This window comes from Carica papaya, chromosome 2, assembly GCF_054855325.1.
Source record: "Carica papaya isolate Zhongbai chromosome 2, ASM5485532v1, whole genome shotgun sequence".
Lineage (NCBI taxonomy): Eukaryota > Viridiplantae > Streptophyta > Magnoliopsida > Brassicales > Caricaceae > Carica > Carica papaya.
Genome location: NC_142310.1, coordinates 4,891,383 through 5,019,985, shown reverse-complemented (window position 1 = coordinate 5,019,985; position 128,603 = coordinate 4,891,383). Strand labels below are relative to the sequence as shown.

The window sequence follows — 128,603 nt, the reverse complement described above, 5'->3', positions numbered from 1 at the left end:
AGTAATATATATCACACTATATATATATATATATATATATGTTGTAATATCTGAACTCAAAATTTAATTCAAAATTAATTTTAAAAATGTATAAAATATAATTTTAAAATTAATAAATTTTTAGTTAATGTGAAATTATGGGGGAAAAAAAGGTTAAGAATGAAAATAAAAATAATTTTAAAAAAAATAAATAAAAATTTGTGTTCAAATGATGTTTTTTTTAAAAAAAATCGAAAATTGGGGGTCAAAATGTAATTAAAAAAAAATTGTGTCACGTAGGACCGCTCAGTAAGCAGTCCCGACGAACTAGAGCACGCCGTGTGACAATGCATGCTGACTCGATGTCACGCGGGAGGCCACGCTGGCAATCTGCGTGCCTGGGATCAGACGATCCAGAAGCGTTCCTACGTGCGTGGACGGTCCAAATTCGTTCTCTCATCAGGTGCGATTGAACGGTTGTGATTAAACACGATGAACGGCAAATTTGTTTGTTTTTTAAACGCGATTGGATGATCGAGATCAAATTGTAATGAACGATCTAAATTTATTTCCTCTTTAAACGCGATCGGACAATCGAGATCAAACACGATGAACAACCTAGATTTTAAGCGAGACGGGTATAAATATCTCACATCACACCGAACCCAAATCCTAGCCGCCAGACTCCCGCAGAAGAAGAAGAAGTAGTCGCCAGAGAATGGAGCTGACCGCTGCACGTCGTCGCGTCGGAGCCACCTCCAACCGCCAGAAAAGGTAAAAATTCTCTTATCCGCTCGAAATTTAATTTTGAGCACCCCTATGGCCAAATCGGAGCAAAAAGAATAGTAGATGAGCCAAAAATCGTGGGCGAAGCCTGGCAGTGCTGCTGCGGACAAAACCCAAAACCGCCTCTGATGAGTCCCTTCTTGTTTCCCATTTCGTGCGATTTTTCTACCATTGTGTTCTCCATTTTGTTTTTTATAGGTTGAACAACGAAAAACACGCAGCCGCAAAGGTGAGCCGGTGGAGCCGACGCATCGAAAACGCCAGTAGGTTTTTGTTTTTTTTTTTTATTTTTTCGACCAATCGATGCCTCCTAACGTGTTTTATCACAAAGATGAGTATAAGACCGGCCAAAACTGGCCGAAAACGGCCAAGCCGAGGCAAATTGTTGTCGCGGGCAGCGGTGCCGCCGTGCTGGAATTGTGAAATTGGCTAGAAAAATTTTTTAACATCGATTTTGGATTTTTTAGGGTATTTTAGGTACGTGAAGTGTGTTTTAATCTCCACAGAAAAATTGAGGAAACCCGAGAATCACTAGTAGGCACGATAGAAAGTTCGGTGTTTCGGACACTAATTCGAGTAAGAATCCTTCACCTTATTCTCTGTTATGGAATTGAAGCTTAATAATCGATAATATGACATTTTGTATAATTTAGAAAACTATGAGAATAATTACAGGTTACCAATAGAGTCTTAAACTGGTTAGTCATTTATTTATTGTCGTGTTTAACTGATTATTGAATTTACAGCTTTAAATACATGATGATATACTGAAATGATTAATTGATTCAATTGTGCTTTCTTGATATATATATATTACTCGTCTTGCGTGATTTACGGTTGATTTGTGAAATTGGTAATTAATATGCAAACAAAAAATTGATTGGTCATGTGAATTAATAAATTATAGACTTATTGGATATCCTGAGAGATCGTTGATGGACCAGGTACATAGGGAACCCTACCGTAAACATTACCTCATACTAGACGGGATATCGAGGATTGATATTTTTGGTGCTCATACCGGACGGGGTATAGAGACGGCCTGATTCACCCTCATACTGAACAGGGTATTGAGGAATAGTATTTTTAGTGCTCATACTAAACAGGGTATGAAGATAACCGGTTAGTTAATAATGTTGAATATTAGTTCACACATAGTGGAACATCCCTATGGGTCTCCAAGGATACTAGTAGGCAAATAAAAAGGGAAAGTTATTATTCTTACTCACTTGAATATGATATTGGAATGTTATTTGAGTTATTATCTCTATAAGTCGATTTTGAAAATCTCGCAACAGTAAATATATACAATAAATAGTTTTATTTATGATAAATGAATTTGTTTAAATCAAGAGTTCCATTGGTTGTTTTTATAATTTTTACCAACCTTCAGTTTCTGTATCAGTGAGTAGTGTGATATTCTTACTGGGTTAGTGTAGTTCACATTTGCATTAACTATTTCAGATCAAGAGGACCAAGACCCAGATCCAGATCAACAAAAAGGTTGTGGATAGTTCACCACCCGGACTTCCTTCAAAAGCTATTGAAGGTCGTCCTAGAATACTCAGTTATTGACTTTTTGTTTATTTCCTTAATTTTCGTAATTTCTTTTAGAAGAGATATTCCCGTAATTCTATTGGGCATTCTAAATTATTATGTAAGGAATGTAAACCCTACATTCTCTATTATTTCGCTTTTGTATTTAATTCATGACTTTATTTTCTTTTAAGTTCTGGACCTTTACAGTTAGTATCAAATCCAGGTTTTTTGGAACCATTCCTTACACAAATACCTAAGGCAAAAAAAAAATTATCACTCAACCATTCCTTATGAAATGCAGGCATAAATAGATGAGGAGAGGAAGACCCCCACTAAATCGAGCAGTCTGGGAGGGTTCACTTCAAGAGGATGTTGTCCGATTATTTGAAATGCTGGAGAGACTCATCGCTGCCCATCAGCCTGAAAGAAAATGAGGGAGCTACCTGACCCTCTCCCACTGCCACAGTTTGAGCCACCCCTCAGCGGGAGGATCCTAAGCCATCCCAGTATGACTCTGGTCCTCCACAATACCATCCAGCACCACCACAGTATGGTCCAGTGCCCCAACCGCATCACCCGGCACCACCACATTATAATCTGGTGCCCTAATCGCATCACCCGACACCACCACAATACAATTCGGTGCTTCCAGCGTATCATCCAGTATCACCACAGGGTCATCCGGTCCCTCCCCAGCATAATCAAGTCCTTCTTCTACGGGATCCAATTCTACCGATGGACTCAGACTATATTGAAGGGTATAAAAGACTAAACCTATCTACTTTTGCAGGGGTATACTCATTGTAAGAGACTGAGAACTAGTTAGCTTAGACAGAGAAGGCTTTTCACGACTTTTGGGGTGGTTCTCGAACAGAGAGTTATACTCACCACTTATATGCTGGTGGGAGAGGCAGGTCGCTGGTGGCAACTCAAGCAGGCCACCCTGCCCGTCCCAGTTACTTGGGAATAGTTTATAATGACATTCAATGCCGATTACCTCTCAGAACATCTTCGATATTTGAAAAAAAAATGGAATTTGCACATCTGGTCCAGGACGATATGACTGTGTCAAAGTATGCCCAAAAGTTCCTAGAGTTGGACCGGTATTCCCCTGAGAGCATGATAGATGAAGGCAGAAAGGTAAAGAAGTTCGAGTAGGGCCTCCGTCCTGAGATTAGATAGCAGTCGTATATGTTCGAGCTCAGTACCTACTCAGTCGTTCTGGCCAAGGTACAGTTAGTAGATAGGAACCTTCGCATTTTTCCTCCAGCAGTGGGGAACCTCAGGCCCCTGGTTTCACACTGCAGATCAACACCCACTGTAGCTATTCAGTATAATAAAAGACCTAGGCCAATGACTCAGACTCCTCCTCAAATTCTGACAACAGGATGCGGTAGGACTTACCAGCACTGTGGCAATGATCATGGGGATCGACTTTACTATCACCTCAACAATACTTATCGTATATGTGGGAATGCCCAGCATTACGCGAGGGAGTGACTGAGGAATCAAAACCAGGCTAGACCTCTTATCCAGGGCAGAGCTTACAACCTCACTCAGTGAGATGCATAAGCTAACCTAGACGTGATACATGGTACGTACATTATCTGTAACAATCTTGCACATGTTTTGATTGATACTGGTACCTCACATTTATTTGTCTCACATGCTTTTACACCAAATTTGAATGTATTATCTGAAAGATTTGATTTTGTATTATTTTTGTCTACTCTTGGGAGTAGAACACTACTAGGGAGATTATATACAGAACTTGTATCATAGATATAGCATATAAGAAATTAAGTGTAGATCTAATAGAGATTGACACGGGGGACTTTGATGTAATCCTAGAAATGAAGTAGCTAGCGACGTATAATGTCATTGTAGATTATTTTCATAAGATACTTGTATTTAACCCTCCTAATAAAAAGTTATTTACAAATTAATAAAATTTTTTAAATATTATTCCCTCATGACAATTTTTTTTATTATCAAGTGCTTTAACTCGACTGTTTTCTCTAACTTGGCAAACCTAAGAAAAAAATTTGTATTTGAGAGATTTCGGTAGTTCGAGACTTTTCGAATATATTTCCGGATGAACTACCTAGACTACCAGTAGACAGATAAGTTGAATTCACTATGGATCTTCAGTGGGGCATCCAACCTATCTCAGTTGCCCCTTACTGCATGAGTCATGTCAAGATGGAAGAGCTGAGAAAATAGATTAATGAATTGCAGGATAGTGGCTTCATCCGACATAGTTTGTCCCTTGGGGTGCTGGAGTCACATTTGTAAGGAATGGGGATGAGACGTTAAGGTTATGTATTGATTATAAGGGACTGAAAAAGGTCACGATCAAGAACAAATACCCTTCTTAGGATCAATGACCTTTTTGATCAGTTACAGGGTGTCAAGATCTTTTCTAAAATTGACCTATGTTCAGGTTACCATCAGGTAAAAATTAAGACATAAGACATTCTCAAAACAACTTTTTGAACCAGGTACAGACACTATGAGTTCCTAATCATACCATTCGGACTAACCAACATATCAGCCATCTTTATAGATTTGATGAACAGGATCTTCAGACAATTTTTGGATCAGTTCATCATTGTATTTATCAATGATATTCTTATATATTCAAAAAGTAGAGAGGAATACGCTCACCATCTGACTAAGATTTTGTAGGTTCTCAAAGAAAAGAAGTTGTATGCAAAATTAAGTAAGTGTGGATTCTGGCTCGAGTAGACTACTTTCCTAAGGCACATCATATCAAGGGATTGAGTGTCAGTGAACCCCAAAAAAGTTGAGGTAGCGTTTAGTTGGGAGAAATTGACCTCGGTTAAGGAGATTCATAGATTTCTGGAGATGACAGGTGATTACCGCAGGTTTGTAAAAAGATTTTCTACCCTAGCTATTCCTTAACTCAGGTCATAAAGAAGAACGTTAAGTTTGAGTGGAACGAGAATTGTGAAAAGAGTTTTTTAGAATTAAAGAAGCAGTTGACTACTGCACCTGTGTTGGCCTTGTCGAGTGGGATAGGTGAATATACAGTTTATATTGATGCCTCCTACCTGAAGTTGGGTTATGTTCTGATGCAGCATAGGAAGGTCATAGTCTATGGGTTCAGGCAGTTAAAGAGTCATGAGAAAAACTACCACATCCATAACTTAGAACTTACCGCGATTATCCACGCCTTGAAGACTTTGCGCAATTACTTATATGGGGAGATTTTTCAGATCTATACCGACCATATGAGCTTGAAACATATATTCACTCAAAAGGATCTCAATATGCGTAAGAGACGATGGATAAAACTCCTCAAGGATTACGATTGCAACATCTTGTATCATCCGGGTAATGACAACGTGGTAGCCGACGCGCTCAATAGAAAAAGTACAGGTATATTAGCTCACTTAATAGTTTCATAATACAAGGTAATAGAGGCCGCACAATAGGTATAACTTCAAAACCTGAAGAGAATGATATGTTTGGCCCACCTAACTGTTTAACCTGAGTTAATCCAGAGAATAAAGGAAGCTCAATCCGCCGATTTTCCCTAGCAGGCCTCAAGAAAGATACAGAATAGGGAGTGAATTTAGAATTTTGAGTATCTACCAATGGGTTGCTCAGATTTCAGGACAGGGTGTGTGTTCCATGTGATAGTAAACTGAAAATAGACATCATGATAGAGGCTCATAGCTCAAAGTTTGTCATGCATTTCAGAAGTCATAGCTTAAAGTTTGTCATGCATTTCGGAAGCACTAACATGTATCAAAGTATGCGACCCTAATTTTGGTGGAACGGGATAAAAAGAGAGGTGACCGACTTTGTTTTTAAGTGTCTGGTGTGTCAGCAAGTCAAGACAGAGCATCAACGCCTATGTGGGCTACTTTAGTCATTACTGATTCTGGAGTGGAAGTAGGAACCCATCACAATAAATTTCGTGACAAGATTGCCTAGGCACACTCGGGACATGATGCCATTTGGATAATTATTGACCGGCTCACCAAGTCTTCCCACTTCTTGGCCATGAAGATGACTGACCTCTTGAACAAGCTAACAAGAATGTATATCTGGGAGATAGTCATGTTACATAGAGTGCCAGTAACAGTAGTATCCGACAGGGACCCTAGGTTCACTTTTGATTCTGGTCTAATTTTCAGTAAGTCATGGGAACAAAACTGTCTCTTAGTACTACATTTAACCTTCAGACCGATGGACAATCAGAAAGGACAATCCGCACACTGGAGAATATGCTCTGAGTTTGTGTTCTTGATTTCGGGGGCTATTGGGATGATCATTTACCCTTAATAGAGTTCACCTACAATAACAGCTACCAAGCAAGTATCGGCATGGCTCCGTAGGATGCGTTATATGGCCACTTATGCAGATCGTCGATCTGTCATGAAGAGGTGGGTGATAAAAAATTATTCAGTTCAGATCTTGTGGATGAGACTACAGGCCAAATAGTTAAGATCAGAAAGAACGAGCAGACGACTCAGAACAGGTAAAAGAGTTATGCGGACACCCAAATAAGGGATTTAAAATTTGAGAAAGGTGATCGAGTATTCCTTAAGGTCACTCCTTTCAAAAAAATCAGTAGGTTTGGCAAGATGGGAAAACTAAATCACTGGTTTATTAGGTCATTTAAAATCTTAGACAGAATTGGTATCGTCGCCTACAGAATAGCACTACTTTCAAAACTATCCAGAGTCGATAATGTGTTTCATGTGTCCATGCTACGCAAGTACAACTCAAACTCCTCTCACATCTTGGCCCACGAGCCCCTTTCACTTCAGGAGGATCTGTCCTATAAGGAGATACCGGTGGGCATTGTGGATTGAAAGAGCTGAGTACTCCGCAACCAAAAAATTTCATTCGTTAAGGTCCTATGACAGAATCACACACACAGAGAGGTCGTATGGGAGCTAGAATCAGACTTCAAAATCCAATATCTCCAATTGTTTGATTGAGTTGTGATACCTGAGCCCGAAATTTGGCCAATGATTAATTTTAAAATTTTAAAAATGTATAAAAATATAATTTTGAAATTAATAAATATTTATTTAATGTAAAATTAGGGAAAAAATAGGTTGAGGATGAAATTGAAAATAATTTTGAGAAAAAATGGTAAAAATTTGAGTTCGGATGGTGTTTTTAAAAGAAAAATCGAAAAGTGGGGATCAAAACGCACTTAAAAAAATTACACCACGTAGGACCGCTCAGTCAGCAGCCCCAACGAAGCAGAATGCTTCACGTGGCAATGCACGCTGACTCGGTGCCACGCAGGAGACTACACTGACAATCTGCGTGCCCGTGGACGGTCCAAATTTGTTCCTTCCTCAAGTGTGATCGGATGGTCACGATTAAACGCGATGAACGATTCAGATTTGCTCTATTTTTAAATGTGATAGGTGATCGACATCAAATCGCGATGAATGATCCAAATTTATTTTCTCTTTAAACGCGATCGGACAGTCGAGATCAAACACGATAAATGGTTCAGATTTAAGCAAAACGGGTATAAATATCTCGCATCACACCGAACCCAAACCCTAACCGCCAGCTCCCACTAGAGAAGAAGAATCAGTCGCTAGAGAAGGGAGTCGACCGTTGCCCGCTGCTGCTCCGGAGCCACCTTCGACCGCTAAAAAGGGTAAAAATTCTTCTATCCGCTTGAAATTTGATTTCGAGCACTCCATGGCCAAATCGGAGCAAAAGAAACGGTCGATGAGCCAGAAACTGCGGGTAAAACCCAAAATCGCCTACGATGAGCCCCTTCCCTTTTTTTCGTTTCGTACGATTTTTCCATCATTGTGTTCACCGTTCTATTTTCTACAGATTGACCGAGAAAAAATGTCCAACTGCGAAGGTGAGCCGGCGGAGCCGCCACATTAAAAAATTCTGCCGTCGGTAGATTTTTGTTTTTTTATTTTTTTCGGCCAACCGATGCCTCCTAACGTATTTTATCACATGTATGAGTATAAAACCGGTCGAAACTGCCCAAAAATGGCCGAAAACGGTCAGGCCGAGGTAAATCACCATTGCGAGAGGCAGTGTTGTCGCTGGAGCACAGTGGTGCCGCCGTGCCAGAATTTCGAAATTGGCCGAAAAAAGTTTTTAACACCGATTTTAATTTTTTTTTGGTATTTTTAGGTACGTGAAGTGTGTTTTAATCTCTGTAGGAAAATTCAGAAAACCCGAGAACTGCCAGTAGGCGCGGTAGAAAGTTCGGTATTTCGGATACTAATTCGGGTAAGAATCCCTTACTTAATTCTTTGTTATGGAATTAAAGTTTAATAATCAGTAATATGGTATTTTTTATAATTTAGAAAATTTTGAGAATAATTACAGGTTACCAATGGAGTCAGAAACTGGTTAGTCATTTATTTGTTATCATGTTTAACTGATTGTTGAATTTATAGTTTTAAATATATGATGATATAATGGAATAGTTAATTGATTCGATTGTACTTCCTTAATATATATATTGCTCATCTTTTGTGATTTACGATTAATTTATAAAATTAGTAATTAATATGCAAACGAAAAATTGATTAATCATGTGAATTAATGAATAGTAGTATTTATTGAATATCATGAGAGATGGTGGACGAACTGTATACATAGGGAACCCTACCGTGAACGTTGTCTCATACCGGATGGGGTATCAAGGATTGATAGTTTTTGCGCTCATACCAGACAGAGTATGGAGACGACCCGATTCATCTTTATACCGGATGGGGTATTAAGAAATAGTATTTTTGGCATTCATACCAGACGGGGTATGGGTGTAACATCCACCAAAATCTTTTTTTTTTATTATTAATAAATATAATTTTTTTATATTTTATTTTATTTTAATTTAATAAAAAAATTGAGTAAAATTGATAGATGGTTAAATTGAAAATAATTTTGGGAAAAAGGGATGAAAAATTGTGTTCTGTGAGTATTTTTGAAAGAAAAATAAAAAATCAAGGGGCTCAAAATACAATTTAAAAAAAAAAAATTTGCCACGTCAGACGCCCGGTCAGCAGCCCCGACCAACCAGGACGTGCCAAGTGGTAAAGGCGCTGATGCAGGAGGCCACGCAGGGGGGAGGGGGCACGTGGGTGATCCGTGTGTGCATGATCGAACGACTGAGGTCCGTTTCCGTGCGCACGGATGGCTTGGATGCGCTCCCTCCCAAACGCAATCGAACAGTCAGATTAAAAGCAATTGGACGATCCAGAGTGAATCGCGATGGACGGCCCAGATTGGATCGCGATGAATGGTCCAGATTCACTCCCTATTTAATCGCGATCGGACGGTCTAGATCAAACGTGATGAATGGTTCAAATCAAAAGTGGATGAATATAAATAACCCTCATCCACACCAAACCCTAACCCTAACTGTCAGAACCCCTCGCCGGAGAAGACGACCCAGCCACCAGGGAGCCGACCGCCGCCACACCGGAACCCTTTCTGATAGTGCAAAAAGGTAAAAACTTTTCCTTTTGCACGAAATTCAATTTTAAGCTCATCCATGGCCAAATCAGAGTGAAAGGATCAGCCAATTGGCCGAAAAATACCTACGAAGCCCAGCAGCACTGCTACAGAAAAGTTCACAAACTGCCTCCGATTAGGCCTTTCCCGATTCTTATTTCATGTGATTTTTTTACTGTTGTGATCACCAATTTCTTCTCTATAGGTTGATCGAAGCAAAAAACCTAACCGCAACGTGAGCCGAAGGAGCCGCCGTACCGGAGAGCCCCGCCGTTGGTGAGTTTCAGTTTTTCGTATTTTTTCAGCCCACCGATGCCCTTTAGCGTGTGTGCTCATAGGAATCGATGCAAAATCGACCAGATTCGGTCAAAAATGACCGAAAACGGCCGACCCGAGGCGGACCGCCGCCGCAAGCGATGGCACCGTCACCAGAGCACGGCGGAGCCACCGTGCCAAATTTTTGAAATTGGTTGAGTGGGCCCTGGGACTAATTTTGAGTTTATTTGGAACATTTATAGGTACTATAAGCACGTTTTAGTTCCCAAAAAAAAATTCAGGGAACCCGAGAATCGCCCGTAGGCGCAGTCGAATAGCTTAGCTTTTCGGGTATCAAATCGAATAAGGATCTCCCACCTTATTCCCTATCATAGAATTGAAGTTTAAATAAATAATACTACGGTATTGTGTACAAATTAAATAGATGTGCATAACTTATTATGGATTGCTAATGGAGCCCAAACCGGATATTGTTCTCTGTTGATTTATTTTACAGTCTAAAAGCATAATAGTATTTAATTTATCTATTTTATGGTTTAAATGCATGTATTACTGCCTTACTTGACTCTGTTTGATTTGGGATTTGAAACATGATTACATTACTGGGTGCATGTTTATTTGTTTATATGATTATGTTTGATTTGGTAATGGAGACTAAAAGAAAAGAGGAAAAGGGTGTGATCAAATAAACAGATGGAATGACAGCCTTACTAGATATTCTGGGAGATGATGGACGGACCAGGTACATAGGGAACTCCATCGTGAATGTTGTCTCATACCGAACGGGGTATGGAGACTTGGTAATTTGGCGCTCATACCGGATGGGTTATGGGGATGGTCTGTTTCACCCTCATACCGGATAAGGTATTGAGATTTAATGTCTTGGCGCTCATACCGGACGGGGTATGGGGACGACCCTACAATTGAGATTATTAAGGAAAAAGGTTCACGTTAGCAAAGACACCCCTATGAACCTCAATGGATACTAGTAGGCTGGTAAAATAAGAAACAGTTATGATTTGACTAATTATTAATGGATATGAATTTATAATATGTTCTATATTGCTGATTGTTCATGAAGTTATGATCTGTATGCTATTATTCTCTGTAGGTTGTTTTCATAAATTTCACTACGGTAAGTGAACGGTAAATAGTTTTATTTATGCGGTAAATAGTTTTATTTATGATAAACAAATTTGCTAAATTTAGTGCTCCATTAGTTGTTTTGATTTTATACCAACTTTTACTTCTGTGCCGGTAACATAGTGTGATATCCTTACTGGGCTAGTATAGCTCATCATTTATTTAACCATTTCAGATCAAGAAGATCTGGTTCTAGAGCCCGATCCGCAAGAAGATTGCGAATAGATGTTAGATACTTTCTATTTTTTATTATTTTTCTTATTTCTCGTGTTTCTTTTAGAGAATTCATTCCGTAATGTTGTTTAGTACTTTTAAGTTATTGTGTAAGAGATGTAAATCTTAAGCTTTTATTTTACTTCCGCACTTAAATTATTATATATTTCCTTTTGGATTTCTGGAGTCGTTACAATGGGAACGGCCGATTAATTGACAATGTTGAATATTGGTTCACAGGTAATGAGATATCCCTATGGGCCCCCAAGGAGATACAGTAGACAAATAAAAAGGAAAAATTATTGTTTTTGCTCACTTGAATATGAGATTGGAATATTATTTGGGTTATTATCTCTATAAATCGATTTTGGAAATCTCGCAATGATAAATATATGCAATAAATAATTTTCTTTATGATAAATAAATTTACTTAAATCAAAAGCTCCATTGATTGTTTTTATGATTTTTACCAACTTTCAGTTTCTATATCAGTGAGTAGTATGATATTCTTATTAAGGTAGTATAACTCACACTTGCATTAACTATTTAAGATCAAGACCTAGATCCCGATCAATAAGAGGGTTATGAATAGTTTAGCACTCGGATTCCTTTCAAAAACTAGTGAATGTCGTCTTATAATACTCAGTTATTGACTTTTTGTTCATTTTCTTGATTTTCGTAATTTCTTTTATAATGGACATTCTCATAGTTTTATTGAGCATTCTAAATTATTGTGTAAGAAATGTAAACCATAAATTCTATTATTTCGCTTCTGCATTTAATCTATGACTTTATTTCCTTTTAAATTCCAAACCTTTAAATACGTGGACATGATGATTTCATGATAAGAATGTATAGCATTTAAATTAAATTTTAGAAAACAGAAAGTATCATTCTCTGCAAATAATAATTTTTGTTACAGAGACTTGCCAAACGAGGAAGACACTGGTGTAATTTTGGTAATTGCTTCACATTCCACATGATCATATATGATTATGTGCTATAATTGTGCTACTCTTGTTCATGGTCATTGATGACATCTAAAGCCGCGTTTGGTATAAGATATAGGTTAAAAGTAAAGAATTTTACCACATGATAAGTTTTTAATTGAAATATATATGCATATACCTAACATAAATTGTTAGTGAAAAATGTTACAAATTTTAAATTTTAGAGTATTAAGAATATATTTCAAACACTTACAATTTTATATCTTAACAATAAATATAACCCAAGTGATAAATATTTATAGATATTTGAGTTTTTTAATTTGTTCAGATGATGAGATATTTATAAAAATTTACACTACATAATGCCTTGGAAGAATCTATTAAATATTCATGGGAGAATTTGCAAAATTACACATATCCTTGGGGAAAGTAGATATTGGCAGAAATTTACATATTGTCTATATAAATATATATATATATATATATAGGAAAGACACATCAATTATAAGAAATCATCCACCAAGACTTAAATTCTCCATTTTCTTATCTAAATTATCTCAAATCTCTCATCGTACGGTCTATGTTTCTTCATCTTAATAACCCCAAGGTTTATTCTGTCCTCGGACAATTTGAGAAAGTACAAATTGAATTTACATTTAAGTTCAACATTAATAACGCCGAAAAATTATTAGTTTATGAAAAACCAAATATAATTAGGTGAAGATATCAAATAGTATGTACACATAAAATAGAAATATTTAACGTCTATAAATAAATACTCCCTAAGAAAAATATTTCTAACAATTCATCCCTGCTACAAGTTAATGATGTGATTAAATTTTAGCACGTTTAAGGCCATAAAGCCATGAAAGTCCTAAGTGCCTAAATTTTAATAACATTGAAATTTATTAAACTCTCGTTAAGCTGCTGCAAAAAGCAATCACTACAACCAAATCAACAGAAAGAAAATCACAAGAAACCACAAGAAGACTCCATATATTTACACAGCCATGTTCAAACTCAGAACCCAACAATGATTCCCTTCCCACATCCTGATTTATGAACCCTAAAATCTGTAATACAACACCTACTAAGCCTCTGGAGTCACCCAACTTCATTAACATGTGTAAGACCTATTTCAACAAGTCAATATTGTGTTTCGTCTAAAATTTTCACTCCCTTTCCATGTACGTTCACTAAGAGTACTCTGAGTAACCAACCACACAAGTAATCTCAACAAAAAAAAGAAAAAAAAGCAGAGCCAAAAGTTCTTTTTCTTCTTCCAGGTTTTCTGTCGTCAACATCTCATCAAACTTCTCAAAAAGAGAATAAGTCAAAATCTTGATATTTTCGATAGTCCAAGCAGGATGTGTTATGGAAAAAACCAGACTTTGATGAAGATAGCAAGAGCCATTTGCAAGATGAATGCAGCCGCCAAAACGACTGTCAGATCATTTCCCTCCAGATATGATCTAAGGTTCAAGGCAACAAAGCATGATGAGGCGGAACCAGCAAGGAGTATGATGATCCACCGGAGAATCTCAACAGGAATGAGCAACGGGAACTGCATGGTCCAAAGAACACAACACAATGACTACATGCCTGATGACAAATATTGTTTGAAATTAAAAGTATAGTATGATTTACTAATTCACAAGCACTAAGGGATGTCAATTTATGTATAAAAAAAATTTACATGTCAATCAAAATATTAATGGGATTCTCAAAATCCTTCATTGTATAAAGAGGATAAACCATAATCAAAAGACCCAAGGTCTGAAACTATCTATTTCCACCCCTATCAAATTCATCTTGCACCCCCTTAAAATTCTCATGTTCCCTTTCCACACCACTTAAAAGATGGTAAGGAAAAGGAGACTTACATGTTTCTACCCTCCACCAATATCCCTCCAAGCCCAAATCTCTTCCCTTACTGAATCAACCATCATCCAACTAATTCCCATTAACCCGTAAGTCATGACTCATAACTTATACACAAGCGGGCACTGAAGAAGGATGTGATTACAAGATTCCGCCTCCCTCTTGCATAGAAAACAACCATTCATGAAAATCTTTCCCTCCTCATCAGCTTGTTAATAGTAAAAGCACATACACGACCTGCTTCTCACGCAAAGAAAACAATTTTGGGTGGAGCATTAACCTTCTAGATTTGTCAATTAACCTCCCATTAATTGCGGCTATGAGAGTGTATTGAGGAGAGTCTCATAATTATTAATTTCCCAATTGAGGTTTCTCATAACTTATACATTGCACTCCCTTCCTCCCCATTATATCTGAATGACTCAAAAATTATGATATCCTTTATCGTATAGTAGCATAGATTTAGGAAAACATCTTGCCAAAAGTTAATTCTGTCACCAGTGCCAACCCTCCACCTGATGCAATCCTGGAATTTATTCCCACCCAAGCACATTTTTCCAAAATAACCTTCTCATGCAGTCTAGTCAATACTATAGAGTACCACCTTCTATCCACAGTACCGAACTTCGCCACTATTACCCTCCACCATAGGATACCATTTTCTTTCATGAATCTCCATAGCGACTTACCTAGTAAAATCATATTCATCTCCAATAAAGATCTTAACTCAAACCTCTTGAGACATCGGCTTTTGATCTCATCTCATGTTACCAACTAATACTTTCACCTATCCTCAGAGTCACTCAAAGGAATTTACATTGAATTGACTCCAATCTCTTGACAATACTCATCAGGATTGTCAAAAGGCACACATAATAGATGGGGAGGTTGGCCAACGCACTTTTAATGAGTGTGAGTCTCCCCCTTTTTTCTTTTCCATTCTGCCAACATCCTCTCAAAACTCTCCATTACAGAATCCCATATCTTCACATCTTTATATTTGGGCCCTAAAGGTAACTCCAAGCACTTACACCCAAAGAGTTTACACCCAAAGACTCTTGCCATATGACAAAAACTAATGGATTAGTAGAACTTCAATTGGAAAAAAAAATATTTCTACTTTTCTAGCACAATATTTGTAACAGTTTTATCAGTTATTGTTTCTAGGTACCTACCAAACTGACTTAGGGACTTCAAAACAACCTGTCTGTGGATATATCTGTTTGTCCAATTTCAAAATTTCCGTGTTAACATTGTGGGCACAGAAGGTTAAGAGCCTTGCAAGCAGTAACTATCCCATTTTAATGAAAAAGTAACATATAAACTAGCCAAGAGCTACCCATACAAATCCATTATGACTTCCCAAGAGTATCTCCACAAAGGTGAAATGTGGAACAAAATAATGTTCCTCAATATTTATTGTTAAAAATGTACTTTATATGTAAATACCGCTAAACTAGATCAAAAGATATTAAAATAAAATACACAATTTGTAATTAATTGTAACTTTTCTTTTCTTATCTCTAGAACTTATATGTATAGGAACATATTATTCAACGAGAAATATAATCATTCCTGACATGGTATCAGAGCCTGCCAGAAGCCTTTGACATGGTTCTGATCTGAAGAAAAAAGAGAGTAGAGAAGGAGAAGAAGAATAAGAAGAAGAAAGGAGAAACAGAGGAGAATCCGAGAAATGAATTTTTATTATTATTTTCGATGATTATAGTGTGTAGGAAGACACTTTATTAACAGCCAGACAAAACAAAGATGATCGGCAAAGACGGCGGAATCGCCCGGATTTGGTGCGACAACATCCTCATCCGGATTAGGTAACGGCGATCTCGGGATCTCTCATCTGTCCTGTTCCAGTCATGAATCTGATTTGTCTACAAAATGGATAAAGAGACCCTAACCTTAAACGTTAACAAAAAGACTAATTTGCCCCTCTTCCTGTTATTTTCCTCTTTTTACCTCTTAATATCCTGACAGAGCCCTAGATTAAAAAAATTTTAAAATCGTTTACAAATTTTATTCAGCTTTCATTTTCGGAAGAAGATAAATCCTAAGGGAACCAGCCCTTGTAGCTAGCTATCATAGCAGCCACCATCACCACTAGCCTTTATAGTTGGACAACAGCCAGCCAGTCGCACGACCCACCACCAGCTGTGCTGCTAACTTGTGCAGGTGCCCTCTGCTGCGCCAGTCCAAATACTACCTCCAGCCATGCATTTGGTGCTCCCAGCCACACTTCAGTCGGCCCTTTGTCCATCACCAAAGCCACGCACAGCCTGCCCCACTTAGCTCCAGCAGCCACGCTTCTGCCTGCAGTCACGCCTCTATCCAGTGGCACCACTCTTCAGCCATGTATTTGGGATTTTGCAGTCTGGTTATCTCTAATTTTTATCACTTTAATTTGGTCTTAATTGCCTTAAAGCCTCAAATTATGTCAAAGGCTATGTCTTTACTTGTACAAATTCCCACATGGAAGATTTTGCACAAACTAAAAGAGGATTCCAGCCAATCTAGGCTGCCTATCATTTCAATAGCAATAACTATTTGAATTGGTCACAACTGATTTGGACCATTCTAAAGAAAAAGGAAAAAGAAAAGTCACATTTTGAGCATTGGACCGAAAATGAGGGACCTAAATTTTGATGCAAGGGATGAAGAGGATTCAATGATAATGGTTGGATTCTAAAATTTAATGATACTAGAGATAAGCAATATTATCATGTTTCTACAATCACGAAAGAAGTGTGAGATTCAATCAGAGAAACCTACTCTAAGGTAAAAGATGCAGCTCTAATTTATGATCCGACTATAAAAACTTGGTCAGCAAAACAGAGAATAAATTGGTCACAGAGTATGCCAACCTATTCAAAAAATTGGTGGCAGGAACTGGATCCATATTGCTGCTTCACTATGGAAAACAAAAAAGATACAGTTACCCTGAAGAAGATGGTAGAGAAAGATGGAGCATATCAATTCATGACAGGACACAATGAAGAATATGATCATATAAGAATTCAAATCCTGAGAAAAGAAGAGATGTCATATCTGAATGAGACGGTATCCCTGGTTAATGCGGAAAAAAGAAAAAGATGAGTTATGCTAGAACCTTGCACTATTGACAACTCAACAATGATAACTAAAAGCTCTAAACCACGTCAATTACAGAAATAGTCAAGTAACAATGAAAACCCAGTAAGAATAATTTATGATATACTTTCTGTAAGAAGCGTCGACAGACTAAGGAGAAATGCCGGAAGCTCCATGGGAAGCCTACTGCCTCAAACAAAGAATGGAGATACAAAAACACTCCACAAAAGCCTTATAGACAAGCCTGTGCAGTTAACCAGCAAGAAGAAGAGAAACCCAATGATCTGAGTGAATTTAAGGCCAAAATTGAATGCTAACGAGCAGGCTTGAGGACCTAGAGAAGCCACAGGTAAAGGTCTGCTAGCACATTGAAGTATGTTCACATGGTTTAAATGTCTCAAATACACCATTTGAGAAGACTATTGATCATATGACCAATTTGTCAAAACTTTTTTACACATATTCTCCATGCCTGAGCAGTAGAAAATTGTTACTGCAAATAAGTCTTTAAACACCATAGCAAGAACAGATACCATCAAAATTAGTCCTAGTTTAATTCTTGAAAATGTGCTAAATGTCTCTAAATTTTGTACTAATATTGTCACCAAATTACATTTTTCCTTCTAATTGTGATTTTCAGGACCAATTCGGAAAAGATGATCGGACATGTTGAAATTAGGAACGGATTATACTACTTAGATGCACCTAGGCTATCTCTCTCTACCACAACTACCAACTCTACCACCAAGCTCTAACTTTACCAAAAACGACTTGGTCATCCTTCCTTTTCACTTTTGAATGTCATTTTTCCTTCTTTATTTAAAGACTTTGTTGATAGAAATTTACATTGTAATGCATGTAAATTTGCTAAATATAAGCGTGTAACATTTCCCAATAGCAATAAAAGAAGTTATATTTTTCACTAATCGATTGAGATATTTGAGTACCTGTCCATACTCCTAATATATCTGGGCTTGATGGTTGCACAAGAGTAACATGAATCTTTTTACTCAAATCAAAATCTTATGTGAGTAATATAATACCTTAATTTTGTAAAATGATAAAAACCCAGTTTGGAACCCGGATAAAAAGATTAGTACTAATAATGCAACAAGTTTTTTTTTAATCATACACTATCTTCTTTTTTCAACTAAGAAGAGATTATTCATGAATTATCATGTGGCCACGTTCCACAACAAATTGGAGTGATTGAATAAAAGAATAGTCATCTTCTTACCACTAACCGAGCCTTATTATGCCAGAATCATGTTTTTAAACAGTATTGGGGGAAGCTGTCCTTGTTGCTACCTACATTATCAATCGATTACCTTCCAACACTATTGATCTTAGAAGTCCTTTGGAAACCCTCTCCAAATTTTACCCAAAAGTCAATGTCACAAACCATCTACTCCCTCAGATATTTAGATGTGTCGCATTTGCTCATATTTATTCACGAAAGAGGGAAGCTTGATCCTAGAGTTTCAAAATATCTGTTTGTGGGGTATTCCTCTTCTCAAAAGGGGTATAAATGCTATTATCCATTTATAAAAAAATTCTATGTATCCGCAAATGCTACTTTATTGAGACAAAATCCTACCTAACCTTATCTTCAAGGGGAGCCCATGTTGGAAAATAAGAATATAGATCTTTCAGTTGATCTCAACTTTTCACATTTACCATCGACACCAAGTTTACCATCAGAAGAAAACCCTCACAATCAACCAACTTAAGAAACCTTATATGACCCAAGATTTACTTAGATGTACTCAAGGAGGAAGAATTTGGGTCCTGAATTGCAATAGGTTCAAAAACTAAAATAAGTTTTAAAATTGAAGTCCTGAAAACTCTATACAACCTAATATTGGTGTGCCTATTGTAATCCGTAAAGGAACCAGGAAATACACTAAACATCCATTGTACCCAATTTTACAGTTTATATTCTTTGACAAATATTCACAATCTCATAAGAATTTTTTTGTAAGTCTTAATGCTGAGTATATGTCTAACATTGTATTTAATGCATTGTCTTATGAGAAATAAAAAATGTCACCATTGTTGAAATGCAGACACTAGAAAATAACCAAATATGGGACATAGTGAACTTGCCGAAAAGAAAAAATCTTGTGGGATGCGAATAGGTATTCACCATAAAATATAAGACTAATGAAACAATAGAAAGGTATAAAGTAAGGCTAATGGCCAAAAGCTATATTCAAATTTATGAGATAAACCATCAAGAGACATTAGCACCAATTGTAAAAATGAATATAGTACACGTTTTGTTATCTCGAGCTACCTACATCAACTGGCAGTTACAACAATTTGATGTTAAAAATATCCTCCTGCTTGGAGAGTTACAAAAAAAAATCTACATGAAAATTCCACTAGGATGTGTCAAAGAAACGAGTATAAACAAAATGTCTAAACTGAGTAAAGCACTTTACAGGCTCATGCGGTCGCCTAGAATGTGGTTTGATATATTTGCCAAAGTGATGTTGGGCATATGATACAAGCAGACTCGTGGAGATCACACCCTATTTATCAAACACTCAGATCTAGGGGAGTTATAGCTCTCATCTAGTTGTTGATGATATTATTGTGACATGGTACAATAAAAAAGAAAAACTTATACTCAAAGGATGGCTAGTCAAAGAGTTTGAAATCAAAGAACTGAGAAAACTGAAGTACTTCTTGAGAATCGAAGTAACTTATCCAAAATCATGAGTCTTCATCTCACAACAAAAATACATAAATTATCTATTAAAAGATACAGGTAAACTAACATGTAAACCAGCTGATACACCAATTGACCCCAACCATAAGTTGGGACCTACAAAAGAGGATAGAGAAATAGATAAAGGGATGTATCATAGACTAATTAGAAGGTTGATCTACCTATCACACACAAGACTTAACATTTGCCCACATAGTTAATGTAATAAATCAATTCATGCACAACTCTAAAATAGTACACTTACAGGTGGCCTATAGAGCACCACACTACCTGAAGAAGACACCTGAAAAAGGCATCATGACTTAAAAAAAATGACACGTTGATCCGTCAAGTTTATACTGATGCAAACTATGCAAGATTAGTGGTGGACAGACGATCTACTATATGTTACTGTATCTTTTCTGGGGGTAACGCGGTCACTTAGAGGAGTAAAAGACAGAATATAGTTACAAGATCAAGTGCAGAGTCAAAATTTCGAGCAATGACACAAAAGATATGTAAGTTATTGTGGTTGAAAAGACTCCTATAAGATCTAAGAGTCAAGTGGGATGACTCAATACATCTTTATTGTGATAACAAATCGATAACAAATATTGCTCACAATCTTGTATAACATAACAGGACAGAGAATATTGAAGTTGATAGGCATTTATCAAGATAAACTCGATAGTGGTTTGATATGTACACCCTACATACCTACCAAGTTACAACTTGCAAATATGTTGACGTAAGGCTTAAATAATCCAACATTCCAGACCATCATTGCCAAGCTGGAGATGAATAACATCTATTCCCTAACTTGAGCTAGAGTGTTAAAGAATGTATTTTATGTGTAAAAAGGGCTAAGTTAGAATAAAGGGTATTAAAGTAAAGTGCATGTTTTATAATTAATTGTAACTTCTCTTATCCCTAGAACTTGTATATGTAGAGACAAATTATTCAATGAGAAATAAAACACAATTATTTATGACATTTATAAATTAATACCTTACTACAAGCAGAATGGACAAATTGAATGATTGACAAAAGTTTTTTCCAAACAGAAAAGAATCACAAGAAAAGGAAGAAAGCAATGACGAGGTGGCAATATACTTACAGAGCTCAGAACAAATATGAATAGCGAATAACCCCACATGCACCAAAACCTTACAAGATTAGCATTAGAACCCATGTATTGAAGCAAGAAGTAAAATGCCACTGGTACCAAAATTGCATAACCGTAAACTGAGCATGCTGCCAAATTTACATAGCTAACATCAAATTTCCATGTTCTCTTGTCGGCATGATTTTGCATGAGGTACGTGGCACAATTTCCAAGTGAAGAAAGCACAAATACCAATGTAGTGGAGAGCCAGACAAGTCCATACCTAAAAAGTCACAAGATTAGGGCACAGGCAATAGATCTGCATGGCAATAACTGTTGTACCCTTCTTGTTACTATCATATAATCGTCAGATCATCAATATGTAGCATAAAGAACCGTACTTGCATACTCGTATACAGAACAAAAATAAGTAAAAGCACTCTGTTTTCATTGCATCAAGCATAATCAATAGATTTAGGAAACAAATTAGAGAAAAGCAGAAAGAACTGAAATAATTCATTCATTATTGAAGAAGAAAGTTTGTAAATAAGTTAAATACCTCAATAAAAATAAGTATTACTAATACACTTTTTTTTTTGGAATAAAAGAAAACATTACAATTACATAAATATATCTTATTATTGAAATATGTCCATTTTATCTTCTTGTCCTGCATAAAATATGCTTTACTTGTGCCAATCATAATGTTATCAATCTGATCAGTGATTCTAATGACTAAAAAACATGGTTCATGCTTAAAAAAAGAATATCAATTCAACATTTTATTCTCACTTTCCAAGTTGATAAGAGAATAGGGAAAAGATATCCATTCTTCAAAATCTTTTTATTCAACTCTTCGTTCTGATCAACCTTTATCAACAAATTTTCAACCCCAACGACATGCATTTCTATTCAAGGATTTCCATAAACTCTCCCAATATATAGTTTATAAAAATTGATGAAGCATTTCACTTCAAAGAAAATCTCCTGTATTATTTGGACATATCCATAGTAAAGATAAAAAGACTCCAGAACTCACAGATCAGGGTTAGCATCGATCTTGCTGAAAAAATCTCCACCAATGGGAAATAAAGAACTCATCAATCTGGTTAGTACAATGTCTGTATCAACATTAAAATATTGAGCATATGATGAGATACTAAATAATCCCTTCCAATTGTGTGCTGACTGTTGTTCAAATGCTTCTGCATGTATGGGTAGAAAGCTGTGTCATTAAATCAAATGATACAATAATTACAGAAATCTTCAATAGAAACAGGCAAAATATAACTAACACACATCCAACATAAAAAGCTTGTATGCACCAGAAATAAGTAGACAGAAAGTTACCGCACAAAATTTCCATGCAGTTATTCAACATATAGGAGACAAGACCTACAAGGTCGGTAAACATCTATTTATTTCTCTTCCCTTTGTGGGAAAAAGATTTCAACCCTCTTCTTGAACTTAGATTAGTTTCAGATAGGATTCAGTTCAACCTTGGTCCATCTCCTTTCTAAAGCTTTACACCCTTGGCTAGCTCCGCAAAATGCACCTAGATTTAGTTCAACAACTAGTTCATTTTTTTGAAAGATTCCAGAATATTCTTCGTCAATTTACAGCCAATGCAAATTTCAATCTGAATATAAAACTCAAGTATCATATTCATAGTTTTGCGGTATTGCTTATTTCTCATTCAGACAATTCTAACGGCTTTATATTCTCATATAAATGAGTTTTATAAATCTATATCACAGGGAAAAGGAGGAAAAAAGAATTGACAAAACTCTCCTGATATATAGTTTACAAAGATTGGCGGAGCCACTTCAAAGAAATCTCCCTTTATTATTTGAACATATCCATAGTAAAGACAAAAAGATTGCAGAACTCACAGATCAGGGTCAGCATTGTAAGAATTGAAAAAAGTTCTGATAAATCATGGAACTATCTGAGCGCTTAACATATGTGAGCTAACATAAATTAAATTACTAAAATCATACCACTTGGACTTCCAAGATTTTGATAACCCCGTGAATTGCCTCGTCCATTATTTGGAGGAGGTATTTGCATTTTTGCCTCTGGGGCTGCACATCAGTTCAAAAACAACTTATACTTTGTTCTCCTTCACAGTTTGAGAGTGTTAGGTCTTAGCTGTCAGTATAACCAATTAAAACGTTTCGAGCATCACAAATATTCTTAACACAAAATACCTTCATAATTTGCAGTTTTCTTTTCGTCATTGATGACCGCCTACAAATGAAGGAAAAGTTGATAATAAAACGATGACAAAATAGGAAGGATAGAGTATTTGAGAGGTTTTCCCGATATAAAAGAGAAAGATACTCCGACACATAACTATAATAACTATTTATGTAAGCAGCAAGTAAGCGAGGCATTAAGCAGCTAAAGAAAAGTAAATGTTATTGTTATTGGTTACAGTGAAGTAAAGATAGTGAATCTTCTTAGAAGCATGATATCAACACGTTACATAAATGGATTAAATCCTTAACTTTCAATGATCTCCCGCAATTATTTCTGAATTTCTCTTTAAAAAAAAAAACCCATATGTCATTGTCCTGAAATTTGCAGTTTACTGCCATAAACCAAAACCAATCACATAATGAATGGAAGATTAATTGAGTTTAAGCCCCAAATTTCTTAATGACCATTTCCATCATAAAATTTTACGAACATAAAACATTTCCCCAATTACAACCGAGTCTCATTCTTCCAAAACCGTTAAAGAACAAGAAAGAAAATTAAAAGCGGTTAATCTCACTAGATCGCTGTTAAGTTCAGATCGGGTCATGCACATAACGAAAAAAGTGAAGAAACCTCAACTTGAAAAACACTATCATCAAAACATAAACAGATATTATCATGTATCTAAGCAGTAAAGAGATGAATCAGGACTTACAGGTACTGAACCAAGCAAACGGCTGGTAGGGAGATTACTACTGTAAGACTCGTCCATGGTTGAGAAACAGAGAGAAAGGACTTCGATGTTTACTGATTAAAGAGACATTTAGATTATTTAACAAAAAAAAAAAGGTAAATGAGATTGGTCTGCGGAAAAAAAAAAAACTAGGTCTAGAAGAAAGAAATTCAAAGAACTACGTTATCAGATGCTCCTTCTGTTTTCCTCTTTCGCTTTCTCTGTAAGCAACGAAGAGGACGAGAGAGAGAGAGAGAGAGAGAGAGAGAGAGAGACAGAGAGAGACAGAGAGAGGGACGGGTGCCCGGGTTTGGAGATTGAAGAAGATAGAACAGGAACGCCTTACGCGCCTTTTTTTGGGCGTTTAAAACGCACGCGTTTCTGCTTCCGCCACCGCGAGGAACACGTGATTGGATTGGACGTGGACCCACAGGCCTCACGTGCCGTGAGTAAGTTTTTTATTTGTAACCAGGCGGTTTTAGTAATTTAATTACTGAATTATGTTGATAATATTGTAATTTAATTTTAAGTTATTTTTGTTACAAATTACTTTAAATTTTTTAATTATTTCAAAAGTTTATACTCTCGGATTTAAGATTTATTTGGAGGAAAGCATTGTTATTTAATTATTTTTATGACTACTATTTTTTGAATTAATATTAAATTCTTTTTAATATTTAATCTATTAAAATAATGTTTTATTAGTCTATATTTTCTTAATCAAGTATTAGATCATATAACTTAAATTTTAAGGAATATTATAAACTAGTATTATAATTTTTGATAAAATGAGCTCCATTAATGGAGGTTGGTTAGGGGTGTACCCGATGATTTATTTATTCTAAATAAACATTTAAAAATTAGAAGATTTATTGCGCATCCATGGTTAATAATAATTAAATTTTATCTTTAAAAAAGTGAGTGTAAATTTTATAGGCTTAATAGTAATTAAATTTTACCTAAAAGAATGAGTAATAATTAAATTTTCAATTTAAAATAATGTGCATGCATTGGCATGATTACAGTGATAAAAAAAATAATGCATGTACAAATGCAACATGACTTTAACTTGATCGGGGAATTGACATAATACTTGCGAGTTACGTTAGACTTTAAAAAAAAAAAAACAAAGCTTCTAATTAAATATAATGTGAAATAATTTTATACTGTATCAAAATAAGATATATAGTTAAAATTTTGTGTTCTGTTTACTCTATGCAGATATTTATTAACTAATTGTTTATAATTTTTATAAAAGTACCTGAGGATTGTATTTTTATAAATTAACAATTAAATTACAAAGAAAAATAATTGTTTAGAAAATGCTGTAAATATTATATTAAAATTTTTTAACTTCATTCTTATTTTATTTTTTTGTTTTTTCTTTCAAACAAATTGTTAAAAAGTCACAAAAAAAGAGTTTCCGCACAGTGAAAAAGAGAACCACGAAATAAATGTGTGTATCATTTATTTACTAAAACACATTACATATATAAGTACACACCCCCACGCGCACGCGCACGCACAATGATATTATGTTGGTTAATTAGGTTTAAGTAACATTTAGTGCTCCTTTTCAGATGGATAACAAATATTATGAACAATTTGTTAGTTTTTAAAAAAAAAATTACAACATGAATTTATATGTGTAAATTATTGTACATTAAAAATTATTAAATTAATTGAATCTATTTAAAAATGATCCAATACGATTAAGAATTTGACCTTAATACATTAAATTAAAGTATTAACTTTATTTTATGTGTACATACCAAATATGTAATTTATAATTTTATGATGGGTCAAATTAAAAATATACAAATTTTACATATATAATTTGCCTATAAATATGTTATTATAGTCTCCAAATTATACGTAATATTTTTTTATTATGATATCACATCACTAGAAATAGAAAATTTGTGAAAACTCAAAATGCTACGTGCTAATTTGGAAGATCTACCGTATGACGAATATATTTATTTTATTATGAATTCAGGTACACTTTCGTATTTATTCTATTTGATTCATGACAATAATTTTTTACTATTATTTTCATATCTACTTTGATTTGGTTATAATACAACCATCTTATATAATATAAAAATAATAATTAATTATGCGACACAACCTTGGTAAAAATATATGTAAATTGATGTTGGGATCATATGGTAAAAGTTTTACGCAACCAATATATATGTGACCACAAATAAAAAATGGCAAACAATTGTTGTATGTTTAATGCGTTCATATAAAGTTTGATTGAAAGTTATATATATAACTATTTGGTTATCGTATGACTTTATATCAAAGTTAATCAACTGTTTTTTAATCCGAATAATTTTTGTTAATAGTAGTTTCAAGTGCTCGATATTCAATTTTAACAAAATAGTGATCAATTGTTGTTTACTTATTCACTTTCCAGTATGCCTAATAATATTTTTTAAAAAGTACACACAATAAATTAGTCATAAACTTTCTAGTATATTTGCTAGAAGGTCGATTAACGTCTAATAATGTAGTAAACTTGGCTAATAAATCTGAAATTTTTTTGATCATTTAGTATACTTGAATTTGAGATACCTTAAAAGCTAATGAGTTGTCTAAATATATAATTCATGAGATCGAGACACATACTGCCTTAACTTATGGACTACAAATGCAATCTCAAGCCATGAGATAAACAAATATTATTGAGTAAAAAGTTTGCAAAACTAAAAAAGATTTCTGAGTAAATGACCTTCTTTAGCATTTATGGAGTATTTTGGATCAATGAGAAAGTCTGCATGTTAAAACAATAAAGCTGGTATCATTAAGAAGTTGTAGGGTATAAATGCGTTGAAAATGATGGTTACCTATAGAAATCCTAGCAATTTCTAACCCAATAAAATATTTTAAGATTCATAGACAATTAAACTTAAATTGTAAACAAATAAAATCTTTAACTTGCTTTATAGCATCCAAAAAATGTCATTTGCTTTTTTTGAATTCTACTATTGTATTCATAGTTACACTCTCGTACCTTCAATAAAACCAATAAAAAAATAATGATGATGCAAATTTGTAACATTTTTATATCCTACAAAGACGAAAATTGCAGTGAGTGCAAAATGATAATTTTTTATTTTGAATTATATTTTCAATCTCATTTAACTTATTTTACCAACTCATTACAATGAAACCTATTCCACATTATTTTACCTTGCTGTTGATTTTTTCTCTTTCATTATTTTTGACAAATTAATACAAATATTTTGAGGGTCTAATAAAAATAATTACCTTCGCATTTGTGACAAAGAATCATTCGGTCTCATTAAGAACAACATCATACATTTTATTTCGAAATGCAATCTAGCTTATTCACACCCCCATACATATATTTTCTACAAAAACATAAAGGTATGTAATTCCAATTTGGTGAAATATAAACTTACCAAGTTTTGATTTTAAAGATGATTGATGAATTATCGTCTTAATTAAAATATTATTGTGTAACTATTTTTGTAAAAGTGATATCTGAAGTAATTATATATATCAATCATCGAACAAAAAATATAATACTTTTTTTTTAGATTTATTTGAACATTAAGTTTAACAATCAATAAATTATTATATTGTTATTTATAATTTACGCGTTAAATTTAATCACGTTAATTATATAAAATATTAGAATAAAACTATTAATGAATCTGAGCTTATTTTTTTAGATAGAATGATATTATTAATTTAATTCAGGACGAATAGTTATCTCATGTTAATGGTTGAAAAATAAATATTTAATATGAAACTATCATAATAGTGAAATATTAAAGTTTAAACAGATTATCACTATAAATTTTTATTTTGTATATTTAGGGATAATAAATAAAATTTTTAATCTTGTTGGTGAAGTAGAAGAAACAAATAAATTCATTAAAAGCTGAAAGACAAATATTTAATATTATATGAATTTAATTATCTTTAAATAAATATGATATCTCAATGTATATTTAATTATAGATCATATTTTCATTAAAAATATTGATCAAGTTTTTTATTAAAATTTTAATACATCTCATTTGAAATAATATTATTGGTACAAAAAGTATACAATCAATACCATTTTAAGTGAAAGTGTAACATTATTAGCATAATATAATATATTCAATAAAAAATAATTAGAATGCATTGTTCTAATAAATAATGAATATACCATCAATAGAGTAATTTAATATTTAAGTAATTGCCTTATATTTGAAGGTCACAAATATTAACATCTAAAATATTAATATGTTGGTTGTATATTATAATTAGAACTAATTTATAATAAATAAAATTTAAATTTATTGATTAAATAATATGTGGATACTACCAGTGAAAATCTGACGTGTATATACGATTTTAGAAATTGAGCAATGAAGCACAACAAATGACAAAAAAGAGATACGGGAAAAGAAGAAATAAATTATGTGGGAGACAAAAACAAATAATAGTAAAATGTCTGAGCCCGGGTTCGAACCGGGGACCTCTAGTGTGTGAGACTAGCGTGATAACCAACTACACCACCCAGACTTGTTTGTGCGGTTGTCTTTAAAAATAATAAATACTGAATTTTTTGAACATTCGAAACGCGTATTCCTTTGCACATTTGATCACGGCTCCTGTAAATTATTCAATTGAAACCCTTGGCGTTGGGGGCTCTTTGGCTCGCTCTCCCTCTTTTCCCTCTTTCCCTCTTCAAGCTGTCGACCCGAAACTTAAATTTCTCACTTTTACTGGTAAAAATCTTTGTTGGCTTTAGTTACTTAACTCTTCAATTCTCTATTCTTTACTTCAGTCTCTGAATTTGGTTGCTCTCTAGAGGCAAGCTACAGTAACGGACTGACTTACGCTTTCATGGTTCGATTTTCTTCATCAACTTTGAAATGAAGGTTTGTTTACTTGATCTTCATTTGCGTCTCTTTTTACTGTCTGCGAGTTATTTTTGGGAGTTTAAGGAGTTCCCCGTGCACGCATTGTGTGGCTACTGGCTTGCATTCAAATGACTACGTGAGAGAAATGAGTTCTAATTTTGTTAACCGGGTGTTTTTTATTTTTGAATCTGTGATACTAGTTGATATTTCATTTCCCTTTTCGTTTATGGAACTGTTGAAGCTGATATTTCTATAATATACTCTATCCAAGTTTATTTACATGTCTAAAGTTTTTGAATCTTTAACATCTCTTTTTCTCCTCATGTTATTTTATATAATTTATATGTTAAAGGTACTCGGTGAGTTCTAGAAGCAGAAACGTGCATTAAGAACTTGGTGCCATGGTTTATATAGTTTTTTGGTGGAGGTGAAGGTGAATGAGTTTACTAATAAAAAGGCCACAAAGATTGCAGTTCTGATGACTACTTAACTTCTTCTTATGTCAAGCATGGTTAGGTGAAACCGAGTTTTATACATTAGCTGCCAATTCTTTTAGGTTGTCTTCTGTCCTGTTTAATGGTGGTTTTATCCATTTCTTTCTTCTGTATTAAGCATTTTACATTGCTTTTCTTTCTTTTGTTTAATAGTGATGGGTCTATATTTTGGTCTGTATACATTTAAGGTTTTAGGTTCCATCTTTTAAAGCCTAATAATGATGGAAATTAGCTGCTAGGTTAAAGGTTTTAATTAAAATGGTTAATGATAATTAGACTGTAGTATTTTTATTTGAGTACGTAACCTATTTTTGTCATTGACTTTCGTAATTGTTGAGGGAGAATCTATATCTGTTGTGCTTGGTTAACATCTAGATTAATTTAGTTTTTTGTCCTTTTGTGCTTAGAAATAGTAAAAGATTTTGTAATGTTATTTCTAATTTCTCTAGATGTCATCTATGGGGGACATATATAATCTGAGAACAGAAGTTCCCAGCAGCAACCTTCGTAAGGCAGGTGTTTCTAGTTCAAAGCCCCTTGCAGGTGCAATTTCAAAGGCGAAATCAGAGGTCAGTTGCTTGAACAATAGACCATCAGAAAGAACTTTTCATGTATCAAGACTTTCCATGTGAGACCACAACAATGCTAAATTTAGAATATACCTATTGCTGGTGTAATGTGTGGTTTCCAGTTCTGTCAAGGACCAAAAACATAAATGATATTGCTTTTACAATAAAAATCAATAAATGAAGTTGAAGGTCGAGTGAGAGTGATAAAGTCAGAGTTGATTTGTGGATGAGTGAATTGCTGTCTGTTTTTCTTCCATGATGCTTTTTACTTCTAAAGTTCACAAATAATCTGTATGACCAACTACCGTATTAAGGATCTTATGCATTTGACGAGGAAGCAAGGTTTTGATGGCATGTTGCTCGCTATGTTGCTCGAAGTTTGAAAGCCTGTATGCATGCTTCTTGATACTTGACCAGAATACAGATTTGTGTTTGGTGGTATCTGCTGACAAGGGGGAACTGCCCTGTTTTTTGGCACATCGTTGCTTGAGTACCGTGGGTGTTTTTCTGAAAGGTTTTCATGGCATTGTAATTTTACAAGGAATAGAATATAACTGCAAATTTGGAGTGAATTATGCTGAAAACTTAAGGTGGTACGCTGTGTTATTGATCTGTTTGAATCTTCTAACTGAATTACTGCATCTATGTTGATATGGAGTCAAATTTTACTGGGATTACACAATTCTCCAAATAAATATTGAGTATGAAATCAAGTGAAAGCATCCAATCTGGCCAAAAAATGCGTGCTCAAATTATTTATACTTCAATAGACCAACTTTAACATGAGATATGGACTGCAAAACATGGTCTAAATGTTTTTAAGTGGCTTATTTTATCGGGAATTAAGTATTGCATCTCATTTTTCATTTCAGGAAGCTGTGCAACACTTGGCATCTATTGATCTCAATCAGTTGTGCAAAGAAGCAAAAATTGAACGCTGCCGAGCAACTAGGGACTTGAGAAGCTGTGGGCGTTATGTGCATTATGTGTTGAATTCTTGTGGACATGCTTCTTTGTGTACAGAGTGTGGTCAGCGATGTGATACTTGCCCAATTTGTAGAATTCCAATACAGAAGAATGAAAATACATTTAGACTTCGCCTTTACTATGAGTGCATAGATGGTGGTCTCATTTCTAAAAAATGTGATGAGAGATTTCAAGATATAGAAGATGGGGAGGATCAGTTGACTGCCGATGTTGAACGTCTTTATTCTTTGTTCGATGTAGCACTGGAAAATAACTTGATTTCTTTGATTTGCCACTGTATCCATTAATTATGTCTGTGTTTTCTTCATTGAAAATATACACCACACCCACAGTTCCAGTACATATTTTCCATTACTCAAACTAGATGTGCATATGCATACATACATGCACTTATGGAGCATCTCATAAGGAACAATGCCTCAGAATTATCTAGCAATAAATTTCCATAAAGAACGAAAGATAGTTCTCTTTTTCAGTAACCTATTTCTCTATGAAACTATAGTATTTATTTTTCTATGATTAGTTTCTGCACAGAGGCATTTGACTGAATTTTGAATATGAGACATAGATAGCCTTATATTTTTAGAGTATGTCACAGTAATAAATGATATATGGGCATCTATCACCATTTCTGCTGGAGTCCTCCTAATTTGCTATTTCTTTAAGAGGAGATAAACAGATGTTACAGATGTTTGTATGGACGAGACTGCTGTTTCTAGCGATCCAGTCATTGCCTTCTTGTTGGATGAAGTGGTTATAAAAGATTGGATCAAGCGAACATTCAAGAACATCCTAACCGAACTTGGAGGGATATGTATCCTGAAGACCTTTGAAATGTTTTAATATCTGAAATCTGTTATTTATTTTGACTGGATTGAGTCCGTAATTGGGCATTGTTATCCCATAACAATTTTCTTTAGATAATCTTGAGGCAGAAGGGATGAAAGCTAAGATGAGTTTACTTCTAAAGTATTCAATGCAGCTGGCTGGCATTTCTAGTGTGCTTGAAGTTTTGGAATCTTCTTTTAAGGGTACTCTGTCAGCACAGCTTCAAGACTTGCACCAACTTCAAGAGAACATATTAAAGACCAAGCAGGTTATTTGAAAATTTCATTCTCTAGTTACATGGATTTTTCATATTTTTTTTCATATGTATTTTCTTAAATATAGTTCTTATGTTTGGCCTTTTTCATTTTGTCTTTGTCATCTCTTTAACTATATGGCTACATATTCTTTATGCTTTTAGCACCATGATGAATAAATGGGATCTGCACTCTTTTCATTCTTGAGCCAGGATGCTGTGTTTTGTAGTGAAAGATTAAATTGATGAACCAACAGCGCCTAATTGTTTAGAGTCTTCAAAAATCATTCTCTTTAAGTTATGTAATCAGTAACTGGACTTCTATTGTGCTTATGAATGGACGCATCTGTTTCTTTTCCTTGTTTTTCTACTCTTGCCTGCAATTAAATGTATTAAGATGCTGTTTAACCTTTACTAAAGTACAGAGTTTGAGGAGAAATAAATAGTTGACTGTTGTTAGTCAAGATTAAAACTAGTGATTTTCAATGATATACTATTTTTTGACCTTGCTGTTCTTTTGCCTTCAGCATGTGGAGGTTATGATTTGGGGCATAAGACACCAATTTCTAGAGAATGTGATATCTCATTATACTGATTTTGCATCATGGAATTATCTCGTTCGTGAAAGGAAATCAGCTGCAATTAGACGTGCATGGCCTGATGTTGTAAATCACTCTGCAGAGTCTAGAGGACAGGACGGGTCCCTCTTTATTGAAGATGCACTAACAAATCTTGATATAGAGCAGTCACACACTCCCGAAGAATCAGAACTGGCATCTTTGCAGAAGTATGAGAACTCATCATTCTTTAGGTCCAAGATAGAAGGAGTTGCAGGATGTTATCCATTTGAAAATATTAGAGCTGCTATTGACATACTCTTTTTACATGGTGGTTCAGACTTGGTGGTAGCAAAGCAAGCTATTGTATCCTTTTTGCTTACATTCTTCAAATATATTGGTTTACCATGTCTAAAATCTTCTTCCTCACATCCCAACAACCCGAGTTTTTTGGTTTTCTTAATGATGGCACAGTTTCTCTATTACATGTTTGACCGACATTGGACAGTGCCTGATGAACATTGGAGGCACATCATTGATGATTTTGCAGCAATCTTTGACATACCCCGGCATTTGTTACTAGAATCTTTTATATTTTATCTCTTAGATGACCACACAAATGAGGCACTTAAGGTAACATTTTTTTCCTCCTCTCTTCCATGGACTTCCAATTTATTGCTGTTATTTAGTTTAAAATTTTTTAGCTCTTGGTTTCTTTTGCTGTTGAAATCTTTAACTTGGTCATCTTAATTGTTCTGCCTGCATAGCATTTAGATTGGGAATTGAACCTCATGTCACTTGGTTCCTTAAGGAGCCTTGGTGGTGCCACCTGAGCAATCAGGCTCTGGCCTATCATAGTTCCAGTTCTGGGTCTCAATTAGTATAGTATATTGGGATTGTATATTCTAGGAAGTGGCATATTAATGCTTCCTTCGTGCCTGCATAAAGGCACCCTTGTAGCATATTGCAGTGTCAATGTAATTTTCTTTTACAAAGCGGACAGATCCGTGTTTCATATTTTTTTTGCAGTTAAACTTCTGAATGATCAAGCAAACAGTTCATATAGTTTTTGGTTTATAGCATTACTGTAACCTACCTGCATTTAAATGTGCATTCTAAAAAAACATAAATTAATTTAATCAGGTTTTAGAAGAACCACTTGCTGGCTTTAGCATTAGCTAAGTTATGTTATTTTATCATAGCTTATTGCCTTGTGTTTGGGACAAAATAATTCCTTAACCTAAGGTTTATCAGAGAAGGAATAAAAAGGAATAAGCTTGAGTAATTGCTTATCTATGTGTGTTAGTTTAAATGTTATTATGTGGTTTTTGGAAGCACTCATAGTTTATTCGATGAGAACTTGGCAAAAGTCTTGAATAACCTGTTGCTCATCATAATGCCCTTCAGATTGTGGTTGCTAATAGTGAGAAAATTCCTAGCAGACAATTTTTTTGCTGGATTTTATTCTCCTTGCATTGGCTGGATTTAATTTGGTCTTGGGAATTAATTGGTTACAAACATTAGGCCCTGTTACATCGGATTTCAAGCCTATGCAGATAAGTTTTGTGTTATAATGCTCTAAGGTGACTTTGCATGGCATGTTGCTATCTTTTTTTTTTTTTTAAATAAAAATGCATTAGTATATTAGCATGGTACCAAAAAAAAGGGGTACCAACCCATTTACAAAAGATTTACAGTGTAGTTAGCATATCAATGACAATTCCAAAATCTTCTTCACTCATCATATATGTTGGAATCTTCTTCTCCCATGCCTTCTAAAATTCATGCAGCTTTTGTTAAAGATGTGGGTCAATCGGTTTCTTTGAATCAAATGTTGGATGAGTTTGATAGCCTCTTCCAAGAGCAACAGTGGGTTCAGTGGATTTCTAGGGCTGAGTATGCTTATAGTGCAGGTTATTGCTCTTCCCTCAAGGCTACTCCCTTTGAATTATTGATGGGAAGGGAGGTGCCACAACTCCTCTCATTGTCTGGACTTTCTGAATTGAAAGCTGTTGATTGTGAGCTTGAGGACAGGGACAAAGTCCTTCACACTTTACGGGTTCAGTTGTAGCAAGCTCAACAAAAGAATGAAATAGCTTTATGATAGTAGCCATTGGGAAGTGGTGTTCCAAGAACTAAAACCATATTGACAGATTTCACTGGGACACAAGAGAGTGCATAAGCTGTCTCCCCCTTTTTACGGGCCTTTCAAGGTCATATAGAGGATTAATGAATTTGCTTAGAAATAGATTTGCCACCCTCTAAATTGCAACCAGTTTTCCATGTTTCTTCTCTTAAGGCCTTTCATGGACAGCAGGGGGTTTCTTCCACTCTTCCCGTTTTTCATCATGGAATTCCTCATCCTTAACCTCAATCTCAGTTGGCTTCCCAAACTCACAATGCCAGCATGAAGTTCTTATTCACTGGGAAGGTCTATCACCAACTGATGCCTCATGGGAAAGCACTGGTCACATGCAACTATGCTATCCTCATTTTTATTAAGGAAGGAATAAAAAGGAATAATCTTGTGTAATTGCTTATCTATGTGTTAGTTTAAATGTTATTATGTAATTTTATTTAAGTGTGTTTAACTAAGTGTTAAGTATGTAGTAGGGTGGGAAATAAGTATATCGCAAGACGAGTAGTTTAGGTAATTCTGGAAATTCAAAAATTACAGAATTAGCTGCTCTCTTTTTATATATCCTCCGCTGTGAGAGGGAAAAAACATTATATCTGAAATTATTCTTGAATTAACAGTAGTTTTCTACTCTAGATATCATAGAGTTCTCTTTATCCAACAAGTCCTAATTATTTCTTTAATTTCTAAAGATATGTAAAGGCAAAAAATCAAAGAAAAATGTCATTCTACCTATTGATTTCATTGTGAATCTTCCCATAACACGATCCATAAGTAGGAATGGTAACATTATGTTCTAATGTGAAAATTATGTTGCATGTCTCATGTGTTGGGATGACTGTGGAACAGCTTTGTTCTCCCAACAATATTGTTTTTATGCTCAAGTATTGTTTGGTTTGCTGATTATTTTTTTGCCAAATTATATGTTTAGGAAGCTTGTCACCTTCTTCCAGAGATTTGTGGCCCGACGACTCATCCTAAGATTGCACGAGTTTTATTAGAAAGGCAAAACCCTGAGACAGCTCTTATGGTCTTACGTTGGTCTGGTTGTGATGGTGGATCACGGTTGGTTTCACTCAGTGAAGCTGTCACTGCCGTTCGTGTTAGGGTGTCGTGTGCTCTTGTGATGGAAGCATTTACTTATCAACGGATGCTCTGCACAAAAATTAAGGAAAAGAAGTTTGAAAGGAAGTTGAACTATGCTACAAGGAGAGGTGTTTCTGATGATCCTGAAGATGAATGCAAAAGTTGGGTGGACTGGATGGAAACTTTGGTCACTGAATTTTGTTGCCTTTGTATATGGAGGAATTGGATCGATCAGATCATAGAGTTACCATGGAATTCTGATGAGGAGAAATATCTTCATAAGTGCCTGTTAGATTCTGCAAGTGATGATCCTTTATCAAGTAAAGGAAGTCTTCTAGTAGTATTTTATCTTCAGGTAACTCTACTTTTTATCCATGTTATCTATAGTCTAGCCTACTCGAGATAGTATATTAGTTTCTTTGTTCTTTTTTTTTTTAAGTCCTAAAACTATAGCCGGCTGAGTTTTTCAAAAATTTTGACCTCTTGGATTTAGCCATACTCATCTCAGTGAATGTTAACAGAGATGCCCAATGAGAAGTGAGGATCGTGATCAAGTCTCAAAGCTACTGCACCAGACTTTTTCTGTAGTTTTTTTTTTAAAAAAGTTTTTTGTTGGACCACTTCGAAGCTTATGAACAATGTGTTTCTCGTTGCAGCGCTACCGTTATATAGAGGCATGCCAAGTTAATCTTAAGCTTCAGAGCATGGAGGACCATTTCATTTCTGAGAATTCTGTTGGTGAAGAACAACTATCTCGGATGAGATTACAACGTCGGTGGAGAACAGGATTGGTTGTAAGTGATTTTAAAACCTCTCAAGATTATAAAAGCACAACCTCAAAAAGAAAAAACTAATCTAATAACTGAATCATGCATGTAATAAAATCTTTTGCACCTGTTATCTACTAGGGGCATAGTGGGAGGACTATTAAATATAATTGTTATTTTTCCCCATATATCTAGGATTTTTTTCCCTTTCAATTTGCTAAATGCTGGTAATCTTAAATGTCTACAGTAAGATGCTATAGTAAAAGTCTGACAAACTAGGCTCAAGCACCCACGGCATGCAGCCTTAAGTGGACACCTGAAGAAATGATCTGAGATGTGGTGTGTCATTCCATTAAGATTTCCTTGCAAATAATTAACAAATAAACAAGCCTTGCTGCAGTTTGAGTCTTTAGACTTTGTTATTGGTAGATTTATGACATCCATGCACTCGTTTTCTGTTCACACGGATATTTCAATTAAAATAATTATTGAGAACAATTTTTTCATCTACAAGTTTCTATACTGATACATTCTTCTGACAGGATAAATGCATGGAGTTGCTGCCTGCAGTGCAGCAGCAACAGTTAAAGACTGGACAACTATCTGAGAATGCAGAAGCTGAAATGGCTGCGAAATCCAAAATTCCCAGTGCAGGAGAGCCAAATATAACCATTCTGTCAGGTCCTTCATCTGCTGATTCTTCTCTTCTTCTGCGGGAGGACCATGATATTGCTGCCCCTAACCCATCGGTTTTTGAAACTCCAACAAAGCTCCGTTGGCCAATTAACAACCCTTCCTTTGGCATTGGTAACGCCATCTCATCTATTCGCCAAGAAGGGATTTTTTCAAATGCAGAAAGGGGACAGAAGAGTGAAATTAGTGTCAGCAGAACTTTAAGTGACATCTCTATCCCTGGACTTCATTGCAATAATCCTACTAATGTAACCCCATTCAAAGAAATCAATAGAAGTTCCTCAAGAGCACTTCCTCGAACTCACCTAATGAACACACGTCATAATAAAATCTCACTGGAAGCAGAACCAAATAGATTCAGTGATGAATTCCGAAATGCCAATTCTCCTTCCCGGAGAGGGACTGCCAATCCGGTAACCGCAACTAATGGGAACAGTCCTTTGGACAAAATTTCTGTCCAAAACATGCTGTTTAGTACGTCTGGTAAAAGAGTCCAATCAGAAAGAGATGATGGATCTGCAAACATGGTTTTTTCAAATGATGCAATGGACATCTCTTGGAGGTACCTTTTTTGCTTTTAATTTTCCTTTTAGCCTGTTGTTGCTGTTCTTTTGAACATATTCAAGGTTTTTTTCTTTTTTTTGTTGTTGCGTTTGTTCCATCTATATAACGTTAACTACGTGGGCAGCTTCAAAGAGGAGGCTTCCCCTGTTAAGGACGCAAATATGGATGGTGGGCTCAGATGGAGGTCGGATGAAACCAGTGATGAGGAGCAGCAGAGTCCAGCCAGAGAAATGGCGAACCCATTGCAAGCAACTCCAGTGACGGGAAGAAGAAGACGTAGATTTGCGAAAAGATGAGGCAGTTGCCTGTGTTGTAACCTAAACTGTCCATGATCTTATGTAGTAGTCCCTTTCGGTGGACTCTGAAGAGTCAAATCATACGGTAATCACTCCAGTGACAGATTGGTGCTTTTTGCAGAGGATCCTTAGTGTTGATTCCTATGATAAATTCTTTTTAACAGTCGTGGCCGTTCAAGTATGCAGGAGGCCTCACGAGTTTGTATTGAAAATTTGGAAGAAATGATAGTTTATATGAAGTCATTTTCCATATTAAATTGAACAAAAATTAAATTTTCAATTCTCAATTTAATAGCCGAGAAGTTGACATGATGCGGCCGCGTTTTCGCGTGGTATTATATTTCCTCTCAATGAAAGAAACGGTAGATTAAAGTAGAAGCAAGTCAAATTCAAAATCTCTGAAATAAATCTCAGGAGTTTGCTTTTGCTTTTTCTCAACCCGCCCCAAAACAGAGGCCTCCGTCGTCTTCTTCCACCTCCCGCTCTGTTATTACTTCTGTAAGAAGAAAACCCAGTAAAATGTCTCTCATAAGTCGTTTCGCTCTCTTCTTCTTTACCTTCTTTCTCTTCTCTTCCTCGTCTTCTTCACTCTATCTATCACCAACCACACTCTTTCTTGGTTACCAAAAGATGGTTAACACTTTCAAGATTTTCGTTTACACCCTGCCGGAGAATCCCACGTTGAATTTCACCTCCCCAACGGCGACACTCTTCTACTCTCTCCTCCTCAATTCTTCCTTCATCACTCTTGATCCAGAGGAAGCCCACCTCTTCTTCATCCCCCCTCCCCTTCTCCAACCTTTCGACGCGATCAATCTCACGTGCTGTCGCCGAGCTTCGCGCCCTCTTCCCCTACTGGAATCGCACCCTCGGAGCCGACCACTTCTTGATCTCGTGTTCCGGGCTCGGCCGGTACGGTGATCGAAACGTCATCGAATTGAACAAGAACTCGGTTATAGTCTCTTGCTTCCCAACAAGGCCCGGTAACTTTATCCCGCACAAGGATATAACCCTTCCTCCACTCGCGGCTAACCTCGCGCGTCGCGCGGGAACCGGGTTTTTGAAATATTTGGGTTATGTTCGGTCGGGATGGGTAAAAGATCCGACGTGGGTCAAAAGATTGGCGAGCCATGCTGATATTTTGGTAGAATCTGAGCCGTCTGATTCGTCGACTTACGAGGAGCGACTAACGGGGAGTAGGTTCTGCTTGTTTGAGTACGAAGCCGGCGATGTTTCGCCTTTAGGTGAAACGATGCGTTTCGGGTGGGTGCCGGTACTGATCGCCGACCGTCCGAAACAGGATCTGCTGCTTATGGACGTCCTGACGTGGCAAAAGCTTGCAGTGTTCGTGGGGTCCACGAGCGGGGTTCAAGAGCTTAAAAGCGTTCTGAGCCACGCGATGGAGGGACTGTATGATGAACTGAGGGAATCGTGTATGGCGGCGAGCAAGCACCTGGAATGGAACGGGAAGCCACAGCTGCATGATGCATTCCACATGCTGATGTATCAACTATGGATCCGACGGCATACGATTAGATGCGTGCAGAGAGAATGGGTGTTCGAGACTGCCCGTTGACGGCGTTGAGTGGTTTGTTGTCATGGATTTGGACGGCGGAGATTGCATAAAGTGTACTTTCGGTATGGTGCAATGTACGTAGGCTATGGTTACTTATATTGGGATCTAGGATCATGTTCAATAACAATATTGGGCCTACAAGGCCATTAAAATATTCCGCTGTCGCTGGTGAATGTGAGAAATCATCACCATCGAGATCGTGAAAACACGAGAGGAGAGGGAGCTCTGCAAACAAGAGCCGTAAGTATCTGATTCTTCGCACTTAATCCAAGAATAATAAGTTAACCTCAATCTCTTCGAAGCTTAGTTCGTAAAACCATGGCTCAAGGAATCAGTGTCGGCGGCTCTTGTTCAACAAGAGGAAGTACCGTAATTTTTCAAAGCTTGTTTACTTTTTTTTTTTTTAAATTATTATTTTTATATTAAAAATAATTAAAATTTAAAATATTTAAACATCTGATATAAAAATTTAACAAACTAAAAATAGTCATATATCAAACTCTATGTTCCGTGACAAATTCATTATTGACAATTAATATTTTTAGATTATTACGTATATCTTTTGAAAGTAACAAAAATAAAACAGTAAAAAATAAATAAAATAATAAATTCAAATATTTAAAAATATTATAATAATTAATTTAATATTTAGATATGTTTGATTGATTATTAAGTTTACAACATTATATTTAAGACCTAAATATTAAGGTAGTCTATATATTTATAATTATTTTCATTAATCATTTAACTTACAAAAATATAAGTATTAATCTAATAATGCTAACTCCGTTTAGTGAATGACACGTGGCAATAAGTTAAACATGTGGTTATTTTTTATTAATAAATTTTTACATTAGATATTAAATAATTTTTGAAGTTTAAATAATATTTTAATTTTTAACACAGGAGTTTGTACTAAATCAATATCAATACTCTTTCTAAATATTTAAGTTAGTTTGTATCATAATATTTATATTAGTTAATGTTTATTAAATGACACTCGTTGATAGTAAATTTAGTATATGATATTAAATGAAATATATAATTATTTTTAATTTGATAAATATATAACTCAGACATCACTTGATATCTATTTTTTTTTAAATCAACTATAAATATAGAAAAAAAAATTGATGTCACTGACTGCTTGATGTTCAGAGATATCGCAAATGAAATCTACTAAATCGATGACCTCTCTACATTTACCCTATCATCCGACCACCTCATCCAACTTGGCTATACATATCTCATCCCTATCAACTCCACCAAGATCTTCTGACTCTATGTCTTCCTCAATATTAATATTGATGTCAACCGATGGTTGATACAATTCAGTTATTGTCCACCATTAAAGCAGTCAAGCCCAAACTAGAAAAACACGAGTTCAAGGTACTGATCTTGTAATCAAAGTTGTTGCATGCGAGTGAAGTGCTTGTTTGCGACATGTTCTCATATGTAGACATTGATGTTTATCTCAACGAATATATAAAGACAAAAATCTCGATGGAGTTGATGAGAAGAGGTAGTTGTAACTAAAATGGATCGTGAGGCCGACAAATAGGGTAAAGATGAAGAGATTATCAATAAAGTAGTTTCATATGCGAGACCTCAAAGTGTGAAGTTGTTAGTAACATAGATAAACTTTTTATTTTTTAATGGTATATTTTTAATATTTTTTAAAAATAATTAAAAAATAAATTATTTTTACAGTATTAATAATATTTAATTAATATTTTTTAAAAAATATTAAAAAACAAAAATTAATATATAAATCAGTGCAAATATTTAAAATTTAATACATGAATTAATTTATTTGAAGTACAAGAAAATAAAATCTCTAATCATTTGGGAAAAATACACATATTTGCAATTATTATTTAGTTATAAACTAAAGTAAAAAATTTTATAGATAAATATATAAACTTATGAGTTGGTTGTATCCGGCCTCCATTACCAAGTACGGGTTTCAAAAGTTACTGTTTTTTAGGGGTCATTAAAAAATATTTTATGTAAATTTAAAAAAGTTATATAACAAAATTTAATTAACCAAACTACATTAGAAAATAAAGTTACAACTAATTAAGACTTTCAATTTTTCATTTTCTCGAAAGCCTTAAAATTTTCCTTAAATTTAATGAAATATATAATTGTTAAATAACACTTAAAGTATATTTGAAACAAAATATAAGATTACAAATTAATTTGATATATATATATATATATGTGTGTAAAGATTTTTTGAAATTCCTCTTTTTAACTTTAAAGACTTTTGGGTGTAAATATTTAAAAATCCAGGGCCAGGAAAGCAAATTCAAAGAAAACGAAAACATTCTAACTCGACCAAGCATCACTGCACTTTTTGTCTTTAACCCAAAAATGCTTGCCCCTCTCGCGCTCAACACACAGTCGTTTAGCGACCAAGCTCGGCTCCACCCTCCAATTCCAATCCCGTCATCTTCACGCCTACAAAACTCCACCATCCACTTCCTTTCTCTATCTTTCCCTATCAAGGTTGGTTCCTTTCTATCTCTCTGGTTATTGCCGGCGAATCCAAGTTAACGTTTTTACTTGAATTCAGGCGTGTTATTCGGAGTCCAAATCGACATGGAACAAGGTAATTCTTCTGTGTTCTCATTGGGTTTTTTTATTGTCTGTGTTCGCTCTAATCTTTTCAAGTTGTGTAGGGATTTGGAATTCGTATCTGTTTGAATATTCTCAGCGAATAGAATTTTGTTTCCTGTTTTTGAACTTCTGGGTGGTGCACTTGCGTGTTTTTTGATGTTTGGTTGTTGCTAAGAAAGGTGGAAATGGATCGCCGACACCATACGAGGAGGCGTTGGACGTTCTGTCCTCGTTGATTACGAAACGCAGTCGTGCTGATAAGAGTAACAAAGGGGATCGATTCGACTTGCTGTTTGATTATCTGAAGGTTACTATGCTTGATATTGCATGCTAAGTGTTTCTAATATTTATGCTTTTTTCCTTGGGTTTGAAGCTAATATTTCTTTTTTTGTCCCATTGGATATAGATATTAGAGCTGGATGAGGCAGTTTCTCAGATGAAAATCATCCATGTGGCTGGTACCAAGGGGAAGGTACTGAATTTTTGCTTGGATTGGATTTTGTCACGCATTTTTTGATACTTTGTTGACCGTAACTTCAGAACTTTTGATTCTTAAAGAGACCATTTTGATTGACAACCTTGCTGTTGCTTGGTGTTTGTTGTTACCTTCATTATTTTTTTGAAAGGAGGTGTTACCTTCATCATATGGGTACATTAATCTATGAGGCTTTTATGGAGGGTCCTTGAATTGACTTTTTCTTTGGGTCGAAATTGGTTAAAGCACATTTTCCTTGGAAAAACAAACACTAGCATTTTAGCCATAAAAAAATAATAAGTTGGTCAAAGTTGTTTTTTTTTTGTTTGGTACAGGTGCAATAGAGAGCTTTTAGTTTATTGGATCATTATTTTGGATTAGCATACCCCTCGTCAAAATGAAAATTTACAAACTTACTACTTCATACACTTCAATTTTCATCTAGAATATGTGAAACTGGTTTTTCACATTACATTACATCGAGATAAAATTATATACAAGAAAAATAGCGAGATAGTTATTTATATTGATAACTTAAATTTTGGAGAGTTATTTCACTTCACATTTACATTGATGACTTTAATTGTTTTTATTTAATAAATGTGATTGATGTTTTATAGAACTTAATAAAATGTCTCAAATATTAAAATTTAACAATAGAAAAATTAAAAATGCTTTTGTTGATCAACTTAACTTGAAATTATTTTCAAATACTTTTGCATAAAAATATGGTAAATTACAATTCTGGTCATTTTACTAAAAATTTAGCTTAAAGCTCATAAGTTTACTGCTTTTTAGAGTTTGAAATCTAGAAAAGAAAAGTAAGTTATCCAAACACTTTCAAGCTTAAAAGCTTAAAATCAAGTTAAAAGTTGTATGAACTTAGCACAACAAGAGAAAGTAAATCTGAACGGCCTCATGGTGCTCTCTGATATGCTATATTTTCTGATTATAGTTTTGCTTGTTTTATGCTGGTGAGATGATTTCATATGTGCATAGCTTTGTAGTTGGTTTATCTTCATCTATCCTATTTGCTTTTTGTTGAGAATTTCTGTTTTCTAGCAACCAAATCTTAGAAGGAATATCTTCCTAAAGTTGGAGTCGAGATAATCATGGTTGTGCATTTTGAGTAGTATTTTATTTTCACCTTTTATTTGAAAGTTTCAATGTTTTATAGTTTAAGCATCTTCCTTCTTTCTCTTTCTGTTTGTTAGAGTTTCCAAGCAAAGCTCTTGCTTCTTTGATTTGATTTCGGTTTTCTATTTTTGGTTTTTGGTCAATTATGGATAATGCAAACTTGTTCCATGTGAGCTAAGGAGGCGGTTGTGTTCCTCCTTGTTTGTTAGTTTCTCGCTCTATGTTAAAAATTAGATAATGAAAGTTTGTACATCTGGTAACTGATATTTATCCATTTTGGAATTTCAATATTTTAATAATATTTATATCGAAGAATCTATTTATAATTTGAACTTCTTGTCTGCCCCTGCCCTTTTTTGTTGGTTTTCTGACAGTGAAACTAACCTCTCTTATTTTTTGGACTGGAGGGATCCACATGTACCTTTACCGAATCCATTTTACGTAATTGTGGGTTCCGCACAGGACTTTTCACGTCTCCTCATCTCATTGATATCCGGGAAAGATTTCGTTTGAATGGGTCAGTTTTTCATAATTCATTGTAGGAATACGATTTCTTGTAGAAGTTCAATTTCTATATAGATTGGTATGTACAGGGAAATCCCCTTGTAAAGTAGAATCATGATCGACCTCCATAACTGAAAAACTTTTTACTTTTATGGGACTGATTTGTATTTAGTTTTCTACTAAAACTCTCTAATATTCTTCTATATATATTCAGTAGTTGTAAATAAAATATCATGAATAAAAATTTAATAAAAAAAAAAATTAGTTATAAATGTCCATGGTACCAGAGCAGGATCAAGTGGCTTTTTGTGATTGTTAATCTATTTTTGTTATGTTTTAGTATTGGCTACGAGTTAGGGAGATGTATAGTTTACTTCATAAATTTGAATGGTTTAAATATCTGTTTCATTGACAAAAACTGGTCAATTCTAGTTCCTTGATTCTTGTGTTTGTTGAGCATGTTATAATTTATTTCTTTCAGCAATAATTTTGATATAGTAAGATGTTCAGCACTTTCTTTCCTGTCCTGCAAACATGCATACAGACACACACAAAAGTCACAAGTAAAGATTTTTCTGATTTATCAAAAATTTGTTGTTTCTGGTTTGCTGCAGTGTTGAAATATGTGAAGAGAAGTTTTTAACTTACTTTTGGTGGTGCTACAATAGACTCAAGGTATTGTTCTATCCTTTAATTCTAGCGTATTACATGGTTTTCCTTTTGGGAAAAAAAACAAGTAGCATCATTAGAAGGCGCCATTGAGATGTCACTTATATACAAAGGGATTTTACATGTGTGTGTGTGTGTAGATGGGTGTATCTAATTGTAGTACTTAATTGATTTGACTTGTTATGATGGATAAGAAGAATCAATCATGACATAGGACAGACGATTAAGTAATTAAGTTCTTTGGCTGCTATGCTACCTTCAGTTAATTTTAAATTGCATCTGGAACAGAACTTGGAACTAATGGAGTTTTATGCTTGGAATCAATTCACTGAGGCTATACAACATTCTAAACTGCTATGGCGTCACCTTTTTCCCAAGTTATTGGGTTGAATAAGCTATATCATTACATATTGCATAAATTATATCACTAGTGCATCTTGCTCCTTAGAACATATGTTTCACCTTTTTCAAAAATGAGAGTTTAGTCTGCTTTGTTTTTGTATTTGTTATCTTAGACGTCTTTGCTGGGTTGCAGGAAAAAGTTACTGAGGATGTTCCAATGCCTACATTCTTTCGCTTTATTGCTTTACTTGCTTTCAAGATATTTGCAGCAGAGCAGGTTTATGTTTATGTGTATCTTGTGACACTTACCACCTTCATTACAAATGAATTCTACTAATTCAAGAATGCGTATTCTAGTGATAAAGTGCAATAAGAAGTATTACTCTCAATGTTCTATGCAGGTAGATGTTGTAATCTTAGAGGTTGGATTAGGCGGGAGGTTTGATGCAACAAATGTGGTATGTTTTTTCTTTTTATGTTACAGGGGATAGTCGATCTGTAGCACCTTGCAGGCTTGAAAATAACTTCTTTACTTTACTTTACTGGTAGAAAGCAATGTTACTGGCAGCATGTTTCTAACGTGTGTATAAATGGGATAATACTTCAGGTTCAGGCACCTGTTGTATGCGGTATTTCTTCTCTTGGGTATGACCACATGGAGATTCTTGGTTAGTGTTATATTTATGTAATTAGGTAATGGCTCATGATTGTAAATATCACTGGGGGCTTGTATAAGTTAGTTCTGCTGGTGTTTTTATTTCACTCAATGACATTACTTGTCGTATGCTTGTATGGCTTGTCACAATCAGATATACAAGCATGCTTGTATTCTTACATAAACATGCATACATGTGTTTGTGTCCATTCACTTTTTATTGTAGTTAGTGTCATAAATTCATTGACACATTATTGATTCATGATTATTACTGTCTTGAGGAGTGTTTTTATTGTACTTACAGTTCTTTTTTATTTGCTGGATGCCATGACAGGGAACACTCTTGGGGAAATTGCAGGGGAGAAGGCTGGTATCTTTAAGGTGTTTCTAAGAGTCTCCCGAAGTGTTACTTCTTTTATTTCACTATTTAACTTCTTTATTTACCATGCAATTTGTTCTTCCTTCTACTGGTGTAGCGTGAGGTTCCAGCTTTTACAGTGCCTCAGCCTGAAGAAGCAATGGGTGTACTTGAAGAGAAGGCTTCTAAATTGGATGTAAATTTGATAATTCTTTCAGCTGCTGTTATGGTTTCCCACTAGACTATAAAATGACTGATTTGTGTATCGGCACTTCATAAATTTGGCTCTAACTTAATAAAATTGACTTGTGTATCAACACTTAATGGATCTATGTTAATTTATGATCTACCGGTGGTAGGTACATCTTCAAGTGGCACAGCCTTTGGATGAAAGCTTATTAAATGGCCAAAAACTTGGGCTTGAGGGTGAGCACCAGCATATAAATGCAGGTCTTGCAATTGCACTATCTTCAACATGGCTTCAGAGGACAGGTCATCTTGATGTTATCAACCTGAATGAGACTGAAGTGGTAGTCATCTGCATTCTCCTGTCTGTCCTTTGTTTTGCTAGATAGTAATTTCAGCTTTCATATGCTTGGAACAGAATTCTTTGCCTGAACAGTTCATCAAAGGTCTAACTACAGCCAGCTTGCAAGGACGAGCTCAAATTGTATCCGATCAATTTATTGACGCTGAAAGTCCAGGAGATCTGGTGTTTTATTTGGATGGAGCTCACAGTCCTGAAAGTATGGAAGTATGTGCTAGATGGTTCTCTCTTGCAATTAAGGAAGACAATCAGCAACGAAACTTGAATAGTCCGAGTCAGGATTCTGGATCCTCGAATGAACTGACACCGAAGAACCATGATGAAATATCGAGGAAGAACTCCCAACAGGTAAGCCAGACAATTATTATTTGTTTAATTTGCTGAAATTCAGGAAATAACTATACATAATGCGACAGTTGTACTTTCTCTTAACTGGTTAAGCAAATCTCTTTTTCCCCCTACTATCCTCAAATCTTGACCATAAGTGAAAGATGGTAAAAAAGGAAGTTTGGGGCAAGACTTCTGTAGAGACTCGAAATTTAAAGAGAAGTAAATTTATAAATTTAATACGGAAGTGATTAATAGATTTAGGGTTTACATTACTTATACAATAATTTAAAATGCTTAATAGGATTACGAGAATATCCATTCTAAAAGATAAATGAAAATTAAAGAAATAAAACGAAAAACGAAAAACTAAACATTTTAGAAAAACCTTCACTAGAATTTGAAGGGAGTCTGAATAGTGGACTACTCACAACTCTCTTGCTGATCAGAATTTGAATCTTGATCCTTTTGATATCTAATAGTTAATAAAAGGGTGAGTTGCACTAGTTCACTAAGAATATCACGCTAATCACAGATACGAAAATTTGAATATTGGTAAAAATTATAAAACAACTAATGGAGCACTGTAAGACTCGGAATTTAAAGGAAAATAAATTTATAAATTTAATGCTGGAACGATTAATTAAGTTAAAGTTTACATTCTTTACGCAATAATTTAGAATGTTCAATAGGGTTACGGGAATGTACATTCTAAAATATAAATGAAAATTAAAAAAATAAAACGAAAAACGAATAACTAAACATTTTAAAATAACATTCGGTAGCACTTGAAGGGAGTTTGGATAGTAGACTACTCACAACTCTCTTGCTGATTGAGATCTGGATCTTGGTTCTCTTGATCTGAAATAGTTCATGAAAGGGTGAGTTACACTAGCCCAGTAAGAATATCACGCTAATAACAGATACAGAAAACTGAAAATTGGTAAAAATCATAAAACAACTAATGGAGTATTTAATTTAAGTAAATTCATTTAATATAAAGAAGACTGTATATTTCGAATTTATCGTAACGAGTTTTCCAAAATAATTTATGAAAACCCATATTTATATCACTTTTCATTTTCACATATAAGAGAATAAAAAACAATAATTTTCCTTTACTTGCTTACTGGTATCCCTGGGGGTCCATAAGGATGTCCCCCATACTCGTGAACCTAATAACTAATTTTAACAATTAACCAGCCGTCCTCATACCTTATCCACTAATGGATGTCAAACATTCCATTGGTTCGATACCCCGTTTGGTATGAGACTGAATCATATATCCTAAATCTTCTTAGTAAGGAATTTCCTATTCCCGTTCGACTGAGATAACGTTCACGGTAGGATTCCTTCTGTACCGGGCCCATCCACATTTTCTTTGGGTACCCAGTAAGTCCTTTACATGCAAATTTTCATCAATAAACAACCAATAACGCATACCAATATCTCATATTACATTCACAAATCAATTGAATTACATTCATGTTGACAGTATATAACCAAAATAACCAAATAAGTCGATAAAACCATTGAAACTATAAATTAAGAACATGTATTATACGAAAATCAAGCAAGTAGGACAATACAAGAAAATAAATAGGAAATCAAGACAATTGTGAACTAACTGATTCCGGTTCCACTAGTGACCTATAATTATTTTTAGGGTTTTTCAAATTTTTACAAAGCATGAAATTATACATCGTTAAGTCTCAATTTACCATAATAGAGAATAGGGTGAGTGATTCTTACCCGAATCGGCGTTTCGAGATGCCAAACTGTCTATTACGCCTTCTAACTAGTACCAGGTTCTCTGAATTTGTCATGTAGAATTCAAAACACTCGTCACACACCTAAAAATATCCCAAAAATCTAAAATTGGTGTCCAAAATTCATTTCGGCCAATTTTTGGGGTTTTGACATTGGCTCCCCCTGCCTACGGCAGTGGTTCGCCTTGACCTAGTCGGTTTTGGTCGATTTTGATTGATTTTGACCGTATTCTTGCAGAAAAACACGTTAGGAGCCTCGTTTGGCCAGAAAATTTTTAAAAAAACCAAACCTATCGGTGAGGGGACCTCTGGGTACGGCGGCTCCGCCGATCTTCTTTTGTGGTTGAAGTTGTTTCTTTGGTTAGGCTGTACAAAAAAAGATGGTGAGCACAATGATCGAAAAATCACGTGAAACAAGAAACAAGAATCAAGAAGGGGCTCATTGGAGAAGTTTTGGGGTTTTAGCCGCGGCGGCTCCGCTGCGCTTTACCCACGGTTTCTGGCTCACCCGTTGTTTCTCTTGTTTTGATTTGGCCACATGGGTACTCGTAATCGAATTTCGAGCGGGTAGAGTGAAATTTTACCTTTTTTAGCGGTCGGCGGTGACTCCTTCTCCGGAGTCTGGTTCTTCTTCTTCGGCGGGAGCTAGCGGTTAGGGTTTAAGTTTCTGTGTGATGCGAATTATTTATAATCATTTCGCATTGATTTAGGTCGTGCATCGCGATTGATCTCGTTCGTCCGATCGTGCTTAAGGAGGAAACGAATCTTGACCGTTCATCACGATTAATCTCGACCATCAAACCGCGTCTAAGGTGGAAACAAATCCAGGCAGTCCACGCACGCAATCTTGAGTTGTTCGATTGTGGGGCATGCGGATCGCTGGTGTAGCCTCTCGCGTGGCACCAATGTCAGCGCGCCTTGTAACGCGACGCGCTCCGGTTCATAGAGACTGTTGACTGGGCGGTTCTACGTGGCCGAACATTCTCTATTTGCACTTTGATCTTCTGTTTTCAATTTTTCTTTCAAAAACACCCACAAAATTCAAATTTTTATCTATTTTTATCAAAATTATTTTCAATCTCGTTCCTAATTCATTTTTTTTTTAAATTTCACTTAAATAAAAATAAAATAAATTAATCAAATATTTAAATTAAAAATTAAAGAGAAAAAACAATTATTTCGGGTCGTTTTTTCGGACTCGGTTATTACACTTCTGCCTAGCCAGAGGAGTTTAGTTGGGTAAAGAAGTAGTGGTTTGTATGAGTTGGTACTTAAATTTAATAAAAGCTTGGTGGAAAGGCAATGACAAATAGAACCAATTATCAACTAGTTCGCTTCCATGCTTGAACTTGTAATTAGATCATGTTCATATCTAAAAGGCTGATAATTTGGTAACATCCACCTGGTAGCTTGTACCCATGGTTGCACATTTTTTACATATGCTTTTGTGGCAAATAAGGAACTTTGTACTCGATGTTGCTGTAACTAAAAGACACTCACGTTGCATCTGGGTGATTCTAACTGAAGTAATTGTGAAATACTTGCAGATACTGTTGTTCAATTGTATGTCTGTGCGAGATCCCCAGTTGCTTCTTCCGCGTCTGATGAGAACATGTGCTAATCATGGTAAGTATGCGTTTTGGTATGTTCTATATTTATTTTGAGCATAATTTCCAAGCATGGGAATATAAATTGGGATGATTACTTTAGCATCAACTCTGTGGAGAAGGTTTTGTAAGTTACTAGTTCAACATAATATTTACATGCTCTGGAGATGTTTTCGAAGAAGCTTATCTAATAAGGAAATCTATTATGCTTACACAATTTATTGGAATTCAATTGATATTTTAGGTGTTTGCTTCAAGAAGGCATTGTTTGTCCCAAATGTATCCTTATATCACAAGGTTGGATCCCATTCTTTACCTTCAAGTGAATCTCAAGTTGATTTGTCCTGGCAGTTTTCTCTTCAAAGAGTATGGGAAAACCTGATACAGGGTGAAAGAGGTATGCTAAACTTTTATTATCTTTGATTGATTCGTGACATACACTGAAAATCCTTACAACATCGAAAAGCAGCTCTTCTTCTAAGTTTATTTATATATTTATTATAAAGTCTTTTAACTTATTAGGAAGAGAAGCCAAGAGTGCAGATTCTGTTCAGGAAATTAAAGATGTTACAGGAATGAGTGCTCGAAGTTTTGAAAACAGTTCAGTATTCCCTTCTCTACCAATGGCGATTAAATGGCTTAGGGACTGCGTTCGGCAGAATGAATCTCTTCGTTTTCAGGTAATGCTTTTGCAGAAAATTATTTGCTTGAGTGCGTAGGCAACAAATGCATTTCCATTTTACGCAGAAGTAAAGCTGGGTTGTTCTTGACTGTTTTGCTGTGAAAATTTTCATAGATTTAACAAAATAATGTAGTTGGGGTATTGTTTTCCTTCTATTTGATCTTTTAGGTGCTGGTAACTGGTTCAATACATCTTTTGGGTGATGTCTTGAGATTAGTCAAGAAGTGAGGGGAGAAGAAGCTAAAGCCTTATGCCTGTTGATACATGCACTTCGGCATTCATAATCTGGTTTCTTAATGAGATGGAAGTATTGCTGGATAACCTCAGTTTTAAGTGAGTACTTCTTTATGGTGCTTGCGGATGCACGTCTTGCACACATGATGTCCTTGAACCTACTGGCATGTTGGCAATGCAGGTTGAGGCATTTGAGACACACACTTCTTAGTGGAGAAAACTTCAATAGTGTAGTTCGTTTTGTTTTTTATGGTTCCGATTATTGTAACTGCAAGCAAAATAAATTCAAGAAAGGTTATTAAGTTTCACTTGGAAAGGAAAATGGAGAACTTCCTTTTCATGATATTCTGGAAATCAACCATGTCTATTAGGTAATGGATGGTAATGATGCTACCATACTGTGTTTAATGCTGCTGTACCGATAATGTTGCCTATCGTCTGCTTGAATTTACTCTTAGAATAGAGAAATAGTTCGGGTGACTGCCAACTGCCAGAGTTATTTCTTTCAGTTTTGTAGACATTTTTGATGTTTATGTGCTCCAAACTTATGAGAGGGCAGAAGCTTAGTTCAAGTGGCAGCCATCTCTCTTTTTAAAGAGCGTGTGGGTTAAGTTCAGTGCAGGAACCAGGGGCAATTTTATACTACATACTAGTTTAGGGGGGATTTGGGGTGAGAGTTTAGTTATTATTAAATATTACATTATTTGTATATAAGGAAAAAACTTGTGTAGGAAATATTTGAGTTGAGGGTCAGCATTAGAATCTTTATTTTTCTATTTTATCTTTATGATAAATTTTATTTTACTTTTTTTTTAGAAGTATCTTATTTAATTATCTTTTATTATATGCTTGCACGTGTATAGTATATTTGTATATATAAGCGCACATTAATTCTTATATACAAATATTTTATTGTTTTAAGTGAATTTTGATTTGTCATAGTTATTCAAATTTAAATTTAACATTTCCTAACATATATCATATATATTATATTCTTCATACATTTATCATATTATGTCACGTTTGTTTTTTATTTTTTATTTTTTTGAGATATTTTGAAATTAAATTAAAATGAAAAATATATCAAAAAATTTAGTTAAAATTTTTGTTGATTATAAGTTTTAAAATTATCTACTATATAAATTTTTAATAACTTATTTCTTTCTCACACTTCAATTTTTCATCCTTATTTATTAATTTTTAATGTTTATATATATATACTTGATGTAAAAATATTGTGTTTGGGTCATTTATATATAATAAACAAACATATACTGAATTGCTTGTATTGTAACATTGTTGCTGCTGCATCAAACTCTTGTTGCCTGGAGAACTTGCTCAAATGTGAAAATGCTTGCTCATATATCTTTTGGAGTTTCGTTGAGCTTCCATTTGCGACTGTCATTCAGCTGCCTGTTCTTATATACCCATGTTTGTTGGCCTGTCATTCGATCTCGCTTCTCCACCTTTCCAATCTATTACTGCATTATGGATGAGGTTGGAATCTAAAATAAAATCTATTCAAGTCTCTATTTAGACAATAGTGAAAACTTCAATTTTTGTGGTTCAATCGGGTAATTGTATTGTGACATACATTTGACAGAAGTTACCATTCTATCTGCAAAGGAAAATGGCTAATTTCTTTTCATGATGTTCTAAATCAATGTTTTGTTTTCTTTATCCTATGAAATATGGCTACCATTTTCTTCTTATTGTTGAATTCATCTTGTTTGATCCGCGTATAAGGGAGAAATAGCTTAGTTAGTGATTCAAAACTAGGCTAAATCAAACTCTGGGAAAAAAGATTAGGCGGACATAGCTAGGATAGTAAGCGCACCTCTATCTCCAATAAAGCAATAAATTTCCTCTGGCAAACTTACCCAGGTTGATATAAGGCTTGCTAAGGTGTATCCCCCAGCTAGCTGTAGATGATTCAAGGATGGTGGATACACTTAGGAATATTTTTAAGTGAATAGAAATTGGGCCGTTCAGATCACACCTCTGAAGAATTTACATGTCCAGCTGATACTTCAGCTGATCATTTCAAGAAGGCCTTGTGCTTTCTAGTATGTAATCACAAGGTTTGATGCTATGCTTTGCCCTCAAGTGGATCTCAAGTTGATTTGTCGTGACAGTTTCGCTCGTCAAGGAGTCTGGGAAAATTCCAATGCAGACTGAATGAGGAATGTAGAAGTTCTATTGTCTTTTTCTTCTCGAATTAATTCATAAATTTATTAACAGAGATAGAAAGATAATCTCAGACATAGCAGAAAACACCAGAACAGAACCTCAAGACCTTCTTCCTAGCCTCTAAGAGCACAAAAAAGAAAACAGCTAACTTAGCCCAACGTGATGCACAATAGAAATATGAAGGCGTTCATGGCTCTTTCGACCAGATAGGATTGCAACAGTGAGCACCTCCATCATTCATATAATCAAATAGACCCAGCACTTGACGAAGATCAAGACTCATAAAAGTGCGTGAAAAACAAAATGAGGGATTCCAGAACTGAAGATCACAGAAACAACAGCCTAAATAAGTAATTGTGCTCCAAAGGAGATCCAATGACCAGCAATGACAAGATATTAGCAGCCAACAAAATTGAGCAGATCTAAATTTTTTGAGTGAAGATATTAACCAAAACTAAAAAGCCCTTCATTTTTTTTTTTAGAAAAAAGAAAAAGACCAGATATGTTCAAAGGAGATGTTGATCCAAACCACCGGCGTATCATAAACACTTGAAGCTTTGCATTCAATGAGACAACGAAACTAAATCATCAGCAGAAGTTCTGGAATGCAGCCACATCAACTTGTTCAGCAACTGAGAGACCAAGCAGACCACATAGACCTGCAAAAGAAAAATAAGAGAAAAAACTAGTCGATTGAGGGGTGGCTTGGCCACTCCTTTCTGAATAAATTTTGTAGTTGGTGTAGACAAACTGAACTGAGTTGATGCCTGACAAGAGGTTCATGATGTCTGTAGCCATTTCTCCTTTCAACACCAGTTGATATTGGCAAGCTTTCAATGTAAGACCAGGCATCTAGGTCATTTATAATTAGATTTAAGGAGGCCACTTCTGGAACAGAAAGCAATTGTACAAGATTTGAATATGCAATCACAATACTACTCGAGAAAATACAAAACCAATCCCACCTTTTCATTGCTTCCTGAAACCAACCCTTCTTGGTGATTGTAAAAATTCTTATTTGTTGAAGAGCAAACGCAAAATAATCAGCACATGTTAATCCAGTTCTAGCGTCCATATGCTTCTAACATGAAGGGCACACGTTCATGTTATGTCTTCTCAATAAGGCTGAAATTTAGTCTCTTTATTACTGGCTTTAAAATTTAAAGGTAATATTGATATTTACGTATGAATCAAGTTTTTCTTTTTTCCTCTACTAATAATTTTTTCTTTTCCCAAAAGAAAACCTTACTTAACTGAATTAGTATCCTCTCTAAGAAAAAGCTTACTCCAACTTCAAAAAGAAAAAATCAGTGCATAAGACTTGGTTTTAGGTTCTGTTGAAAGAGAGGACCAAAAGGCATTTGAGGAAGTTGATGATGTAGATGGGTTTGACTTACTCACAAATCAATAGTTCCATACCGTTATTTTTTTGTTGTTGGGTCATCCTCTTTATTCAATAGAGGATTTAGGAAATTTAATTAACACGTTGATTGAATTGTAAATTTTTGTACATAGGCGGGTACTCCCTTGATGCTAGTATGATTTATTTAAAAAGAAAAAAGTCATTAGATAAGACTTTGAACAATTCAGCCTCCTCCAAACAAAGTAATAAAGCTAGGCCAAATGCCCCCTTAATTTTATATCAAAATGTTGCTTTAAGATGCGTTTTAAAATACTAGATGCTAAGAGATGACACTAAAGGTGCTTATAGTTTTTGAAGCGCCAATATGCATTCAGAAAATAAAGTTGAATGTACGCTCATTCAAAAAAAATAAGTGATGTATTTCAGTAAAAAGTAAATGGATGCAGGGGGGGATAAATAAAAGGATCTCAGAGATCCACCGAAGTACGAAAGCCAGGATCTTTCAGAAAATGGATTCCTATTCGAAGAGTGCATAACCGCATGAATAAGCTCACACTAACCCGTCAACCTGGGATCCAATTCGAGATTTTCCTTGAGGAGTATCGGTAAAAAATTGGAATGTAATAATATCGATTCATAATCTATTCATATAGATACAAAAGGCAAGGTTCTCTATTGATTCAAGTGTCATCTCTATAGGTTAGGGATAGGGATAGAAAAACAGGAAAAAACCAAATATTTCACATAGTGCTTTTGATCGAAAAATCAATCTGATATAATTTATTTCGTACCCTTTGTTCAATGAAAAAATATATCAGATTCTATAGGATCAAACTCATGGGACTAATCAAATATGTTAGATATAAACACTTCAGAGTTGTCTTTCTCTTTTTTTTCTTTAACAAAAGTACTATTGGGAGGGGGGGGAAAAAAGGAAAAAGAGTTCGCAGACTTCTTTGACAGAAAAATAAGTTAACACAAGCATTCTCTTGGTTTTTGATCATAGGGTATCTTAAAGCACTAGGTTCTTGTATATGAAAGGACTTACTTCCATACTGACTTGGGGAAAAAAAAGAGTTACATGCCAGATAAAAATATTTTATTGTTAAAATTAAGCAGTTGTAGCTTGGTCAACAAAGTAAATATGAGGGATGAAAAGAGAATAAAGAATGTCGTTTTGGAAATAAAAATAATGTGGACTTCTACTAGAAATACACCTAATTTCTTTCTTTGATTTTTTTTCTTTCAAAGAAAACACATCAAAACCTGGAATTCCGCCTCATGTGCAGGAAATTTTAAAGTAAAGACTTGAATATATTTTGAGGCATAACTTTGGTCAATCTTCATCATACTTTTCAAGTTTGTTGTGAATCAACCTAGCAAGGCTGCAATCAGAATAATTTATTTACAGCTTTAGAAATATTGATCATACTTGATGAAGTGAGAAGATGACCTCAAATGATAGAATGCATGTGGCCCAACCAAAAGCTTCATTTCAATTTAGGGAAAATCTACATACATGGTCGAAAACCCTAAATCTACTCACACAATTGCATTGTTGTTCAAATAACCCCTCCCAATTCCCCATTTGGACATTTTTCTTCCAATTTTCACCCTTAGCTACAGTTGCTGAGATGAGCAATTCTAGTAATTTATGTAAAATGAGAAGATAGTGCCAAGCACGAACTACAGATGTGAAAATACAATAAATCTCAGGGGAAAAAAGATAATAAAAAAAGACACTCACGTTAAAGCACTCTTTATCATCAGTCTTCAAAGCATTTGCCTGAGCTGTTGATTTTCTTTCCGGAGAGATTTGATTTCTTTCATCAACTCAGCTTGGTTTTCCAGGATTGAACTCATCACTTTTGACATCTCCATCTGTCCAATGATGCCATAAAATAAATTTACATCTAAAAAGCCACAACAAGAGCAGAAAAGAAAAGAGGCAGAGAGGAAGTAAACCAATGGCAAGAGAGGTACATACTTCCTGCATATGGAATTGTCTTAGAATTTCAATATGAAGGTTTCTCATATCCTCATGAATGGATTTCTGAAAAGAATCAAGAGTTTCTTCAAGGGTACGTTGAAAAAGCTGGAGTGTAAAATTACTTCCTTGCTGTGCATCTGACTGGAGGGAGGCCTTTAAGTGCTGAGATGTTCCCCCCTAGTACAATATTGCAAATGACAAGAATTATATTCTAATAAAATCAAAATTGAGCTAGCATCACAGACGTCTGTAATAGCTTGTTATCATGGATGCCCCCACCATTCTGCAGTAACACCAAGTTACATCAGACCCACCAATACCTTAAAGTTATGGCAGACACATGAGCTGGCATTTCACAGTGGAGCCATCAGTGATAACAATTGCATACAAAAATCTGTTATGGTATCACTCTACTGCAAAAGCATGTAATTGGCCAATCAGGTTTAAGCCAATGTAGAATTTATACATTTGTAACGGGAAGTGTTCCCAGTTCGGTGGCGGACGATGTGTCAGTTCTCGAGAAAAAGCTGTTCAAAAGTTCCTCCTTGGTTTCAGCTCCTGTTTTCTTTATTTTTGGTGAACCCACTGAAAGGGAAGTGGCATCACTGAAGGAAGAAATAGTACTAATTCTCTCTGCATAAGTTGAAAACCTTCTAGGCAAAGCCAAAGATGCTTGTCTTGGTGAATCAACATTAGCCGATCCAAGGTTGCCTTTTGTGCTCATAGAGAGAGTCATAGAACTAGAAGATAAATGTTCCGGAAATCCTGATGAAGTCTCAATATTTGAGGGAAAATCTCTGCTGCGCATATTTTCATAGCTCGGGTTAGTATTCGTCATTGAGCCTGTCTGACCAAGTGACGAGGAAATATCAGAAAATGTTGTCCCTGATGTCATTGCAGCCGAGCTTAACATACCGAAACGAGATGGGAACCGCAAGTTCGGAAATTTATCAGAAAGTTTCTCACCACCCCAAGCTTCTGGAGGTGTTATGACAGAGTCTTCACTTTTTGAAGATGGAGGAGTAGATGTTAACAACGTAAAAGATCTGTTATCATCCTGTAAAACACCATAATAAACCGTCGGAGAACTCCAGCATGAAATACATAGCATTATGTAATAAATGCACTGTGCCACGCATTATTAAAGAAGCATAACACCATGATGAATTGTCAGAGAACTCCAGCACGAAATACATAGCATTATGTAATAAATGCACTGTGCCGCGTGTTATTAAAGAAGCATAAGTAACATAACAAGGTTTAGATGAAAATAAGGCTCTCAGCAAAAAGGAAATTAGCATTTACTCGCAGTGCAGCCACCATCTGGCACAACGGAGTGACTAACCTGTCTGGACATTGAACTGGATTTCCAATCAAATATTGGATGGTCATTGGCTCCATCATCTGCAAAAGGGAATCTCCGATTGGATGAAGGAAACAGCAAGGATGATGGCTTCTTATCAGCAGGTAGATGATCCTTTTTTCCTCCTTCATGATCATCCCACAGCTTCTCCAGTGACGGCGTAATCGGTTGAACATCCACCAGAGGGGAGAAAACCTCCATGTCATCCTTGAAAGTGAAATTAGAACGAGGTGCATGTAATCTAGATAATGTTCCACCAGGCCGCAGATGACTCCGTTGAGGGGTTTCCTCTGCTGAGGATAGATTCAGCGTACTTGATGCCATTCCACTAATTGTTGCCGTAAGAGTAGATGTTTCAATAAATGGACCTGACCGCGCAGCAAGACGAGAACCAGACAATGCTGTAGACTGTGGAAGGCTTGATGATGACACAGAGGGAAGCGGGTCAGGCATGAGAATTGAATCTTCAACAGCGCCTCCAAGAAGAGCCATTTCAGCAGTGCAAGTACTCTCGTTAACAATGACTGGTTTGGATCTTTGCCAGCATAAACTAATAACAGCCTAAGTAATAACAAAATTGTTTAGTATGAAGAAACTCTAAGAAATATGTTTACAATACCCAAGCTAGTTCAGCATGTAAACTTACAGTGGAATGCTATTCAGTAATAAGGCCATCATTCAAAACATAAGGTATTAGACAATCAAAACTCCATCTAATGAAGGAATGAGGTATTGTTACAAGACTTTATTCCTCCTTCTAATGAAAAAATGAGGTACAAATGCAAGTTACTTCTTGGAAACATTGACAATAAAAGCTACATATATGTATCAGACAATCACATTAATGAACATTGTAAATGAAGAACAGGATTATCATTATTAAATATTATTATGGCAGTTGACTAATATTACAAGTTTAAGACCTTTAAACAAATTTTCCTTGATTGATATGCACATGTTATTGGAAAATTACTGGCATGGTATAGCATGGAAAGAGACGTGGCAGACTAAGGATGGGGCACATTGCTGGATTAGATTCAATGAGAGAAACTGCAAATTCTGCAGATTAGATTATTCTGCATCCTTCATTTCAGTCATCTCCTTTTTTTCACAGAAAAAGAAGTATTATTAGGAAGAGAATGAGAAATACAACAATAGAGGACTAATAGTCCTCCCACAAAGCCCCCCCAAAAAAAAGAACGAAAACCCTCTGAAACTCAATGAAGGATAGCCAGCAAAACTTTTGTTTTTTCCTATGGTTGTTGGAGTTGAGATAATTTTATACATTTCGTTAAAAAAAAAAACTATAGATATGGGTAGTAGGTTACTTCTAAAAATGAGTAACCTATTTCCTAGGAACTGCCTATAAAGTGCTTGTCTAAACCCTAATTGTAATTACCTCTTTTTCTCTAAAAAAAAAGCTCTTGGACGAATATAAATAGGATCTCAGTAAAAGGATAAGCAAAAATTGTCTAAAAAAGTGTGATTTCTTTTCTGAACTTAGATTGAAGAGTTCTCCCTTAAAGAACCCTTAAAGAGATTGAAGGCTTCTCCCTTAATGAGTCCTTATCATTAAGAGATTGAAGGTTTCTTTCTTATTGAGCCCTTACCTTCAAACCCATAAGTACACCCAATTAGGGCCACACCAGCATATTTTACTAGCAAGCTAGGATGAAGAGATATCAAATCTTATATGTTGGCATATTAGTGCAACATGGAAGCATAAATCAGGGAACTTACCTCTGAACTACCATAAGCACGCAGGACAGTAAAAGGCTGTGGTTTTCCACGGACATCATAGAATACCACACGACCATTACTGGTTCCAGCTGCCAGCACCCAACCATCATCTCTAAATGCCAATGACGAGAAAGGTGCCTCATAAGCAATGTAAGATGAGGGTCTTCTAGAACCTGAATCATAAGTGTATAGCTTCTTATCCAGCCCAACACTGGCAATTATCTGTCACAAGCAAAAATTGAAAGATATATTTTTCCAATTAAAGAAAAAAAAAGAAGGTTTAAATGCAAATTTCAGTTTTCTGATCTACATGAGAAACGTATGAATGTGTTTAAAGACCTCAGTAAAAGATATAAGACCTTATCATTTGATGGTGAGAAGCTAATACCGGCAGTTGGTGCAGAATGCTGCTTCAGCCAAGAAACCTGTGAAAGATAAAGGTGATCAAAAATTGCTACAAGAAATAAGACTATGACTTTTTATTTCATAGATATGATGAATGAAAGGATAAAGAACAAAACTGTGTAAGAATATTCCTAGGTCAAGTTCAAACATGTTTACTCCACTAAAAGGAAAAGTTAAAAGATTCACCAGTACATAAAAGATATCCAAAAATAAATAAAGGTGTTAAGACGTACTCTCCTTTGCATCTATAATACCAATACCAACAATTCTACTAGTTTAAGACTACACATCGCTCTTGAACTGAAAACCCCAATGAAGCACAAAACTCATTCGGTAATAACAGACATAATATCTATGCTTGTTTCATCTTTAACAAGAAAATGGGCAGAAGTGGGAAATTGCATTTATCAAAAATAAACATAAAATACGAACCTTTGGGCTACGGCCAGTTGTATCCCACAAATGGACTGTCCCATCATCACCTGCAGTCACCAAAAGGTGCCGACTAATACGTGAATAATCAAGCACCCTCAGTACCTGATCTTAAATTTGTGAGACAAACAATTAGCACAGAAAATGGGAATAAAGTACAAACAGACGCATAGTTCAAATACGGCAAACTGAACAACCTGCTCATTAGGATCTTTCAGTTCAGCGGCCCTTGCTCCTGATGCAAGATTGTGTACGATAAGATCCCCGCTTAGACTAATAGAAGCCAAGTGTTCATCTTTGCAATTGTACACAGCACCTGTTATGGTACTTGTATGACCTTTTAACCACTTAATGCAGCGCTTCCTCTGTAAATCCCATATTTTTACAACCCGACCAGTTCCCCCAGAACATATGTACCTAGATCCCTTGTTGCCAAAGCTAATAGCCAATATACATTCCTGCATATTAAGGAGGGAAATCCAGCATTAACTTGGTAATTGGAAAAAAGTCCAGCTCCAAAATAATTTAAGTTGCTAGGTAAGTGGCCCAGGCATGATGAATGATTACTTTCTAGGAACCAAAAGACAACCTTAAAAAATAATTGCTTAAAACCATAAGATCACTGAAAGTTAAAAATTGATTTCAGTACTGCGTGTTTCAACGTAAACTAGAGGATTTGGAATAGTCAATCATCTTGTAAAAATTCCAAAAATTGATGGGTCAGGCAAATTTAGGTCTCAGTTCCAGGCTTAGTTCTGACTGGCGAGTCATGAGCACCAAATCATAATATCAGAAGTAGCTACAGAAGCCTACAAACAGAAGAGCTCCCCTGTCTCTCTTAGTGCTTCAGAAGACAAAAACCATTTGAAACTACTCAAAATCACCCTAATTCTAAGAACCCAATTAGCATGTACTCATCCACAACATATGAAACCCTTAAGTTGTTACATCTATCTGCCCCTAGAAGATTGTTACCTCAATGCTGTCTCCACTATCAGTCCCAGTAACAGGAATGCTCCCCATGCTGTGCCCATTTTTCCTCCATAACGAAATCCTCTTGTCTTCTCCAGCACTAGCTACAACTAAATCTGCAACATCCGCATTTCCATTAAACTTAAAACAAAAGGAGTTCACATTCTTTCTAGCCACCATATTATAAATGCAGAATAACAGCAAGAAAAATTCAACCCCAATTTCAAATTGATAATTTAAATTTTAGGACTCAACCTGACTAACCAAGCAGAAATATTCAACACGTAACTCTAGATGCTCTACCTTCCTTCCACTCCGTTTCATGATCAATGGAATAAATCGTAATTCTACAGAGACGAGAGAAGTTAATACCTCCAATGCACGATATCTCTGGTTACTAAGAAAACGCAAGCGCACACAATCATTTAAAAAACTTTAATTTAAACAATAAACTCAAAACCAGTATAGTAATTAGAAAATCTATCTGGAGAGAATATCAAGAGATCTAACACGCAAAACACTCACTTCCCTCCTTGTCTTCGATTTGTTCATCGACCAAAAAACACTATTTATACAAAGACGAAAAGAAAATGTGTACTCAAATTAAAAAAAAAAAAGAGGCTTGACATCTTGATAGGCTCCATAAATGAATTCCATTAAAAGAAAAAGGCGAACCGGCAGTGACTCACTAGTGTGGTTCCACTTCACTGAGTTGACAAGGCAACCCGGAGACGGAGTGTAGCTCAAGACACAGGGATCGCCGGGCTCCATCGACACATCAAAGAGCTTTACAGTGTCCCCTCCACTTGCGGCGAGCAACGCCATTGACGGATCCGCCAAGTTCATCATTTTCGCGGCCGCTATCTCACAGATTTCCCGGAGAAAACCTGAGCTTCTGCCGGAAATTTATTGGTGGTAGAGAGAGCTCTGTGGAAATTGAGAAACAAAGAAGAAACTTTTCCTATCTAATACTCAGAAATTTTGTAAATAAGGCAATAAACCCTACCAGAGACAGAACCAAATTGCAAAATTTTGAATTTGTGTATTGAGGTGGTGAAAGTGGGCGCCTTCAATAATCATGAAGAATCTTTTATTCCTTTGCTTAATGTGCAAAATCAGAAAATTTTGATAAATTACAGTCTTATTCCATTCAATTTTTTTTTTTTTTGTAATTCTTTAAACAATTCACTACTAAGATTTTAGTTTTTTAATTATTATTTTATGTTAAATTATTGATTTCCTTTCAAGGTTTTCAATATTTCTCTTATTTTTAGTTTGTTCGATTAAAACAATAATTTTTAATTTAAAATAATAATAAATTAATAAAACATCAAATTATAAAGTATTAAATTATCACAAATAGTACAAATTAGGAATTGAATACTTGATATATATTTTTCTATACAAGACATATATGTTCAAATTAGTCTGTAATTATTTACAAATTATTTTTTAATGAATACATGAATTTACTTAAAAAAAATTAAAATTGAAGTTATATTACAAATAAATTTCATTGCATTAATAATAATAAACAAATAGTCTTAATTTTTTTATATTTATTCTCGTTCATATTTTAATAAATAAATAACATTCATCTTATTTAAACTATAAAAAGTTAATAGATTAAATCACAGAAATAAAATTTTGCATTCTTAATTACAATTTACAACTAAATAAGAATTTTAATTTTAAATAATTATGTTGTTTTATCTGTCTTTGATTATAACATTTATACTTTTTATTAGATTTGACAACAGCTATTAAGAAAATAATTGCTGTTTAATTCATATGAAGGAAGGAAGTAGAAAAAGAAAACATCAGCAAACTGTAACACTAAAAATAGGTTAAAACGCAGAATTGCAGTTTGGTACTCAAATTTTTGTTAATGTTATCTTTTACCCAAAAATAATTTTTTTGTTCATAATTTTTCTCTGTTTTTCTAAATCATGAATTGAATCCACCTACTATAATCAAACCTCAAGGTTTTACATAACTTAGCTTGAATTTGTGTGTAACTTACTCCTTATATATCCAGGACATCTCATCTTCAAAAGACAAAGTATCTGCCAGAAGCTTCGAAATGATTTATGGGTGGTAAAATGCCACTATTAACACCTTCAGCATTCGGAACTGACACATCCAAGAAAGAATAGCAGCATGTCAAAAGAAAATAAACTGACTGGACAATCTCAATTAACTCTCTCCCATTCTCAACATCTAAAATGCACCCAAGTCAACGATACAAAATAACTCAAATCAATAAGAAACATCGTAGCTCGAAGAACAATATGACATGAATATAGCTTTTTTTTTTTTGCTTGTAGCCACAACCCAAGGACCGAGTTACTGAACTAAATATATGTACACATTCACTGCAGATCAAAAACATACAAATGAAAGGCAAAAAGGACATCAAAGGCGAAGGAGAGACATGGGGCAGGGAGGATCATGATTGATACCCTAAATGACATTTGTTCCTGGACATGACTTTCGATACTTTCTTCCTACTAACAATATCAATCAGACAGACTATGAAAACCTTTTCAGGCTACTAATCTTTGCCTTCTGCAGTTTCCTCAAGCTAGACGGAAAGGCATCTGCATGACAGAATGGAGAAAAAGGGTAAGTGCCTGGATAGGGGTCAAACCAGTGAAATGAGCAACAAAATAGAGATGCAACCATTCATCTCTATAACTGATGTATGCTCCACAGAAACTATACCATAGTAACTTCATCCAAACAGTTACATTCCCTTTTTTTTAATCAAAAATGCTTTTTCAAGTGGCGCCCAACACTTGAAAAACAAGCAAACACTTGAAAATACCCAAAATATCTTCAAATAAGTACAATACATATTTTTTAGTTAAAGAGAACCTATGATCTCATTTTAATGTGAAAGATAGATTCACAACAGCCTAGGATCAAGAAGAGAGGAATATAATATCAGATTATTTTAATTGATGCTAGCATCATAGTCTCATCTAATATTTATAATGCATGCACATAGTCAAAAGAACATAAACGGTGAGAATCAAATCAATAAAGTACCAATTTTGAGTAATCTACTTCTTTCTTCCTGGAGGGATTACCTACTCATTCTAGGGGAAGCAGTAATCTCAAAAATGTCATATGAAGAGTGATTTGGAGTATAACATAGAACAGAAACTTATCAAAATTAACACCATCATGCTTACACAAGTTGTTACTCATGGCAAAGGGCCTGTACGGCACTTCAGCATGACCTGTGTATGATGACCTAATGTAGTTCAAGGCCCTGTACTAGACACAACATGATAGCCATATTAGATAGGTGAGGCTCAGTTTAGCTTTAAAGAAGGAACAGTCAAATTTGGTGAGACTGCACAGAATTGATGAGATTCAGATCAATCATTTTGAAAAGAAGATACTTAAGTTATGGACTTCATGCAATCCTGCTCTTAAGGAAAAAAAGAATCAGACAATCGAGGTGGAGAACTCTTATTTTCCTTTTTCTTTTTCCCCGGAATGGGAGTTGGGCGTGCGGGTCCCTTCCTTTTGCTAAAAGGTGGGTAGATCTTGCAGGGAGGAGCCTAATAAGGAGGGGAAATAATTAAAAAAAAAACATCAAGCATGCATGGCAACCGTTGAGCATATCCAATACTGTTACCAACAACATCACCATGCGATCCACATAGCAGAATAAACTGATATATTCAGCTACCTTAATTAGTCCCAGAGCAGTTATGCAAGGGGGTGTCAAATTTTTGCCGACGTAATGAACTTAGACTTCTTCTCTGCAGGTTTGAGAATCTGGAATGAACACATCAAGTTTTCATCAACACTCATCAATGCACCAGCATTATCAAATTCACCACAGTAGTTAGGAGCTGAAAATATAGTGACAAGCTGCCTGTCTGCAAAGAATTCATATCCATCCTCCACAACCTAAACCAAATAATTAATTTAGCACCAGAAACAAGTAAAAAGGGTTAGCAGAACAAAATGAGAAACAAAGCAATAACCTGATGGGCACGACAGACAAGGTCCAAATCATGCTTTGTCAAGAACTCTGACACCTTATCTGGTCCAAAGGTATATGAAACCCCTCTATCATTCATCCCCCATCCCTTAGAATCTCTACCAGGATCAGACCAAAGCAAATCACAGAGCAAACCATTGTCAGGAACAACAGTTGGACGACTTAAGTTTCTAATTTGATCCAAATTTGTCAGATCAGGGGAAAGACCACCATGCATGCACAGTATCTTGTCATCTATTAAAGCTGCCACAGGAAGGCAATTAAAACAATCTGTAAAAACCTTCCATACTCTCACATTAAAACGCCGTTTGCATTCATCATAAAATCCATATATCCGATTAATGGAAGCACACTCATGATTTCCTCTAAGAAGGAAGAAGTTTTCGGGATATTTTATCTTATAGGCAAGCAAGAGACATATTGTTTCCAAACTTTGCTTGCCGCGATCCACATAGTCCCCTAGAAATAGATAATTGGCATTAGGTGGAAAACCACCATATTCAAAAAGCCGTAATAAATCACTATATTGCCCATGTATGTCACCTGAACCACAAAGGAAGACATAATAAAGTCAGAAAGATCATCTTAATAGTTTTAATAAGTTCAAATAAAAAGCAAAAATCTTGAAATGGTGAAGAAAACATAAAACTTGATAACAGACAAAGTCGGTAGAACTTGCAAGTTTTCTTGTAGACTGGTATATGAATGAAATGACCTTAATTTTCACATGCTAGTGCACCCTCAAGCCCATCCAAGTACTTATGTCCTAAGAAGTAGGATTTTGATGAAATAGTATATAACCCTAATGCCACTTGCATGCTACCATTTCATTACATGATAAAACACATAACAAACATGGCTTTATCTTCACCACTTAGAGAATTTTAGTTAACTTCTCACATTAATAACAAAAGCATGATTTCCAATCATGCTTTTGGCTGGAAGTGCATTAATAATAATCAAAATAGCATTGTTGTGGAAAGAATCACGTTGGTGCAAATAGCCTCCAAGAGGTTCCATTTAACAGCTTGGATATATCAATGCCACATCTGTCCCGGTAGGAAACCATAGGTGCTTTTTGCAGTGGCCTAAATAAAAAAGTTGTATTTCCTATGTAAAACAAACAATAATGTCCTCAATGAGCAACTCCTATTTGTCACAGAATTTGAGAGACAGGCACTTGTTTTTCAGATTGTATAAGCCCAAATTTTCTTTTTTCCTGCTTTCATAGTTTCAGCAATAAAACAGTAGGTAGAAAAGTAATTTGAATCCTCTCGGCAAAAGCAACACTTTCCCCATGAATCATTCAGCCTCCATTGAAAACAGTAGGTAGATAGGTAATCTGAATCCTCTCGGCAAAATCAACACTTCCCTTATGAATCATTCAGCCTCCATTGAAAAGCTTAGCAACATCAAAGTACTCGAATTTTTCAACAAGATGACCTTACTTACAACTCACATCCTACATTGGCATAAATATGGGTCATCTTCCCCCACCACTACTCTGTCACTTCAGTTGTAAACAAACCCTCTTATATCAATGGCTCTTCTACCACATCATCTTCTACTATATCAGCTGCCCTACTTCTTGAACAACTTTCGCCGAAAACATTCGACCCATCAAACACAAACCCCAAAATAGCTAAAAAACAGAGATATACAGAGATGAAATTGTACATGGCATACCACAAATCTTGATGGGTGCCTCTAATTCAAGCAAATTGGGCTGTTGAAGAAATATATCTTTGGAGGCAACACAGAGCTGCTTGATCTCAGCCTCAGAGAGCTGCACCTGCTTCCCTGGTCTCAATGATCGGACCTCCGTCAGCCGTCGAATTATATCATCCAGTACGGCCACGTCCATTCCAGTCTGCCCTTGCGACGCCATCAGATCCTCGTCCTCTTAAACGGATGAGAACGAAATTTGAAGAAAGAGGAATTAAAACCCTAACAATCAAAATGGGGAAGACTCCTTAAAAAGGGTTTCTGTATTTTTCTGGTTTCCTATCTTTCCTCTCTGGCCTTTTAAAGTGTCTTTCCTCTCTCTCTCTCTCTCTCCCCCCCTCTCTCTCAAAGTTCCGCCTGGTTTTGTGGCTTGTTTGGGCAGCTCTCCTTGTGAGTATTGTAACAAAACAATAAAAATAAAAAAAAAAAGTGATTTTCTCGGGAAAAAGAGTGGGAAATCGAGAGAAAATTTATATGTATAATGTAAAGATTTTATATTTTGAGAGGGAGATACAAGAGAGACAAAAGAGAATGTGTCAAAGCTTGAGAAGATGAGAAAGCTACAACTCCTATGTGGCGGAGGTGCCGAAAAAATAAATATCTTTTCTTCCGAAAGATTTAGAATTTGGAGGTACTTCAACCGACGTCGTTTTATGGTCGCAGATAATTACTGTTGCACGCACCGTTTTGAGTGGAAATAGAATTGGATTCATTCAACTTGGGCCGTTTCTGTGGCCCTTTTCTTAATAATTTTCTAATCTATCCTTGTCAAGAGAAAATTATAAAAATTATTCTGAAATTTTATCGAACACAGAAATTTTTTTTTTAACTTTTAAAATTCGAATGAGAAATTATCTATCCTATAAATTATTATACCTGTCACATCTAACTTTGGTACTAAATTTATCATAATATTATCCAATTTAATTATAAATTATCATAAGATTCTTTAATACTTTATTTAAATCATAAAATATATAAATAAATATCAATATTAGATTAAATATATAAAATTAATTGGTCAACAATTAGTTTAATATATACAAGATTCAAACGTTAAGTAATTTGACCTCATTCTTCAACGATGGAGCTTCTCTGTCTCTTTGTATTTTTATTTTTTGAGAGAGTTGTCCATTCGTGAAGTTTGGTAGCTTACACCAAAAATCATCCAAATTGGGAAGGAAGAAGATGGTTGATGCTGCCAAGCAAACAAAAGATAACTACCCATCTTTTCTTTTTTTTTTTTTTTTGAAAATGAAATAATAAATTGGAGTTATATATCATCTTTGATCATTTTGTGGTTGGAGTTAGGTTATATTTATTTTTAATTTTAAATTGTAATTATTAAGATATTTTTATATACATAATTTAATTTAAATTTTCTTGTATTTTAGAAAATAACTATGTAGTAAATTTTATTATTAAATGTAATCAGATATCAAAAAAATAAAAATAGATATTATCTATTAATTTTTTAATTATATCATTTTGATAATATTATGAAGTAATTAAATTATAGTCTCTCGTTATTTATGTTAAATAAAAATTAATGTATTTCATTCGCTAAATAAATCTAATATAAATAAAAAATATTGTAAAAGGCATGCTTATAAACCCACTACTTACTATTTTGTAATTGTATTATAATTAATTTATAATATTTAATTTAATAAAATTAATGATTTAATTCATAATATATTAACGGAATTGTAACAATTAAATAAAGTCTCAATAAATTTATTAAATTTCGAAATGAAAAAAAATATTATATGATTAATTACGATAATTTTTAATAGATTAAAAATTTGACCTTAATGAATTAAATATTAAAAAGAAACATGCTTGTGGATGGTGACTCAAATACGTGGTGAGCCTTGCAACCATTAAATGTACATTAATTGGGCTACTAATTTTTTATGTTGCACCAAATTAATACATGGAATAATCACGTAGTTTAGCAAATTCTTTTATTTGTTGATGAATAAATTAATCTTTTTAATATTATGGTTTTCTTGCATTAAAAAATTCTAGCAAAGTAAACCCAAGACATAAAAAATGAAAACTTGATTTCATCTAACAGGAATAGTAACGTCAATGACAATAATATATGTGTGTGTATATATATATATATATATATATATATAACAATTTCAAACTCAAATAGGACATGGAAACTGGCTAGTGGCACAATAAAGGACATGATTCTAGTATTGAGAATGCATACATATACATATACATATACATATACATATATATATATATATATAGATATGGTGTGCGAAATTGAAAATGGGACATCGTTTGAATCAGCCAAAAGAGGATAATTAACAATTATCAGAAGAAGAATATTAATACGTAAAGGAGATTAACCGATCATCAGTTTGTTAGTTGTTCCCTTAAAAAAAAAGGTGGTATAATATACATACGTGTATATATATATATATATATATATAGATGTATATATGTATGTATAATATATAACATTCTCGCAATGTCAAAGCCAAGAATGCTTTGTCTACTAATGTCCTCCTCACCAAAATATTCCTTTAAACTTTCCAAGGCAATTAACGGCCGACGTTTAACATACATGTATACTTACTATATATATATATATGTCGACATATATATATATATATATCCCGCTCGCCTTTAAATAAAATTTATATGTAGCTCCTTTAATAAATTATTAAAATACCTTTCCTTTCTTTTCTCTTTTAATTAAAAAATATATTATATATTAAACAAAATATAAATTTTCTCTAATCAATTAATTATCTTTCCTTAATTTTTAATTAAGCACAAGTTAGATGGATAAATAAAACAAAAATTTTCTATAATACCTTATTTTCTCTCTATTTATTTTTTAAGAAAATGGATTTGGAGAATATATATATTCATTATTGAAACATGTTCGAATCACTCAAGATCTAGATGGGGTAAAACGATGTGTCTGGTGGCTCTCCTTTTTCATCACCCAGTTCACACATCTCGGCAACTTAAATTGGTAAAGCTATATATATATATACATACATATATATACACACATAGAGTTATCACTGTATAAGTATGACGTGAAATAAATATGTCAAATTAATAATTTTCATGATAATAGATGTTAGTTGACATAATACATATAGAAAATACTTATGTATATATAATTCATATTTTGATCATGCTAATATCAAAATTGTGAGTGTTTTGATTTGTTTCTTTGAAAAAGATTGGGGTGGGGAGGGATATGATTATTCTTTTAGTGTTTAAAGTGCTGCAAAGGCTGCTGAATGCCAAATCAAAAGCACTTGTCAAATTGGGTATAGAAAGCTGTTGTTGTTGGAACTCCTACTCTTTTGCCCTGTACAAAAGTACTTATTTGATTCTTCTCATCTATTATCTATTATCTTATCATATGCAAGGCTCCTTTTTCTTTTCTTTTCTTTTTTTTCTAAAAAAAAAGCACTTAAATTCCCTAATTGGCTTATGGGTTAAACATCTTACAAATAAGTACATAAAACTTACTTTTACTTATTTATTTATTTTTCTATGTTTATTATACTTTGATTAAATTAAAATAATCTATTTTTTAATTCATTACTTAACTTATTACTTAGACATTTTAAGAAATATATAGATCTTTAATTAATTATTTTAATTAAAAAAATTAAGTTGAATTGTTTCTTGTAACATACGTATGTACTACAAATAAGAAAATTTAAATATCATGAAATATTATGTTCGCACGAAAATAAAATAAATTTATTATAAGAACATAAAAAACCAATGTTGAGAAGCCCACGTGGAAAAGCCTGAAGTCACTAACTTGAAAAGAAAATTGGGACACAACAAGCTAGAGAGGAAACCCCGAACAAAAAGCAAGTGTGATCCAACCTAAAAAAAAAATGTAAATATATGTGATATAGCCTAAAGAAAAATGTAAATATATGTGATCTACTCTAGCCTAAAGAAGAAATTCCATATGAAGATATTTTTTAAAGAGGAGAAGTTCGTTAAAGAGGAATATAAATATATGTGTGTGTGTATTTGCAAAATAATATCGTGTAATTATGGTGAAGGAATGTTAGAGTATTTAATAAAACCCTATGTATAAATATCTAGCTTGTACATATTGAGAAACATTGAGAAAAAATTGAAATCTTCAATTCCTGAAAACTTCAACCAAGCATTTCTGCCGCTACTCGCTCTTGTTGCCATCTTTATTGGATTTTTTTCCACTTTTTTGTATTATTTTACAGATACATCAATGGCTACATAAAAATCTCTTCCATAAATAAAATTTGACAGAGTATTAGAATAGACTGACAAATAAATCTTGACTTAGATGAGCGGTTCAACCCTTCGCCAAAAAATTACTCTAATAAGCTGTAATATTCTCAATCCCACAAACCCTAATTATCCATATTATATAGGCAATAGTGATGGCTCAAATCCACTATTTGTAATAGAAACTCTAGATGCAACAAACTATTATTATTGGGCTAGATCTATAAAAAGAGCTTTGAGAATAAAAAATAAAGTGAAGTTTATAGATGAGACTCTGAAAATGTTAATAGATCTCAACAATCTGCTTGTGGATCACTGGCTACAATGTAATAACATCATGATTACTTGTACACATAACACACTAACACTCGACATTACGTGTGGAACACTTTATATTAATACTGTTTGCTAGCTTTGGGTTGAGTTGAAATAAAAGCATGCACAACAATGTCTTAATGATATATAAGGTAAAACAAATCATTGATATCTTTATGTAGAATCAAGATTTGGTGAACACATTTTCAAGACTAAAGGTGATCTTTAATGAGCTAATGAATTATGAGTTCATCCCAAATTGTACATATAGAGCACTAGAACCCTAATTAATTACCAACAGCGAGATTGAGTTCTTGATCGGACTAAACGAGTCATACAAAACAATTAAAACTCAAGTTTTATTTACAAAATATTTTGCTACTTTAAATAAAGTTTATTCAACAGTTTAGCAAGAATAAAAGCGAATAGAGATTTTTTTATACTCTATAATGGAAAAGACCTTAATTTTTAATGTTAGGAACACAAATAAAAGTACAAAAGAAACTAATTCTCTTAAAAAAAAATACTATTATACCCATTATAAAACCACTAGGTACTTATTAGAGAAATATTATAAAGCTAATCCAAGCTAACAAGTTTGCTTATGTTGTAAGATGATAAAGCTCACTATGGATAATTATTACAAGTTATATGAATATCGTAAAGGGCACAAGAATCATGGTAAAGGAAAATCCTCTTGTGTCAAACCAAGCTTCCTCAACGGGTTTAAGTGAATTAGAAGATGGGTAGAAATTGACTTCAATTACTCGAGAACAATACTTACAACACAGTCAATGATAAGACATCCCTCTTCATCACAAACATCAGAAACAAATCCAATCAGATTTCCTGATATGTATACTTGTCTTTCTGCTCATTCTATGGAGACAAATAGATGTAATGAATATTCTTGGATTTTAGACACAAGGGTACTAAATTATGTTGTGTATTCATTTTCTTTATTTACTAGAGTTGTAAATAGAACTCATTCTTGCTTTGCCCAATGGAAGTATAATGAAAGTCTCACACACTGAAACAATAAAGATTAGCGATGCATTAACACTATATAATGCATTATATGTGTCTTGTTTTAATTTTAACTTGATTTTAGCAAGAAATTAGCTAAAGATATGAATTGTCGCCTCATATTTTTATCATAATCTAGCATCATAGAGGACTTTTTAACTTCAAAGACAATTGGAATAGGTAGAATAAAAAATGACTTATGTTAGTTAGAGTTAGATAACAATACAAGGATGAATTGTAAAAGCATGTTGGCAACAATACATTCCACTTTGAATATAAAAAATAAATTTGACATTTGGCATTATAGAATATAATATAATTCATTGCCTGGTATATAATTTTTTTCCAAGTACTATAAAGAATAAAGAATGGGACTTTATTATGTATGCCTCTTAGCCAAAATGCATAAGATCATGTTTCCTAATAGTTAATATAAATCAAATTTATAAGAATGATGACTCCTGTATTTGACTATCACTAGCCCGACCTATCATACTTAATACAACTCTTAAGTCAACACATGAAACAACCAATAAATGAGCACATAAAGGCTGCAAATAAAGTCTTGAGATACTTCAAGAAGGTTCTAGGTCATGGATTATTTTATCTTTATAAGACTAATTTGTAGCTTAATGCTTTTTGCAATAGTGATTGAGGAGTATGTCAGGACACATGGAGATAAGTGATAGGGTATTGCATGTTCCTTAGAGTATTACTATCAATTGAAAATCAAGCAACATAGTCTCTTGGTCCTCGGTTGATACAAAATACAAAATTATGACAAACACCTATTGTAAGTTAACTTGGATAAAATATCTCTTAAACAACTTTCAAATTGATCATAAGGAATTTGTTATATTACAATGCAGTTTTCCATGTGAGAACTAAATATATAAAAATAGATTATCATTAAGTGTGAGAAAAAATATAAAACATAAGTATTTTAATAAAATATGTGATAAGTGAATTTCATATAGTAAGTATTTTTACTAAACCACCTAGAAATAGACTATTGCTTGTGCATATTGTCAAGATAGGAGTAGAAAACATTTACTCTCTATCTTGCACAAAAGGGGGAAGTCAACATGGGTTTTTCACATTTTAACTTCCACCTAGAAATAGACTATTGCTTGTGCATATTGCCAAGATAGGAGTAGAAAACATTTACTCTCTATCTTGCACCAGAGAGGGAAGTTAAAATGTGAAAAACCCATGTTGAGAAATTCCTAAGGAAAAACCCAAAGTTAGCAACTTGAAGAGGAAATTGGAGCACAACAACTTGAAGAGGAAAGCCCAAAACAAAGCAAATGTCATCCAACCTAGAGAAGAATGTAAATGTATGTGATCCAACCTAAAGAACAACGTAAATATATATATCATTCAGGTTAAAGGAAGAAAACCCATATGAAAATCTTTTTTGAAGAGGATAAGCTCAATTAAAGAGGAATTTAAATATATGTGTGTGTATATTTAGAAAATGATATTGTATAATTTTAGTTTAGGAATATTAAATTATTTAAAAAAATTTTAAATATAAATATTTCGCATATAGAAATTAAGAAACATCAAGAAAAAAAAATAAAATCTTTTATTCTTGAAAACTCTAGAGAGCTTTTGTTTTGCCACTCACTCCTTTTACCGTTTTTGTTATTTTTTTATAGATCCAAAGATAATTAGACGAGAATCTATTCTAAAAATAAAATTTGATATTGAAACTTAAACAGATTTAATTTATTGTAACTTTTATGAGTTTATAAGGTTTATTCATTTATAAAATTTTAATTTCCTAATTAGTTTACTAGTTAAACAGTTTACAGAGAAATTAAAACATGGGACTTCTATTCTTTTACTAAAAAAGCTTTTATGATTTAATAAATTAATTAATTGTTCTTTCTACTTAATCGCACATGAGATTTTCTTTAGCAAACTGTAAATGTTTTTTTCCAAGGCTGCCAAAAGCAGCTTATTGTCGAGCGGGTAATGGAAAGCTGTCGGCTCTTGTTTGGCTCTGTACAAGTACTGGGTTAATTGGATTCTTTTTGAGCTGTGATTTAGTTTATATCATTAATTATCACAATTAAATTTAAATTGCAGATGCTTTAGATAGATTAGCTTAATGAACGAATAATTAAAGCAAAATGGTGGGTTCTCTTTATATACAACACATACCTTACTATTAACTGAGTATTCTTCTACTTTTTTAATTTTAATTACATCTTAATTAATTTTAATTAACAACTAAACAGATATGTTTGATCATTGCTCTATTTATTTATGTATTTAAAGAGAATTATTTGCTGCTTAAACTTAATCACTTAAAATTTCTAATGTGAAGCCACGTGGGCTAATGACAATATGTAGTTTTATTTTTATTTTTTTAAAGTTCAGATGAAAAATTGTTTAAAAATTATTTATTTTATCTATTTTGAGATCTTAATATTTCATAATTTTGATTATTTCTGTATCTTCCGCGCCATTTTTACCGGGCAAAAGCTCCAATTCGAAAACTCAAACTCAAACACCAGAAACCCAAGCACAGAGAAAGCTAAACAGACGCCATTGCTGTACTTACAGATCTCTTTCTCTCATGAATTAAATAAACAAAGAAGAAGTTAAAAGAGAAAAAGATGAAAAAAAGTGGGAGGAAGAAGAAGAAAGAAAAAGGCTTTTCGTCATTTGATTCTGAGCACGTCCACACCGTTACTTTAACGTGCAGTCCGCCTCAGCAGATTCCCACCACCGAGAAGCCGAGCGAAGCAAAACGATCTGTTTGGCAATTGATTTCAACTTTCTGTTTCCTTCCTTTCTCAAGCCAAGAATCTCTCTTTCCCTTCCCTCCCTTTCTCTCCTCCAGATTCCCCTTCTCCCCACCACCCACACTTTTCATCCTCTTTTAACGATGCATATCGCCTTGTTCTTCGCTTTCCCCTCCCCTCTCTCCTCTCCTCTCTCTCTCTCTCTCTGCGCGCCGTCGTTTTCGTTTTTCTTGGTGAAGATTGCTTTGATAATCTGGGAAAAAGCTGTATTCTATGGCTCCTCCTCATCCTCCTCCAGGTGTCACTCATATCTCCAATCCTTGTATTTATGGTATGGGCCGTTTAAATTTTTACTTTTTTATTTTTCCTATGTAGTTCTTCTTGTGCTGCAATTCAATATATGTAGAAATCTACCACTCGGCTATGCTGTATGTAGCCATTATGCATTGTACAGATATAATTCATGATTATCAATGAATTTTACTGGGTACTATAGGTAGAATTTAGAGATGGGTCTGTACTATTCTTCTGGGTATCTGTTTTCAATGTTTTTTGCAAGGATGTCTTTAGATATGGGGGTTTTTCCCCCTTTACCTCTAATTTCAATCTTTTTTTTCCTGGTTTTTGTTGTTCATGTGTGTGGTTATGCTTCGTTGTCGATTGAAATTTCTTATGGTAAGCAGGGGATTTTGTTTCTTCAGAGAGGAAATCGAGGTTTATGAAATGGCTCAGTAAGCTTTTTAAGGGCGGTTCTAATCGGAGCAATGGTGGCGGTGGTCGTCATCATCCTCAGTTTCTTGGCGACGAAAATATGGTTTGGCGGGCACCTTCTCGGTCCTTGGTAACTATACTTTTTTTATTCTCTACTCTGTTTTTCTTTCTGGAAAAATAAAATGGAGTACAGGGAATGGCAATACTCGGTAACTATACTCTGTTTTTCCTTTGGGAGGTACGGTAATTCATACTTGGAGTGATAGAAGCAAGCGTGGTGATTTCACGTGTTTTCAATTTGAGCAGGATGATAGGTCTAGAGCTGACCGGGAGAAGGAGGAATTGGATCGTGCCATTGCCCTTTCTTTAACTGAAGATATGAAGAGACCAAATGGTATATTTTGGAGAAATTATCTTTTATAATCAATGGATACATGGTTGATTTGGTATAAAAATTGTTAGTGAATTCAAATTTTTATCAAACTGATATTCAGCATTTACCAGTTAAAAAATTTAATTTCTCATTGTTTCTAATGCTTCATGCTTAATGTTTTAAAACAATCACTGGGCTTCTTCACTCTCCAGTTGTTTTAAACAAAAAGATTGAAGGTAACTTGTAGCATAAGCAAATGTTTATCCTCGGGTGCCGGTCAGCTTAGTTGATGCAATGTACGTGTTGCCACTACTATTAGTTTACTGCTTCATTTGCAGGATATGGATGGCAATCAAACAATGACCAAAATCTTCCGAGGGCACTTCAGGATAGCTTGAATTCATCATATCCTCCTTATGCACCAACACATTATTATCCAAGAGGATACAGGTTAATTTTGTCTATTATAGAGTTTTCTAGTCAGTCCACCATTAGCTAGAGTTCTGCCTTAAAGGTCAAATGAGTTTGCTGTGTGAAATATCTGATTGTAATCAATTATTCTAAAGGATCAAGCTCAAAAACAAGTACAAACCCACCCAAAATTATGCTGAAATTTAGTAGGGAAATGGAGCAACAAGCCAACTTGAAAAATTAGAATTCTTACTCTAGATACTGTTTGAAGTAACTAATTACAACCAACTGTATCAAAAGTTAAAATGGTTGAACATAGCTCAGTATTTTTTTATGGATGACAGCCCACTTGAATTGTCCCTGATTAGCAATGACCGTACCTTTGGTTGGCTATATAATCCTATGACTGAGCATTTGTTTCGTTGCTCATGTATGGTTATTTATATGCCTGGAACTGGCAGAGTATGTGGTGGATGTCATCGCGAAATTGGATATAGCAATTACTTGGGATGTATGGGAACATTTTTTCACCCTGAATGCTTTCGCTGTCATTCTTGCGGTCACCCTATCACTGAGAATGAGGTAGTCTTTTCCTCTGTTTGTTACATGCCTTTAATATTTCCCAAGTGATGGGAATATATAGCAAAGTCTATTTGTACCATCAAATTTATGTTTTATGAGCAAGTGTCAAATAGTATTTAGCATTTTTCTTCATCTAGATCTTGACTAGTTTCTTTTTTCTGTTAATTCTAGTTTTCTCTGGCAGGGAAAGATCCATATCACAAGTCCTGTTTCAAAGAGTTGACTCATCCAAAATGTGAAGTTTGCCACCAATTTGTAAGAGAATACTTTGGTTTTTTTTTTTTTTTTTTTTTTTTAAGCATTGTTTTCTCTACCTTTTCTGTGTTGGCATACTCGTTGTACTGTTTGTGTTAGAGCACTAGTGATTCTTGAGGCTTGCCTGTTAGGAATAGATTTAGGGAAGCTGCTGCATGTATACAGTTTGGTATTAGAGAGTAGGCAGGATTCAGATAGTTGCCATCTGCTATTTTCACTTTTATTGAACTTCTCTCTTGAGCTTGAGTTACTATCTATACAGATTATAAGGTGTAAAGTTCGTAACTTTTACTACCACAACTTTTCAGATCCCTACAAATGAAGCTGGTCTGATTGAGTATAGATGCCATCCCTATTGGTCCCAAAAATATTGTCCAGCACATGAGCTTGATAACACTGCTCGCTGCTGCAGTTGTGAGCGACTGGAGGTATATATTGATGTGGGCTAAAGCAATATCTCTTGCATTAATATGTACTTACTGGCCATGAAATGTACTGTTTTTTGCTCTTTTTTCTCAATGTCCTTTGTGAAGTCTTGGAATACAAGATACTACTCCTTAGAAGACGGAAGAAGTTTGTGTTTAGAGTGCATGGAATATGCTATTATGGACACTGGCGACTGCCAGCCCCTTTACCATGCCATAAGGGACTTCTATGAAGGAATGAACATGAAACTGGATCAACAAATTCCCATGCTTCTTGTTGCAAGACAAGCTCTTAATGAAGCTATCTTTGGAGAGAAAAATGTAAGAACATATAGTATTTTCTGCGGTTTTTTAAGCTTGTGAGCTCGTGAAATTGATCTTATTTTTCTGTTTTGAGTTCTTTTCAGGGCTACCATCACATGCCTGAGACAAGGGGCTTATGTCTTTCTGAAGAGCAAACGGTCACAAGTGTATGAGACACAACTGTACTTGTCCAAAACTTGGAATGTTTTGGGAAAAAGCTGACAAAAGGTTTACTAGAGACTCTGATCTGTGTGTGCTATTCGTTGCATCCAGGTACAAAAGAGGCCAAGGATTGGAGGTCATCGACTTATAGGAATGAGAACTCAGCCTCAAAAGCTTACTAGGAAGTGTGAAGTCACAGCCATTCTTGTTCTTTATGGTCTTCCAAGGTATTGTTCAATCTCAATATCTAAATACTGGCCTGTGCTAGGGAATCACAGGAGAGTAGGATTGTTTTCCAGCAAATTTTTTAGTTGTCTGAAAATGGTAGGATACTATAAGGGATGAGAATGGAACTTATGAATACTCTTTCTTCCACTAATTCTTGTTGGCTGGCAACCTGTTCTGGACCCAGATTACTAACAGGAGCAATTCTTGCCCATGAATTGATGCATGGTTGGTTACGTCTTAAAGGTAGGTTTGATGCTCAGATCAATGCTTGCCTCGAATCCGTCTTTAAGATGAAAAGTTATTTCTAGTTAATTTTTTGTTGTTGATCATGCAGGCTACAGAAATCTTAATCCTGAGGTTGAGGAAGGCATCTGTCAAGTACTTTCATACATGTGGCTGGAAGCAGAAGTCCTGCCAGGATCCAGAAACATGCCATCTACTTCTGCAGCATCATCATCATCAACTTCATCATCATATTCATTCTCTTCTAAGAAAGGTGGAAAAACCGATGTTGAGAAAAAGCTGGGTGAATTCTTCATGCATCAAATCTTACATGATGCTTCCCCGGCTTATGGAGAAGGATTCAGGGCTGCAAATGCTGCTGTCAACAAGTATGGTTTACGCCGAACTCTGGACCACATTCGTCTGACTGGAAATTTCCCTTTGTAATTCTAACAGTTGCCTGCATGACTTTTACTTTCTTTCTTCTCTTCATGGTCACTGGAGATAATTTTTCTAAAACTCCTCTGAAGGATTGATTAACCAACTCGTATTATCTTGGATGAGTACTTTTGCCCTTGACTTTTCTTGGGGTCCTATAAGATACATGTTGAAAATGACTCTTCATTAACGAATAATACTATTATCATATTTTAGAATTGTTTCTTGTTAGTGATTGTTTCTTGTTTGATTCTTTTTGCACTACCATGACACAAGTTCAAGAATCAAGGATGTTCTCTTTGTACTTAACACACCTTCAAATCTTTATCCCTCTTGTCGTGTGTGAATGGAAATTGGAATCTGGCTTTGATAAAAGTATACAATTATCAAATCTGCGTAACTGTCAGAGCACAATTCCATTGTAAATACATTGTGGATCAGAATTTTTTGTTTTGTAAGACAGATGAAACAGACAACTTCTTACAAATCACTCATGCTAATACCACTTTCACCAAGCACTTCAATTGTGTTCTTTCACCCAGACACATTTTTGAAAAAATCCAAATTAACACAAAATCTTAGCATGAAAATTTTCATTTATCACTTTATTAGTGCAGGTAAGATTAGATTTAGATCACAATAGCTTAATGTTATTATTATTTTGAATGGATGCAAAAAGATTTTATTCGAACTCACCCATACTATTAATATTCATATGAACACATTTAATTATCAAATTTTAATGTAACAGTACATATAATATTGGTATGATGGCTCTTGCATTACAAAAAACTTTCTTAAAATGTGTAATACAAAATTTAAAAAAATTTTACTTCGTATGATCATACTAAATCAGATATTTTTATAATTTTTTTTTTAAAAAGAAAATAGCCCAATAATTTTTTTTTTAAAGAGATAATTCTAGTTTTTCTCGTGTAAAAATGTTTTAACTGCAAAATTTTGATAAAATCTAATGCATTAATACTAATATAATCACTCATAAGAAAAGCAATTGGGTATAGCATTAAATCACCAAAAAGTTTTCTTCTCACCCTCAAACCAACAGGAAAAGCGAAAAGCCAAGATTGCCAAGCGGAGAATAGCTCAAGTACAAAAAGGGAACACATTAACTCAGGCGAACAAAATCCAAAAAATAGGCGCCTAAGGTTATACAGTACTGCAAGATACTGCAAAAGGAACCCATGATAACTTACTCAACGGATTGCCTTTAAGAAATGGAAAAGAAACAGAATTATTTCCTTCATCCATGTCAATTAGAAAGAAAGCTGAATTCAGTTACAAAAAAGAAAAAATAAAAGAACATGAGATGAACTTGAAAGGAATCACCTACGAACTAAATGTCACGATGAATTTTATAGACAACTTGGATGAGTGAATACAAAATGTGATTTTGGTCCCTATCTATATACGAAAAAAGAACATAATTCTCACATCAGTAAATCACAAATTTAACCTCTAACATGCTAGTCTTACAATTCAAAATTCTCATCACTTCAGTTGCAAACAAATGCTGAAGGTACGGGTGAGAACTATAATCTAGGAGTAACATCTGCTAAAAGCATCTTCAGAGTCTCATAAGACATGAAACATATACCAACACCAGGCACCACTTTGTAGTATTCAGGCAGGATCCCCCTGTACAAACCCCGGAAACCTTCAGTCTGGATTACATGCCTAAATATGCCAAGAAGCCCTGTTGTGTAAACATGGGCTCGACCACCTGCCCCTTCCAATTGTTTCCGTCTCCTTATCAGATCCAGGGGAAATGTTGCTGCACATTTGACAGAAAAGAAATAATGAAAACAGCTGTGCATTATTGTTGTGTGAGGCAGTCCTCTTGTAATTGAATTTTTTTCCATGGATCACTAAGGCCAGGTCATTAATTTGTATTAAAATCCTACCTATTCCTTTACTTAATTACTAGAACAATCTCAACAAGTAAAATTTGAACATGACTTTTATTTTTAAATCAATTTCATTCTTTGTAGGCTGCATTTGGTTTGTTTCTGTCCTAATCCTTGTATTGGCCTTAAAAGAAATACTCTAGGAATTCAATGTAGGTGTTGGACAGCTAAAACACATCAATAATGTTCTAATCATTAAGATTTGTATGAACTTTGTATCAGGAAATAACTAAGAATTACACAGGAAATGAACCAAAATGCAATCAAATTCTTTAGCCATAGATTTCTAGTTCCTACTTGACTATCTAGTGCTATATATTTTGCGAACACTTTAATGATTATTCTTTTTAAAAGAAAGATAAGAATTAAACAAGACGGACTATTAAAGCAATGAATTTCTCTCACATCTTGACCATTGAGAATATTTATTAAAATAAGTAGCCAGAATGGGAATTATGAAAAAAGATCTTTCTAATTCACTCTGAAAAGTAGTCATTAGAAAAAGTTCTGCTTAGAGAAATCTAGTATCATATCATGTTACAAGCTGCCCACCAACCTATGCTCCCAATAATTCAGGTTTACAGTACAAACAGCATTTAGATAATATAGCTACCATGAAAAGTGACTTCTTACTAATAAGGAACTAGGCTTAGAAATAACTACATTGTAAACGAAAGCAAGTCCTTCAACAAAATAACATATGCTAAAAATAAACATGATATCAGAGAAAGATATGGTTGAAAAGCAGTAATCTCAAGCATATGATATGAATGCAAAATAATTCCTGCTCATAAAGAGTACTTGAAGTCATGAGCAGCTTCCATAATAATTCCTATAGCAAATATGTGCAATTATGAAGATGGGAGAACACTTACGAGCTCAAATCCTTAAATGCCAAGAAGTATGCATGCATGAGAAGGAGATTATTATTGTACAGAAAATTGAAAATAATATGCATTATGGATATGCATCAGGTTATGCATACATGGATATGCATCAGGTTATCTCAAAAAATGGATATGCATCAGGTTATGCTAAAGCTTACAGGTAACTTCATTTAATATGGTGACACTTCTACCTCGTCAGGGTAACTGCTTTTGTTTTAAAGGAAGTTGCCAGTTTGGCCTTCAAATGTATGCAGCTGTATCACCATGTTCTATTTTCATTTGTCAGTAAATGGAGAAGTAGAATTGGTTCTGATCAGCTATATATTATGCAAGTGAAAAATGGTTTTCCGACAAATGCAGCAGCAATGCTTGTCCATCTCCACTCCATTAAGCAAATGGAAAGGAGTCAAATTTAGATGCACACTTCAATGAGGACACCTCTCCCATTTGATAACTGAGAGAAAAATATTGGTTCACCTGAGAGTACTGCCACCCTTATGATGAAACCAACTGCAATGCTTCGAGAGACAAGTTACTGAAGCAATGTTGGACGATCATATTATATCAATGTATAAATATGAAGAAAGAGGAACCTTTTCTTTTCCAAAAAAATATTTTTGTGACTTCCTTACAAAAATTCTCAAATGCCACTAAAAAACAACTCCAGTCTGGGCCTTTGGCTCAAGGGGTTGTCTGATTAGGTACTTAATGCAGAGCCAGCACCACACCCTGCTTCTCTGCATCAAAACCATAGTAAACAGCTACATGGATTAACTTCTTATTGTTAAATAGTGATGTTTCCAATCAAATAAATGCAAGTACTCCAAGATTTTTAATTAAATATTGCTGATCAATATTCAATTAATTTATTAAACTAGAAAATTATCCATCAAGAGCCATTACTACTTCATGGAGGAGTCACAACATTATACCAGAAGGGGAAATCTTTTAAGGTAAATTCTGATTGCTCGTGGGACAATACACTGCAACGGTTTATTAGAGTTGGCCCCGACCGTGAAGAAAAGGCATTTGTTATTGTCATAAAGAAAAAGTACAACTAAAATTGACGAGAAAGTTCTGATGCATTAAGTATTAAGACTACTCACCTGTTGATGATGCAATGCCTGAAAGACTGCCACAAGCCAGACTGACCATTATAGTAGAATCCTGAGGCCTGATGTCAAAATTACAGCATGAGAAATTAGAACCTTTGTGATTTTAAGACGGAATGTTGATACTATAAATTTTAAGAATCATAATGTAGGGGTGATCACCTCTGTGATTTCCAAAAAGATCTCAAGCTCTCATACACTGAAAAGCTAATCGCAATGCTGGGCCCAACACCCTGAATTAACATCAGAACTTTAGTCACACATCAAAATGTGAAGCACAAAGGATAACTATCCGGATAACTAATTAACAAGCATACTAAAAGTGTTGCTCCAAGTCCCTTATAAAGACCCAAAACACCCTCCTCTCTGATGATAGTTTGTAAAGCATGTCCAATACCACGATAGTACATGACATTTGTCTGCAAAATATGAAATTAAATGCATTAATTGTTTTTTTTTTAAGAAAGAGAACAGCAAAATTCACAAATAGAACTACCAGCTATTCAGCTCCAACAAGAATTTCATAATTATATACTTTTTGAAGCTCCCAGAAGTCAAAGAGAATCAAGCTACTAAGAATCAAATAAATGCCTATAACATAGTCACAGCCTTTGGGTGAGAAGGAATGGATCAAGCGCTACTACATAAAATGCTGAAAAACTCACTTCTGAAAGTTAGCTCAAAATTTGTCATATATCCACGGTAAATAGTACAAATATCAGCCAAGAGCAGTTATTATTGCAATACTTGCATGCTAATCACAAATACTGCTACCTCTGAACAAAACGCTTCTTATTAATATTGAAAATTAGACAAAAGAACAGCCCTCTGTATATACTTGAAGTCAGAAGTAGGTCAATATTCAACAAAAATGAAAAAAGATCAAGCTGCAAAGAAAAAAATAATATTATATCTCTGGAACAAGACATTTGCTAAGTTTCAAACAAAAAGCTGGGCCAACTAATGCACATGAGAGTAAAAAAAAGGTGAAAGTGATGAAATGTAAGAGTACAGATACCAACCATGTGACCAAAGAATATGTTGATCATACCTGAGCTGCAAGGCGTGTCCTTACAAGATCCAATGGATATGTAGCAGATGCAGCTGTTATTCCAGCCAACCCACCAGCTACAAAATGTACGCCCAGGTCTGCACTCATATTTTCCCTATGAATATCCAGTCCCAGGATCATATGTAGGAACTAAAACATGTAAAATGAAACTCATCAAGACAAGAATGATAAAGATGTAAGCCAGTCAACTGCTTAAATTTTTAGAAGTATTATTCAAAAAGATCTCATTAAACTTTACATACCTTTTTGTAGCATTCATATGAATAGAAGTTGACAGATGAATATGGTAGCCGGTGAGCAATTGTAACCAGATTTCCTTTCCAGAAAGCCCTAAATCCTTCTTCCCTTATGACACGTGAAGCCTCATGCCATATGCTGGCCTTTCTCAAAATTGCAGTATTAGAATGCATACCTTGCACCTACAGAGATTAGATGTGATTAGCATGGTGGTTCAGTCTGTATCCTTTCAAGGTTTTACTAAGCAGCAAATTGTAGCGAAGACTTTCTATTCAATCAAAAGAAACCCCCCCTCCCCCCCCTACCAAAAACAAATATGCTGAAAAACCAGAGAACAACCAGTGAACTCCTGTAGATAAGATTTCCATAAGACTTCTATAATGCAGCAAGCAGTGGAGAGAACAACCAGTGAGCTACTCTAGCTATGATTTCGATAAGACTTGTATACTGCAGCACAGAAGCACCAAATATATTGCACGAACAGAATGAGATATAAGCTAGCTCTTTAAAATGATAACTTCTAACAAAATTTTATGGTCACTAATCTGCCATTTCAGCAACTATTTTCCTACTTGCACTTATGTTTCCAAAACTTCTGTACAGTATAACAAGCTTAGCAAGGGACACTGCGAGTACCACCAATACTGTCACTTCAGACCTAAAAGATTCTCAGCAAGATACTCACTACTCTCCTTAAATCATCCACCCCTACTTTGCCTATAAAACTGAAAGGGTACAACCTCAATTCACTCTTTCTAATCCATGAAAGTTCAAGAGAAGCAAACTTTCTGATATAAAAAATCAATTCCAATGACCAAGACATGGACATTTCCAATAATCCATCTTTACTCCTTCCAAACTCCATATAGAAAACTCCCTGTATTACCAATTTCCTTCGATATCATCTCTCTAAGTGCTTGCCAATCACTTGAGACTAAATATCAAAATATGTGGCTCAATACCATGCTACACTTCTCCCTTTTCTTCGTTTTTATCCATGTACACAAAGATCAAGGTCCGAAAGTTCATTGATTTTCACGAATTTCTACCCACATTCCTCATATTCCTCTACTGTAGGCGGCCCTAATAACCTACCAGGTAAACGTTAAAAACACAAGTATCCTGTCAAAACAAAGGCTTACACAAAACACCATGCTCAACTGCAACTCAAAATCCAGTCATTCCAAAACACCCATGTCTCACACTATACCAACAAATAAATCCCCAAAAAACCTGATCTTTTTTCCTCCAGCAAAATTTCACTCGTGATATCACCAACAATGACCTGAAACATCCGCTGTCTACAGTACAATTACCCAATCAAGCGAATCAAACCCCGCTATCAAACACAAAACACGGTTAGAATCAAACCTGAAAAAGTATTGTAAGACGAGCCAAAGGAGCCGTGCAGGTCTTGCTTAGAGCACCGGCAACCCCTCCTGCCAAAAGCTGGGGTACTGTCCCGATCTGCCCTTGTTGCTGCTGCGCCAACTTACGCGCTGCGTTATCCACAGAGACTCCTCCATGGCCGGAGTTCAGTCCCCTCTGTCCTCCTTCTACCACGACACCCATTCTTGCTTCTGTTTGCATCTCAAACAATCTTCTTCTCCTCTCTGTGTGTCTCTGTCTTAAGTTTTGTCCTTTTTGCTTTCTTTTTCTACAAATGTGCAAGCGTATGGTTGCACAAAATTTCCCAAAGCCCAAGAATTTCCTCTTCTTCTTCTCCTTCGTCTTTGTTGTCTAATTCTGTTCCTTTCGGTTCAGAGAATTTACCCTTACGTCTGCCTTCATTTATGGCCTCTCTTGCTTTTAACTCCAACGACGATAGTGAAAGTGAATTTTTGTCAAGCAAGGAGCAAACCGACGTCGTTTCGAATTTAGTTTCCATGTGCCAAGGGAAAAGTTTCCCGAAAGGAAAATTCTGCTATTATTATTTATAATTTAGGGTTTGCCCTAACATCCGTTTTTGTCATCATCGAAACAGACCGTCAGGTTACCCCGTTCTGTATTCTCTGCGGCTGGGTGTAGCGTTGACCAAAAAATGTCTGCAGCTGACTTGCTTCCTGTGAGGGCCACCGTTCGATCGTGGCTTCTGGGTTCTGATCCTACTATATGATGATGGTCGTTTGTGTTGTTATCGTGCGGCAGGAAGTGGAGGATTTTGGCAGCAGATAGAATTTAGTTGTGAAATATACGGTCCGGCTGGATTCGCCCCACGTGGCTGAATTATGGAAGTAACCGTTTCTTACTGTTGTATTTTTTATATATAAAATAATGACGCAATTAACATTTTCCTTACCTACTCTCAAATTTTTTGAAGGATCCAAAGTCTTATAATTTTTATTTTATTTTATTATTAATTAATTATACGTTAATGCTACTTTAATATCACTAATAAGTTGTTACCGAATCAATGATATCAAATAATAATAAAAGTTGGAAATAAGTATAACTGGAATGTAAAAGCACCTATTTATACTTCTCCAATTATTTATTTTTGAATTTTAAAAATTATATTTTATTATGTATAATTTGATTTTAGTACAGTTTAATTTTTATATTTTTGGTAATAATTAAATAATTAAACTAAACCATATAATTAAAAGATAATATATTAATATCACTTGATCATAAGATAAGCATCCAGACGACTCATGCAATATCTGTCACTGAGTTATTGCAGAATTTAATTCATTTTTAGTGGTTAAACCATTACCTGCTAACTTTTCACACTATGCACTAACAATATTATTGTACTTTATGTAAATGGAATATGACTTCAATAAAAGTATCGAATCCGTATAGCATAAGTTTCTCTTATAAAACATTGCGAAATTGTAAAATCATCCTCTAAGCTCAAACACATTTGATTACATAAACTTTAAAAGAGTTTAGTAGCTTATTAATTGTATGATCAAATTTGGAAATTACTTTTTGATACTGTTCTTGCCCAGTGCTGTTATGACTACCTTAGGATTTCTCTCATCCCACACACTTAATTACTATGATAAGATTTAGAGCAGTACTATGATCACATCCCATAAAGATAACAGTATAATACTACATCACCATACATTTTTTCTCACACTCAACATACAAACCCTCAAAAACACATTCCAACTATAGACAAAAAGAATCCAAGAATTTGGGTGAAATAAGATAATACACTGCTGCAAACGTCATGATAGGAACCCATTATATCTTCTGTTCAATAAATTAACAAAAAAAGATAAAAAAAAAATAAAAACAGAATTCCTCCCTTCATTGGTGATGATCTGAAAGAATAGGTGATATGAGCTCAAAAATTTATCACCAACGAACTAAATATCGTGGTGAATTTTATAAACAACTTTGTCGAGTGAGTACAAAATGTTGACTCAGTTACCTATCTATACATGGAAAAAAGCATAATTCTTGTATCACCAATCACAAATTTAATTGCCATGAGAAAGTTATGGACCTCTAATTTGCTAATCTTACAACTTAAATATCTCATCCGTCCAGTTGCAAGTAAATTCTAAAGGTGCTCGTGAGAACTATAATCTAGGCGTAACATCTGCTAGTAGCGTCTTCAAGGTCTCATAGGCCATGAAGCATATACCCACACCAGGCACCACTTTGTAGTATTCAGGCAAAATCCCCCTATACAAACCTCGGAAACCTTCAGTCTGGATTATGTGCCTAAATATGCCAAGGAGACCTGTTGTGTAAACACGTGCTCGGCCACCTGCCCCTTCCAATTGTTTCCGTCTCCGTACCAGATCCAGAGGAAATGTTGCTGCACATTACACAGAGAAGACAATCAAAACATCTGTTATTATTAATTTGTAGGGCTCTTCTTGTAATTGAAATCTATTCCCCAATCCTATCACATTACTTTACTTAGTTAATACAATATTCCTAATATGTATAATTTCCAGGTTTGAATTGATTTTATTTTTACATTTATGCTGCATTTAATTCATTTCCTATTCGATTGCTAATTTTAATTCTCATCTCAATCTTAAAATCACCTATAGAAGGTAACTTCCTGTGATTTAACTTATCCCACCCCCATTAATTTTTTCTATGATGCAAATTCAAACCCTAACTTGACCATCAAGGAATGCAATATAAGGTTGAAATAATATCCACACAAAAAATTATGTTCTAGTTATGCATGTTAAGATGAAAACCACAACTAGGAATTAACTAATAATTCAATGAGAAATAAACTGAATCTATAATAATGCATGTAGCAAATAATATGCAAACCTTAGAGCCTAGAGACAAGTTCATTTGAGATCTACTCAGTCAGGAGCAACTGCTATTCTTTAAATAATATGCAAACCTTAGAGCCTAGAGACAAGTTCATTTGAGATCTACTCAGTCAGGAGCAACTGCTATTCTTTAAATAATATGCAAACCTTAGAGCCTAGAGACAAGTTCATTTGAGATCTACTCAGTCAGGAGCAACTGCTATTCTTTAATGAAGTTGCAAGTTTGAACTTCAAACCGCATGCAATTCTATCACCATGTTTTGTCTTCATTTCTTAGCTCATGTCAATTTCAGTAAATGAAGAACTATTGGTTCCGATCAGCTATATATTATGCAAGTTGAGAAATGGTTTCCGACAAATGCAACAGTAATGCTTGTACATCTCCACTCCATTAAGCAAATGGAAAGGAGTCAAACCTAGAAGAGTACTTCAATGAGGACATTTCTCACATTTAAGAGCTGAGAGAAAAATATTGGTTCACCTGAGAGTACTGCCACCCTATGAAAAAACCAACTGCAAATGTTGGAGAGACAAGTTACTGAAGCAATGCCAGATGACCACATTAAGTAATTATAAATGAATCTATATATATGGGGAAAACGAAGGTGCATTTTCTTTTTCCAAAAAATATTTTTGTGACTTCCTAAAATTCTCAAATGCCGCATAAAAAACAACTCTAGTCTGGGCCTTTCGCTCAAGGGGTTGTCTGGCTAGGTACTCAATGCAGAGCCAGCACCACATCTTACTTCTCTGCATCAAAATGATAGTAAAAAGCTACATGGATTAACTTCTTATTGTTTAACAGTGCTGTTTCTAATCAAACAAATTCAAGGGCTCAAATTAAAAGACTTTTAACTAAATGTTGCCGATCAGTAATACTCCAGCAAGAACCATTACTATTTCATGGAGAAGTCATAAAAGTGTACTGATTATTAAGAGGAAACACTTAACAGTTTAATGGAGTTGGCCCCAAAGTGAACCAAAGACACTCTTCATTTAAAAAAGGAAAAAGAATAACAAAAGTTAATGAGAAGGTTCTGATACAGCAAGTTTTAAGACTACTCACCTGTTGATGATGCAATGCCTGAAAGACTCCCACAAGCCAGGCTGACCATTACAGTAGAATCATGAGGCCTGGTGTCAAAATTAAAACACTACAAATTAGGATCCTAGTGATTTTAAGATGGCATATTGACACTGTATTTTGCAGAATTCTAATCCGGTAATAATCACCTATGTGATTGCCAAGAAGATCTCAACGTCTCATATACTGAGAAGCTAATTGCAATGTTGGGCCCAACACCCTGCATTAATGTCAAAAAACTGCAGTCAGCCACACATCAAAATGGGAAGCCCAAAACATAACTAAGTAGGTGACAAATTTAGAAGCTTACCAAGAGTGTTGCTCCAAGTCCTTTATAAAGGCCCAAAACACCCTCTTCTCTGATGATAGTTTGTAAAGCATGCCCAATACCCCGATAGTACATTACATTTGTCTGCAACATATGAAATTAAATGTGTTAAAAAAGGGTTAAATTCACAAAAAATACTACCAGGTTGGTGTCTCCACCAGAAAGTTCTTGGGAGCTTTAGAAAATCAAGCTAAAAGGAACAAAAGTGAAGCCTACAACACAGTCAAAGCCTTTAAGAAGGAAGGCACAAGTACATCAAGTCCTGAAAGACTGGCTTCCAAAAGTTATCTGAATTTGCAATAGGTTTATGGTAAAAAGTATGTAAATATCAGCCAAGAGCACTGAAAACTGCAGTAGCTAATGTTGCAATGCATTCACGCTAATCACAGGCATTACTACTTCTGAATAAAACAGGCTTCATCAACACTGAAAATTAGATAAAAGAAAGGCACTCTGCACATATTTAACCTCAGAAGCATGCCAACATTTAACAAAAATAGAACAAAGATGTACCTACAAAGAAAAAAACAAGATAATACCTCTGGGACAAGACATTAACCAAGTTCAAAAACAAATTATGTCTATTAATGCACATGAGACAAAGTAGTGAAAATGATTAAATAATAGAAGACAGAGACACCAACTATGTCAACAAAGAACACTTTCACCATACCTGAGCTGCAAGGCGTGTCCTTACAAGATCCAATGGATATGTAGCAGATGCAGCTGTTATTCCAGCCAAACCACCAGCTACAAAATGTACGCCAAGGTTTGCACTCATATTTTCCCGATGACTATCCATTCCGGGAATCATGTATAGGAACTGAAACATGTAAAACAAAACTTGTTAAGGCAAGAGTGATAAAAAGATAGAAGCCAGTCAGCTTCTTTAAGTTCTAGAAAGGTATCATTCACACAGATCTCATCATACTTCACACACCTTTTTGTAGCGTTCATAAGAATAAAAGTTGACAGATGAATATGGTAGACGGTGAGCAATAGTAACCAGATTTCCTTTCCAAAAAGCCCTAAATCCTTCTTCCTTTATGATACGTGAAGCTTCATGCCATATGCATGCCTTTCTCAAAATTGCAGTATCAGAATGCATACCTTGCACCTACAGAGATAAGATGACCTCAGTATCGTGGATGGAGATTTAGACTGTATACCATTTAACATTGTATTAGGAAGCAATTTGAAAATCAAGACTTTTAAGACACTCCAACAACCTTTTCCCCTCACTCCCCTAAAAAACATGCTGGATAAGAAGAGGATAATAAGTGAAATATACTTGATGAGACTTATTTGATAGCAGCAAGCAGTGGTCCACATATATTGCACTAATAGAATGAAATATAACCTAGCTCATTAAGATGATGACTTCTGCCAAAATTTTATGAACACTAATCTGCCACATTGACAGCATTTTTCCTATTTGATGTCTTCATGTTTCTATCATTTCTACACAATCTACTCCAAAAAATAAAAGAGAACGGTACAAGTCCTCATCCGTTATAGTTTTGGATTTCTTAACACCAAGCTTAACTAGGAAATTGCTGAGTAACCCCAATATTGTTACTCCAGACCTAAAAGTTTCCCAGCAAGATAATCACTACTAGCATTGAATGAAGTCATCTATACTCTTATCTTACAAAATTAAGATCCAAGGGCCAGCTCCCACCTCAATTAACTCCTTTCCAATCCTTGAAAGTCCAAAAAGGGCAAACTTCTGATATTAAAAATCACTTCTAAGCACTCCCAGACGTCAATGTTCTCTGATGATCCATCTTAACTCCTATCTCCATATAGAATCCCTGTGATTAGCAATTTACTTCAATATCATATCTCCATAGTGCTTGCCAATCACCTGTGATTAAATTGTAAACTAATTCGCTCAATACCATGCTTCACTTCTCCCTTTTCTTTATTGTCACCCAAACACACAGATGAAGGCCAGTAAATTCGTTGATTTTCACAAATTTCTACCCACATTCCATCATATTCCTCTACTGTAGGTGGCCTTAATTACGTACCAGGCAAACGTTAAAAAACGTTAGCATCCTGGTTAAGCAAATACTAACACAAAACACCATGCTAAAGTGCAACTCAAAATCCAATTCATCCCAAAACATGAGCAATACCTATATAACACAATCACAGTAAATAAATCCATAAAGCAAAATATCCCCTCAGATATCACCTCCAATAACTCGAAACATCTGCTATCAACCAAAAATTTATCTAATGAAGCAAATCAAACCCTACTACCATGAACAAAATACTGTAAGAATCAAACCTGGAAAAGTATTGTAAGACGTGCCAAAGGAGCCGTGCAGGTTTTGCTTAGAGCACCGGCGATCCCTCCTGCCAAAAGCTGGGATACTGTCCCGATCTGCCCTTGTTGCTGCTGTGCCAACTTACGCGCTGCGTTATCCACAGAGACTCCTCCATGGCCAGAGCTCAGTCCCCTCTGCCCTCCCTCTACTACCACCCCTACTCTTGCTTGTGTATGCATCTCAAGAAATCCTCTTCTTCCTCTCTGTCTCGCTGTCTCTCAAGCTTTGACTTTTCTGCTTTATTTTTCTCCGAATGTCCGGGCAATGGTTGCATACAGAGTCCCAACGCCCAGGGACTTCCTCTCCTCCTTAGTCGTCGCCGTCTTCTTCTTGTTGTTGTTGTCTTCCCCTGGGTTTCAGAGCTTACCTTTCACGCTTCCTTCATTCGCCTCCTTAGAAGAGAGCGAGAGTCGGGTTTTGTAAAGTAAGGAGTAAGCGACGTCGTTTTTACGTTGGTTTCCGTACGAAAAAGGAGAAGTAAATATTTTTATTATTATTTTTTTTCTCCTTTAGGGTTTTCCGTTTGCGTCATTATCGCGACCGACTGTCCTCTCACCGACTTATATAATTTTCTGTGGCTGGGTGTAGGGTAAATAAGTAAAGTCAATCCTGATTTTGTTTCTTAGTGGAGCCCACCGCGAATTAAAGGTTTTCTGATATAGTCCATAGTGTTGTTAACATGTGGCGGGGAGTAGAGGATTATTTACTGAATCGCCAGTAGACAGCATCTGGTTGTGTTCAGTTTGGAATATACTTCTCAAGTTGAAACCGGCTAATGCGAGATGGCAACGTGTTTAACGTTTCTGAAGTCGTTTTGAATTTTAGAGATTTACATTATTAGATTTCTTCCACGTGGCTTAAATGGAAAGAACCGTAGCTCCGTTTATTTAGAAGTACTTGTATTTTGTAATTCAAATATTATTATCTTCAGCTTTATAGCTTAAATATTATTTAGCTTATAATATTTTCAATAATTATTATCCATTATTTAGATGTCCAGTATGAATATTTATTTTATAAAGAGTTACCTGATATAATTGAGTCCAAAATAATTTAGAATTAGAAATTGACAGGGTCTAAACTAATTTTATTTATGATGTTTAATTTTTCTAACAAAAATAATATAATCCAACTGGTTTTGCTTTCAAATCAAGAATTATAACTTTATTATGACGAATTAGTTAGTGCTCAAAAGGGTAAAATCTAAAAATCTTGTTGACCTGAGATATTATACAACAATTATTAGACTAAATGATAATTATACATAGCTTCAAAACTGGTTCTCATATTCAGTGCTCCAACATTTATTGAAAGGCATCAATAGATGCGAAGGCAATGGTTGTGGCAACTGGGTTTTACGAGTACCCAATGTTAATGTGATGCTGCTGGTAATTTGATCACCAACATCAATTTGAGGATCATTGCTATGTGATTCACAATTATAACATGTATATTTCTCTTCCTCCCTCTTTTTGTAGGCGTATTCTTTTGTTTGGATGTTTCAAGAATATTTCTAGTTTGGCCGAGATGAAGGATGTATATCTGCTGCAGGTAATTTGATCACCAACATCAATTCGAGGATCATTGCCTTGTGAATTACAATTATAGCATGTATATTTTCTCTTCCCTCTTTTTGTACGCGTATTCTTTTGTTTGGATGTCTGGAGAATATTTTTAGGTTGATTGTATTAGAATAAAAATTCTTTTTAAATCTGTATATTTGTAAAAATTAAACATACATTTTCATATTGAATTAAAGAAAAATATTAGTAGAAGTGTAAGTGAATCTATCGCAGAAGATTTGTTTGCATCCGACGATAAGATCTTCCAAATCAACATGGCGCCTTAAAACTAGTTTTTTCTAGTGACAGAATTTCAAAAAAATAAATGAACTTTGTGATTACCGTCTTTTATATCGATTAATTTTTGCAATTTTTATTTCACTCATTATAAAATAAAAATATTACAAAAATGTATATGCACATTACAAGCTCATACTTAAATCCGATGCATTAAGACCCAATATTGTTTAATTATACTTGATCATTTTTAAATGAACTCATTAAATTGATAACTTGATATACATATCAAGGTCCATATGAAGCCCACATGTTAAAAAAAATTCAACAATCTCCCACTTAGGCTTTATGTGACACCTTAATTATGCGTTCATTAGCCGCATGAGTACTCAGAACTGTGCTATCAATACCTGAATGCATCACCAAACAATATTGTCCATCGATCGTAAAGACATATGATCAAAGTGGTCTTCACTACAGTTAACGTAGCTAAACCCATCAATGATTACGTATATCAGTATAACCGAATGATATGGATCAAACATAAATGTGCAGCATAGAAATTACATGTTATGTGATCTAAACATACCTATTTTCAACTGCTTATGCCTTAATCTTAGTGAGATAAATTGTAAGAAAATTTAAAGATAATAATATATATAAACATAAATGAAAAAAAAAACTTAAATGAAGCCATATATATATATAAACCAAATCAAAGTACATAGTTTATGATACGTCTTACAAAATAATTACAACTATAGTATAAGACTCTCACTAAAACTATACATCATCTAGGGATACAACACCCTTATGAGCAGTGTGCTCATGAAAGACCTTAGGTGATAATCTCTTAGTGAGCGGATATGTAATCATGGAGTTTGTTCCAATGTGTTATATTAATATTTACTTAATATGAACTCTTTCTTTAACAACAAGGAACTTTGTAACACCCAAATATTTTTTTTGAATTTTTATTTTTATTTTTGTATTTGAATTTTTAGTTTAATTTTTTTATATATTTAATTTATAAGATTTTAATTTAATTTAATTTAATGAAAATAAAAATAATAATAATGATAAAATTCAATAAAAATATTAATTGAATTTAATTGAAATTGATTTTGGAAAAAATAGGTGAAAATTTGGATTATGGAGATGTTTTTGAAAAGAAAATCAGAAACCGGGGGTTAAAACGCAATTTAGAAAAATTGTGCCACGTCAGCAGCCATGTCAGCAGCTCGGTCAGCAGCCCCGGCCAACCAGGACACGCCGCGTGGCAAGAAACGCTGACACGGGACTGGCCACGTGGGCGATCCGCGTGCGCGCGATCGGACGGTCCAGATCCGTTCCCGCGCGCACGGACGGTCCAGATCAAACGTTCGCATGGACGGTCCAAATTCAATCAGGCAGGGACGACCCAGATCGCATCGCAATGGACGGCCCAGATTTAATCCTAATTAAATCGCGATCGGACGGTCCAAATTTAATCTTGATGGATGGTTGAGATTAAAAGGCAAAAGGTATAAATAACCCCACCCACAGCTGACCACAAAACCCTAGTCGCCAGTGCCTCGTCGGAGAAGAAGAACCAGGAGCTGGAGGAGCCGGCCGCCGCCACCCGCCGCCGCATCGGAGAAGTTTTCGACCGCCAATCGAGGTAAATTTTCTCCCTCTGGCTCGGTTTTTGATGTTGAATCCGCCTATTGCCAAACCGGTGCCAAACCACTGGCCAAACGGCTGAAAAATCCCGCTGAAGTCTGGCGGCGCTACCACGACTCTCCTCTGTTTTTGCCTCCGATGAGGCCCTTCCTGGCCTCCGTTCGATGCAAATTTTATACCTCTGTGATCACCGTTATTTTCTCTACAGGTTGATCAGAGCCAAACATCAAAACGCGATTCACACCGGAGGAGCTGCCACACCCGAGAGCACCGCCGCCGGTAAGTCTCGATTTTTTGGCACACTGAGGGCCATAGGGTTGTTTTATCGCAGGGACCAATGCAAGTTTGGTCGAATTCGGCCGAAAACGGCCAACCCGAGGTGGATCGCCGCCGTAGGCGGCGGCGCCGTCGCCAGAGCACGGCGGAGCCGCCGTGCCGGAATTTCGATATTTGTCGAAAGGGGCCCTAAGCCTGATTTGGGATTTTTTAGGGCACGTGCAGGTACCGGTAGTGCATATCAGTTTTTCAAAAAAAATTCAGGGAAATTAGGGACAGCCCGTAGGCGCACTGTAGAGTCGATTTCAGACCCCGAAACAAGTAAGGACCCCTCACCCTATTTTCTATCACAGTATTAAAGCTAAATAAATAATTAAACTGTACTTTGTGACTTTATAGATATATAATTGATTAAGGTTGCCAATGGAGCCCCAGTTTGATACATTGTTGGTCAGTTGTTGTTTGATCTAATTTTCAGTATTAAGTGCAGTATGATATTTGATGTAATTATGTTATGGTCTCGTATGCATGAATTATGGTTTCTTTTATTATGGTTTGTATTATGGTGAACCCGATACTGTGTTATCTTATTTGGTGTCAATTATTGGTTTACATGTCGTGTATGATTGGATGATTGAGATCAAGGAAAAAAGCAAAAAGGTTATGTGAATTGATAAATGGATAATGTGGACAGCCTGACTAGATATCTTGGGAGATGGTGGACAGACCGGGTCCGTAGGGAACCCTACCGGGAACGTAGTCTCTCATACCGGACGAGGTATGGAGACCTTATGTATTTTGGTGCCCATACCGGATTGGGTATGGGGACGGCCCGTTTCACCATCATACCGGACGAGGTATGGAGGTTTATAGTTTTGGTGCCCATACCGGACGGGGTATAGGGACGGCCCTGGAATCAGGTTATTAATGTTAATGGTTCACGTGTAGCGAGGACCCCCCTATGAATCCCCATGGATACTAGTAGGCTGGTAAAAGAGGAAAATATGTTGTTTAATGATTGAAATGCAAAGGTATGGTAACTGTTATGTTATAAGTCTATATGATTTCATGATGATGATAATATTATTGCTTTCATATGTTGTTTTCATGGATCTCACCGAGGTAAGTGGACAGTAAAGGTTTTTATGTTAATAAACGAGTTTGTTATAAATTACGTTCCATTGGTCTTTTTTGTTTTCTACCAACCTTTACTTCCGTGGCGGTGAGATAGTGTGATGTCTTTACTGGGCTGGTGTAGCTCATTCCTTATTTAACCATTTCAGATCAGGAAGAAGTTGTTCCCGAGCCCGTTCCGCAGGAAGACGGCGAAGAAGACGCCTAAAGACTTCATAGTTATATTTATAGTTCTTATTTCGAGTATCTTTTTTAGTTAGTTTGTTCCTTCATGTTTTGAGTATGTTTTGGTTATTGTGTAAGGGATGTTAATCAAAATTTTTATTACGCTTCCGCATTTGATATTTTTAATACATACATTTCATTTAAATTTTTGGGGCCGTTACAAACTTAATATCTATATGCTTTGATTTTGTTAAACTTATGTTGTTGTTGGAATACATAACTATAGATTTATTGTTATAAAATAACTTTAATGGTATTTCTATATCATCAACAATACGCAGCCTAATAATAAATTTCCAGTCATATTCCATGATTGAATGCCTCATAACAAGCTACAAACTCTGCTGCCATAATAGAAGAGGCTACAAGTATTTGTTTAGCACTATTCTAGGAAATAATTCCCCCAGCAAGCAAGTAAATATAGCTTGATACAGATTTTCTGTTATCTTGACATCCGATGAAATCAAAATTAGAATAACCAATGATTTTCAACTGATCCAACCTCCTGTATGTGGACACATAACCTTTTGTTCTCTGTAAATACTACATGACACGTTTGGCTGCTTTCCAATAATCATACTTGAATTACTTAAATTTCTATCTAACGTCCCAACAATGTACGCAATATCTGAACACGTACCAACCTATGCATACATAAGACTCCCTACAATAGAAGCATAAAAAATAGTTTGCATCTCTATTGTCTCTAAAGCATTCTTGGGACATTGATTTAGAGTAAACTTGTCTCATTTAAAAATAAGGGATTTACCTAGTTTACAATCCTACATGTCAAACTTTTTAAATTTTTTTTTGATATAACTTTTTTATGATAATCCAAGAATACTCTAAGAGCAATCCCGGTGTATCTGTATTTCTAATACAAAAGAAGTGTTCCTAAGATCTTTCATCTCAAACTTCTTTATCAGAAATCTCTTGGTTTCATGCAATAAACATATATCAATGCCGGCAAATAGTATGTCATCGACATATAAAACTAGAAAAATATACTTACTCCCACTAAACTTGTGGAATACACAATCTTCTACTTAAATTTATTTCAAAACTAAACGAGATGATGACTTGATGAAATTTGTGATACCATTAACGGAAAACCTGTTTAAGTTCATAGATAAATTTTTTTAGTTTGCAAACCATTTGTTATGCATATCTGGATATAAAATTTTCTTATTGCACTATATAAATCATCCCATTAATGTCACAATTGAGAAGCGATGTTTTAATATCCATCTGATGTAACTTAAGATCAAAATGTGTCACTAAAGCCATGATAGTTTTGAAAGAGTCTTTTAACGAAACTAGAGAAAAAGTCTCTTTATAATTGATGTCTTCTTTTTGTGTAAAGCTTTTAGCAATAAGATGGACCTTATACCTCTCCACATTACCTTTCGAATACCTTTTGGTCTTAAATATCCATTTGCAACTAATAGGTTTCGCATCCTTAGGCAATAGGACAAGATCCTAAACGTCATTGTCCTTCATAAACTTTATCTCTTTATTCATGACATCAATCCACTTGTGAGAATTAGAACTTTTCATGGCTTGAAGAAAATTGATAGGATCATCTTCCACCATGCCAATATCAAACTCATGTTCTTGCAGATATACAATATAATAATCTGATATTGTATTTTTTCTCTCTCTAATGGATCTCCTTAATGGCATAAGTTCTTGAGGGTGTGAAATTTGTACTTCAGGAATAGTTTCCTGGACAAGAATGAGAGATGTTATGACATTATCTTGATATGGAGTTGTTTCTTGAATAACACTAGGTATAATAACATGATCCTGATCATTGTCAAGAACAATTGAAGGAATAAGAATATTGACTCATTCCTCTTTAAAAACAAGTTTGCGAACTCTTTTTTCCCCCGCAAACTCAACATCCTCAGAGAACTGAGCATTTTTCGTCTAAAAAATTATTTTAGTTATGGGATCATAAAACTTGTAATCCCTGGATCGCTTAGAATAAGCAACAAATAGCAACTAATAATTCTGAAGTCCAGTTTTTTTTCCTGTGACCTATAAGGCCTAACCTCATCTGGACATCTCAAATGTGCAAATATATCAAATTAGGCTTTTTGTCTATTCAAAGCTCATAAGGGGTATTTGTAGTTGCTTTAGTTGGAACTCTGTTGAGCAAATATATTGTGATCTTTAATGCTTATCCCCAAAGTAATTCAGGTAAGGTAGAATGACTAGTCATACTCCTTATCATATCTTTAATATTCTGTTTCGCCTTTCAGTAACACCATTCATGTTAGGAGAACCTAATGTGATGTACTGTGGGACGATACCGCATTCCTTTAGGAATCGAGCAAACGACCCTAAATGTTGTTCACCTGATCTATCAAATCTACTATAGTATTCACCACCACGGTCAAATCTAACAGCCTTAATCATTTTGTTGAGTTGATTTTCAACTTCTACTTTAAAACTTTTGAACACATCCAAGAACTGAGACTTCTCATCAATGAGATATAAGTAGTTATATCTTAAATAATCATTTAAGAACATTATGAATTATTGTTGACCATTCTAAGAAACTGTAGGGAACGATCTACAAATATATGTATGAATGAGTTTTAATATATTCATAGCTCGATTGATACCTAATCTCTTGATGTTTGTCTATTTTTCTCTTGATACAATGAACACATTTATCAAAATGTGAAAAATCAAGGGAATCTAGAATTCTATCTGACACAAATCTCTCAATTCTCCTTTAGGAGATGTGATCTAATCTCTTATGCCATAAAGTAGCAAAATTCTCATTGGTTAATTTTTTCCTTATACCTCTTGTACCAACATGTAAGGATTCATTATAAGAAATAATTGTATTAAATAAATAAAAATTATCATGCACTGATAAAGAACCAGAACCAACTAGATTTGAATTAAGAAAAAGACTAATCAAATTTGTCCAATACGGAAACAGAAATCACATTTCGTCTAAATGATGGTACAATAAAAATCTCTTCTAAATCCAAATAAAATCAAGTCCTTAATAATAATCTAAATTTGCCAATTGCTTCCACATCGACTGATTTGCCATTGCCCACATAAATGAATCTAGCACCATCACTTAGTTTGTGATAATGGAGACAACCCTGCATAAATATACTAATGTGAGTTGTAGCACTAGAATCTATTTATCAAGTATGTGTAGGTACACAAGTTAAATTAATCTAAGAACAAACAAAATTAAAAAACATAAATTTTTTTGCGCGCCACACATGATAGTTAGTACATTACTTTTTTTGGTGTTCCGAAGCTCTATAGAAAAAACAAACATTTTCGATCTGAATCTTTTATTACTTCTTCTATTGTACTGGAACCTCAACAGATTTACATATTTTCTTTTTGTTGTTCTTCTTATCATTTGAGATCAATGCGAAATGAACACTCTCTGTCCTCTCAGACTTGAATTTTTCCTCCTCTTACACACAATGTGAAATGAGCTCATTCAGATTTCAGAATTCTTTTGACAATTGTATGTCACTTAAGATGATTAAACTATGGTGGGGACAACCCTGCATAAATACACTAATGTGAGTTGTAGCACCAGAATCTATCTATCAAGTATGTGTAGGTACAGAAGTTAAATCAATATAAGAACAAACAAAATTAAAAAACATACATTTTTTTGCGCTCCACACATGATAGTTAATGCATACTTTTTTTGGTGTTCCGAAGCTCTATAGAAAAAACAAACATTTTTTATCTGAATCTTTTATTGTTTTTTCTGTTGTACTGGAACCTCAACAGATTTACATATTTTCTTTTTGTTGTTCTTTTTATCCTTTGAGATCAATGCGAAATGAACACTCTCTGTCCTCTCAGACTTGAATTTTTCCTCCTCTCGGACACAATATGAAATGAGCTCATTCAGATTTCAGGATTCTTTTGACAATTGTATGTCACTTAAGATGATTAAACTATGGTGGAATAGAAATCAAAACAAAGTACACAAGTATTTCTTCTGACAATTCTACTCTAAGTGCTTTGAGCTTTACATGCACATGTGATATCTTCATTATATGCTCTCTAATGTTTCCATTTCCTTTTTACCTTATGGAAAAAAAAGTCGACAGAACTATACATGTTTCAGCTTTATCACTTCAAGCGAAACATTGTTCTAGACAATGAAAGAAATCTATAACTGTTGTGATCTCATCGAACACAGTGCCCTAAAAAACCTCTGGAATGGTCTGTTCCATAATCAATATACTCATAAGGTTTGACCGATCCCATATTTCAAACTTCTTCTATTCCTTAGAGATGCTGTCAGGAGTAATCAGATCGGGTTGATCAACTCGTAAAGCTCAATCCAGATCCATAACTCCAAGCAGAAGTCAAACACTGTTTTTTCACTATTTGAAATTTGTGTTGTTCAATATTGGGACGAAATTAACATTTGCGGTGATATTTCCAATAGAAAAGAAAGCTGAACAGAGAATATACAAAAAATAAATTAATTAATACTCACATAAAATTATAAATAATAGAATTTAATAATGAATTTTAAATAAATGTATATTCCTATCTCAAGATACCGAACACTCCATTAATATTCTATTTTGGACATAATATTAACTTATAAATGGTACCATATAACAGTAATTAAATACATACAGTATAAACATATCAAACAATAAATATTTTTTTGGACCAATTTAAAATTCACATATTATACTGAATAATTGTCACATATTTATTATCTAAAAAAATAAAATGTAATAATATTAAATATTAATATTCATTTGAGCCGATTAACATTCACATAAATTACACCCATATAACTATTTACCTTATAAAATAAATAAATTATTCATAAGAGATGTCACTTTGGTGACATATTGTGTAAATTAATTTATTTCAATATATATATGCACATACCAATATTAAAATTTAAAATTAAAATCAAATTAAAACAGAATTAGAAAAAAAATTAACCAAAAAATGATCAAAAATACCTTTAATTTTTTTATTATCAAAAGTTAACTGTTAACTAGTCAAAGTAAGTATTGACCGTTGATCGATCAAAGTCAGCATTGATTGATGACAGATAAAAACATTGGTCGGTCAAATGTTGATTATTGACCGTAGACCGACTAATCATTAATTGGTCAATTATTGACATTTGATCATTAACTGGGTCAGGTCAACACCCGTCGAGTCCGGACTGGATTGGCCCAGCCCAAACGGGCCTAGACTTTGGGCCAACTAAATGGACCTCTTCTTTTTCCTTATTTTCTTCATTTTCTTCTCTTATTATGGATCAAGTGCATATAACTTTAATTTTAAAATATGAAGTTAAACAACCCAACAATCTCAAAACCATTTTCCTTTTCTTTTTTTTTTTTAATCTTTTTTCCTCATGCTGTAGCGGCTACTTTCTTTTTTAATACAGTAACGACTGAAAATTTTCAGCTGTTACACACCAAATTCGGCACGGAAACGGCTGCCCAACGATTGCGTAACTGCCGGACTTTTTTTCTCGTGCAGTTGCGGCCAGCCGCTGCTCATCTACTTCATATATATTTATATATACATACATATTTAAAAAATATACATATATAATACTTAACTTCTTGATATACATATATATATATATATCTCTTAATTTTCTACATATATATATTTTTTGGATATTGATATATATAAATTCCTAATACTTATATATATACATATATATATATATATATCTATTTCTGTATATATATTTTTATTTTTAACTAAACAAAAATAAAATTTAAAATCTAAAATTCTGAATCTAAAATTTAAGATTACATAATAAAATTGAAAATTTTCAAGAATACAATACGAAAAATAATTCTGATACTAATTATTAGAATAATTTTTTTTTTAAATTCGTATATCTGTAAAAATTAAACATATATTCTCATACTAAATTAAAGAAAAATATAAGTAGAAATGTAATTGAATCTATTGCAAAATATTTACTCGTGTCCAGTAATAAAATTTTCTAAATCAACACGGCGCCTTAAAATTAATTTTTTATGATGACGGAATTTTAGAAAAATAAAATGACAATCTTATAATTCGAGAACCATAACTATCTTTTGTATTGACTAACTTTTGTAATTTTTATTTCGTTCATCATAAAATGAGAATATTACAAAAATAGTATATGTAAATTACAAATTCATATTTAAATCCGATGCATTAAGATCCAATACTATTTAAATCTATTTGATCACTTTTAAACGAGTCCATTAAATTAATAGCCTAATACACATGTTAAGTTTCACATTAAGTTCATATGTTAAAAAAAATACAATAAGCTGGGATGAAGGATGGAATGTTTATGCTTTGGCTTAGTGTTTCTTTTAGTGCCTGAGCTGGTTGGTACGCATATGCTAGTTCAGTTCTTTTGCACTTTTTATGGACGCTCGAAGAATATTTTTGGGTTGGCACAGATGAAGGATGCATATCTACTAAAGTTAGGTTATTAGACGACGTTTTTGCAGCCTTTTCTGGTGCCTGAGATTTCTGGAGTTCTTCAAGGTTGTGTATCTCTTCTACCATTGGCTTCCACAATCTTACTCTTGCATTGATAAACCAATTTGAAACTTGCTCAAGAGAGATTAGTTTCTATGCAGCACTACATAATATGGACAAGATTACATAACAAATTAGTATTGTGGGATTAGGTTCATGGTAGCACAAGAACTCTAAGTCCTCAACATTCTAATTAAAATCTTGACAGCCAAAAGCAGAATTCACAAAGTAGATAATCAAGAAGAAACAAAACTGACCTGAGTCCTTGAAAAACCGGTTTGCAGTGTCAGCATTTGCTTTTCTGAATCTGTTGGATATCTAAACATGAACAAGCACCAATTTGAACAAAATCAATGCTTATTTTATTATTTTTTTCAAGAAAAAGAAAAGGAAGAATTATATATTTAACTTGAATTTATACTTTTTTTTTATGAATTTCGACTCAATATAGTAAGTAATTTTTGTCAAATGTTTACAAAGGTATATATAAACTACTCATGGATGCAGGAAGTTTTCGAACAATCATGCCTTGAGCACAACTACTGCATGATCAGGAAGTCCTCTTTGGGATCGCCAAATAAGATACTGCTGAAAGGCTAGGTTCTGGGTCATTTTTTTTTTGCTATAAACTTCTCGTTTAGCTAACCAAGACTTTCGAAAATTATCCTTGCAAATGTTATGATCCCCTCAAATTTGGTCCAAGATCGCATTCTTTAAGTAACTAAAATGCTTGGCAATGGCTTTGAAAGCAAATGACAAGTAAGGAGAAGCATTGGCTAAACCAGATACACCTTCAAATGATGCAACTACTGGTTGTATCTGCTAACAATACAGTTTGTATCTCTTGTATACCACCAAACAAATGGATAACTATACTCGATCAAACATTAGCATCTGGACCCAAGATGTAAATAGAGACATTTGTATTCTAAAGATAAGAAACATAAATAGATTTTTGAGCATTACAGACTGTAACTTACATCAGATTTATCTTCATAAATGTTTCCCCTAAATAGAGTTCTGGTTCCATAATTTAGAAATAAGATGAAGTTAGTAAATCCCATATGATAAAGGAGCCATTTTCCTCACTACCATCAATATCACTACAAAAAACATGGTCTATATGCATTTTGCCTATTATGTTAGTCTAACACTATGTTATTCGCTAATGATTTAGCTATATACTCTATGTAATGTGTTATAAGATCTGGTCTGAGCTTCCTCGAGCTAAAAGATATCTCGTGTCAATACTTTGTTCCACAAAAGGCATGAAGAGGATGATTTCTTTTTTCATATTAATAATCATCAATTATATAGTGCAATATGTAAATTAAAAAAATAGATCAAGAGCGAAAAGTAAAGAGATAAAATTTTAGATGGTTCGATTAAGATAACCTACCTTATTGGAAGAATAAACCTGAGCCAACTCCTGAATTTTGCTTCATTTGCTCCATCCGCTACTTGAAACGCATCATATTTCTTAATTTTTCTTTGGCAAGAGAGTCAAGTCAAATTTTAATCTGCTATAATTATTCAAACTAAAAGAACTTAACTGACGCGCGATATTCTTTTTGGTAAAATACGTAATAAGTTTGCCGAAATTAAATTTAAATAGGTCACAATAATCCTAGCAACAACATTATTAAATTAAATTATTAAGTTTATTTTAATTAAATATTATAAATTGACTAATCATAATTTATAATATATTCTTAAAATAACAAATTATATCTTCTCAGTAAACTTTGATCTCATGCTTCTTAGACATCAAATCACTGTGATGTTAATATCTTTTTTCCTAATATTTAATCTTATAAAATCAAGCAACTATATAAAAATGATGTCCAAATTTAATCCTTTGAATGGTAGCTTACTTTTTTAAACAACAAAGATTATTTGTTTAGTACTTTCTGTTTGAACAGATGATCTTTTCCTTCATTCCTTTCTTTTTTTTCCTGGATATGTTCAAACAGACGTTGATGCACAAGGGAGAAGCAAACAAGCAGGAATAATATTAGATAAGAGAGAACAAAAATTGCAAAAGAGAAAAAAAGAGGAACAGTAAAATGATTTATTGTATCGACAAGACAAGACATCTTTTTGCCATGTCTACTGAAGAAATTAATCTCATGGCCCAAGATATCTGATTCATCTTCACTTTCAATTCATTCAATCCAGCTAAAACAAAGAGAGAAACATCTCACAAATCATTGTCTTTTACCTTGATTTCAAGAAATAAATTTTAGATAAAATATTGAAATTTACTTATAAGTTTATGTTTTATGAAAATGAAAAGTTTTAGTAGTAAAGTACTAAATCAAATATGAATCTATCTTAAAAAAAAATCAAATATAAATCTATAAACAATTTTTTTATGGTTATTACTTACTATCATTTAATGATCACTAATCAAAGACATATAAATACATATACATGAATGTTGAACACAAAGAAAGCTAAATATTTAATCATTAAAATGAATAAGAAACATCAAAAGAAAAATCAAGTGCGTGAGTGTGTATGGTCATGCATAATTACCTCATCTAGCAGTAGCACTAGTCTCGAATTCTTCTTCGGATGCTCAACTCCAGCACCATAACAAATCTCCTCTACATCAACACCATCACCATCAGCATTCAAACTCTCCATTAATGGAGAATCTGAGGAAAACCCAAAACCCACCCAGCAAAAATTATCAAGAATCTGTTGCGCAGGAATCAAAAACCTCGAATCCTTCAAGATCGAGGCGTACCCAGTAGAGGGTCCAAGAGGAACCAAACTTCTCACTTCACCGTTATTCTTCCTCAAAAACTCCCCCAACACTGACACACCGTAGCTTCGCTCAGCGTCCAAGTTGAGGAGGTGGCCATGATGGACGGAGAGAGACAGAGACAGAGATAGATTTTTGCTGCCCTGATCGCCATCAAAGGACTGGTAGCAGTCGAGGTTCTGAGGGTTTAGGGATTGCAGATGGGAGGAAGATGATGAGAGGGTACCAGTGGTCATAATTGAGGTTTGTGCTGAAGAAAGTGTGTGTCTGGAGGGGTTTTGAAGGGGAGTGTATGGGTTGTTGGTTGGTGTTGTGGTGATTAATGGTGATTACTCTAAGCTTGTTTCTTCTGTTTCGTTGTGGTACATGAAATGATTCAGTGATGTTCTGTGCCATGAATGAAACTTTTATTTTTCAGAGCTTGTGCGCGCGTTCATGTAGAGAGATTTCGTGCACTGGAGAGAGAGAGAGAGAGAGAGAGAGAGTGAAAGAGAGAGAGAGGGGGGGGGAGGGAAGGGAGAAGGTGGCGGTGATGGCGAAAAAAATGTGCCGAGGCCTTTGGCTGTGCGGATAGTGGGACATACAAAAATTGTCAAGACATAAAATAAAACAAAAAATCTTCCTCCAATTTTTTTTATAAAAATTTTAACGTAAATCATCTCAAATTAAAAAATTAATTACAGTTTAGGTTAAAAATAATAATAATTTAATTTAATTACAGTCTTTGTTTTATTAAAAAATTATGTTAAATGTAAGTTACTAATATAAAAATTAATATATATATTTTGAATTTTCTCTTGTATTAGACTTTATTATAATTCACGAATTGTATTTAGTTATACTTTGTATATTTAAAATTTTGAGAATTATATTAATATTTAAATATATGTATTCATATATTTAAAAATTTATAAAAACAATTACCAATTTAAAAATTAAATATTTTTGATTAGTTTCTCCTTCTTTTTATTCTTATTTCCAACAAGGTATTTATTACTTTCCGAACAGTTGGTATATGGAACTGATAACAAGAAAAATATAAGACAATACATAAAATAAAAATAAACAGTGATCGGCACCACCCATCTGATTTCTTCCTATTTCATTGCTCAAATTGCACATTATGCGTTGAATATGTGATAAATTGGGTGAGCCGGACTACCTGACCCGGCCCAATCAAGTTGCATAATCTTAAATTAATAGACCATAATTAATTATTTTAAAGTTTTAAATTAATAAAAATCAAATTAAATCTAATTAATCGATTTACCCATTTTTTTTTTGTTTTCACTCAATAATTTATGCCCGTAATTAAATTACTTTTTTATAATATTTTAATTTATTTCTAAAATTTCAATAATATTCTTTTAATTCTTTATTTTTATGACATAAACAATTATTAAAAATAAGAATAAAAGTACAATGGTATATTGCTCACCTCTTCCTCTACAAAGAATAAAATTTTGTAATTTTCTTTAACTTTAATTTGATTTTTTTTAAATTTTTTAGATTTATTTTTTTAAATTCTTTTCTGGTTTATTTATTTATTTTTAAAAGTATGAATAAATAGAATTTTTTTTTGAACAAACTATGTAAAATAAAATGCCGAACTTCAAATACTAAATTATAATAAAAAAAAAAAACAAAAATTAATCAACAATTATATCAAATAAAATAAAATAAAATTATACTTTGTTGTTATTCTTGTCTCGCAACAAATTATGTAGGAGATACAATATGAAAGAATCAATTGAAAGATTTTTTTGGTATGGAAGTTAAAGAATTACCAACATAAATAAGATCAAAAGAGATTACAAAAAAATGAAACTACAGTTACAATATTTCCTCTTTTCATCTATCCCTGCCTATATATGCCCAGAAAAAAAAAAAAAAGAAGAAATGACAGCAGTACTGCTTTCTGCATCGTTACATAATAATCTTTGTGATCGGCAGGTGCTGCTAATTCCAAGCTTTTATAATTGATCTTAATTTACTCTTGGCTTCTTATATATAGTATATAGATATAAACCAAATGTTGATTTGCTTCCCCAAATGGCCTATGTAGATCAGTAACATGTATAAAGCAGAGAAGATGGTAGTATCAGTATCTTTTTCGTGTCTAATTTCCCGAACCACGCAAAATTTATCGATGATTTCTAGCCTTTCTTGATGAATTAGTACATCTCACATATCTTGTCAAGTAGAACAACAGATAGATCTCTTGTTATTTCCAGAAAGATTGTTGACATTAATGGTAGTACCTTGAGGAATTCCAGTGGAGGTTGCAGCCTCTTGAGCAGCCAAAGCCTTTTTGCTTATGATATGGTAGATGTCCAATAAGATTGTCTGAAATGCCTTCTCAACATTGAATGCCTCTAGTGCTGACGTTTCGAGGAACGAGAGGCCTTCCCTCTCGGCCAAGACTTGAGCATCTTCGGGCGAGATTGCTCGAAGATGATTGAGATCAGACTTGTTTCCTGCCAGCATAATGACAATGTTGGAGTCTGCGTGATCTCTCAGCTCACGGAGCCACCTCTGGACGTTATCGAATGTTTGTCTTTTCGTTATGTCGTAAACGAGGAGGGCACCAACAGCTCCTCTGTAATATGCGCTGGTGATGGCTCGGTACCTTTCTTGGCCTGCAGTGTCCCATATCTGTGCCTTCACCGTCTTTCCTTCAACCTGAATTCCAGAATTGAACACAATTGTTTCAAATATTTAAGTTTAATAACAAATGATTTAATTGATTATTTATATTTTAATATGTCTTTCTCAATACGAATTTAACATGCTAAAAATTTACTATGCTCAGAACATAGATCAAGCTTAACGACCAGAATTCAAATGATATGTAATTAAATACTAGACATATGTTTTCACATCTGATTGTGAGAATTATTTTAGAAACTTAACAATTTATTGTCTATGCATTGAAAAAATCTCTGATTGAATTCATAATTTTATATACACAATTAACGTAAAATCAAATTATTGCCGTAGATCCTTAATCTCAAGATAAATTCAATTATATAGAAACACATCAAAATTGAGACTAAATATATAGATAGAAAAAAAAAAAAAAAAACAATTTACCTGGAGAGTTCTTGTTGCAAACTCAACACCGATGGTGGATTTAGATTCCAAACAGAACTCATTTCGAGTAAACCGGGAAAGAATATTGGATTTTCCGACACCCGAATCTCCAATCAATACAATCTTGAAGAGATAATCGTATTCATGATCCACCTTGTATGCCATTTATTATGATCTTCTGTATTTTTTTACTGGCACCACAAATCTACATGTAAACATCAAATATTCATCACGTAATAATGTAAGAACCAAAAAATGAATCTAAAAAATGGGGAGAAAATCCCTTCGTCAAAAAAAACATATAGAAAACAAATAAATAAATGAAAAGAAGATTTTATCAATTTTTTTTTGAATTAATAACAATAGAAACCTCTAACTACTAACAATAAATTTGGTTATAATTAATTACCATTTTTTTTTAAAAAAAAGAAATTTCTTTCTATGAGTTCATGAAGAGGAAATAAGAGACCAGAAAATATTACTAACCATGAAAAGAAGGTGAATGGTTGAATTGGTGCGGTTTGTTTGTAGGAATAGCGAGAGAGGAGATGTTAGGCATAGGAAAAGAGAGAAGGAAATGGAGAAGAAACAGGCAATTATTTTGTTTGAAAGCGAAAAAAAAACAAAGAGATAACAAAACAGAATTACGAATGACATGGCAATTTAAACGGTCTTTTGATTTCTTTTTTTAAATCTATCTTCAATATCATAGTTTATTTATACTCTTACATTTTATTTTAAAAAATACAAATACAGATCTCATTAAACGTATATTGTAACTCTATCGTGTATTCATAATGATTTTTAATTTCAAGACAAAAAATTTAATTTATTAATTTATTGATAAAGGTTGAAATGACTAAATTTAAAATATTACAATGGATTTAAAATCCGATATATTCTTCTTTTTTTTTTTTTTTAAAAAAAAAATTATTCTAAATTCTGATTATAATTATTGAAACTTTATGTGTCTAATTAATTTAATTTGTCTGTACTTTTAATTTTGAAAGTGCAGGCATCTATTTTTTCAAGTAAATATTTCAAAAAAGTAAAAGAAAAAATAAACTATAATGTTATCTATATAGAACGCAAGTAAGTAAATGTTAATTTGTAGGTCCAGATCAATCAAGTCTTGATCTTTTTGGACCGTCCTTATAATTTTATTTTTTTTAATCTCCAAATCCCCACATATAGTCTTTAATGAGATGGGAGCATATAAAAAATTTAATTTGAGTAGGCAAAAACCGATCCAAAACTATTTTTTAATAAATTTAAATACGCATTAAAATACTCATTTGACATAATCTTTTATAATAAATTTAAATAACTTTTTAAGAGTTTATAACATTCAAATTTTAGAAATGATCAATTAAACTGAGGACAAGTTATTGGGTTCAATGTTTTTGAAATATTAGAATTGTATATTGAAGTCTTCAACTTTTTTTTAGGAGATATCTTATAGAATTAAAACAAAAATAACATTAAAATTAAAAAAAAATATAGCTTATTATAAAATTTAAAGAAAATATAATAAAGATATAATATAAATATATATATATATATATATAAAAGAAGAGCATAGAAGTTTTATTTTATTTTTTAAAATTCACTATATTAGATAACGATTTGACTATTAATTAAATTAAAAAAAAATTATAAATTAAATAGAGGTTTATCAAAAGGAGAAGATGTATGGATAAAAAGATGTGTGACGTTCATAACTCATGAAATTTAAAGAATTCATAATATTTTCATTAAATATATATATATATATATTTAAAATAGAGTAGTTGACTCGTTAAAACATTATTAGAAAAATTGAGTGAGATAAAATTTTGGTGAAAGAAAAAAGAGTACATCATGTAATAATTTTTCCTAATAAAAATATTATTTTATTTTTCTTGGGCTACGTATACTAATATTGTATAACAATTTTTCAAATTTAGTAGCAGGTAATGATTTAATAATAAATAAGTTCAATTGTTACTTAAACAAATTTGTTGGATTTCAATATCATCACTATTTAAAGATCATGTGTGAAAAGCATTTTGCTGAAATATATTTTATTTTGTGACCTTTAGTATATTTTCCCATTAACTAAAATGTGCATGCGATATTATTCTTGTAAAATATTATTTACACATTCTTTTTGTAAGATAGACCACATTTTTTTTGAACAAGTTGAATCATTAATATCAGTCATATATATTCTTAAAACTTACTTTATGTGTCACGGACCACATCCCGTCTTATAAGGTAATGACCGGAATATACTTACTTAAATCATATACATTCGAGTTAAGTAAAATAATTTAACTTTATTAATCATAAAAGAGTCGCAGAAGTATTACATCCTTTAAATGTAAAACATAGACATATGTACAAGACTCTAAATTTTCTTACTTACATTACTAAACAAAAGTACAAAACAGTAACCTTAATATCAGAGTCTACCTATAAAATTTTTTTTCATATCACCATTCACTCTGTAGCGGTACCTTCAATATCTAGAGAATGATATGGGTGAGATAAAATATTACAATAAACAATATTATAAAATTATAATATATGTAACGGCCTTGGAAATTCAAAAAGAAATACATATAATAATATGAGTGCGGAAGCGAAATAAAAAATTAAGATTAACATCCCTTACACGATAACTTAAAAGTACTAAACAACATCACAGAATAAGTTCTCTAAAAGAAATACGAGAAATGAGAAAAATAAAAGAAACTATAAAGCATCTAGCATCTACTCGCAGCCTTCTTGTGGATTGGGCTTGGGAACTAGATCCTCCTGATCTGAAATAGTTAAATAAGGAATGAGTTACACTATCCTAGTAAGGACATCACACTATATCACCGTCACAGAAGTAAAGGTTGGTAGAAAACCAAAAACAACTAATAGAGTAGTGAATTTAAACCAATACATTTATTTAAAATAAAACTATTTACCATTTTTCTTACCGTAAGGGAATTGATAGAAACCAATTACAGAAGTAGTAATATCATACAGATCACAATTTCATGCATAATCAGTAACATAAAATATATTATAAATCCATATTCATTAACAATAACTAATCATCATCATTTTCTCATTTCACAAGCCTACTAGTATCCATGGGGATCCATAGGGGTGTCTCCGCTACACGTGAACCCTTTCCATTAACAATTTTAATTCCAGGGCCGTCCCCATACCTCGTCCGGTATGAGTGCTAAGACATTAAATCTCAATACCCCGTCCGGTATGAGGGTGAAGTAGGCCGTCCCCATACCCCGTCCAGTATGAGCACTAAATGACCAAGTCTCCATACTCCGTCCGGTATGAGACAACGTTCACGGTAGGGTTTCCTATGAACCCGGTCCGTCCACCATCTTCTAGGATATCTAGTGAGGCTGTCACCTTATCTGTTTTTCCTTAGTCTCCGTTACCAAGACCTCCTCCCCTTAAAAGAGAAATATAGTCATCTAAATTGGATTTATCAATAATCATAAACAGATGTGGGTATTTGACATTTATTTCCTCTTCTGGCTCCCATGTGGCTTTTTCAGCCGAATAATACTGCCATAGTACCTTTATGAAGGATATTAACTTAGACTGTCATATCATTTCTTTGTAATCCACTATCTGTATAGGAAACTTAATGTAGGATAAGATATCGTAAAGTGCAAGGGGTTCATATCGGTGTACATGTGATGGATCTGGATGATATTTCTTCAACATCGATATATGAAAGATATTGTGTATGTTGACTAACTCAGATGGTAATGTTAAGCACTACGCGACAAATCCCACTCTATCTAATATCTCAAAAGGTTCGATAAATCGATGACTTAGTTTTTCTTTCTTCCCAAATTTCATAATCCCTTTAATCGGTAAGATTTTCAGAAATACATGGTCGCCTACTTCGAATTCTAAATCTCTTATTTGATTGTCAGCATAACTTTTTTACCTATTTTGAGCTGTCAGAAGATGTTTCCTGATCAATTTCACATTCTCTGTAGTTTCTTCCACTAATTCAAGTCCAACCAATTTTCATTCTCCAACTTCTTCCCAACAAATAGGTGATTTGTAGGGTCTTTCATACAATGCCTCATAGGGTACCATTTGAATACTGAACTGATAGCTATTGTTATATGCGAACTCAATAAGAGGTAAATGATTGTCCCAATTACCTCGCAATTCAATGACGTATGCTCATAACATATCTTTTAGAGTTTGAATTGTTCGTTCTGATTGACTATCCATATGAGGATGGAAAGCCGTATCAAAAGATAGTTTGGTCCCCATAGCATTCTGTAGATTGGGCTAAAATCTTAAAATAAAGCAAGGATCTCGCTCCGAGATGATTGTGATTGGTATTCCATACAATCTCACTGATATAGAGTTTGACTAACTTGTCTAGTGAGTCATTTACTCTGATAGCTAGAAAATGAGCAAACTTAGTTAATTTATTAACGATAACCCAAATAGCATCATATTGGGATCTTGTTTTAGGTAGACCCACCACGAAATCCATGGTAATGTGTTCCCATTTCCACTATGTTATCAGCAACGACTAAAATAGTCCTGCTAGTCTCTGATGTTCAATCTTCACTTATTGGCATATCAGACATTTAGAAACGAACTTTGCTATATCCTTCTTCATCCCACTCCATCGGTATTTGATCCTCAAGTTTTAATACATTTTAGTATTGTCAGGGTGCATAACAAATCTAGAGCAGTGCTCTTCTTCTAATATCTCATTTTTTAGATTATTATTATTCGACACGTGCTCTATTTCCAAGCCTCAATACACCATCTTCTAATAGTCTAAATTCTTGCCTAAGTCCCTTACTAACATCTTCCATAATCAACTTCAAGGTAAGATCAGACTGTTAGGCTTTTCTAATTTTCTGCATCAAAATGAGTTGTACTTTTATATTGGCTAGGTATCTTCCTGATCTCTTATATTGGACATTCAGATTCAATTTCTAGAACTCCTCTACGAGTCTCCACTATGAGGCCATTATGTAGGTAAGAGTGCAAGTACTCTTCATATTAAGTGCATTTACAACCATATTGCCTTTTTCCGGATGGTATAGGATCTTACAATCATAATCATTTAGTAAATTCATCCATCTCTGTTGGCGCATATTAAGTTCTTTATGCTAGAGCAAATACTTCAAACTCTTATAGTCTGCGTGAATCCCTAAACTTTCACCATATAGATAATGATGCCAGATCTTTAAAGCAAAAACTATGACGGGTAGTTCTAAGTCATGTGTAAAATAGTTTTGCTTATGATTCTTTAATTGTCTAGATCCATAAGCTATCACTTTTTCATATTGCATTAACACACATCCCAATCCTTGTTTTAAAACATCATTGTAGATAGATAATCTATCAATACCGTTAGAAATAGTCAATACTGGGGGCTGTTGTCAACCGCTTCTTCAGCTCTTGAAAATCTTGTTCGCATTTGTCATTTCGCTCAAACTTATTTTAGGTCCACTTCAAAACTATGTAGGCTATGGATCCATAATATCCACTTACCTTAGATCCTTAGCAGTCGTAGTCTTAATTTCGGCAAAATTTTAGTTTTATTTATGATTTTTTCATCTAAAAAATACAGTAGAGTTTTGGGATGATTTTTGGTCACTTTATTGACTCAAAAATATCCAATACAATATTCAAAAATTAATCCCAAAAATAAAAAAAAATCGAACTTCAAAACTTAAGAAAAAGCTAGTTCTAACAGTTTATAACTTCTTTTTAATCGTGAGCCTTATTCCTATTCTCTTCATCTTTCTTTGCTCTCACAAATTTAGCAGAGTTTCCTCAAACTTTTTTATGTAAAACTTTAAAATATTTTCAAAATCACACACTTTGTACTCTATTTTTTTCTTTCACCTCTATGCTTCTCATTATTTTTTTCTCATCTGAAATGTCTCTTCCTTCCTTCTCCTATCCCTTATTTATAGGAGTGGGGAGTCACGAGAGAAAGGTTATCACAATTCCGTCAAACAATTGTATCTAAAAGTTGTCATATTTTATCATGTCATTTCACCTAAAAATTTACCACTATTCACATGTTATTTTATCTAAAAGACATTTTCATATACCATTTCAGTTAAAAGTTATCACTTTTTACATGTCACTTCATCTAAAAATTGTCATTTTTCGTTATATCATTTCATTTAAAATGTTTTTATATTTTTCTATGTCTTTTTCTGTTTATTTCTACTTCTTCATTCTTATCCATCATTTTTTTTGTTTGACTCTAAATTATCTTCTTAATTTTATTATATATTTTCGAATATATATAAAGATTAAATTAAATATATTAAATATAAAAAATTAACTCTGAAAGTATTTTCAAATTATCACCTTATGGATATGAAATATTTTTACATGATTTAAAGTATATTTATTTATATTGAACAACTTTATTCTTCTTTGTTTCACTTTCTACAATAGCCAACTGATTTTATGTCATATGGCGTTTGAATTACAGGTATAAAAATCTTTCAATTATTAAATTAACGAATTTGGATGTGTCACATCTTTCCATTTTACCCCGTCGTTTTTACCTCAACATTCCTCAATAGATTTAGGCTTAACAGCCTTATAATTTTCTTCCATAATATTGCACTCTATATTATAAGCAAAAATATTTTAGTATTTGCTCAGACTCACTTTTCAGCTCAAATATAGTGAATTTATTATTATTGAGCTTATTGAAGCCAACCATACAAAATATTTTTGGTTCTGAGTCAAACCAAATAAAATATGTACATATATATATATGTATTATTCTTTTATATGCCAGATAATACTATCTAATTTAAAATACTTCTATATATATTGGCTTGGAATGTAAATATATAGCAAAGAATTGAGGCAAATCAATCTTTTATTTAGACAAAATTAGTAGATTGTATTTAAAAAAAAAAAAAAAGAACTCTCAAATGAGTAGAATTTGAACAATTAGCAATAAGCTTCCATGTTTGATCAGTCTTTTTTTTAGTCACGCCAAGAAAAATTCAATGTCTAAACATAAGAAAAAATGGTGATGCTACTAAATTTTTTTTAGTGATAATAGACAATTAAAAAGTACAGGTAGCTAAGCTATCCATTTTCGCAGGCGTATGAATAGACTGATGAACATACAATTAGTTTAAGCTAGATTAGTACGAAAGACATAAATTATTGATCAATTAATTTTGGATTAATTAAATCTATTAACGTGAATTGATTAGGACATTAATCTATTGGCAAAACCCAAATTATCGGTCTAAAAATTTTGGGCTTGATTACCCGGCGGTTCACTGAAAACAAAAACTGCCAGAAAAAGCCTGCATAAATCAGAACGTATCAGCAAAACAGATGCCAAGCTTCCTCCTATATATATATATATATATATATATATATAACAAGTTTTTTTTTTTTTTAAATTCCAGATCATATATAAACTTTGGTTCATATATATATATATATATTCTATTAGTTTATATCAAAACATCTATAACCAAAAATGTTATGAAATATGTCTAGCTCTCTAAGTATCCAGTTCTTGAGAAATAAAATAGACCTCGTTAATTCAATTAGACAGTAGACTTGCCAAATATTAAATTTGATATTGAAAAAAAAATTATTCTTTGTAAATTAATTTGATTAAGTTAACATGATCTCTGATCATCATCTTCCTGGTTATACATCATCATCGGCATGATGCATGGTTATCTTCTTGGCAATTATTATATCTATTAGCCATTAGAATTATCAAGATCAGGAATGTCCTGGCCTACTCCATCAATATCATATTTTCTATGATGTTTGATTTGCAGTCATCAAATTTTTGCAGTCAAACAATCAAGAATCTAATGGCGTATGCCAATTGTAATGATCAATAAATTTATATTTATGAAAATACTTCACTTATGTACAAAAGCCGGCTTTAGACAGTTGATCTAAAATATTTCTGCTAAATGAGTTGAACTCTTCCACATTAATAAAATAGTAATACGCAAAAGTATGAAACAATAAAACTTTTACCATGTCAGTTTCTTGCAAAACAGAAAATACCCAGGAAAATTTAATATGAAACCTTATCATTTGATGGCTTGTTGAGAAAGGTATAGTTCATTAATTTAATCTATATATACCTATCCATTTCTCGTATGAAAATACATGTCGATCCACCAGCACTACAAATCATTTCATCTGTTTTAGTTTAACTAAGCTGACTTTTTTCAATTATGAGAAACAAAATCTTTCTTCTCCCGTTGCTTCTCTTGCAGAGTTTTATCATTTTTTCTCTGCTTACTGACCGAGCAGCCTGCCAAGATGATGATCAGAAGGCAAGTATACGTTGATAACGATAATCATGATTTATATACTTTTATTTTGTTTATTCAACAATTTCAGAATATATTTCAAAGGACATTGGTTTCTACGGAAACTCTTTTTCTTACGTTAATCACATGGAACACGCAGACATATATTGTGTACATGGGGGATCCGCCTAAGAAGGAAATTTCGACCTCGTCTCTTCACATGAGCATGTTGCAAGCTGTTTCTGGCGGGTTAGTATTATTATACATAGAAATTGTCTATATGTCTCTGTGTGTGCGTGTGTGTGTGTGTATATATATATATATATAAACATATAGTACATTTTGTTTTATAATTTCTCATGATCATGTTTGGCTGCGGACTATAGAAAAGTAACCTCGCGTAGCATAAGCGCGCTAACCGTTTTAAATAATTTAGTCAAATAAGTACTTTAGTTAAAAAGTTTAAACAATATCAAAAAATATTAAAATTCTTTTATTTTAAAAATAAGTTAATTCTAGATAATATTTTTGTTAGAAATAAGAGAAAGAAAGAAAAATTAATAGAAAAATTCAAAATTTCATTTGTAGTTTTTACCATAATCAAGTTTAATTCACGACTATAATTATATGTTAAACATGAATAATGTAGAAAAATTCAAAAAAAAAAAAACATATATTTATAACATTTAATCTTTTATAAAATAAAAAATTTCTTTAATTTATAAATTATTATTTTAAACTCTTTAATAAGATAAAAACTCATCTTAATTTTAAAATAATTATTTTTAATTTTTTAATAAAATAAAAAGTCTCCTTAATTTATAAATTATTATTTTCAACAATATTTTACCTCCAAAAACTACTTTCACCACCAAATCCAGAACATGTTATTCTGAAATACACGGAATATGTTGGATTTTATTTTTGAGAAGATGTTGGACAACTAAAATTTACACTAATTTGAAGTTGTAATAACGAACTTGTTTGGTTGGCAAGAAACTAGCTGGCAGTGAAGTATACATGTTTGGTTTACTAACCTAGGTATACGTATATGTCTGATTCAGGGCTGTTTCTCCAAAGTCTCTACTGTGTAGCTACAAGAAAAGTTTCCATGGATTTGCTGTGAAGCTAACTAAAGAAGAAGCTAAAAAAATGACAGGTGGGTGAAGCTAGCTAGCTACATGTTGCAGAATCTATACGATCTCATATTTATTTACATTCAATTAATTAATTAATCCCCAGTTTAATTCAACAAACTGATCAACAGAAAAAAAAAAAAAAAAACAACTTTGTTTTAATTTGATATACAGGATTAAGTGGAGTAGTATCTGTCTTCCCAAACGAAAAGAGGAAGCTTCATACAACAAGGTCATGGGACTTCATGGGCTTTCCTCAACAGGTTAAAAGATCAGCTGTTGAAAATGATATCATCATCGGCATGCTCGACACCGGAATTTGGCCAGAATCCGAGAGCTTCAGTGATCAAGGACTTAGTCCACCACCCACCAAATGGAAAGGCACTTGTCAAATTTTCACCAATTTCACATGCAACAAGCAAGTTACATTGACCCTTCTCAATAAACCAGTCTTGAACTTTTCTAGACACTTCAGTTTGACTTAATTACAATTCAAAACTTGTGTAGCAAGATCATTGGAGCAAGATTCTATCGTAGTGATGGAGAATTTAGCCCTGAAGACGTTGCTTCTCCAAGAGACACGGAGGGTCATGGAACTCATACTGCATCAACAGCAGCTGGAAACTTGGTTAGCAATGCAAACATGTCTGGCCTTGGTGCTGGGACGGCTCGTGGAGGAGTTCCATCAGCCAGAATTGCTGTGTACAAAATATGTTGGTCAGAAGGGTGTTTTGATACTGACATTCTTGCAGCATTTGATGATGCTATTAGCGACGGGGTCGACATAATATCTCTCTCAGTTGGAACTTCGATTCCAAGAGAGTATTTTGAGGACTCCATTGCTATTGGTGCTTATCATGCTATGAAACATGGGATATTGACATCGAATTCTGCTGGGAACGAAGGTCCCGACTCGTTCACCATCACTAATTTCTCTCCGTGGTCTCTTTCTGTGGCTGCAAGCACCACTGATAGAAAGTTCTTTACAAAGGTGCAGCTTGGTAACAACGAAGTTCATCAGGTAAGAGACGAGAGAATATCTTCATTTGCTACTCCATAGAATTTGAGAGGAAAAACATGTCGTAATTTTCAGAATTCTAACGTTTGTAGGGGGTTTCAATAAATACTTTTGACCTAAACAATCAAATGTTTCCTTTGATCTACGGAGGAGATGCACCAAATATCACAGGAGGTTTTACGGGTAACACATCCAGGTAACATTGATAAATCAAATCAAATATACTAGAAAAGAGAGAGGAAATTACGCGTCTTGATCAAGATATATATAAACCAAATATTGCTAATTCATAGGCTCTGCTCGGAAGGTTCATTGGATGAGGAATTAGTGAAGGGTAAATTGGTTTTGTGCGATGGTCTGACTAATGGCTCAGGGCCATTCTTTGCTGGCGCTGCTGGTGCATTGATGCAAAGCACTCTCCCTACCGATGTCGCACGCTCATTTCCGCTACCCGCGTCCCACCTTGAGCGATCAGATGGGAACGACATTTTCACCTACATGAACTCAGTAAGGTGTATAGATACATAGCCACATATATACGTAGATATGTATGCCTATAATTTTTATCAGTCCTGGATCCTATACTAATCCAGGGTTTGATCTTTCTACTTCATAGCAATCCAACTGGGACAATATTTAAGAGTAATGAGGACAATGATACACTGGCGCCTTATGTGGTTAGCTTTTCATCAAGAGGACCAAATCCAATTTCATTTAATATCTTGAAGGTATTTCCATTATTTATAAATATACTTAATACTGATTGTGTTATACATATACATACGTATATAATCCTTATTATCACTCTTATCAGATTAATAATAGCTTCTGGGATAATCTTAACATTTGTGCAGCCGGACTTGACAGCCCCAGGAGTTGATATTCTTGCTGCTTGGTCATTAGTTTCACCTATCACTCGTGTTCCAGGCGATAATCGGTTTGTATCATACAATATAATCTCCGGGACATCGATGTCCTGCCCTCATGCTTCAGCTGTAGCGGCCTATGTCAAATCATTTCATCCTACATGGTCGCCTGCAGCGATAAAGTCTGCTCTTATGACCACGGGTACTAGCCAACTGTAATGCTAAATTTTTATGCTCAAAAAGTTTTTATAACTTCTAACTGAAAATAGTAATTGCAATTCTCTTGTTTATGTATTTGTTGCAGCCTTTCCAATGACTCCCCGGATCAATTTAGATGCCGAATTTGCTTATGGTTCAGGACATATAAATCCTACTCAAGCTCCGAATCCCGGATTAGTATATGACGCCGGGGAAATTGATTACATCAATTTTTTATGCGGACAAGGTTATAATACCACCCTTCTACAACTAGTAACCGGTGATCTGAATAGAAGCTGCTCGGGATCAATAGATGAATGGGATCTGAATTATCCGTCGTTCGCTTATGCTGCAACACAATTCGGATCTATTAACCGTATCTACAATAGAATTGTCACAAATGTAGGATCAGCAATGTCAACATATAGAGCGAATGTGACAGCTCCTGCAGGAATTAACATAACAGTAACTCCTGATGTGTTACAGTTCTCGTCTCTCGACCAGAAGGCTCCGTATCAACTGAAAATCGAAGGAAGTATTGAAAAGACATTAGTATCCGCATCTCTGGTTTGGGATGATGGAGTACATAAAGTGAGGAGCCCAATCGTGATCTATGTTAATTAATCATCGGAATCGAATATTTACATCATCAAATAGATAATGTTGCTTCATGATTAATGTAATACATAATTAAATTCCGTACTACACAATTCATCTCTGTTTCAGCAGAGGCCATGGCCTAAAAAGCCAGGGACAAACCCCTGTAACATTTTTTTACTTTTTTATAACATAAATACTTTCAGTAATAAATTTTTACTGCATGAGTAAATTATATCATTAATTGGTTGGAGAGTCGTGGAGGGCATTAGCATGTTCGTTGTCTCTGGGTGGAGCCAGTCCTTTTTGAAGCTCCAACTTTCTGTCAAGGATGGCACCCAGAACACCATCTAAACCTGCGATTAAGTTTTTTTCCCAACCTTATAATTAATTGAGTTAAATATTTTGATTAATTAAAATTAAGCACATTAAGTTTAATTAGTGAAAATTATGTCTCTTATGTATACACGCGTATGAATATTTATGTGCATGTAGATTACTTACTTCTTAGTTTGTTAACCTCATTATCTGTAAATTAGAGATTCTTCTGGAGTACTGGCAAAAAATATAAATTTGAGTAAAATAAAACTATTCTTTTCATATAAGCAAAAGATAATATAATTAAATAATATCAGCACACTATATTGTTATTACATTTATAAATACATCAAACATATGAACAATTTATAAGTTTATAATTACCTTCCTTCAAGCACCTTCGCAAGCAGATTAAGTTGAGCTGTCTTAGTCGAAAGAGAGGCATCAACAAATATTATGTAGACCTGTATAATTTTGTGTAAATAATTATAAATATATAATTAGTAATTAACAAAAAAGTAAAAAAAAAAAAAAGGAATAATATTAATAATACAAAAATTCATATATACCTTGCGATCTTCACCTTGTGCGTAACAACTGCTGCTATTGACAAGAAAAACAGCCAAAAGAATACTTAGAAATAGACCTGACTTGCTCATTATGTAAAGTTTAGAAAATAATTTTATTTTTATTATTTTGGGGATGTAAAAGAAAAAAAATTTCAGTATGAAAGACTTTGCCTTTGTCACTGCATTTTATAGTGTCAAGAGCAGTTTAATATGGAGGTTTAATTTTGTTTTTTAATTAAAGAAATTAATGGTATGTTAATTAGAGTAATTTATTATGTTACTATTTAACCACCTACTGCAAATTTTTGGGAGTTACAGATGTTTGACCAGAGGTTAAAAGTGGTGTAGGAGGGTAAAATTTTTTGAAGTTACCGGAAACATAAAATAAAAAATTTTAATAATCTAATCACATAATTTAAAAATTAACAGAAAAAAAAAACACCTAATATCCTATTAAATCATGTCTGAATTTATAGTAAATTCATGTATGAAATATGTTTAGATTTTACAAGATTCATATCGATTCTTAGTTCCCACGTGTCAATTAGTTCACAAAATAAGTAGAGCTGTACTGACATAGAAAAAATAAATTAATTATATCTTAGATAAGTGCAGATAATAAATTAGTCAGGGAGGGATTGCTTTAAGAGTATATTGATCGACTCTTCAAGATGCTTGAAAGACTTATTTCTGCCCAGAAGACAAAGGAGGAGAGAAGGGAGCTGCCTGATCCCCCTTTACCACTGCCACAGTATGAGCCACCTCGACACCGAGAGAATCCAGTACTCCCACAATACAACTCAACTCCTCCACAGTACCATCCAATACTGTCACAGTACAATTTGGTGCTTCCACTGTACAACCCGGTGTCACCATAGGGCCACCCGGTCCCTCCCCAACATAATCTAGTTCCCCTTCAGCGGGACCCAGCTTCGCCCATGATAGACTCGGGCTATATTGTGAGATACAAAAGACTTTATCCATATACTTTTGTATGAGCATCCATTTTTAAAGAAGCTGAGTATTGGTTAACAGATACGGAGAAGACCTTCGCGACCCTTGGGGTGATTTCTGAATAGAAGGTTGTCCTTGCCACTTACATGCTCGTAGGTGAGGCAGGGCGTTGGTGGTAACTTAAGCAGGCTACTTTGCCCACTCCAGTCACCTGAGAATAGTTTTTTGTAGCTTTCAATGCTGAGTACCTTCTTGAACACCTTCGACATGTGAAAGAAATGAAGTTTGTACATCTGGTCCAGAGAAATTTATCTATATCAAAATATAATCAAAAATTCCTGGAGTTAGGCTGGTACTCCCCTGAGAGCACGATAGATGAAGGCAGAAATACGAGAAGGTGCGAATGGGGTTTTCGTCCGAAGGTCAGATAATAGTTGTATGTCTTCGAGCTTAACACTTATTTAGCGATCTTGGCCAAGACACAATTAATACAGAGGCACCTCTATATTTTTGCCTCAACAGTGGGCAATTTCAGGCCCCTGGTTCCGCATTGTCAGCTAACACCTAATGCACTGAACCAATAGAACAAGAGACCAAAGCCCGCAACTCAAGCTCCTCCCCAAGCCCCAATAGCAGAATGTGACAAGATTTACCAGCATTGTGACAAGGATCATGGAGATTGACTTTGTTATCGCATCAACAACACTTGTTGCATATGTGGGAGTGCCCAACACTACGCGAGAGAGTGCCTGAGGAATCAGAATCAAACCAGACTCGCAGTCCAAGGTAAAGTCTAAACACTCGCCCAATAGGATGGTGAAGCCAACCCAGATATGATATATGGTATGCATATAATCTGCAACCACCTTGTACCTGTTTTGATTGATACTAGTTCTTCACATTCTTTTGTTTCATATGTTTTTACTTAAAATTTAAATGTCATCTAAAAGTATTGATTCTGTATTGTTTGTGTATACACCTGAAAACGAAACATTACTAGGGAATATTATATACAAGGCTTGTATCATAGATATAGCAGGTAGGAAATTGAGTGTAGATCTGATAGCAGTTGACACGAGAAATTTTGAGTAATTCTAGGATGAATTGGTTAGCAGCGTATCATGCTACTGTAGACTGTTATAAAAAGAAGTTTGTATTCAACATTCTTAATAAATAGTCTTTCACTAATTAATAAAATCTTAGATATTGTTAATACCTGGTAACTATATTGTTTATCAAAGGCATTTAACTTAACTATTCTTTTCTACATTAGGCAAGTCTAAGAAAAAGATTTGCATTTAAGATATTTCTGTTCTTTGAAACTTTCTGGATGTATTCCCTGATGAACTCCTAGGGTTGCCAGTAGATCGAGAAGTCAAATTCGGCATAGATCTTTAGCCAGACACCAACCCATCTCGGTTGCCCCATACCGAATGAGTCGTGTCGAAATGAAAGAATCAAGGAAACAGATCAAAGAGTTACAGGATAATAGGTTCATCTGATATAGTATATCCCATTGGGGTACCAGAGTCATGTTCGCAAGAAAAAGTGATGGGTCCTTGAGATTGTGTATAGACTATAGAGAACTGAACAAGATCACAATCAAGAATAAATACTCCCTTCCTAGGATTGATGATATTTTTGATCAGTTACAGGGTGCCCAATTTTTTTTCAAGATCGACCTGCATTCAGGATACCATTAGGAGAAGATTAAGGTAGAAGACATTCCTAAAACGACCTTTAGGACCTAGTATGAACATTATGAGTTCCTTATATACCGTTCAGATTGATTAACGCGCCTGCAATTTTTATGGATTTGATGAACAAGATCTTCAAATCATTCTTGGATCAATTTATCATAGTTTTCATTGATGATATTCTTATTTACTCTAAGAGTAGAGAGCAACACGCTCAATATTTGACTCAAGTCTTACAGGTTCTCAGGAAAAAGAAACTATAAGCAAAGTTGAACAAGTGTGGATTTTGCTTGAACAGACTTTCTGCCTAGGACACATAGGGTTGTGTGTCCCTAGTGATAGTGAGTTGAAGAGAGATATCACGACGGATGCTCACAGTTTGAAGTTTACAATGCATCCAAAAAGCACCAAAATGTACCAAAGCATGCAGCACCGATTTTGATGGAGTGGGATGAAAAGAAAATTTGTTGATTTTATCTCCAAATGCCTTATATGCCAACAGGTCAAAGCAAAACATCAACGCTCAGGTGGGTTACTTCAGCTGCTGTCAATCCCGTAATAGAAATGGAAAGATATCACTATGGACTTTATAATAGGATTGCTTAAGACACATTTGGGACACGATGCGATTTGGATGATTGTTGATTGACTCACTAAGTCATCCCATTTCTTGGCTATCAAAATAATAGTCTCTTGAACAAGCTAGCTAGAATTTATAATCGGGAGATAGTCAGACTGCAAAAAGTTCTCGTGACAGTGGTATCAAATAGGGACCCCAGGTTTACCTCTAGGTTTTGGACAAGTTTTCAACAAGTAATGGGAACAAAATTGTTTGTTAGTACAACAATTTGCCCTTAGAAAAATAAACAATCATAACGAACTATTCGCATACTAGAGGATATGCTTAGGACTTGTATTCTAGATTTTGAAGGGCACTGAGATGACCACCTACCCCTGGTAGAGTTCGCCTATAATAACAGTTATCAAGTAAGTATTGATATGACTCTGTATAAGGCATTGTATGACTGACTCTGTTGGTCACCGATATGTTAGAAAGAAGTGATTGACAGAAAACTGATTGGCTTAGATCTTGTAGATGAGACCATAATGAAGATTGCCAAAATCAGGAAAGACATTCAAACGACCCAGAGTAGATAGAAAAGTTATGTGGACACCCAAATGAGAGATTTGAAATTTGAAAAAAGCAATAAAGTATTCCTTAAGGTCACCCCCTTTAAGGGCATCACTAGGTTTGGAAAGAAGAAAAAGTTGAATCCACCGTTCATCGGGCCATTTGAAATTTTGGACAAGATTAGGATATCCGCTTATAGGCTAGCACTATCTCTAGAACTATCTAGAGTCTATAACGTCTTCTATGTGTCGATGTTGTGCAAGTATAGCCCTGACCCCTCATATGTTTTGTCTTACAAGCCACTTCCACTTTAGAAGGATTTATCTTATGAGAAAGTACCGATTAATATTTTGAACCAAAAGAGCAGAATTCTTCGCAACAGAGAAATCCTATTTATCAAAGTTCTATGGCAAAATCACTCGCAAGACAAAGCCACTTGAGAGTTAGAATCAGACTTTAGGATTAAGCATCCTCAATTATTTGACTAGAGGACAGCAATTTGAGAGACCGAATTCTTAAGGGGGGAGAGTTGTAATATCCTAGGCCCAAAATTTAGGATCAAGATGACGTCATTTAATTTTTTTAATAATAATAAAAAGAGTTAATTTTAATTTTTTTAATAATAAATT

At 34.1% G+C, this 128,603-nt stretch overlaps 12 protein-coding genes and 1 non-coding gene across 49 annotated transcripts; 5 read left to right on the top strand and 8 right to left on the bottom strand.

Annotated features, from left to right (window-relative positions):
* Positions 1-13,343: 13,343 nt before the first annotated feature.
* On the bottom strand, positions 13,344-24,449 carry LOC110817028 (Integral membrane Yip1 family protein). 4 transcript variants are annotated; one of them, XM_088212891.1, is made up of 7 exons: positions 24,293-24,449; positions 24,093-24,184; positions 23,386-23,425; positions 23,176-23,259; positions 22,215-22,380; positions 21,188-21,458; positions 13,344-13,938 (listed from the first exon to the last, which is right to left on the bottom strand). In XM_088212891.1, exons 2-7 carry the CDS (start codon positions 24,147-24,149, stop codon positions 13,747-13,749), a joined length of 810 nt encoding a protein of 269 aa, XP_088069017.1. In that variant the 5' UTR covers positions 24,150-24,184; positions 24,293-24,449; the 3' UTR covers positions 13,344-13,746. The 4 variants fall into 4 exon arrangements, with proteins under 4 accessions (XP_088069017.1, XP_088069018.1, XP_088069016.1 ...); XM_088212892.1 differs by having other exon boundaries at positions 23,176-23,297; positions 24,093-24,426; XM_088212890.1 differs by having other exon boundaries at positions 24,093-24,426.
* Positions 24,450-28,587: 4,138 nt separating this feature from the next.
* Positions 28,588-28,661, bottom strand: TRNAV-CAC (transfer RNA valine (anticodon CAC)). Its single transcript has one exon. It is a non-coding gene; the product is annotated as a tRNA-Val (tRNA).
* Positions 28,662-28,718: 57 nt separating this feature from the next.
* HOS1 (ubiquitin-protein ligase) lies at positions 28,719-38,520 on the top strand. 6 transcript variants are annotated; one of them, XM_088212885.1, is made up of 13 exons: positions 28,719-28,867; positions 28,951-29,020; positions 29,355-29,435; positions 29,946-30,065; positions 30,938-31,328; positions 31,732-31,866; positions 31,973-32,148; positions 32,661-33,056; positions 33,165-33,323; positions 35,759-36,268; positions 36,570-36,707; positions 37,223-37,935; positions 38,062-38,520. In XM_088212885.1, exons 4-13 carry the CDS (start codon positions 29,946-29,948, stop codon positions 38,231-38,233), a joined length of 2,910 nt encoding a protein of 969 aa, XP_088069011.1. In that variant the 5' UTR covers positions 28,719-28,867; positions 28,951-29,020; positions 29,355-29,435; the 3' UTR covers positions 38,234-38,520. The 6 variants fall into 6 exon arrangements, with proteins under 6 accessions (XP_088069011.1, XP_088069007.1, XP_088069009.1 ...); XM_088212881.1 differs by having other exon boundaries at positions 29,355-29,513; XM_088212883.1 differs by having other exon boundaries at positions 29,355-29,518.
* Positions 38,521-38,544: 24 nt separating this feature from the next.
* LOC110817005 (putative glycosyltransferase At3g07620) lies at positions 38,545-39,809 on the top strand. Its single transcript, XM_088213763.1, has 3 exons — positions 38,545-38,565; positions 38,648-38,731; positions 38,991-39,809. The coding sequence occupies exons 1-3, from the start codon at positions 38,545-38,547 to the stop codon at positions 39,807-39,809; spliced, it is 924 nt and encodes a 307-aa protein (XP_088069889.1).
* Positions 39,810-42,159: 2,350 nt separating this feature from the next.
* DFB (DHFS-FPGS homolog B) lies at positions 42,160-52,224 on the top strand. 3 transcript variants are annotated; one of them, XM_088212887.1, is made up of 17 exons: positions 42,161-42,320; positions 42,388-42,423; positions 42,607-42,738; positions 42,838-42,903; positions 44,451-44,560; positions 45,162-45,222; positions 45,752-45,835; positions 45,960-46,016; positions 46,166-46,226; positions 46,548-46,594; positions 46,690-46,767; positions 46,931-47,101; positions 47,176-47,466; positions 50,762-50,840; positions 51,066-51,218; positions 51,344-51,501; positions 51,672-52,224. In XM_088212887.1, exons 1-17 carry the CDS (start codon positions 42,186-42,188, stop codon positions 51,729-51,731), a joined length of 1,779 nt encoding a protein of 592 aa, XP_088069013.1. In that variant the 5' UTR covers positions 42,161-42,185; the 3' UTR covers positions 51,732-52,224. The 3 variants fall into 3 exon arrangements, with proteins under 3 accessions (XP_088069015.1, XP_088069014.1, XP_088069013.1); XM_088212889.1 differs by lacking the exon at positions 42,607-42,738 and having other exon boundaries at positions 42,160-42,320; XM_088212888.1 differs by lacking the exon at positions 45,752-45,835 and having other exon boundaries at positions 42,160-42,320.
* Positions 52,225-54,219: 1,995 nt separating this feature from the next.
* NEDD1 (Transducin/WD40 repeat-like superfamily protein) lies at positions 54,220-63,321 on the bottom strand. 17 transcript variants are annotated; one of them, XR_015816845.1, is made up of 13 exons: positions 62,882-63,321; positions 62,196-62,308; positions 61,418-61,678; positions 61,221-61,325; positions 60,743-60,808; positions 60,384-60,605; positions 58,626-59,204; positions 57,747-58,337; positions 57,278-57,457; positions 57,038-57,171; positions 54,893-56,675; positions 54,684-54,779; positions 54,220-54,586 (listed from the first exon to the last, which is right to left on the bottom strand). XR_015816845.1 is itself a non-coding variant. In XM_088212879.1 (12 exons), the coding sequence occupies exons 3-11, from the start codon at positions 62,241-62,243 to the stop codon at positions 57,064-57,066; spliced, it is 2,160 nt and encodes a 719-aa protein (XP_088069005.1). In that variant the 5' UTR covers positions 62,244-62,308; positions 62,448-62,539; positions 62,882-63,022; the 3' UTR covers positions 54,220-56,675; positions 57,038-57,063. The 17 variants fall into 17 exon arrangements, 10 of the variants coding, with proteins under 10 accessions (XP_088069005.1, XP_088069006.1, XP_021903984.1 ...); XR_015816842.1 differs by having other exon boundaries at positions 54,684-56,675; XR_015816841.1 differs by having other exon boundaries at positions 54,220-54,815.
* An 847-nt stretch (positions 63,322-64,168) lies between these two features.
* On the bottom strand, positions 64,169-68,520 carry TOPP4 (type one serine/threonine protein phosphatase 4). Of its 3 annotated transcripts, none has more exons than XR_015816848.1 (5): positions 67,900-68,520; positions 66,197-66,756; positions 65,896-66,119; positions 65,390-65,764; positions 64,169-64,325 (listed from the first exon to the last, which is right to left on the bottom strand). XR_015816848.1 is itself a non-coding variant. In XM_022048305.2 (4 exons), exons 1-3 carry the CDS (start codon positions 68,099-68,101, stop codon positions 65,931-65,933), a joined length of 951 nt encoding a protein of 316 aa, XP_021903997.1. In that variant the 5' UTR covers positions 68,102-68,519; the 3' UTR covers positions 64,472-64,792; positions 65,896-65,930. The 3 variants fall into 3 exon arrangements, 1 of the variants encoding a protein (XP_021903997.1); XR_002540628.2 differs by lacking the exon at positions 64,169-64,325 and adding an exon at positions 64,472-64,792; XM_022048305.2 differs by lacking the exons at positions 64,169-64,325; positions 65,390-65,764 and adding an exon at positions 64,472-64,792 and having other exon boundaries at positions 67,900-68,519.
* A 7,536-nt stretch (positions 68,521-76,056) lies between these two features.
* On the top strand, positions 76,057-80,641 carry DAR2 (DA1-related protein 2). Of its 6 annotated transcripts, none has more exons than XM_088212873.1 (12): positions 76,057-76,611; positions 77,015-77,154; positions 77,331-77,418; positions 77,736-77,847; positions 78,270-78,390; positions 78,562-78,645; positions 78,954-79,073; positions 79,179-79,391; positions 79,478-79,540; positions 79,647-79,762; positions 79,948-80,006; positions 80,098-80,641. In XM_088212873.1, exons 1-12 carry the CDS (start codon positions 76,587-76,589, stop codon positions 80,430-80,432), a joined length of 1,476 nt encoding a protein of 491 aa, XP_088068999.1. In that variant the 5' UTR covers positions 76,057-76,586; the 3' UTR covers positions 80,433-80,641. The 6 variants fall into 6 exon arrangements, with proteins under 6 accessions (XP_088068999.1, XP_088068998.1, XP_088068997.1 ...); XM_088212872.1 differs by having other exon boundaries at positions 76,997-77,154; XM_088212871.1 differs by having other exon boundaries at positions 76,057-76,644.
* A 1,130-nt stretch (positions 80,642-81,771) lies between these two features.
* LOC110819274 (uncharacterized) lies at positions 81,772-87,516 on the bottom strand. 3 transcript variants are annotated; one of them, XR_015816840.1, is made up of 8 exons: positions 87,028-87,513; positions 85,662-85,838; positions 85,399-85,548; positions 84,665-84,766; positions 84,510-84,580; positions 84,342-84,409; positions 83,868-83,972; positions 82,076-82,215 (listed from the first exon to the last, which is right to left on the bottom strand). XR_015816840.1 is itself a non-coding variant. In XM_022048404.2 (7 exons), exons 1-7 carry the CDS (start codon positions 87,244-87,246, stop codon positions 81,974-81,976), a joined length of 1,029 nt encoding a protein of 342 aa, XP_021904096.2. In that variant the 5' UTR covers positions 87,247-87,516; the 3' UTR covers positions 81,772-81,973. The 3 variants fall into 3 exon arrangements, 2 of the variants coding, with proteins under 2 accessions (XP_021904096.2, XP_088068995.1); XM_022048404.2 differs by lacking the exon at positions 83,868-83,972 and having other exon boundaries at positions 81,772-82,215; positions 87,028-87,516; XM_088212869.1 differs by lacking the exon at positions 82,076-82,215 and having other exon boundaries at positions 82,275-83,972; positions 87,028-87,512.
* Positions 87,517-88,949: 1,433 nt separating this feature from the next.
* LOC110819273 (uncharacterized) lies at positions 88,950-94,082 on the bottom strand. Of its 2 annotated transcripts, XM_022048403.2 has the most exons (8): positions 93,624-94,082; positions 92,268-92,444; positions 92,001-92,150; positions 91,310-91,411; positions 91,149-91,219; positions 90,982-91,049; positions 90,332-90,428; positions 89,296-89,434 (listed from the first exon to the last, which is right to left on the bottom strand). In XM_022048403.2, exons 1-7 carry the CDS (start codon positions 93,840-93,842, stop codon positions 90,367-90,369), a joined length of 849 nt encoding a protein of 282 aa, XP_021904095.1. In that variant the 5' UTR covers positions 93,843-94,082; the 3' UTR covers positions 89,296-89,434; positions 90,332-90,366. The 2 variants fall into 2 exon arrangements, with proteins under 2 accessions (XP_021904094.1, XP_021904095.1); XM_022048402.2 differs by lacking the exon at positions 90,332-90,428 and having other exon boundaries at positions 88,950-89,434; positions 93,624-94,080.
* Positions 94,083-105,989: 11,907 nt separating this feature from the next.
* On the bottom strand, positions 105,990-108,308 carry LOC148268689 (BEL1-like homeodomain protein 9). Its single transcript, XM_088213762.1, has 2 exons — positions 107,841-108,308; positions 105,990-106,121 (listed from the first exon to the last, which is right to left on the bottom strand). The coding sequence occupies exons 1-2, from the start codon at positions 108,306-108,308 to the stop codon at positions 105,990-105,992; spliced, it is 600 nt and encodes a 199-aa protein (XP_088069888.1).
* A 1,434-nt stretch (positions 108,309-109,742) lies between these two features.
* Positions 109,743-111,764, bottom strand: LOC110824721 (ras-related protein Rab2BV-like). The gene is made up of 3 exons (XM_088212867.1): positions 111,652-111,764; positions 111,166-111,370; positions 109,743-110,754 (listed from the first exon to the last, which is right to left on the bottom strand). Exons 2-3 carry the CDS (start codon positions 111,328-111,330, stop codon positions 110,269-110,271), a joined length of 651 nt encoding a protein of 216 aa, XP_088068993.1. The 5' UTR covers positions 111,331-111,370; positions 111,652-111,764; the 3' UTR covers positions 109,743-110,268.
* A 7,567-nt stretch (positions 111,765-119,331) lies between these two features.
* On the top strand, positions 119,332-123,519 carry LOC110823842 (cucumisin-like). The gene is made up of 10 exons (XM_088212866.1): positions 119,332-119,513; positions 119,650-119,738; positions 120,554-120,648; positions 120,800-121,043; positions 121,133-121,646; positions 121,736-121,839; positions 121,937-122,155; positions 122,260-122,371; positions 122,498-122,711; positions 122,814-123,519. Exons 1-10 carry the CDS (start codon positions 119,412-119,414, stop codon positions 123,329-123,331), a joined length of 2,211 nt encoding a protein of 736 aa, XP_088068992.1. The 5' UTR covers positions 119,332-119,411; the 3' UTR covers positions 123,332-123,519.
* The last annotated feature ends 5,084 nt before the right edge of the window (positions 123,520-128,603 follow it).

What these genes read in the sequence shown, in the direction of transcription:
- LOC110823842 (XM_088212866.1), top strand. Translation starts at nt 119,412, where the DNA reads ATGAGAAACAAAATCTTTCTTCTCCCGTTGCTTCTCTTGCAGAGTTTT. An exon ending in TTTACGGGTAACACATCCAG is followed by an intron (nt 121,840 to 121,936) that starts GTAACATTGATA and finishes GCTAATTCATAG; the next exon opens with GCTCTGCTCGGAAGGTTCAT. An exon ending in ACCTACATGAACTCAGTAAG is followed by an intron (nt 122,156 to 122,259) that starts GTGTATAGATAC and finishes TCTACTTCATAG; the next exon opens with CAATCCAACTGGGACAATAT.
- HOS1 (XM_088212881.1), top strand. An exon ending in TTTCAAAGGCGAAATCAGAG is followed by an intron (nt 30,066 to 30,937) that starts GTCAGTTGCTTG and finishes TTTTCATTTCAG; the next exon opens with GAAGCTGTGCAACACTTGGC. An exon ending in ACATATTAAAGACCAAGCAG is followed by an intron (nt 32,149 to 32,660) that starts GTTATTTGAAAA and finishes TTTTGCCTTCAG; the next exon opens with CATGTGGAGGTTATGATTTG.
- LOC110819273 (XM_022048402.2), bottom strand. Translation starts at nt 93,842, where the DNA reads ATGCATACACAAGCAAGAGTAGGGGTGGTAGTAGAGGGAGGGCAGAGG. An exon ending in TCTTCTTGGCAATCACATAG is followed by an intron (nt 91,050 to 91,148) that starts GTGATTATTACC and finishes TTTTGACACCAG; the next exon opens with GCCTCATGATTCTACTGTAA. An exon ending in AGGCATTGCATCATCAACAG is followed by an intron (nt 89,435 to 90,981) that starts GTGAGTAGTCTT and finishes TGTAATGTGCAG; the next exon opens with CAACATTTCCTCTGGATCTG.
- LOC148268689 (XM_088213762.1), bottom strand. Translation starts at nt 108,308, where the DNA reads ATGACCACTGGTACCCTCTCATCATCTTCCTCCCATCTGCAATCCCTA. An exon ending in TAGTGCTACTGCTAGATGAG is followed by an intron (nt 106,122 to 107,840) that starts GTAATTATGCAT and finishes TATTGTTAGCAG; the next exon opens with ATACAACCAGTAGTTGCATC.
- LOC110819274 (XM_022048404.2), bottom strand. Translation starts at nt 87,246, where the DNA reads ATGCAAACAGAAGCAAGAATGGGTGTCGTGGTAGAAGGAGGACAGAGG. An exon ending in GTCTTACAATACTTTTTCAG is followed by an intron (nt 85,839 to 87,027) that starts GTTTGATTCTAA and finishes TAATCTCTGTAG; the next exon opens with GTGCAAGGTATGCATTCTAA. An exon ending in CATATGAATGCTACAAAAAG is followed by an intron (nt 85,549 to 85,661) that starts GTATGTAAAGTT and finishes TACATGTTTTAG; the next exon opens with TTCCTACATATGATCCTGGG.
- DFB (XM_088212887.1), top strand. Translation starts at nt 42,186, where the DNA reads ATGCTTGCCCCTCTCGCGCTCAACACACAGTCGTTTAGCGACCAAGCT. An exon ending in CTCTATCTTTCCCTATCAAG is followed by an intron (nt 42,321 to 42,387) that starts GTTGGTTCCTTT and finishes ACTTGAATTCAG; the next exon opens with GCGTGTTATTCGGAGTCCAA. An exon ending in TGGCTGGTACCAAGGGGAAG is followed by an intron (nt 42,904 to 44,450) that starts GTACTGAATTTT and finishes TTTGGACTGGAG; the next exon opens with GGATCCACATGTACCTTTAC.
- LOC110817028 (XM_088212891.1), bottom strand. Translation starts at nt 24,149, where the DNA reads ATGGACGAGTCTTACAGTAGTAATCTCCCTACCAGCCGTTTGCTTGGT. An exon ending in GAAAACTGCAAATTATGAAG is followed by an intron (nt 23,260 to 23,385) that starts GTATTTTGTGTT and finishes ACTGATGTGCAG; the next exon opens with CCCCAGAGGCAAAAATGCAA. An exon ending in AAATCTTGGAAGTCCAAGTG is followed by an intron (nt 22,381 to 23,175) that starts GTATGATTTTAG and finishes CCATACATGCAG; the next exon opens with AAGCATTTGAACAACAGTCA.
- LOC110817005 (XM_088213763.1), top strand. Translation starts at nt 38,545, where the DNA reads ATGCGGCCGCGTTTTCGCGTG. An exon ending in TGCGGCCGCGTTTTCGCGTG is followed by an intron (nt 38,566 to 38,647) that starts GTATTATATTTC and finishes AATAAATCTCAG; the next exon opens with GAGTTTGCTTTTGCTTTTTC. An exon ending in CCCGCTCTGTTATTACTTCT is followed by an intron (nt 38,732 to 38,990) that starts GTAAGAAGAAAA and finishes CTCTTGATCCAG; the next exon opens with AGGAAGCCCACCTCTTCTTC.
- DAR2 (XM_088212870.1), top strand. Translation starts at nt 76,587, where the DNA reads ATGGCTCCTCCTCATCCTCCTCCAGGTGTCACTCATATCTCCAATCCT. An exon ending in AGATATGAAGAGACCAAATG is followed by an intron (nt 77,419 to 77,735) that starts GTATATTTTGGA and finishes CTTCATTTGCAG; the next exon opens with GATATGGATGGCAATCAAAC. An exon ending in CTATCTTTGGAGAGAAAAAT is followed by an intron (nt 79,392 to 79,477) that starts GTAAGAACATAT and finishes AGTTCTTTTCAG; the next exon opens with GGCTACCATCACATGCCTGA.
- NEDD1 (XM_022048292.2), bottom strand. Translation starts at nt 63,041, where the DNA reads ATGATGAACTTGGCGGATCCGTCAATGGCGTTGCTCGCCGCAAGTGGA. An exon ending in GAACACTTCCCGTTACAAAT is followed by an intron (nt 57,458 to 57,746) that starts GTATAAATTCTA and finishes ATATTGTACTAG; the next exon opens with GGGGGAACATCTCAGCACTT. An exon ending in GACAATTCCATATGCAGGAA is followed by an intron (nt 57,172 to 57,277) that starts GTATGTACCTCT and finishes ATCATTGGACAG; the next exon opens with ATGGAGATGTCAAAAGTGAT.
- LOC110824721 (XM_088212867.1), bottom strand. Translation starts at nt 111,330, where the DNA reads ATGGCATACAAGGTGGATCATGAATACGATTATCTCTTCAAGATTGTA. An exon ending in TTGCAACAAGAACTCTCCAG is followed by an intron (nt 110,755 to 111,165) that starts GTAAATTGTTTT and finishes TCTGGAATTCAG; the next exon opens with GTTGAAGGAAAGACGGTGAA.
- TOPP4 (XM_022048305.2), bottom strand. Translation starts at nt 68,101, where the DNA reads ATGGCGTCGCAAGGGCAGACTGGAATGGACGTGGCCGTACTGGATGAT. An exon ending in GGCACCCATCAAGATTTGTG is followed by an intron (nt 66,757 to 67,899) that starts GTATGCCATGTA and finishes TTTGTGGTTCAG; the next exon opens with GTGACATACATGGGCAATAT. An exon ending in TTGTCTGTCGTGCCCATCAG is followed by an intron (nt 66,120 to 66,196) that starts GTTATTGCTTTG and finishes TATTTGGTTTAG; the next exon opens with GTTGTGGAGGATGGATATGA.